Here is a 144179-nt window from a genome sequence, read left to right on the forward strand (position 1 = left end):
AGGGACCACCTCGATGGCCTCCTTCCTCAAGAGAGTGTTTACTTCCTGTTCCAAAATCAGAGCCTGCTGGGGGCCCACGCACGTGGGAATCACCCCGTTGAAAGGCGGTGGCGGAGCGCCGAACTGAATACGATAGCCTTTCTCTACAGTACGCAGGACCCATTGAGATACATTTGGCAGTAGTTTCCACGCTGCCAAATGGTCTACTAAGGGAACCAGTCTCTCGAGACTGGCCTCTGATGTAACTAGAGCTGCTGGCTCGGTGCCCTGAAGCGGCGAACCGGCAGGAGACGGCCGAACCAGGAACTCTAGCGACCCCCGCAGGGGTGGCGAGCTTCTCAGCTCCGCTACACTTCGGGGCGGAAGAAACTGAGAGTATTGCTCGCTGGAGCCAGCTGCGCCCTGGAACTCTGGCAGGGTCGGCAGACTGATCTCCCGAGGGCACTGGGAGGAGACGGACACCCGATCTGCCCCAGGGGGGTGTGCCCTCGAAAGCCCCGGGCCATGCCCGTCAGGGCTTCTTAGCCGAGGACCTCTTCGACTTAAGAACGGTCCTCAGATCCGGCTTAGCCTTAGAGGTCCCCGACTCAGAACGCTTGCCCCCACGACCCCACCCCGGTGGGGTGCGAGTAGCAACGCTCTGTTTCTGTGCCTCTCTGTATGAGGAGCTGGTACGCGGTGAGGGCTGCTCCCGCCTAGCAGCCCCCTGAGCTGGAGAACGGCGAGGGAGAAACCGCTGAAACGCCGCCGCTTGTCTACGAGCCTCCTGGTACCTGTCGACGACCGCATTGACGGAGTCGCCGAACAGGCCAGAAGGCGCAAGCGGGGCGTCCATAAGAAGGACCTTGTCCTTATCTTGTAAATCGGACAAGGTCAGCCACAAATGTCTCTCCGCAGCCACCAGTGCTGCCATAGACCTGCCAATGGCTCGGGCGGTCTCTTTGGTGGCGCGGAGAGAAAGATCAGCGGTTTTACGGAGTTCGGTAATATCTTCGGGCCCGAACCCCTCTCCCTCATCCAGCTCTTTTAGCAGGTCGGCCTGGTATGCCTGCAACACCGCCATAGTGTGCAGACATGCACCAGCCTGACCTGCAGCCGCGTACCCCTTGCCCACCAACGCTGAAGTAGTACGCAGCGGCTTGGAGGGCAAGGATGGAGCCTTTAGAGACGATGCCGAGCGAGGGGACAGATAGCTCGCAAGCGTCTGTTCCACTCGTGGCATCGCTCTATAACCGTGCTCACTCACCCCCGCCACATTACTATAATTCCCAGAGGCGGGGATGAAGAGACGGGCCGAGAATGGTTTAGCCCACGATCTCGACACCTCGGTGTGGAGATCGGGAAAAAACGGCAGGCTCCGTCGTGGAGGTGGCGGTCTAGCACGCAAATATCTCTCATCGAGTTTACTAGACTGTGGTTCGACCGCCGTCTCAGCGGGGCAGCTGATATTTAATTTGGCTGCCGCGCGAGTTATAACCTCCACTAACTCCTCATACTGGGGCGGAAGAGGGGGCGAAACCTCATCGACCCTCTCCAACTCAACCTCCTCGGAGGAAGAGAGGAGAAGCGTCGAGCCGCGCCCCGGGGGGGAAGAATCCGCAGAACGGGCTTCCGATCCCGGAGAGCGGCCGCTGGGTCTGATAGGCGGGGAAGAAGATAGGGACTGGCCCGTCTCGCTTCCCACTACCAGATCCACCTGCGAACCCCACGAGTGCAGCCGCCGCTCCGCCTCGGCGGAAGCGGGACCAGCACCGCGGGGAACGCTGGCGAAGGCTCCCTCGCGAAAGAGAGCCTTCCGGGAGCGGAGTGCATGCAGTGAAAGAAGCTCGCAATGCGGGCAGCCGACTCCCTCGAGAGCCGACTCTGCATGACTCGCTCCCAAGCAGACCACACACAGCTCGTGAGTATCCCCCGCAGTGATGTAGCGTCTGCAAGGGGGAACACACGGTCTGAAATGCGGTCTGCTCTCGCCCGAGTGCTTTATCTTTTTAGCACTCTTAGACATGCTGAACAGAATCTTTTTTAGGACGTACAACACCAAATAAGACTGACAACATGCAAGGACAATACACACAGACAGAGAGGCGGTTGCTGAATGACAAAAAGCAAACGCCGGCTCCACCGCACGTGCTTTTATGCTTTCCGGTCAGTGACGTCACCCGCCTATGACGTCTCGCCCTTTCATAGGACACTTTTACACTCTGGTTCAGAGCGCGGTCACGCTGGGGGCGTTCCCCGTAGCGTTCGACGCAGCTCGAGTTCCTGGAAGGGAACAGATATTTTATTTTGTAATAATATTTTACAATACTGCTAATTTGATTTAATTCTTTCAAAAACATTAAAAACATCTTATAAAACATTACTTTGAAAACAAAATGTTATCAAATTCTTGTTAACGCCCTTTTTTCATGTATTATTTGATTCAGGCTTAAATGTCCTCTTTTTGCTAGCACAAGATATACACTTGGTAGTGCTATCTGAAGACATCTGACTGTGTGACAAGAGTGACTGTGTCATACTGATGTACTCGTTTTGTCTGCCTCTCATTGGCATTTTAACAAAGGTCTCGTGGGCCCTCCTGACTTGAAATACTTGGCCATGGCCAATGGCATGCCTTCGAGCGACATACTACACTCACTTAACCTCAAGGCTGGTGAAACCCTCTGCAGAGATGTCAGTCATTGATCCCTCTTGCGTGGACATGGTCAGGGGACAGGAATATCATATTTGAGCTGATTCCGACTTGCCCCTGGAGACTTTAGGCTTGTTGTTTTGTCTTGGGAAGTGGCACTCACTGCTATGATGGAAGCCAGTCGGTTTGTTGACATGGTGGTATGGAATGTTACACCTTGTCACATTGCTCCTGTAGAAGAAATGACTTTCAGCAACTGGGTAAAGAGATGCCTCAGGATTTTCTTTGTCAAAGATACATCAAAGGAGGTGTTACAAAGGAGTTTTTTGAGGTCTCTAGAGAAAGAATTGCTAGGGTCTGTTCTGGTCCTCTCTTCTCACTCTATATAAAGACAGAGTAGAGCACACATATAACACTTGTCTAAAATGCTGTAATTTTTAATTCAGCAAACTTTCCAAACATGATAACAAGCTGGCAAAAACTGTAAACAGCCCACTTACCATTAGGTAATTGAAAAAAAAAATAGAGTCAGTTTCCCTCTGTGCCACCCTCGCTCCCTTTTTTTTTGACATTTATCCTTAGTTAGAAAAGGCGAGCATGTAAATTGCCAGAGACAAGTGTTTGTAGGATTATCTTTACATACTCTGAGATTAGAGGAGGATGTTACGCCATGGTTGTCGGGAAAAATTAAAATTAATAAAACAAAGGGCTAATGAGAGTATGGTGGATATCTTAAATACCTTCTGCACCTAGGTTATGGGTTTAAAGTCCTTTTTAATTTTGTTTTGCTCTTTTTAGAAATTCAGCTTTTTGAACTGGGTTTAAGAGAAAACATTTGAACAACTTTATAATCTAATCTAATCTAATCTAATCTAATCTAATATAATATAATATAATATAATATAATATAATATAATATAATATAATATAAAACAGAATATAAAAATAATTTAAATACATTGTATATTAATGAATAAATCATCTTAATTTCTAATTTCTCTGCTCCTGCAAAACACAAACAACAGAAAATTACATATACTTATTTTAATTGCTTGACTCATATTAAAACTGAATAAAGAAAAGTAAATTGTGTTTAGTTTGAGTGCTAATGAATTGTATGTTTTGAATAATAATGTCACTTGTTTTTATAGAGTTCCTCAATTGAGTTACATAAATCATTAAAACAACAAATTTACAGTTTAATTTTGGTACACTGCTTAATTTACTGTAGAGTCTTTTTTATAAGTAGAGCAATTATTTTGAATTAATAACTGCTCTCTAGCTTATCTGTGGCAAAGGAGTGCCAAACTAATGCTTTTTGCATTCTGCCAATTGTTTTAGTATAATTGCACTTTATCATGTGTAATGGTATTTAACAGTTTATGAGTAATGGGCCTTTAACAGTTAGATAATATGTCCTTTATTTGCTATGTGCACTGTTTTTATAAGAACTGTTTTCTAAAGCATATTTTAAATGCAATTCAGATCAATTAAAAAACACAGTGAAATTGAACTATAGAGAACTACTACAGAATAACTGCACAAGAGCATATACTAGATCAATTTGGAAACTCTTAAAATAAACTCTTGTGACCAGAATATCTCTCTCTCAGTCTTGCAGGCTCAGTGAGGATTCTGATGAGTTAGTGTTGCATTTTTTTTTGTGGGTCTGTTGCAAGTGCTGTCCTGGAAATCTCCGCGGCACCATGATATATAAATATAAACTATGCCATAATATCATAAATGATTCTTTTTTTAGTCTAAAATAAATTAATTAATTTATTTTTACATACAAAATAACTTGTCAATGAAAAAAAAATGCATCTGTATATGTATGGCCTCACGGCAACAGCAAACTGACTGATTTGCCGAAAGGTGTCCGTGAGCACAGCAAACTCTGCCGCGCTTAATAGTGCTGTTCATTATCATGTGATAAACACTTTATGATTGCATCGTGCCTCTGTGTGAGCCAACCATAATAAACAAAACAGGAACTTCTAAATGATGCCATCAAATAATGTTTTAACATGCATGCCGAGTTTTGAATGTGCATTTTTAATAAGAGCCTTGAGTTATTTGTCAACCTGCCATTGTTTAATGAATCTCAAAAGAAGATTTCAAACAGGTGGTGTAAATCATACTATGCCACTAATATTTTAAACCCAAAAGGTTAGGGACTGAGATGAACATCAGTACGGATCTCTGCACTATTTATTACCCCATTATAAGAGTGCCCTGGAAGAGTGACGTTAAGTATAACACAAAGTGTTGGCTTAAAGGATGTCTAACAGATGGCTTACAAAACCCAGGATGTTTTTGAAGGGAAAGACCTCAGCTTACATTATTAAGCTGTCACGTCTGCACATAGCAAATATGCTGGCAGGGATAAAATCAAATGAACAGAGTAGTAGCAGGAAGGGAGAGGTATGGTATAAGAAAAAAAAAAAGCCCCGAACAAATCTCTCTCTTGCTAAGTTAATTCGCAGGTCATCATTGCGCTTGCCAAAGCCAGACGATATGAACTTTGCATGCGTCGAGTTCATCCCCCGTTCCTTACCCATCAATATAGCAGCTCATTTAAGCCTTCATTAGACCCGCAGCGAAGCAACCTCAGCCGATGTCATCAAACCCGGGTTCATCTCGCATGGCCTGGCAGCCTATCGTGCGCATAGCTGATGGCTTGGAACAGGTATTTGGGATGAAACCGAAAGCAGATGTTTCGCTTTAAGACCTCTCTTAGATGTCTAATGAATCCGAAAGTTAAGGACCGTTGATCCAGAGCTGTTTGATTTGCCAGTGGAAATGGGGCATCACATTCATAACGAGCAGCATTACCTAATCACAGTAAGGCAGCGTGGGTTGTGGGGGAGTGGTGGGCTGGAGGGAGTTGGGGTAGGAAATGAGTGCGTCTAATGCCTCCTGAATGTTGCGAATGAATCACTGGTGCTGAGTACACGCTGCAGAGTCCACTGATGTCCCATTTCCTTTATCCTACCAGGACACGGAGAGCACTTCAACCTTGCAATCAGGGAGACCTTAGAGAAAATCACTGAGACCTACGCAGGTTTGGTTAACAACAACAATACTGGTTGAATACATTAAACATTGTTTTTGTTTTCATTGATATAAAGCTGAAATAAAAGTAAAAATATTAGATGAGAAACTTAAACATTAAAAAGTTAAATGAAAATTAGGAATGTTGCCTTGGCTAAAGATAAAGATAAAAAATGCAAAACTAAAACCGAAAAAGAAAAAAACATACACACACATACAATAGTCTGAAGTGCATTACATAATAAAATAGAGAATTAAAAAAGTAGCCAATTTAAAAAAATTTAATTAGAAACTGTTTTCCCTCACATTTAATTTAGATCAAAATGCTTTCATTACTCCTGCATTAGTAGTGGTAGACGTTACTTAGCATTTTCATGTTTATTACTGTGCAAGATCTTAAACATCTGTATGGCACAATATTTATGGGTATTTTTATGGGCTCTGTCTACATTATAAGAATCTACATTTACCCATTTCATAATTTGACAATTGTCATTCTGAAGCTTTTCATTGCTGAAGCCTTTCAGACAGAATGTATGAATCTATTACTCTTTGTTGTTCAAAGTGTGTCATGAACTTCACTCAAACCTGTTCACCTAGCCTTTCAGGTCATTGCCCATCATATTCTCAGAACAGTAGCCAACCCTCGAAACACGTGGTTTGAGCTATTTGTGCTCTTTTTGGTAGCGAAGTGGTGGACACTTTAACCTAATAGACCTTAATGCTTAGGCTCTCAGAGGCAGTAATTGCACCCCATATCTGTCTGTCCTGACCTCTTTCAGCACTGCTCTGCTTTTACAAGAGCCACTCTTTCAGCTAAGCAAGTGGACTTATTGCTAACTAAATGTAATAAAAAGCAGGCCAAGTTAAAAAAAAAAATGTTTAAATATTTTTCTTTCCTTTTTTTAAGTTTTCATTTTGTGTCACTGATGTCTTGGAGAGGATTTTTACAGGTAAAAAGGTAATTAAATATGTTTTTAACACACGTTTAATTTTAACAAGTTTTGACAATCTAGCTTTTTAATTTATTTTCTTAACTCCAATGTCATTTTTTATTTGTCATTTTAGAATCATTAGAAAACACACTGGCTGTTTCTTCTATAGCCATGGCAACATGAGTGAGCACAACATGCTATTGGGGAAAAAAGAAGAAAAAAAAACACTAATTTTAACATACACAAAGTTATAATAAACATGATTACCATTCATCAGTTTAGGGAAGTTAAAGAGCCAGCCACATAGTCATGACCTTTGACATGACCTCAGACACTTCTGAGCTTCCATCCTGATGGCTTCATTTGTCACTCTGCACTACCACTAAAACAGCGTCACGCCAGCTATGGTGAGATTAGAAAATTACACAAATGGAAGGGTGGAAAGGTATAATTGAAAATGGCAAAGGGTTGAATGGAGAAGACATTTAAAATGAGTGCTCTTTGCTTTTAGGCTGGCAGGATGTTGGGAAGCCTTGGAGGGGCATGCTAAAGAATCATTACACTTTGTGACAGGGCTCCAGGACAGCGCCCGTCGGAGAAAGCTGGCAAGTCGCGCCCAGACAAACAAGAGTAGAGTTTAATCACGGAGATTACTGGAGTGCCGCTGCTGCCATGACAGGGACTAATTGAGGAAATACAAGACACCTTCTAATGAACATCTAATTAAAGCCACACGATGTTCCAAGAAGCATCTAGAGGAACATACTAGGGAAAATAATACATGGCATGGTGCCTTCTAGAGCGTAAGTGGTACGTAAGCCGCTTTGTCTCTGTGGCTTGTTTCCCAAAAGCATTGTTATGCAGTACTTAAATAAATCTGGAGGTTTGAGAAAGAGTGATGACTGTCAGCCAGCTGCACCTCCCGTTTAAGTGTTCACATTATTATCATGAGCGTTAGCAGTATGGGGTTTTGTCCAATTGTGTGTCCAATTTAGCTTTCAGGTCAATAAAAATAGAAGCCTATCCAATGTCACTACTCCATCATGAAATAATATATAATGCACTTGTTAATGAGAGATTTATAAGGGCAAATATTTTTTCCTTAATAATTACTGTAAATCATTTATGGACAATATATATACATATATATATATATATATATATATATATATAATGACCTGAAAGAGAACCGTGTTTTTTTGCAATAGAATGGTAGTGTTGGATGATTAAATCCTCTGATTGCTAAGCCATTTCCTGAAGGACCTCCTGAGGATAGTGTCCTCATGTTGGCTTAACCAGGGTGCCAAGTCGGATGCCAAGAATGTGACCTTAAATGGTACCATAATTTGGACTACTGCTGGTCCCATTATATTTAGATTCACAGAAGTCTTGGAGTTGCATCAGAAAATGACCCTTAGCAACCAAGGCATGTAACAACATTATTATCTGCATTCTAACAAGACTTTTTGGAGTGCCTTATGACATTGCCATTCAATTCTGTCTTGTATAGGCGACATAACGAAGCCCACTCTGAGGACGTATACCAAGGATGAGACGCATTTTCGAGCTGTCACCTTGCTGGTCATTTCACCCTAATTGGGACATCACCGACCTGCTTTCCCTGAAAATATGTCATGGTTTGCCCTTGTAATTATGCTGTACCTGTCAAAGGCTGTAATATCACACCAAACAACTCAACTTTTGCTTATTTTACCAACATAAAGCAACATTTTTATCCTATGTGACCTTATGTGTGTCAGAGCCCACTCTGGAGCAGGGAAACGCGGAGGCGAGGAACTTCACAAACTTCAGAACTTTAATAACACTGGGATCACAGGAGAGGAGTCGAGATGACGATAATACCGGACACAGGGGTAGGGAAACACAGGGCATAAGAACACAAGGAAATCACAGAGGAAGAACAGAAACACGTGCGGAGAAATTAAACAGGGCTAGGGACTAATTAACTACTGATGACAAGGAACGAGGACAGGAACAGGAAGGCCAAATATAGACACGAGAGGAGGGGGAAACAAGACACAGGACTGACATTACGCCCCCCTCCAGAAGGCGTGTCCTCACGCCGTATACCATCCAATGGGGAGGGGGGGAGGGCGCTCTGGAGGCCTCCAGGGATCAGGGGGCAGGGCTACCTGCCTCCAGAGCGGGGGCCCGTTCCAGGAGCCATGGCAGATCCGGGGATTCGGGAGGCCATGGCGGGACAGGGGACTCGGGAATCCATGGCGGGACAGGGGACTCGGGAGGCCACGGCGGGTCAGGAGACTCGGGAGGCCATGGCGGATCCGGGGATTCGGGAGGCCACGGCGGGACAGGGGACTCGGGAGGCCACGGCGGATCGGGAGACTCGGGAGGCCACGGCGGATCGGGAGACTCGGGAGGCCATGGCTGGTCAGGGGACTCGGGAGGCCATGGCCTTATTTTTTCGGGTTCTGTGGCCTTGGCCCTCGGCCCGGCCACACAGGCCATGACCCTATAACCCCCCCCCAAAAAAAATAATTTATTGGGGAAGTTCCCCCCTGGGAGCCACTGAGGAGCGGCCTTTGTGGGGCGCTCTTGCAGCGCGGACCCTGTGGGGCGCTCTTGCAGCACGGACTCTGTGGGGCGCTCTTGCAGCGCAGACTCTGAGGGGCGCTCTTGCAGCGTGGACTCTGAGGGGCGCTCTTGCAGCGCGGACTCTGAGGGAGTCGGCGGAGACGCAGGAGGGCACGTGCGAGGACCCGGCACTGGTGGGCACGTGCGAGGAGCCGGCACTGGCGGGCACGTGTGAGGAGCCGGCACTGGAGGGCATGTGCGAGGAGCCGGCACTGGAGGGCACGTGCGAGGAGCCGGCACTGGAGGGTCTTGAAGCTCTTGAAGCGCGGATTTGCGGGGGCGCTCTTGAAGCGCGGATTCTCGGTGGCGCTCGGACGGCGCGGGTTCTCGGTGGCGCTCTGGAAGCGTGGATTCGCGGGGGCGCTCTGGAAGCGCGAACGGCAGCGGGCTCGGGAGTCGCGGATGATGACGGGCTGGTTCTGGCTCGGGCCCGGAAGTCTCTCAGACACCGGTATATCCCTTCTCTCCAGGTCAATCCAGTGGTGTCTGGGAGGTAGTTGTAACAGGCCCCGAGCCGGAACAGGTGGAGGATGGCCGCGTCATGCAGCCCCGTCACCGCGGCGAGCCCGCAGAACTCCCCGGCATACTCCATGAAAGGGAGATTGCACAGGATAAGTGCGCGGAGGCGGACGGCGAACTCCATCGCCGTGGAGGGGGAAAAAACAGGAACAAACAAAAACTTTTCAAAACACGGAAAACAAAACAGGGGTGGAGAAGTGCCGCTTACTTTTAGGTCCGGTATTCTGTCAGAGCCCACTCTGGAGCAGGGAAACGCGGAGGCGAGGAACTTCACAAACTTCAGAACTTTATTGATAACACTGGGATCACAGGAGACATGGAGATGACATGGAGTTGAGATGACGATAATACCGGACACAGGGGCAGGGAAACACAGGGCTTAAGAACAGAAGGAGAGAATCACAGAGGAAGAACAGAAACAGGTGCGGAGAAATTAAACAGGGCTAGGGACTAATTAACTACTGATGACAGGGAACGAGGTAAGGAACAGGAAGGCCAAATATAGACACGAGAGGAGGGGGAAACAAGACATAGGACTGACAATGTGTTCATTTTGAAACCCCCTTTTTTTGTCTCTTTGAACCCATTTAGTCCTTAGAATATCAGTTTCAAAATTCAAGCAATGGAACATGTTCAGGAAATCCATCGCCAAGTTTAATCTAAATCTTACTGAATTTTCCATTTTACAGCATAAGTTGTTGCTCAAAATTGTGAAATTTTTATTCATGGCCACACAAATGGACTTTAGTTGCTGAATACCACTAAATGTTGGGCTTTCTCTTTTATTTTCCTGAAACGCTGTCCAAGAAATTTGGGGTAGTTGGAATGTCTTTCATTTAGAAATATCACCAGAGAAGGATGACAAAAATCAGTCCTATAGTTCTATGTGACGGTATATATACAGTTTACGTCAAATTTGTTAAAATTTTTACGTTATTTGATATTCTTTATTGATGCCTTTCTGATGTTATGGATAACATTATGACAATCCTCTGGTTTCTGTTGTTGTATCATGTACTCAATGTTATATAGGCCCATTCACGTAACTATTTTTTCTGGATTAAAACATTTTTAATTCAAGTACATCTTTAATGCGAATCACATCACTAAGAGTAGTCATACATTTGTAGCCAACAACAGGGATCAAGTTGACTAATTGCTTATCTAAACTTTAAAAGATGCTAAGTATAACCCCCATCACAAATCGTACCAACATCACATTCATCTGGGCTGTTGTTTTGTCTACATGATTACAAGAGCTAAATTTGTGCAAAAGAACATACCTGGACTTCATCTTTGTATAGGTTTTCCTTGGCTTGCACCCCAAACAATCTGCCATCAAGACTTAGTCAAGGACAGAGATGTGGCAATAGAAACATCCCTCAGGTTAAAACCCATTTTTACGGATGTTTCAAGTGACAATCACTAAAATTCAAAGCATGAACATTAATTGAGGAACTCTTTTAAAACCCCAGCCCAATTTACCCACAGGAGCTTTAGTGAACAGGATTCACGTTATCAAACAGTTGGCCAATTTTACTCTTTACTTAGCTGTTAATATGTTTGGCAAGTCCTTTAAATCAGTGATACTGAGAAGGCCGTTTGTTTGGACTAGTTGTCACTTTAAAAAGGATGCCTGAGGCTGGTGATTGACTCATTCTAGATGGAATGAGAGAGCTTTGTGAAGGATGCTGCTCTGGAAGTGTCCGTTGGATTAAGAGCTATTATGGGAACATCTATTATGACACCTAAATCATCAGCTGCAAGGCGCAGCCAAATGCGCCATGAAACGGACCCGAGAAGACCTCGCTCCTCACACTCCATCTGTGCTACTTGTCACATGCTTTTCAGCGAGTGGAGACAAAGCTGCTAAGAGAGAGCAAGCTGAGGAGAAACAGAGGGATGTACATATGTAAGCACTCCATCTTTATATATGGCGCCCAACGTAAGGCGCATGAAAGGGTCTCATTGAGCTGCTCGCCTTGGGTGAGATGTTTTTGTTTCCATCAGACACACTTGGGGTCTTTCCATCACCCTCCCAAAAATGTAATTTGCCCATTGTTCTTTTTCATCACATTTATGGAAAGTGAGATGTTCTCCATGATATGAACGATCTATGTCAAATAAAGTCCCATTATGGGACCTGGCTTATTAAATTTAGTCTTTAGAATAAATCCCGGTTCATGAATCAGATATATAGTACAGAGATAACTTGGATGAAAGGGATGTGCGGGGTCTTTCTCCACTTGCTCTTACCTTGAGGTGAGTTCCTTCCATCTAATTAGAAGATAAAAGCTGCCACTTTCACAGCGCTCAGGGCATGCTCAGAGAAACTCGCAGACTGAGTGAAGCAGACAGAGAATGAATGGGGTTGAGTGCGCTCTCAGGTTGCCATGGACACCCGCCAGAGCGTTCGGGTTCGAGGTCTGTAAGCACTGAGACAGAGATGTGTATGAAGAATTGAAAACAAAATATATATTTTATGTGCTTTTTTTAATTAGACGTTGAAAGAATATGAAAATGCTTATTTTTATTCTTCATTATGAAAATAAATCAAATTAAATTACAATAGGAAGGTTAATAAAAAAGAGATAATGCATACAATAATGCAAACAACAGAGTATATAGTTTAATAAAAAGCAGGCCAAGTTAAAATAATAACAATGAACCTGCAGCTGGTATGTGCAGAATAGCATTTTCTGAGCTTGTGCCGAACCCAGCAAGGTTCTGTATAGAAATTTAAGCCAGTGAAGTAAAACTGTTCTTGAATACTTTTCCATGTATCCAAAGTAGTCTATTTTCAAGCATACTCAGATAACCCATTGTTTCCCCTTAGTAGATTGGAGAGCTGTTCATGCAGCAGCAGGGTGGTTGTCATCATAGAGGGTCTCCATGCAAGCTAGTGGCTGTGTCTGTGGCAACCAGAGTGGTAATAGGGGAAAAAATAAGCTGAGGCACCAGCCGTAATCCTTCGTTCAGAAGATCCAGATGGCTAACCTTTCAGTCAAAATATTGTTTTTGGAAAGAGGTGTGCAGACTTCTACCTCTCTCTCCCTCGCTCTGTCTAGAGCTCTAGCCTTCTCCAATCCCCCCATCCCCCAAATCCCTCCTCCTTTTTTCTTTGTACTTCATCAGACCTATTCATGCTAAAAGTTCATCAGAACTTTCTAGAAAGCACATATGATGTGCTTAGTGTGCTTACTGCGCACGCACATATGTGTGCGAGTGCATGCGGATGAATGGATGGATATGCATGTTAAACATGGGCTCCCCTCAGTCTCCAGGGTAGGACACACACAGAGCGACCTTGTGTTAAGGAGAGGTCTGACTCGAACCTGCCCACGCCACTCAGTACCGTTGATATAGAGACCACCAGTGGAATTTCCAACACAAAAACACAGTTGCTGAGAGTTAGCAGAGAAGTACCTAACATATGTTATGGCTTGTTTTGATTGGGATTTTCAAAATAATGAAAAAGCCTAAAGATTTTGATTAACCCAGAGAGCACAGAACAATTCCAGTTGGAAACTATTTTTAAAGAATGAAATATATTATAAGTTTACATTGTGGTAAATAAGTTAATACAACAAGGCAATACATTACATACAATGCAATACAATACAATACATAATTTGTTTTTTATGACTTAGTTTTTTTCTTTGTACCACAAAATAAGATATTTTGAATAATGTTGGTAACCAAACAGTTTTGTTTGGCCATTGACTTTGACTGTATATTGGGTGGACTTAACTACGATGTACTTATTTTAAAAAAATAAGTACCACGGAGTTATTGTGTTCATATTGTACTGCAAAACACTTTTGCTGCTATTGAGGTGGGATATGGGTAAAGTTAGGGACAGGTTTGGAAACGGAAAACATCAAAATATCTTCTTTTATGTTTCAGTGGGAAAGAAGTCATGCAGTTTTTGGAACGATATGAGGTTGATTAAATGATGACAACTTTTTTTGTGGAAAACAATCAATTTCAGTGAGATAAGAGTTTTGATGCTGAAATAATTATTTTTATTTTACATATTTTATAGACAATTTATTTTTAAAACAATTTTAAATATAGATTTTTAAATTTCATTATTTATTTATTTATTTAATTAAATTAAAAATATATATTCTGGCGCTATTTTGTTGCTCTGAAGTACTAACTGCTATAAAAACAAATGACAAAAAAATAAATCTGTCAGTAGATTCATCAAGATAATTACTGTTAATGTGCTGTCTACGACTAAACTAGAACTGAAATTGCACTGATGGCTGAAAGAAAACAAGGCATGCGGCCACAGGAAAGATGCCGTTTGGGCTTCCTGTCAGTCTTCTGTCACCTTTAAGATAACAAAACACAGTGTAAAGTACAGACATACTTCCCACACTAAAATATACACATAAAAAAAAATCTGACAAATCCTACACTTATTCCCTCTCTCTTTCTCCCTCTCACACACACACTTGGGTCCAGTCAGCATGCCTCATGGGGGAGCCGGGCTGGCTCCTGTGGTTGATGGTTGGGGCGTCTCTGTTGCTGTGCATTGCCACACTGGTCCTCTTTCCTCTAGAGCTGCACAGACAGCCAGACTCCTGCATGCTGCTGCTGCCGCTGGAACACGCAGCTTACGTCCAGCATTGAGCGCTTTAACAATGCGTTCCCTGGCCAGCAGAGACATTCCAGCTTCAAAATGAGTTTATTAAATGTAGGAAACAACTGTCTGTAAGTAATTTAGTGGAGATGAGAGAAACAGCAAAGAAGGAGAAAACGAGAAAGGTGTGCTGACTCAGAAATACAGTTTTCCAGGTTGTCGCTCTGGATGCTGAATGAGTCATGGTATTGTAACTAAGTTAAGATAAGTGGGGAGGGCCTATAATAAATGCAATTATAAACAAATTATTCTTTTGTTACTGAGTGCTCTGTACAGTAAGGGATAATTATGCTTTTGTCCCCCCTCCTCCCTTGTGACTGACCTCGGCTACATCCTGTTGCAGTGTTTTTACAGTAAGCAAACACTTTTACTGCTTTTGTCATATTTTTGTGTCCCATTCCAATGAAATCCCCAATAGCTATGTTATGATGAACTCATTCCTTTTTACCAAAACCCATTCCCATTAAAGGTCAAATATCCTCAGGATATTATAAACAGGGTCAATACAAATGATGTCACTAAGAGAATGGAATTCCGCGAGCCCCTGGGAATACACTTCTGAAGCGGTAAATGCTTGTCTTCCTTGTAGTTGCGCTATTCCAGGTTAAAATATCATTCATAATTGGATTGGTATAAATATTTCTTGAAAATACACATTGTGTCGCTGTCCGTATAATGTGTGTGGTGTGAATTTTAACCATACATAATGGTGATCAACTGCTTTTATTCAACACTCTCACAATGCTATCGATAGATAGATAGATAGATAGATAGATAGATAGATAGATAGATAGATAGATAGATAGATAGATAGATAGATAGATAGATAGATAGATAGATAGATAGATAGATAGATAGATAGATAGATAGATAGATGTTTACACATGTTCTTATGTAAGGCTTGTCCCATTTTGTTTGATCTTTTTGATGACAGTTGGGACAGCAGTTCTAGGAATGACAAAGGTCTCAGTGTCACTGATATCTCTCAAGTCTAAATTTACCTATGAGCCTGGAGAGATGGGAACAGGTGGAGATCAGGCACTGCCAAATACTTATGCCACAAATCTTGCAGGCCACTTTTTCATGGGGGTGTGTGTTTAGGGAACAAGTGTCTCATTTCTGTGTGTATGCATAACAACCTTTTCAGATCCAAGAGAGTTTGAGGGGCAACACAACCCACATCGGGTTTCTGTTCAAAGCCAGCTGGTCTGGCTTTATTAATGCAGGGCATTTCTTCTCTTTTCACTTTTAATTTTAATTTTTTTTTTTTTAATGACTTTGAAATTTTTTGTAACCGTTTGATTAACCTTGCCCACAGCTGGAGCTGCAGGGTGTGACTTCCTGGGGAAGCACAAGAATGGCACCGGTGAGTTTTTCCTTTCCAAGCTCTTCCCTTCTTCCTTCCCCTCATGTGATGAACCGAAAAAGTCTGTGGAAAAATTGAGAACTGCACAATGGCCAAGCATAGTAAGTTGTAGAGACAGATGTTTTATTTGTGAGGGGATTTCAGTTCAAACATTGTGAGCTGTGAAGTTTAGGGGGTCTGAAATGGCAAAACGGCTACTTACTAGTAATACACATAATGAATTGTACTAATTTGTGTAGGTAATCTACAACTGAAATGATCACATACACATGGGCTCTGTAATCCTAAAATTATTTGGTGCTTTTATTTTGTTCTAATTCCTCAACGTCAGACTAAATTATTACTCCTGTTTAGGGTAATTGAATCCAACGACTATTTGCTTGGTTTGAAATGAAGCATGGGGGAAACCTTTGAGCCTCAGCACAGTGTAGATTCTTCTCACTTCTGAGCTAGCTGCCACGACAGAATCAATATCAATTTGTATCACTCAGGCCTTAGTACAAGTTTGACATTGCTAGTTTAAATTTGAAGTAACGGGGGAATTGGTGAGTTTGTCTGGTTGAATGGTTTGAAAGGTTTGCACATGAGAACTCGGGGAATCTGTGGGGAGTGTTTAAAAAGAAAGAAAACTGAGAAATACTTTTCATAATTTTGAGACATTCAGAAAATGTAAAGAAAATTTTTATCACATACTGTATAATAAACAAATGCCTGTATTACAGTTTTTCTCGATTGGTTTGGCTCATTTCTTGAAACCGAGATGACATTCTCAAAATAACATGGACAAATCTCCAAACCACCTTGCAATTGTTCACAACAGAATGTCATTTTTCATTGGTTTTATCAAATTGCAAATGCTTTAGTACATGTCTCAAGTGACTCTGTGCTTTTTTTCAAATGATTATGTACAAGTAGCTACAGTTAGCACAATGAGCCCACATTTAGCACATTTTCCAAATAAATAGATCTTGCTGATCTAAACTGATTAGTTGATTTTTCAGTGAAATGGTTACTCTCTCCAAAACATATCAGCATGGTTTCATTGTGTAAGTCATCATATGCACAATTGTCTGTTCAACTGTCAAAATTAGTCAAAGATATAATACCATGAAAGAATTTCTTGGAACATTTGATAAATTTATGACAGTACTTGACAATCAATCAGGTCAAATTAGAACTAACGAAGGAGCAGTTTCCCACATCTCAGATGACTAATCAAACAGTTTGTTTAGTTACCTGACAGGTGTTGTCTATGATTATGACTGCTGCCAAAAGTATATAGACAGAGCTTGGCCCGGGGCCAGTTTCATTTGCAGTGTGAACATGGAAGCACCTCGCCAAGTACAACAGCAACTTCCTGCTCGAGGAAGAGGAGGAAGAAGAAGAGGAAGAGGAGGAGTGAGAATGCGTGGAGGAATAGGGGGAAGAGGCCGAGGAGCACGGAGGCACCATGATGTCCCAGATGAAATCCGGGCCACCCTTATTGACCACGTTATAAACCATCGCCTCACAATGGCAGAGGCAGGTCGCCGAGTGCAGCCTAATGTGCCTCGGTCTACAGTCTCCTCCATCATCCAAACCTTTCGCAGGGAAAACAGGTACAGAACTATTCTATTGAACTATTCAGTGTTGGTGTGTGTGTAGGCCTAGAGTACTGTAATATCTTCATGTGATGTTATATGATACTATAAAAATGACAAAGAAAAAAAAATGGAGAAAATACTGTGAATAGTATTCCAGTCACTGTGCAGTGCATCACACTTTTAGTACCATAAAACAGCAGTACAATTACATTGGTAACTCATTTTGTAACAAATTTACAGTGTTGACCTTTGACTTGTATGTCTAGGATTGGACGACAGCCTCAAGTGGGTGGCAGAAGAAAACTTCTAAATGAACAACAAGAACGAGAAATATGCAACATGGTCATTGCAAATAATGCCATCACACTGAGACAGATTCGTAATGCAATCCTTCTAGACAATGTAATGTTCCAAAATATAAACTCTATCAGCATCTCCACAATAGACCGGGTATTGAAGAAACATCAGATGACCATGAAACAGATTTACAGGGTACCATTTGAGAGAAACTCTGACAGAGTGAAAGAGCTGCGGTACCAGTATGTGCATGTAAGTCAACTACTGGTTGTCTATCATTGTAACACTATTACAGTAAGACATGGTTACCACTTTTTTTTGTTTTGCTTTATCCTTTTTACCTTCAGAATCCAGCTTTGTGTGACTAGAGCATTTTGCCTAGAAATTGTCTTCAGTTTTTCACTCCCTCTTTTTACAGTACTTTAGATCCTCCCTGCAGTATCTGTCTCTACTTGACTGATTAGATTTATTTTTATTCTATTGTAGAGAATAATGGCATTAGAAGGCAACGAAACCCCTCACATCCTAGTGTTCGTTGATGAAGCTGGCTTCAACCTGGCCAAAGGTCGAAGGCGTGGCCGTAACATCATTGGCCACCGAGCCACTGTGGATGTCCCAGGCCAGCGAGGAGCAAATATAACAATGTGTGCCGCTATATCAGAAAGAGGTGTGGCCACACACATTCCCAGTTTAGGGCCCTACAATACACAAAAGCTCCTAAATTTTTTGGACCACCTTTATACTGATCTGATCCCGGAAAATGAGAGAGGTGAAGAAGGACCTCAGCTACCACATTATGTCATTGTGTGGGATAATGTGAACTTCCACCGTGGCCCACGCATCAGAACCTGGTTCACCACCCATCCCCGGATGCTAATGGAGTTTCTTCCACCTTACTCTCCTTTCCTAAATCCAATTGAGGAGTTTTTTTCAGCTTGGAGGTGGAGGGTGTATGAGCATCAGGCTCAAGACCAGAGGGCCCTGCTGCATGCAATGGATGCTGCATGTGAGGACATCACAGGGGATCAATGTAGGGGATGGTTGAGACATTCACGCCGTTTCTTCCCTCGCTGCATCGCAAGAGAAAATATCCGTTGCGATGTGGATGAGAATTTATGGCCTAACAGAGAGCAGCGCGTCGATGGCCAGGAGGATGAGGATGGTGGCCAGGAAAGAGAGGGTGACAATGGCGACCACTGAAAATATTACTGTACTATAGTTCTGAAACTTTATTTACAGTATGGAAGGCTAGAGTTTTTTTGTGTTTTTTTTGTTTTTTGTTTGTGTTTATAACTGTTCACATTTACAGAATCCTGTATATGTTTTCTTTTCACAGTATGTTCTCTAATGTTAACATTTCTTTGTACGAATAAAAATGTTTACAGTTTCCTTGAGTATGAGTGGTTTATTGGAGGCTGATTTTACTGTAAAATCTTTTAGTTTTATTCATAGTGGTATTCTGTTGCTAGACCTGTGCCTCAGTGACAAAACGTCTAAGCATTTTGACTTGCAGTGCTTAAACAATGCCAAAGGTATAATGCATTTTGGGGGCATTGACTATTTATATGAGAATGATATTTAGTTTTGACACATGGATAAACTGTTTTGGGAGAGAGATGAGCTTTTGCAGGGGATCCATGGTGTTGTGCTAAACCATCCAGGTTATTTTGACAAAAGCACTAAATGAATGCACATGTGCCAAGGCAATTGAGAAGGATCTGTGCTATTTTGACTGTACTGACCTTTTATATGGGAAAGGAATCTGCTTTTGAAGCATGGAAGAAGAGTTTGGGGAAAGATATTTGATTTTGCTAGTGAGCTATAATGTTGAGCAGAACTGTAAGACTGTTTGGCCAAATGATCTTATGGTTTTGAGAATGTCATCTCGGTTTCAAGAAATGAGCCAAACCAATCGAGAAAAACTGTATTATGAAGACATGTTAGAGAGATGGGTGAATGTGATGTTATTTTTTTCTCTAAAAAATATCCTTGAGATTAATGCATAGATAGACAGACAGACAGACAGGTAGATAGATGCTTTTATAATTAAAATGCAAAATAGATAGATAGATAGATAGATAGATAGATAGATAGATAGATAGATAGATAGATAGATAGATAGATAGATAGATAGATAGATAGATAGATAGATAGATAGATAGATAGATAGTCCTTTGAGAATAAAATGGCAATTCAATCTGCCTCCTCCTCTAGCGTAGTTTATTTGCATTCTGAGAACAATATTTCTGAGGCAGCATATTTTTAAGAAAGCATCACTTACAAGCTTTCTGCCATCTAATCCCTCTCTTCCTGGGTGTTCAGGGTGTGACATTCCGCACCCCCCACCAACCCACCCCATGGAGACACAGGCAAGGCAGCTCTGACCCAGTTTACCAAAGCTCCCATGTTTGTCATTTGAAAAACTTTCTCGCTACCAAAATAAATAAATAAATAAAAATCTTTGATCTGAATTGTGGTTGGGAGAGAGCGTTGTTTTCTCGCAGCAAAGGTGGTGCACTTTGTAGAGAAGGCACCTTTTTCTTTTTGAACCCCTCTCTGTCTATTCGCCAGTGGCTATGTCAGGATTTGGTTTGTCTGTCTGTCTCTCTCTCTGTGTGTGTGTGTGTGTGTGCATGTTTATGTGGTTTATGAGGACACAAATTTGTATAATGACATGGGTATGACAGAGGTATTACAATATGAAGGTGGTTTATGAGGACACTGCCTATGTCCCCGTAATTCAAAAGGCTTAAAAACTTACTAAATGGTGTTTTTTTTTTAAATCTAAAAATGCACAAAGTCTCCTGTGAGGGCTAAGTTTAGGTGTAGGGTTGGTGTAGGGCAATAGCACACACAGTTTGTTCAGTATAAAAACCATTACGCCTATGGAGAGTCCCCATAAACCACAAAAAACAACGTGTGTGTGTGTGTGTGTGTGTGTGTGTGTTTCTGCACTAGTCCTCTTCTCCCATGCTCCCGCAGGCTCCCGTGTTATTTGCAAAATCTATAATAGCCCCAAATTAACTGGAAATTACACAAATATGGCAGTCAGCCTTGTTTGCTTTTCCTCATATTTATCAGTGTATCTAAAAGCATAAGCCATCTGACTTTAGCTATGAACTGAAGTACCAGCAGCACTCGGCGTTAAGGGTGCGACAAAGACGGACCTGTTTGTGCACTAATGTCACTATTAAGTCTACATTAACTACGAAACATATACTGTGTTGAGAAACGAACCCCCCCCCCCCCCCCCCCCCCCCACCCACATTTATTTATATTAATCACAGTTGGCACGCAGGCGTCGCAGTAGTTGCCATCCTTATGTTGCATATTGCAGATCCAGATGCTATGTTCTTAGGTTACATGCTTCCATATTACTGTCTGTCAGAGGAGTATTTCATATTTAAAACAAATTCTCAGAAAACGGTGACATATTATACACATGGAAACAGATCCCTTTAGCAATGAAAAAAGGGAGAATTATCTTTGTCCTACTATAATTGCTCGCAGTGACGGCTTACTTTTTCCTTCTTCTCTCTCTTTTTCATAAACTAATTCCAATATTTCACACTGGAGATGTACTCTTGGCCGTCTGTCGTTGCTCCTTTCCTTCTTTATTCTCTTTTCTCTCTTTTTGCTCATCTTACTCCTCTGTCCCTTGGAGAGGGTGGCATCTGCGCAGCGCTCTGCTCCTTCATGGATCTTACATGCTGGATGGGGCCCGTCTGAATCTACAAAACACGAGTGCTTCACCGCCTTTTGATCTCAGGCTAATCTCTGTTGCCTGCCTCCAGTCTCATCTTGTTTGAATAAGAATGAGTCTGGGGTGCTATTGCAGGCACAAAGAGGTTTAGGCGGCATCCGTTCAGCAGAGCAGCACTGCACGGGTATGTGTACATCCAGAATCGCTCCTCAGACTCCTCAGCGCTCTTGTGCTTCTATATTCTCCAGTGTGAAGCTTCTGCGAGTGTGTGTGTGAGGGCGGTTTTCTGCCTCGTTAAAAACTCTGACGTTTCTTTAAGTCAAAGTAGTGAACTAGTGGCTTTTCCTGCAAATATAGCAATAATTTGACATTCGAACATTCTATTGCTCACAGTGATGAAATGTTTAAAAATCATTCATATCTACAACTCCTCAGAGGGAATTGACCAAAAAATGACAATTCTGCCATTATTTTTTCACCATTATTTTAAAACACACAAGGCTGCCTTACTTCTGTAGAAGGAGAAATTTAGTGGAATGTCCGAGGTCTACTTTTCCATACAAGGAAAGTGAATAGTGAGCATGACCTTCCACCTCCATATTTTTTGAAAGAAAATAATTCACTTTATCACATTTGAAGATGTTTATAATAATACAAACAATTACTAAATGCCATTTAGTTCCATTTAAAATGACCCTGAACAGAGGTGTACATTTTACTAAGTTTTGATATGAGGGTGAGTACAAAATGTCAGAGTTTTGATTTTTAGGTGAGCTTATTCCTTGAACGTGCTTTGTAAAATGTTGCTTTGTGTGATTTATGGGTAAGGCCATTATAATAGCACAAACTTTCCACTGTGGGCTTTGAGATCCAGTATATTCTGCAGTTTATGTGGCATAGAGAGGGGCTTCTCTGTTCATGCCTCAGGTCAAGAGGACAATGGTCCATTTTTTCCACTACAGTCTGAGGAGAGAAATCAAGAGAGTTAAAAGTGTAAAAGTGAGTTTGATTTCTTTACCACCTGAAGTGTGTATGAGTGTCGCTGAGCAGCAGTTTCAACGCTGTTAGAAAGAGAGAGAATAAATGAAAGAGAGTTAGAAAGAGAGAGAACAACGCTGTTAGAAAGAGAGAGAACAACACATACAAAGAATGAAGGGATGAAAGAGACTATATTTAAAAGAACTGAGTTTGTGACAAAAACGTTTTCTGAAATAAAACATATCAGACATATTTATACATGTATGTAACCACCCACCCCCTGCACAGATAATCTACACTGTCTGGTAAAGCAACTATTATGACCAGTAATATTGAAATAAATGTAAGAAAATATAGGTAGAATTTCCATTGCCTGTCCATAATGCCCACCATCTGTTAGGACCCGACTTCTGCACAAGCTCAGGAAACACCGGTTGGCACTCTAAGTCTGGAGAGAGAAAAATGTGATGTTGGCATCTTTTTTAGTGCCGCAGTTGTGAAAAAAACATGTTGAAACAATGAAATAACTGTGCAAGTTTCGCAGAGGTTATGAGTGAATTAGTTTCCACCATTCAAAGGAGGAAAAATCATTAGAGTGTTTTTTTATATATATTTATTTTTCCAGCTTTTAACATTAGACAGACAAAGGGAACTTTGAGCTGAAGGGTGAAATATACAAAGATGTGAAAGTGATCCAATCAACAGAATAATTTAGGAAGCAGCAGACTTCAGAAATTTAAATTCTGAAATAAAGAGACTGACTATTTATTTATTAATCAATTTATATGCATGTTACTTCCAATAAGCCTTCTGGTTGCTGCCTCCATTTAACTTACAGTTAAACTCTTGTGTTATTTAGCTGTGATGGACAGGGTTGACTCAGCTGAGAGAAAGCCTTAGTGTGCCCCTGCTGGCAGAGATATGTATTGCAGGTGCAGATTTTACTCAAGTCAGAGAGAACTGTTCCAAGAAACTGCCCTTTAAGCTGTGCTCATACATGTTTGAAGGTAAAACAAATATAGTTTTGAACTTTTACTGTCATGTGACACTAACTCCTATTTAGGCCTCTATTAGCAAGTGGGACAGAGTACAGGTGTATTGACAGGGGAGATAAAGACTTCAGTAGAGTGCAGGGTAACTGGAACTGGGGTGGCTTTTTCCAGCACACAGCTTTAATACTGAAACCAGAGCAGCAGCATCCTGCACAAAGGCTTAACCGTGTTGTGCTGCTTGTGGTTCATCTATAATGAATCAAAGGTGTAGCGTTCACGTGCTGTTTGCCCAACAGAACATGCAAATTACCAAATTTGTCCCCACACGAGTCAACACTTCACTACCGGTTTTCTTCCAACCACAATATGTGTTAGCGTGCTCAGGTGCTATTTAAATGCGATAAAGAGAGGGCTCAAACCGTGATGATTTCATCAGCAATGCACTTTTAGAAGTTTCCAAGTTAAATGTATGCTTGGAAAGGTAAAGTTGCACTTTTTATTACTTTGAGATCCATTGAAAGTTGCAGCCATGTGTAGAATGGGACTTTTTGAAGAGTCAGAGCTAATGTAAGATGAGATCTCAGCCTCTATTGAGAACTATTAATCCTGTTCTTAAATTATCTTGAATGCCTGGTGATGAAGATAAATCAGGATCTTTATGAAATGAATAAATGATACTGTATGATTAAAGGTGAACATGCAGAGACATGTCTTATACATTTGTGTGCAGCTACTGTAGCTTAAAATGCTTTCAGATGTTCCATGTCATGTTAGTTTTAATTTAACCATCATGTCTCTTTGGGGATCTCAAAGACCCCATTGCCCTTTTAATATCTTGAAACTGTATTAGATTCTTTGACAGATACAAACTCCTTATGGATTAACTGATTGATTTATAAACAACAATTTCTCACAAAAAGTATATAATATGATATATTATATTAAATATAACATATAACATATATATATATATAGTATCTGCCTGCTTGAAAGATCTGCCTTTTGACTACAGGACACAAGAATATATTAATTATTTTAAGGGGGAAAAGGTTTTTGTATTAATGAATAGGTTAATAATTATATTATATTCTTAGTTTATTTAAATGTGCAATTTTAAAATATAAGGTATTCCACCATGTAAAAACAGATCATAAGGGAACTGAACAATACATTGAGACATAAATGCATGCTGAACTGAAGGCAAAACAAAAAAGCCATTCCGTAGCCTGCTAAAGACACTTTTACACCCATTATGAGACTCTTACATAACTTTGTGCTGCATAAATACCCCAGCTAGTAAGTGTGTATTTCCTCCCCCTGCCTGTCGGTGTGTCTATCTGTCTGCCTATCTAAAACTTCAAAGTTTAGGAGAGGAAAGAGAGGAAACCGGTGAAATTGAAGGTGGCAGAGAAGGAGAGAGAAGCAGAGGGGAGGAGTAAAATAAACTGACAAAATGAGGAGGGGAAAAGAAGAATCTATGATCTGGCCAGACTTGGGAAACAGGCTCATCCCGGCGCTCTCATGCTCTGTGAAAGCTCAGCACTGGTGTTTGAGCACTTGACAATGTTATCAGCTCTGACAGCCAGATTGTGTTTTCACATGAGTGTGATCAGCAACAGATTACACACGTATACTCACGCACACACTGAAACACTAACAGCCTTGCTTGTTCCTGTTTGCCAAAGAAAATGTGTTGATGTTTATCATGCTCTTAAAATAAAATGAAATAGAGGCCTTGTCCCTCTATCCTCCTGAATGCTACTTATGTCTGACTGAAGATAATAAGACACACGTGGGTAACTACCGGGCTCCCGAAAAGAAAACAACGTAGGCGGGATTGTTGTCAGCCGCTAACATTGTGTATTTATCTTCCATCTCTTTACATCTGTTCGTTACAAACATGAACAGATGAGGCCAAAACCTCAAAATTATCTTTCTCTGAAAAGCCTCTTGTATGTGTATACGAAATGACATAACTGCTATTGGGCACTTTCCTTGTGGCTTTGAACTTACTGGAAATCGGATTGTTGATCCTGAGTGATGGCAAGCAGGGCCAACGGTCTGGTAGCGATCGACAGCCAAAGGAAACAAAAGGGAGAATAAATAATTTGGGTATACACATGTATACACTATGTGTCTTTCTGTTTGTAAATTAGGTCAGGGAAACTAACTCATCTTTACAGTTTTATGATTCCATTGACAGAAACCCCCTTTTGAGATATTAGAGTAAAGTGCCTTTGGGGAAATTCTAACAGGCAAATTTTAACATTTTAACAAACTCATTAGTCAGCTCTACTGCACAATGTTTAGTAGACTGAACTAATGTAGTTGAATTTACCAAAAATGTGTAAAATAAATACTAAGCATATAAAATATTTTTAAATATATTAAATGCTCTTATATATTTATTTTATATCTTAAAATGTGTGTGTATATCTAAAGAGAATGCAGAAAATGGCTGGAAACAAATAAATATTTACCTGCAAATGTGCAACAAAAGTTATTTCTTACATGTGAGAAAAATAATAACAGTAATGGATTATTTGTGGTTAAAACTGCAAATGCTTTTGTAGATCTAAGTCAGCCAGGTCACATCACTGATATACGGTATAGTTGCTGTAGTTACTATTGTTTCTGTTTCTCTTCCTGTTCTTTATGTAGTTTACCTAAGACATGAATATGCAAGAGGCAGCTCAGTAACATTGTTTATATATTTATTTATTCCTTTTGTAGTTTCCCCAGCCATGCAGTGTATCTTGAACACTGTGCCTAGATATAGCTATTAACACAGAAAGAATTTCTCTCTCTTTGTGTCACTTCACCAGGTTCCAACTAAACAAACAAAACCTCACTCTGAAACCTAAGAGGGTCTTCCTGGTAAAACTGTGTGCTGGAGCTGCAAGAACTGAAGAAGTTGTGAACACGGTGGGTATAACATAATATACATGCTTTTCAAATAGACATAACAGTTAATAAAAATTATACTGTGGCCTACTGATCCTGAGGCTAAAGACATTTTCATTGACTCATATCGCTGACTGGCCAAATGTGAGGAAATATCCATGTAAATATATGGTGAATAAGAGAATCTGATGAAACTTAGCATGTGCTATCATATAGCTGGTGGAACCGAAGCTGTATTGATCGAGATATTGAAATTACCAATAAAAATGCAATTCAAGATTACAGTGACCCAGAAGTGGATTCCCACGGAAGCTGATACTGCTGTGTCCAGTTACAGTCTGTCAGGCAGATTAGCAGGTTTTATTAATTCATTAACTGATTTCATGTTTTACCTCTCCCTCTGGTTTGTCTGTCAGTGACTCAAGTGGTGCTTAAGGTTAATTCTAAGGCAATAGCTTCATGGAGCAATGAAATGTTGACATGAAGAAATTCAGATGACCACTTTAAGATGGGGAACTGAAAAAACAGCAATATGATAGTTTCTATTCCTTTATCAACCTTTAAACGTGAATTCAATCATTATTTCTAAACATTCAGGGGGTGGTCTTTGGCATCGAGAGCTTTGGTGATGCAACCAAGGTTTCTCTAATTATCATTTCTTGATTCCTGCGTTAAAATCGTTTTATGGTGGGAAAGATCTATCTGTGATTTATTCATGTTTAGCATGTGTTACAGTGCTTATCTTCAGTGAGAAGGAAGCTCATTTAAATATATGCCGAGAAGATTGGGCTGTGAGAGGCCACTAATCTATGCAGGCTTATATGACTCTAGTGCTAGGGGCAATTATCACTCTATACAGTGCTTGAGTTGGCTATATGTTTTTTTATTTTCATAGACTGACAAAGTCCTTTATGTTGCTTTATAGATTCTTCAGATCTGGATTTATTACTGCCCTCCTGCATAGATTGTTTTCGAAAGAACTAGAGAATAAAAAGTTATGTGGACCTTTTTAGTTTTTTTTTTTTTTTTTTAGTTTTTTTATGTTTACATCGAACAATATCTTTGTTTCCATTGATTTAACGAATTTGATAATGTTTCAGCTTGATTTTCTTTATTGCTAATTAAATTCAAAGCTAGGCCTATTGAAAACATGCAATGAACCTATAACTGCAGGTTTTCACTTTGAATATACTTCAAAAAATAAGACAGAAAATAAACTTTAGTTTAAAATTTTAATAGGCTGAAATGTTTTCAGTATTTATTGCATCAGGCTAGATTTGGGTCTAATTAAAACCCTGTTTCAGGTACTTGTTACAGTGTAATTATACATTTAAGTGCTAAGTAATATTAATTAACTACATGTAGGGATGAGGGTTTGGTTTAGGTTAAACCGTTTAGTTGTATGGAATTATGCATAATTTGTTGTTACTCCACCATTAAGTAGCCTACATGTAATGTCTAACAAGGACACCGTAAAATAAAGTGTTACCATATACCTGTATATCTCTATAGAAGCCTACAACAACAAATAACATAGGCTAAAATACTGTATAGTGAAATATTCCTTTAAATAAATTAAAAATCTTTTAAAACTCACAAAACTAAAAGTACCCCTGTGTCTGTGCACACGTTGATTATACACAGTGTGATTTGGCTTTATCAGGTATGAGATAAAAACGCATTAATGTTGCGCTTCTTTCATTAAAACACTGGAGTGATGTAAGCCCGTCCCCCTTGAAGAGTAAACCCGATTATTTGCCCTGCGTAGAGAGAGATAGAGATAGAGAGAGAGAGAGAGAGAGAGAGAGATAGAGAGAGAGAGAGAGAGAGAGAGAGAGGTGCGGGGCTCAACATCATCAGTCGCAATAACGGCTTTATCATTCCTCACCGTGGACGACCGACACCAATCTCAGCATCTTAAACGCTTTATTAGACACAAGAAAAGAAACACGCATTAAGAAAACGACACTTTTCCGGTGGTGCTGGTGATTTTTGGTGGATTTTAAGCGTGAAGTGGTGAAGTCCACCCGGCGGCTCAACACCTTCCGTCACACCGCAGGACAAACTTCACCGGACACACTTCAGACGCACCATGAAGTAAGTGACACTGAGACCGGACCCCGGTGTGTATTTGTTCGTTGATGCATTATGTGACATTGTTGGTAAACAATAATTCGATCCGTTATTTCGAGAGAACACAAGGGAAAGAGTTACGGATCTCCGTTAAGAAAGTTGACCTGACAACACACGTTATTTCTGTGACTGCTGACAATCACTATTAGTGTTTTTTTTTTTTTTTATGAAGAGGGTTTTTTAACGAGAACAAAACAGGGGCGTGCTTTTGGGGGGTCTTTTAAAGTGCTTTATCAGCTCGCATAATAAGCCGACACACTTTACAGCGCTCATGTATGAATTACTGCTGTTGTGAATAAAGTAAAAGAGCTGGCCTGTGATGTATGGAGGTCCAAGGGTCATAAGCCGACAAATGCTGTGTTAAATTAACAGGCGCTCAAATATGATCAACTTTCATTCGCATCATTGACACTATTCACTATTTTTATATGCAGGTAAATCAAGCGCTACAGTCAAAATTGAATTAGACCAACTCTCCTAGTATATCCATGCATCAATAAAACTAAAGAAAAAAAATCATAGCATCATGAAAAGCAACGTTAGCAAATCTATGCACTAAATATTCTACTATCAAATCAAGCTAAGCGACTATATCCGTTTATTATAGCCAGCAGTCCATAGTTTTCAGTTTTATGGGAGTAAATAATTGGTTACTTTTCTCAGTAAGCTTAAACTTAAGATTGTATTTGCTTAAAACAAATTTATATACAAACTTATGAGTTTATAGCCTATGTAGAGAGAGATTTATTTTTAAATAAATCTAGAGAGAACAGTGCAGATGAGGAGCAGAAATTTACAATTTCATGCTACCATAATGAATTAAAGTGTTTATCAAGACAAAAGTGTATATATATATATATATATGTATATGTGTGTGTGTGTGTGTGTGTGTGTGTGTGTATGTGTGTGTGTGTGTGTGTGAATTTAAATGTGGCATTTGGAATGACATGAATCTGTGTAGGCAACATTTTTTTTCAGGAGTTATCGTAAGAAGCTGTTATAATCTAATTACATTTTGAAGTGACTAATTAAGATGGTAGTTGCAAAGAAAAGAGAATCTGCATACTTTTACAAGCAAAGGTGAAGACAGATACAGATGTAAATGAAAGAATGAGATTGTTTAATTAACAGGAGAATTACTTTTTGGCACTTTTTTATGTCTTAACACATTTTTTTTCTAGCATTCCTTTACTTAACCGTGAAAGAATATAAAAGGTTACATGTCTGTTTTTGTTTTAACAGTTTCAGTAGCACTGCAAAATTTCAAATAGAGGTACAATTTCTCTATGCAAAAGGGCATCATGTATTGTATTTCTATCACTTCTACCTCAAGTGCACTCTCTTTCAGACTATACTGTCAGACAGGCAAACACAATCAATGAAGCTCCTGTACGTGTGTGTGTGTGTGTGTGTACGTGTGTGTGAGTGTCTCACCTGTTGCTCTTCTGGGATTTAGTGTTTGCTTAATCTGCCCAAGAGGAAAATGAACACACTCGCATGTGGACTCGTGTGATTACACTCAGAGGGTCCTCTCATAGCCGTGCACATATACGCACAGACACGCACACACAAACACGAGCGGTCCTCCTCAGACCTGTCATCTCTAGGAAATCACCAGGGATTAGGCTTCTGTCGATTCACAAAACCAACAGTGACAACATGGCCTTACACTTCTCTCAAAGAGGGATCAGCTCTCCACGTGTCACTCTGATTGGCTGAGGTACTTGAGCCGATTGTCAGGAGCATTTACAGGCACAGCACAAATTTACTCTGGGTTGTACTGTCCAAGGAAAATGATAGGAGAAATACACTTCTTTTGCTGTCAGTTAAAGAAAGCATGTGCGGTGTAATGAGTGATAATTCATCTTCAAGCAAAGGCAGGCGTTATGCAAAAAAATGATGTGGTAATTCATTTTAAATAATTGTCCTTAATATAAATGTGCCCCCCCCCCCCACAATAAGTAATTAAATGTGTTTAAACCAAACATTTGCCACTATCTCCCAGTAAGTTTCATGAGCTCACAGAGAAAGAAAAAAAGTCTTTATTTTCATTGTAACCCTAAAGAAATAATAATAAAAAGTAATATCAGCCCATTTTATTACACAGCAGTGTGTTAATTTTGAGTTAGTGAAGTCAAACATTTTCTCATTTCGTTTTTTTCCCATACTCTCTTAGCTTCATTTACTAGGCTAAAAATTTGTTTAATAAAGCAAATAAGCCAGCTTCAGATAACCAATTTTTACCCTCAAAGAGGTTATGATGTTTGGCATTAGATGAACGTACCCAGCGCACACGAGTCTGTCCTGGTTTTTGCATAATGAATTTAACTTTGCTTCTGTCTCTATTCTGTAATTAGCAGTGACGCTTGGCAACTTTCTTTCTCGCTGTAAAGTGGAAGGTGGTGTATGGAGTTGATTCACCAGAGTGCTGCTCAATCACAGAGGAATAGTCCTGCCTTTGATGTTTAATTATATTGTGAAAAGAATATTTCTGCATAAAATTGAATTTTTCAGCTGAGCTTTCTCTGTTCTAAAGATCTGCTGTGGGCTTACGTGGTATGTGCCGAACACACAGTAATTATTATGTATGCTGTAGAAGTCTGCGTGTATGTGCCTAGAAATAGTTTGGAGAGTCGTGTATGTGCATTTGCGTGATATAAGAAAAACTATGTTTCACTGTGTATTTATACGCGAGCAGATGATAGAAAGCTGGTAGAGGCTGCCACGAGGAGGCTGCGATGACAGACAAGTCAGTGTGCGTGCGCACCCGAATGATTGTGCGCAACATATCACGCTTCGAACATTAAAGAAGTGCTGTTCTAAAAAATCAGATGGGTAAAGGTGACTCCTGTTTCATATAAACTCCTCTTCAGCTTTGGGTGGTCCAGCAGGGAGCCTCTTCTGGCCTTCCTCTCCTTAAACATCCAAGCACTTCCACTTGGTCAGTATCTTGTGAAATAGAGCATATTTTAAACTAGATAATGGTTCACAGAAAAGTAAAAACTGTTTAGGAAGAGGTTCATCCCTACATTTGAGAGCTCATTTTATCTAGTCATGCATATTTGATGCTGTCCAGAATTTGTGTGTTTATGTGTTTTATTGGACGTCGCACTTCTGTTAGAGTTGGCGATTTAAAATATGCAGTTGAAGAACCAGTTCAGAGACTTCACACTTTCAGATTTAATGCAAAATAAATAAATACATCCGGTCAAGTTTCTAAGTCTTGATGGCACCCAACTTTTCTTTAACCATCTGGATCTGCATTTACCGACTCCGTGCTTAAACAATGGAGACGGAGAGTGCGTTTCATGATAAAGCACCGTGGCACAGCGAGTGCGTCTCGCTTCACAGCAGAGGAACCCATGGCACACTGGTGGATGAGGGCCAAAAAAGCGACAAAAATCTAAAAAAAAAAAAAAAAAAATTTAATAAAAAATGGGAGACGAGTCGAGAGGGTAGGGGAGGGGAAAAAATGCTGAAATATTTTCCAGCAAATGTAATTTATCTTTGTCAGTGGGGCAGCATAGCCCAGTCATTCTGTAAGGTTCTCCGGTGAGAGGGGGGACAGAGGGGCCTCTATGCCCCAGCTTCGCATAACATTCATAACCCCGACGTCTCTGTCGCCGGAGCTGCCTGTAGCACAGTGCCGTGTGGCAAGGAGTGTATTTTTAGCAATTTCTGCACTCACAATGGACTCGACGGTCCTCTTGACACTTTCAAAGTGTCGTGACGCTGTGATTTTTCACATCATATACTGTTTCACGTGTTATTTTTTTTAGCTCGTTCGCTAGTAAACACAGGCCACTTCATCTGACAACTGCCAGACGTGATTTAAATACGCTTGAACATAAAACGATGGAAGGAAATAAGAGTTCCTTTTCATTAGTGTGAGGTTGAGGTGTTTCATTCAGCCAAGCTTGCAAAGACAGCCTCTCAGGCGCTCGCAAGAGCAGCTTTCACGAGCGGTGTCCTGCCAAGCTACACACGTGTGTCTTTCGGCAGTCATCTGCGCCGTTCTCAACAGCGGCCTGTCAGCAGCGGAGGCTGAAACTTCGGAAAAAGCGTGCCGTGCTGGACACTCGAGATTCGAGGAAGAGAAAGAAAAAGAAAAGCCGTGAAAACAGAAGAGGAGATGTGTCTGTGAGCCTGGCATTGTGACACTTAATGCCTTTATGTTTGTGGTGGCGTTTGCACAGGGTCCTTCAGCAGGCTGTCATCCACCGCCAAAACAACCAATCAGACGAGCCAGTTTCAGCCATTGGCTGTCTATTCCACTTTTAATGTCCGATGCAATTCATTTCAGACTGTATAGAATAATACATTAGGGTTTTATTTGTTATTTCTTACTGTGCTTTATATCAAACCGTGGAAAAAGAATAGATATAGATAAATGTAATATTGTTTTGAAAACTGAAAACTGAGACATCTTACTGACGTCTTAAAAATAATAAATAAATAAATAATAAAATATTAAATAAAACGTATATCTGTTTCTTTTCTTTGTTTCATATCTAACAATGGAAAAGATCAGTCTAAGATTTTTCTTTTTTCCCTTCTCCACGGTACACTGTTTACTTTGATGTATGACTTTTCTTCCAGTAGTTACTCCGAAGTACAGCCAATGATGTCATTAATTTTATTACAGATGCTCCATCTGGAAAAGAAGAGAATGAAAGAGAGAGAGAGGGGTAGAGAGAAAGAGTGAGAGAGAAAGAAGGAAATGTGCAGCACCGACTTGTATGCATAATTAATAAGAGCAGCACTTCATTTGAAACTTCAGGGTTTGCTGGCCAGTGCAGGACGGGCCGTGGAGTGCTCTGCTTTGTATAGTGAAGTGTGGAGGTGGCGCCTTTCACCTGCAGCTGCTCTGTTACAGCTCCTCTGGAAAAACAAATAACCTTGTGCGTGTGTGCGTGTGTGTATGTGTCCGCACTCAACCCTGACAATGGCGGGAGCTCCTGTGACAAGAGACCATGTGACGCAGGCGTGTCATTAAACTGCTCGCTGGCCCGTGGCCCACACTTCCTAAATGTTGCTGTCCCGCCAGAAATAGCTCAGCCATGAGATTGACTTTTTTTTTTGCGTGTGTGTGCATATGTGTGCCAGGGACTACGATTGTGAGCCTGCAGTATTGTTCAGGTTAAAATTGGTCACTGTCTTATTTTTGGATCAGAGCGGCTCACGGGTTATAAATAGATGAGGAAAGGAAGGGAGATACCTGCCGAGACTCTGGTGAGCTCTGCTGTCCCCCATCCGCCCAATATTCACATTGTATTCTCTTATTATCATGCTTTCCTTATACAGAATTTGATATGTGTGGTTTTAACAGGAACTTATTAAATGGAAAATAGTCATATGGCTATAAATTAGGCTTGCGACAGAGCTTGGTTTATGGTATTCTCAGTTGGCAAAGAGAAGGTAGTCTGCGAAGTGAAGAGAGAGAAAACAGTGCGTAGGCATGGAGTGTAATCTAATAGGGCGATGTCCACATCATGGAATATTTTTAGAAGTGAAGTGCTAATTTTATTTCTTCATTACAAACTTGAGCTGTTTATGAACATTAAAGTATTTTCCCACTTCCAGTAGAATACAATGTAATGTAATTAAAAAAAGGATTTGTCAGGAACCTAAAAGAGTCTTGTATGTGAATGTAAACAATTAGTTAAAAAATTCTTAATAAAACTCAATCAACCTAACTACACCAGATTGCTCCAAGTCAGTTTTAAGCATTAAATAGATCATTAATATAACATGCATTAAGGTAAATTAACCTGAGTATAAATTGCATATTTTGTTTTACTTTTAGTGTGTGTAAAATTCAGTGAATGAAAAGTTTGAGGTACTTTGCTAAGCAAATAGTTTAGTTTATTTACTTTGTTTTAAAATGTGTACAGTACCATTCAAAAAGTCAGTAAGATTTATATGAATTACTTTTATTCAGCAATGATGCATTCAATTGATAGTAGAAAGTGACAGAAAGTAATATAATTGACAGTAAAGACATATTTCTTATAATATTACAAAAGATTTGGCTGCTGAAAATTAATTATAAAGGAATAAATCACATTATAAAATATATTTGAATAGAAAACAGTTATTTAAAATTGCAATAATATTTCACTGTATTACTGTTTTTACTGTATTATAATCCAATTAATACAGCACTCCTGAGTGTAAGAGAAAATCGTAAAGTCCTAACTTTTGAACACTACTGTATATTTGATTAAAACAAACCTAAAGAGCTATGCACTTAGCACATTACGACGTCCCCAGCCCTGTTGCTAACTGTTAAAATCGTGAATTAATGATGTGGCATGATTGAATTTGACTCGACAAACATTCCTGCTAGCTCGCCCTAGTTTCCCGCTGATGTCTCTCTAGAGGGGTTGTGTATTGGACCTCTGGACTCTATGTTAGCACCTGTAGACCGCAGAGAGGCCTGAACATAGGCCTGACACCTTGAGTAGATTAGACCAACTTTAACCGTAACGTCTGAAGTTACAGCTGTTGAGGGAAAGAGTTTGACAGGGGGATTTTCATAGCGGAAAAGTGGTGTATTACTTGTGTATGCATTGTAAATGACAGAAATTATCAGTCATGAGCTCTAAAATAAATGCTTAACCATTTACTGCTCTTTCAACAACATTGGATTGGTCCCACTAGAGTAGAGGACACACAATGAACATAATTTCATTATACTGACATGGTTGATTTTATCCTCAGGTTATTGTTTCCTAGGTCAGATTAAAAGCGCTTTGCAGGCCTGTTAACGTAGGAGGTGTAATCTTATTATATTCATCATAATCTTTCGCAAGAAAGAGGAACTGCTCTTGTCAAGCTTCAGCGATCAGGTGAAGAAACCTCATGTTAATAAAGCGGCAGTTAGCCTCTTTCCCTCTCTCCCCGAACGGGCATGTGCCGTTATATTAATGTGTTTATGACAGTTTAATTGGATAAGCAGGCCGCTCGTAAAAAGTCTACAACTGTTTTCACCAAGGCAAGGCACAGACCTTTTTTTCCACGTTCTTCAAAATGCTGCTAGGCATCCCATCGATGACCCACTTCTGAGACGGTCGAGAAAGCAAGGAAGAGCCAAGCACGATTCGTGGAGAATGACAGAGAGAGGGCAAAAAAGGGTAATTTTGTTAGGAAGTCGATTTGAAATTTTTTCGCTTTCCCTCTCTTTCTCTAACTTATCTTAAACACAGCCGACTTTTTTTTTTCTTCTCCAAGCTCCCCTCCAGCAGAATTGGAAAAGAGAGGGACTGGGAATGCTGGTGTGGATTAGCTTCCGATGCTTGGCTAGCCCCCTCGGTTAATTACATGTGTAATGAGTTGTTTATTTGGGATAATGCGCAGCAGGAACGTCTGCCTAACGCCGGAGCTGGGAGCAGACCCAGGGAGAGTCAAGGATAGGATAGAAGGATGGAGGAAAGAGGAGACAGGAGAAAGACAGTCCCCACTATCGGCGCCAGAACGTGGAAAGGGAGGCTCGGCAGAGGAGGGGTGGGCATTCTCATCCCATCTCAGGGTCAAACGGCCATACGACTTTTCTCAGGGGTGAGGGGAATGGAAATCTGCGAAAAAACATACAACACAGAAAAAGAAAAACAACGTACGAGGGGGGAAGAGGGCCGATGTGTGCCCAGCAGTGGAGAAGGGAGTGGAAAAGTCCATGGGTGCAAACTCAAAGAAGGGAGGGAGAGACGAGTTGTGCTATCATAAGCCGAGGGGGACAGCTGGGGTTATGTGAACACTGCAGCTGGATCGGGAGCCGAGGGAGATCGCCGGGCCGATCCCTGTGCTGCCGAGTGGCTGGAGCCTTGAGAAAAAGCTTCCCTCCCTTCGCAAACCTTCTGCAGGCTGCACTTTCCCAAACCCCCCTTCTTAAAACGAGATGGTGTAGATAAGCCTCTGGAAAACACACACACACAGAGAGACCTGATTTACACAACACCGGCTGTAAGCACTTGCTTTCCCTTGTTTTCTTTTCCGCTCTTATCGAGTTGAATCGAGAAGCGGTCATTATTTAGCTAGAGTGACCGATTACCATCAGAATAACAGCAATTAGAAGGGTGATTATTTTTATATAAATGCCTGAAAAAACAACACGATATGTATCTCGCAATTTTTTATTCTTCCTCTGAGCAGAGATTTTTCTCCTTCTTTTTTTATTTATTTGACTAGCATATTTTTTCTCCTTCATCGAGATGACTGAAAAGTGTGAAGCAGAAAAGTGAAGCCGTTTAATCCGGCATCGGAAAACTTTCGCTGTCACTGTTTTCTGATCACATATAAAAAAACAGGCCCGTCACAGCTGCAAGACACAAGAAACACACGATAAAGGAAGCTATGCAAATGTGTGCAACCCTGACACGCTACTGAACAACAAGGTAAAGCCTGAGAAAATAAATAAATAAATAGTGAAATACACGCGCACACATCACACGCTACACATGGATACTCCTGTATGGAGGATTTGAAAGAAGAATGAAAAAAAAAGGTACAAGTTGTGGAACATTTTTTTGCACACACGGGAGAGACTGAGATTAATTGCAGTGATGCATGGCAGGACATCTTGAATGTCACTATGGAGCTGAAACAAGAGAAAGAGGAAATAATTACCCTTAAAAGGAAACTTAGCATATGTGTATATATATATATATATATATATATATATATAAGAGGGGGAAAAAGGAAACTTAGCATATATATTAAGATTAAAATAAATATATTGGATATAAATAGCTGACAGGACAAAGTGGGAGGAGTTTGGTAGCCTACTGCGTAATCCAGAGGTTATTACAAAGTCAGTCAAGTCAGCATGTGTGTGCGTACTACCAGAAAAAGTCACGGAAATCTAATATTTACGCTCGCTTTTCTTTCCGTTCTTTCTTCCTCCTCAAGGGTTAACCAGCAGTGCTTTATCTGATCACACTAGCTCTGCACTCTAAACCTCCCGTCCATGTTTGAGGTTTTCTTTGAAAATCCGGGCCGTTTTGATTCACCACAGCTGCACTGACTCTTTAATCAAATGCTATCTTTTCACTGCTTTGCCCCATCTACCCTTCTCTCTCTCCCTCCCCTCCCCTCCCCTCCCTCATCCCTTAACGCATCTTAATTGGTTGCTTTCTGTGACAAATTACGAGCGCGTGCTTTGATGAGGTCGGGGCGAGCCGGTACTGGAGTAACTTGTGCCAGCCCCTGGTGGTTCCTCTTACCACTACAAACAGGGGGTGGGGGGTATGCATCGGCATGCTAAGACCGTAATGAGAGACTGGGCCCGGGGCTGCCTGGTCCCCCTGCTCCAAGCTGAGAGGACATGAAAGAGAGGGGGTTGCAGGTGTCTTAACAGAAGAGATCAGATTTTTTATTAAATGATGATATATTTAATTATATTTATATATTGTGTGTGTATTTTCATATGTATTTCTTATATATATATATATATATATATGCAAAACTAGGCCTGGGACTATCTTTTCCCCAAGGTCCAAGCTATAAGGACATCAAAGGGTGGTTAGAATTTTGATACAAGTCTTTAAATATATATTTTATTGTGTGTGTGTGTGTATATATATATATATATATATATATATTATATATGAGATGCTTTTATTAGCATGCTGAGAATGCGCTATATTTCACAGTTACACAATTTGCACAGTAAAACTGTAAAAATGATCTAAAAGTTCTTTAGAGCACCGTTGCTTCAGTCATACACATTCAGATGGGAGTCCTATGACGTTGAGTTGCATCTAGAGCTGTTTTTAAGTGTCCCGCCATGAGCATTGCATTTTTTTTTTGGATGACATGTCGTTAAAAATAGCTCAGCTTTTAAAAACGTGACTCAAAAACCCCAGTGTGCATTAAGCTGTTTTTGAAGGCCCCTTAAGAAATGTGTGTAATGGAGGTTCAGTGCACCCAAAACCAGCCTAATTATACAAGCTTCCTTAAGTCGACTAGTCCTTCATGCAACTCTCCAACTAGTCGATTTACTAGACATCCCTAGCCCTGCATAAAAGGAAGTGAGGCCAAGAAATGGAAGCAGTGATTCAAGAAGGAACCGTTAGAGAGGAGAAAAGAGAGATAGGCGTAACCCAGTCATTTTGTCACACATGTTTAGACAAACGCTAACTGCAACAATCACAGTTTAATGATCCGCAATATCAACAGTGCAGAAATGCTTCCAACAATCAAGCAGATTGACTTGCGCTTAAACCGAACAATGACATCACTTGAAAATCAAGGTGGGGGAGGGCGGAATAATGGCATAACATTTTGCAGCAGGAGATTTGAGATAGTGTCTGGGCTCACGTAATCTTCATCTCCTCTTCCGCGCTCTCTTCCTCCCGATCTGGGTTACTCAGTTTCCTCGCAGAGCTTTGGGACCGATGAGAGAGAGAAATGTGGGGGGGAAAAAAGAGTCAGGTCAACGTTTTGAAGGACATCCTTGCTGAATGGGTTTCAACTTCAAATGATGTTCTCCCTGACAGATCTAAATGCGTTTTGTGATCAGTTTAGATGTCTTCAGGTCACCTCAAGGGGTGTCAGAAATGGCATTTGTGATGTTAGGGCAGCTATCAATTCATTTCTCTGGTCAGTGTAGGCACAGTGAACAGTCATTTGGACATATTGCTTTGAGAACCGCAGGGGCAAGGTTTCAAAATGACAGAGTCACGTCATTTGCTTACAGTGCTAGTCACAGATCAGTCAGAAGAGTGTATTTGCATTGCTAAGTTTCCAACCATAACGGAGAGACAGAGATTCCTACATATTGCAAAACACTAAATTTAACGTGATGAGGGCTGGAGAGCAACCGAATTCAAATTGTTTAAATTTTAATGATTTAGTATAATTTTATTTAATTTATGAATATCTATCTATCTATCTATCTATCTAAATATACTGTATGTATATATATATATATATATATATATATATATATATATATATATATATATATAGAGAGAGAGAGAGAGAGAGAGAGAGAGAGAGAGAGAGAGAGAGAGAGAGAGGCTGTTGAGTGTAAGTTTTTATGTACTAAGAAAGTTCTCCACTTGTACTTGTTTAAACAATACTGAGTGAATTATTTTAGCAATTTCTGTTAGCACATCATAGGTCAAAAGATGTGCAGGTCAAGGGTCAATGCCAAAATTGTGGATGCATGGTATACATGTGTACAGAAAGTATTTCAGTATGTACTATTACATTAAATATTCAGTAAAATATTAATTTTGATGTAGTCTTTGAGATTGAAGAGATTCTTATATTGCTGGAAATTAGAGTTATATAGAGAGAGTATAGAAAATGGAGACAGTGATTTGAAACTAGATTCAAACCAAATAATGCTGGTCTTTGGGAAAGTCATAGAGGCAGGCATGCTATATTAATGTATATGTAGAACCAATGAAGTAATTAGCTGTTGATTCCTGAAGAGATAGAAGGAAGGTATTGCAGCAGAGTCCTAAAAAACATCTTGTTAAACATAAACACACAAGAAGATGACATTTGAGGTGACACATTTGATGATATTGCAATCTTATTCTGACCTTTAACCTTTTTTGCTTGCTTTTGAGTACAGTGAAAATGAAACAAACATCTGCTCGCCGACTCTTACACCATCATTACTGAAACATCATAAAAATAACTTTCATGCAATCACTGCCGATTGAACGGAGAGGTTGCTCAACTTCCCCTTTCCACCTTACCCCCTTTCTCCCCCTTCAAACAACATCTTGTCAAGCCATTGCAAGAAGGAACCATAAAAATTCCCATAAACAATCTTTAAATCATTGCAGTGAGATTCTGTACATGAATAAAAAAAATCCAAAGAAAAGATAGAGAGGGAGCAATGATAAAGTGGCAAAGGAAGTATCTTGGCCCTCTCTCTTGCCTGGTGAGCCACGTTAGCCTCTGGGCTTAATTGAAGCCAGGAGGGAGCGTTTAATAATTGCTGTCAGAAGATCAAATTTAATTCTCTTTTCACAGGACCGCTGTAGGGTAGAGTGAAACAAATTGTCATCGGAGATTTCCAAATGAACAAAGCTTTTAATTAGTCTGATTAGAATGCCATGGTACAGAGGGAGAAGAGGGGATAAAAAAATGTGCAATGAAATAATCAGAGGATCATCCGAGCATGCTGTCTGGTGTTGCGGGGAGGTCACATGACTTTGTCTTCTCTCCTAACTATCACCCTCAAAAACATGGCTGACATCGCAAGACATTGTCATTCTCTGCCAACAATCTTTTTGGATGAAGATATCAGACCTTGTCTGTTGACGATGACAAGTTTAGGGCGGGGGGGGTCCTTTTCTTTCCTTTTATTAGTTTTTTGTGGAATTAATAAGCATCTAATTCTGTTTCCAGATTTGAATCCAGAAGTGTACAGCTGATTAGTGGTTGCTGTGTCTACGCTAGTTTTCCAAATATTAAACTAGGCAACACTTCCCAGCAAATGCTTTTGTCATTCTGGTTTTAGCATAAACATGCCTGTTCATAAACAATTCAGCTTTGAACGAGAGTGACGCTGCTCTCTATAAATGATGTGACTCTTTATATTTTCAGAATTTTAAAAGTAATTTCAGTTGAACTTGAGCTAACCAAATAGTTGCCTGTCATGAAAAACAATGTGAGAGCCACTGTAAGTTTGTGTGTGTGGTTTTTTTTTTATAATGTCATATCAATCATAACTTTGTGCTGTGTAAGTCGCCATAATTGGCATCTACTTTAGTCTCTAGCATTATAGTTACAGGTGTATTGACAATTAAAAGTGGTTTGACCACAGTTATTAATTCCCACATTATGCAATCCATTTCTGAAAGATGACGTATGAACAGAATAAAATGAAAACCGGTTAGTAAATATGGTTGTTTGTTCATCTCGAACACTGAAGGTGTGAACATAGTCATAGTCAACGTATCTATAGTCATTGTTAATTAAATTAAATTAAATGGCTGTCATGTAAACGAGTCTGTTTATCTTTCTGTTTTTTTTTTTTTTGACATGCTAACGTAGTTGGACGTTATTTCAGTTCTCCTTTCTGTCTTTAACTCTGTTCCACTATACTAAGAACTTGCCCAGAAGTCTGAGAGATTCTTTGAGGTAATGTCTTCAGCATAATGACTGATGAAACCACCCAAAGCAATCCACGCAATCTCCATTTTGTGTCCATCTCATGACCACCACCCTGTTGGCCAAGACCAAGCCGCTGTAATTTTCGCCTCATTTCTTTACTAACAGGTGACCGGCCAGAACAGGACAGTGATCAGTCATTACACCATTCATTCAGTATGTGTCTGTCAGCTGAGCAGCTGGCTTCAGCGTGCCTCTTTCAGTAATAGTTGACACAGTATGTTCTGCCATGCTTTCCTTGGGCCAATAACCAATCGCTCATTGAAAGACAGCTCTCACCTTCCCCGGTTCTGGCTTTAGCAGGCCACACTTCTCTGTTTACTGACTTCATGAAGGATGCAACTGCTGTTCACACTCTTTCATTCTATTTTCCACTGTTTCGCTAGGTCAGGTGCCACCATAAAGACCAACAGTACAGCGCTTTTTCATCAGACCTTGCACTAAATATCCATACTTTCCTGTTACAAAGTATTCAGAAAGCATTTCATTGAATTATTTGGAGACAAACGCATGCTATTCATGACACAAAAGTAAAATTATATTCAGGTGACATAATATATCAACTGAGATTCTGAAATTTGCAACAAGTGGACACTACCATTGGTCACTACCATTGGATGTGAGCTGAAGAGTCGTCAAATTCAAATTGTTTTCATTACATATAAATGTATCATTTTATTTATAATTTAATTTAATTTTTAAAAATGACAGAAAATTGTGAGCCGGTTGGTTGTAATAAGTTAGCTGTAGCTGCAGTTGGCTGTAGTACCATTTTTGATGCATGACATACATATTCAGAATGTATTTGAATGGTTAAAAATGTTTCTTTAATTAAAAATTCAGTAATTACTATTATATTAAATATCCATATGTAAATTTGAATGTAGCCCAAGTCTTTGTCTTTGAGATTGTGAGATACTTGGATTAAATTGAAATTGATAACTATATTATAAATATATGATAACTATTGAAAACTATGGAGAGTTCAACAAATGACTTAAAGTTAAAATTGTTACTGTGATTTGAAACTGGATTCAAACCAAATTGCAGTGTAAACGCACATACCTGACAAGAGCGTGTCGTATTTTAGTCGTACATGATTCTGTGCCAAGATTCTTAGTTGTTTTGACAAAGAGAGGTGAACTTTTGGAAGTCAGAGGGGCAGGCGTGTTATTTTAAGGTACTTGTAGAACTATTTAAGTAATGAGCTGTTGATTCCTGTAGAGACAGAGGGAAGGTATTTCAACAGAGTCCTGAAAGAGGGCCCTGTATCACATAAATAAATCCCTCCACCCATTGCCCTAATCTAGCAAAGCACCTGAAAAGAGTTATTCACTAATTGCTGCAAAAACAGAACAGGAGTTCATCTATAATTTTACACTTTTGGTAATAAAAGCTCACATTTAAAAAAAAAAAAAAACGTCTCTTTTCATCTGTGCCCTTTTTCTATTTGGGTTGAAACGAGTTTATGAAGAAACAAATGACTTGAATGGTTTGGAAAATAAGATGTGAAATCAGTTTTACTATCTCATAATGAGGTTGTTTTGTGTGATGAAATCTAATAATGGTGTGGATGCCGTGATTTGTCGACCATATCTGCTGTGAGTATGTTGGTAAAGCCTTGTCATTAAAGTTTTGGCCTTCAGTGCTTAACAAATAAAAACCAAAAAAACTTTTTTATCAGGGCTTGCGTCAAGGCCGTTTGTTTACAGTCAGCTGTGGCTCAAGCCCTCAACTCTTTTTCTCTCTATTCTTCTCTTCTTTTTTCTTCTTTTCTGGCCTGGAGAAGGAAGCGCAGGAGTTTTGGTTCCCATTTTGTGTATGCTGGAACAGTTTAGGAAAGGAAGCACCTTTACACCTTTGATTGTCTGTGGCTTCTGATGTCATATCCACCATTCTCTGTGTGCGTGTATGTTTCCTGTCTCTATCAAGTCATACAGTGGGGGGGGGGGGGGGTCTTGGGGGTATAGATGACCATGGAGGAACCCAGATAGACACTGATGCTCTCTTACTGTAATCAGACTGTGTGTCTTACAGTAGCTTTTAATGTGTTTTGACTGCATTCAAAATACAGTCAGGGAAAATTAGAGGGAATTAAAATTAAATGTGTTGTGTAACTGCTTTTCTGCACTAAAAGTCCAAATGTCAGGACTAACTTTAAACTGGTTAAGCAATATGCCAAATGATTTGCATCATATAAGGACTCAACATAAGATTCTTTTTCTGTTTGTGCATAGGAGAATAACTTTTTAATTTATGTTTTTATATTTATTGGAAATAATTCTCATACAGTTTAACAATCCTTTTAAATGTTTTCTTTTTGTAGAGAAATAAAAAAAATTCTCACTTTTTTTCTTAACAAAATCCTGCAAAAAAATAGATCTGTTTATTTATGATGCATCAAATCATTGTCTTTGGTTAGCAGGCAGTCATTACTGTTGAGACTTATAGTGGTTGCGCAGAAAATCTGTACCATTTATTCAAAATTTTAAAAACTACATGCGAAGAAAAAATTAATTCTGTATGCCAACCTTACCAGCACTCATTATGATCTGCATTACTGGGGTCCCTCCCACACTGACCAGATCTCAGGATCAGGTCACCCATCCTGTGTCTTTTCCACAGCTGAGATTTATGGGCACTCATCAGATTTGTCCCTCAGGCAGACGTTGCCACACTTAAGAAGCACTGCCCATAATGACTTTATACAGACAATAGGCTGTTAACTCTCTCGCTATGGGCTCCCTGCCCCTCCTTAAGCACAAACCAAACAGCCACAGCTCCATGAATATGTGTGTTGAAAAAAAAAAAACTTGAGTGTAAATAACAGTATTTATTTAGTTTTGAGGATTACAACATTAAAAGTTCTTAGGATCAAGATGTGTAAAAAAGTCTCAAGGCTCAAAAGCGTGCCTTTGTATTGGAATTGTTCGGAAGACATATTGAAAATAGTTTTTTGGCCTCTTCAAGGAAATGGGAGTTTATTTTAAAAGAGTGAGGGTTTATTTAATGTATCATGCACCTCCTAAAAGGTTTACTCTCTGCCCCGTAATATGTTATTTCAAATCTTCGCAACCACATTTCCCCACGAGGATAGAGGATACTGCCCTTTTTTCAAACACACGCTAGTACCAAATGTCTTGCAGATGTGCTGCGAAGAAAAGAAAAGAGGGAAAGTGGAAGCCAGAGAGTTTACGAAGGGTGGCAACATTGTGCTGAGGTCAATTTCTCAAAAGATCAGCTCCTGTCTGATTGTAATAATAACGTACAGATGACTTTAATGTGGTGGGAGTCAAGTACCGCTGCACTGTTCCGCACAGATTGCGCCAGATGTCAATAAAATTTAAACCTGCCAGAGTTGTGTATCTCATCAAAACAAGTGTTTCATTATTAGATATGGTCTCTGTACTTTCTTACAAATATAATTCATGGTATTTGCATCTTAATAATTTTTCATTCTCAACGCAAGACCCCTTAGAGAAATAAAAAATTGCTTTGTTTCTTTTTTTCCTCTACCTAAATTATATCGCTGAGCATGGAGAAGAAGTCATATTCACTTTATTAGGACTTTGACAATACAATTGCGTGCAAAATATTTTTTTTATTTTCCGGTGGAACACTAGGGACCGAGCCGACCCAGAATTCTGGCTGTTTATGAACTTACCCATTGCCCTCATAGTTCCATTTCTTAAAGGCAGAGAGAAACAGAACTAAAGAGAGAAAAACACACAGCACCTCATTACATCCCAGTGTCAGCGCCCCTACCTCTCTTTCCTTTTCCCCCATGATTTCTCCTCATTCCCCCACCGCCCTTGTGCTCTGTGGCTGAGGAAGAGAGGCATGGTTAACAGATGGGAGGGTGGACGGCAGCTTCTCTTCCTTTTCCTCAAGAGAGACCTGCTCACATCTCTCTCGTTCTCCTTTGGTTTTCTCTTTTCGCTTGGATTTGCTCTTTGTACTCTTACTTTGAGCTCAATATATCAAATGAGAAAGGTTGTGGGTTAACTTGTCTTATCTTTCTCTCTCTGTCCTGTAGCATCCCTCCGTGACCCTTCAGCCCTTTGGTGGTGACCCCTCTTCCAGGCTTTCTTCTGTCTGTCAGACTAAGCCAAGTCTGTCCAGAGATTCACTTTGTGGGGAGGGATTTTTCTGGCCCTCGTCTCTCTCTCTCTTGCTCTCACCCTCCCCATATGCTTTGGCTATGGATTAGTGAATTGGCTTATCATGGCAGAGAAAGCCTGTTAGTAGTCCCTCTCCGCCTTACTCTTTCTCTCTCTCTGGCATAATTGCACATACTAAACACTAAAACCCTCTCACACGCATATATATTTGATCTCAAACGCACACATAGTCTTTGCTCCCTTGCTTTCAGCAGGGGTCAGTCACACTTGTGCATCAAGAACAGACATATTCAGCCATATATTGTATATGAGTGCTTGTGTGGCGGCGATGTTACTGTTTTTATATCTAAAGCGTCTCTGGCAGCTGATCAACCACAGCTTGTCTGCTGTAGTTCGGCTTTACTGGTGTAAATTGGATTGTGCTCATCTGTGGTAATCTGAAAGCAGATGAGTGTGAGCATGTGTACATGTGAAGGAGGGGATGATGGAAAGAAAGAGATGGGGGAGGTGGGGTGGCCAGGGTGTACAAGGTGAAGGGAGAGTGAGAGGTTGTGCTGAGGCTGAATCAGGTTGCCCGTTATCTTTATATGCTTTAGATAAAAAAAATAATAATAATCAAACCAACACATTCATTTATGTTTTAGATAGACAGACAGACAGACAGACAGATAGACAGATAGACAGATAGACAGATAGATAGATAGATAGATAAAAAATAGTTAGATAAAAAGTTAAATATTTTAAAAAGTTAAAGCATGTTTCCTTTACATGTCTACAGGTTTAGTAATTTGTTATCTAACGCTATAAAATTCATACTTTCATTAATTTCAGTTGTTGGTGCCACTGTAAACATGAGTCAGTGTCCAGATGAAGCCCATTAAAAGGCATTTAAAATTATGTAAGGTCCACGTTGAGACTCTGGCACGGTTGAATCAGGAATTACAGACCTGTCGTTATCAATGAGGAAGTTGCTCTTTGAGTCGCAGCCATAGACCCTGTTTTGATTGAGTTAACTACTTAATCAGCTTTCAAAATGTGAGCAGTGAAACCGCACTCGCCAAGTCTGCTGGCTGCACGATGAGTAAATATTTACACGGGTGTCCAGTCATTATCACCAGCTTGTAGTTGAGTTGTTTTGCTCCTTGTTTTATGTCTTTTACAGTGGTCCTCTAAACAATCATCAAGCCACTTCGGATTTCGCCACTTATACGCTAAGACGTGCTCGCTAACAGTCCAGCTAACAGCTCTTGGTGTAGTACAGAGCGCTGATGTTTGTATGCTAATAGAGTGTAACTTATTCACAGCTATTATTAGAGACAATGGAAAATAAATTATATCCATATCAGGACAAGGTTGTATTTGTAGCGGCAAAACTATGTATTTAACAACTCTATTTCAACAACACCGAGAGAATCCAACAATTCAGTGCGGAATTTGATAAATTAGCCGCACTGTATGAAATGAAGATGGATCTGAGCCAATGAAATTAGAGTTTGCTTGCGGTTCTACTCAGATGACATGAAAAAGTCTCTGGAACGCTTTAAAACACCTACTCCACCCATAAACACTTGATTATTAATAAATGAGAGCAGCATGGCAGTGCGGATAGACTTTAGAAGCGCAGCGTATCCTTTAGGTGTATCTACATCAATGTTCCTCGCTCGCTCTGGCAGGTGAAATCTGGTTCAGAAAGAAGAAAAAGAGCTGGAGAATAAAGAGAAAGCAATGGAGGGCTTTTAACGTGACACCACTGACAGCTTTACTGCATTACAGCGAGCTTAAATAATGGGACGCTCATTTGCATAACGAGGGACGTTATCACCTCTACTGTCAGAATAAAACACAACAACACTTCTGCCGCTCCTCCCAGAGATGAATCGGGTTGGCCTACTTTACAGCACCAAAGAGGTGCGCACATGCACACAAACACCGGCGCGCGCACACACGTGTGTTCTGTGATCGCGCGGTGTGGATCTGAGCTGTGAGCACTTTATAGAAAGCCTGGGTTAGCTTCTCGGGTGAGGGCAGCCTTTCAAAAGCAGAAAGAGCACAGCAGGAGGGCCCGATAAAGGCCCCGCACACCTTTTTCCCTGAGAGACGGAGAGCCGAGCAAAGCCGCGACTTGACAACGGGATCATATTCTAGAGCGGGTTAAATTAGGATGCCCACGTTTCCATTCAGGTTCTTCTTCAGATCTTATGGATGGTAAAGCCTCATCTCATCATCAGCCACACACAGTTTTGTTGCGTTCACACAAATTTTCAGCTAAAAGGGCAATTCCAATGTGTTCATTCGGCGCGCTAGTGACAATTCTGTGCAATGTTACACCAGTGTTGTTTAGGAAAGTAGCGCTGCTTGTCGTTCGGGCGACAGTAAACGTTCCACTGCAAATGATTAGAGCTGTTAAGTTTGTGGCACTTCCAAAACACTGTCAAATACTCTGTGACTGCAGAGAGAGCATGACAGTGCTGTCTACCCTCATAGTCGCAGCCGAAGTGTGAGAATCTGATTTGCATGATATTGATGGCAGAAAACAGCGCTGCCTCGGATCGTCCGCAGATTCTTTTGTCTTTATTTGCTGTCCCATGTGGCTCAGACTCTGCCTTTCCCTGTTTTTTAGCGCTGCGGTTTTACCATTTTTCATCTGACTTAATGCCTTTCTCTCTCTGCCTTTCACAGGTACAGCTACTGGAATCTTTGAATTGAGCGGAGGAAGTCGAGAGAAGAAAGCCTGGTTTGAAGAAAAAGCAAGCAAAAACAGAGGGACAAAAGAATAAAGTTCATTGGAGAAAGAGAGAGACGAAAAGACGGGGACAATGGGGAGGAAAAAGATTCAGATCACACGGATTATGGATGAACGCAACAGACAGGTGAGTCACACTGGCCAGAAGGAGCCAAAAACCACCTCTAGACAACTTCCTTCACAGAAGTTTGATGGGTTATTTCAAACCAAAATAGACCAAGTAGGTGGTGTGTGCACGCTAATTGTTGGCGTCCTCGCATGCCGCTACCTCTCGCTTATGGCTGTGGAATATTACTTTAGCAGGGGCAGGGTGGGTGGAGAACACAAACACGCAGGGATGGCAATGGTGGAATGATGCCACATGCTTCAGGGCTTTAGGTGGAGTCAACACAGAGGTAGAAGATGGCCCTCGAGGGGCCTTCCTGCCTCAGCTAGGAGTTTTCCTCTTCAACTTGGCTCTCAGATCACTGAGATCCTGTTCATCACTTCATAATAAAATAAATTGTATTCAATGAGAGAAACTTTTTATTATTCATAACTACTGAAAAATAACTGCTTAAAAATAGCTGTTTTAAGCTGGTCTTGCAGGTCTCCCAATCTTCCAAAGCTTCCTAACCAGCAACCAAGTGCCCAAAATCCCAGCTTTGACTAGTTTAGGCACTAAGATCAAAAACATAATAATAATTGTATTAATTTGACTTAAAAAAAATTATCTTAATGCATTTACATTTGAACAATTAGAAAAACATTTGTATCTCCATTCCTCTGGCTGTGAAACAGAATCAAGTCAGGAACACACAAAAACAGGCAGATATTATGCATAGCAGATACTGTAGTTGTATTGATCGTATTGGTGCCAGTTACATAGACGCTTGTTTTACTGCAAGATCAATAAATGTTCTTTAGGTTTGACATTAACATTTGTCCTCTTATGGAAAAAAAGTGGAAAACCTGGAAAGCAGTTTGGCAGAAAGTAACCTTGACTAGTTTGAGGTTTTTCTCTTTGTCTTCTGTATCGTAACGTGACTCTGAAACGTCAACCAGAGTCCTCACATCCTTTCACAGGATGACACTTTGTCACAGAAACAGACATTCGTAGTTCCTCAGTCTGGTCTGGAGAAAAAAAAAAAAAAAAGATGTGATTTTGGGAAAAGGGCTAACAGTTGATATGACTGAGTGAGACCATACTGCTGCAGTTAATGGCTGCTGTCTGGACCTTGGGTGGGTTGATCAATTATTGAAGATAGTGTGAGGGCCCGAGGAGAAAAAGAGAAAAAAACGGGTGAGGAAAGTAATGGGCGTGTCAGCCGGAGCAGACGGAGGGGGCACAGTGACATTAGTCATTCAGTACTTGTGGGTTGAGTAAGTTCTCCCCCTTGAGGAATCCAGAGGCTCACATGCATGTGGGCACTCATGCCAAACGCTGAAAGAATGAGTCAAGGTACTTCTCAAACCAGAAACTTCTCTGTTCTCTGTTTCTGTTTATTTTGAAAAACCAACAAGTTTTAAGGTTAACGAGGCATCATATTGAATTTGCTTCTGAGTTTAAAATAACATAAACATGTACGAATTTCAAAGGTTTATGCATATGAAAAATAAGTCATATTGGTGAGTTTACGTTTGCTTAAAGGAATAGTTCACCCAGAAAGGACATTTTTTTCATTATTTACTGAATTCAACTTTTTTTTTTTTTTTTTTTTTTTATGCAGCTTTTTATGCAGCTCTTTTCGCATAATGACAGTTCATATACGTCAAGCTCTAAAAAGAACAAAAAGCATAAAATGTGATATTTGATCTCATTAATGTTTAAAATATATTTGATTTGAGAGTTATGGCTGAGGGAAAGGAAATAATATAAGATGATGGCTTATATTTTATTCTTTCCCCCACATAAATCTATTGTTTTAATTATTTTATTTTATTTAGTATTATTTATTTTATAGGGGGGAGATTGGCACAATAAGTGACTATTAACTGCCATTATATAGATTTTTGTCTTATTCACAGATAATATCATGAGTCTATAATGACAGAATTTTCCTTTTCTACACAACCTTTTTTGCACTATTTTCTACTTTCAGTGCTCAGAGACACAGAATGTCTAATCATAAGCAAAGATAAAAAGGAAAGGAGGAAAGAAACGGAGAGAAGGAGGAGGGGGGCTGAGGTCAGGATGTTTTTGACGAGGCTATTGGATTGCACAGAGAGCATCCTGTCTTGGTGTTATCTCTGTTCTCCTCTCCTTCTCCCTCTCTTTTCTCTCACTCCCCCTTAACCAGACTTCAAGATCAGAGATTGATACAGGAAGGACACCTGATGAGAGTCAATGCCACAGATTTTCAGGTCTTGGGATAGAAAAGAAGAAAGGGAGGGCCAAGAAACAAACAAGGACATTTATTTCCTTTTGACCAGTTTGCTTAAATATGGTTGAAATTAAGCATTTCATACTATATAAAATTACTTAAGATGCATCACGCTATGTGGGTTTGACCTCTTGGCTCAGGTAAATTTTCAATCTGCACGATTGCAATGTTTCAGGACAGTAGAGTAGATCAAATATGTTAACATTCTAAATTCTTCTAATTATTTATCATGTATTACTTAATAGACACAAAAGCCCTTGACCATGATATTTATCCTTTTGGTCATAATTGGTCATCATTTTGCATGCTTACTGTCTAGTATGACCATATCGTTATCCATATGTCAAGAACTTTAATGAAAACCAATGCCAAAACCTACTGTGGCCTTGCAAAGTGATAAGAATATGCTCATAAATTCTCCAAAGAGATTTTGGTCAGAAGATGCTTTGATGAAAAAGTGCATCATAAATTGTTGTGTATTTATAGAGTATATGCCATGTTCGACAGCTGGCACAGGGGTTATCATTGACTCTTGTCCTCTTGCTGCCATTCATCTCGGGCTGTGGCAAACAACTTGCTTCTTTGTATTACAAGTGAAGCATGAAGACAGACATCACAAGACAAGAATGGAGGGCCTTTGACTTACAAAGGGTTTTTTATTTTCTATTTTGCTATTTCTCTCTCCTCTAGCTCTTAATGTGTTGAAGACGTGGCTGGGGCTGTGCATATTTTCACTTCCTCTTTAAGGAAATCTTTCCATACTGAAGCCAAATAAACATCAGACTGTTTCAATGGTGTTACCTTAAGCTCGACATTCTTGAAATGTTTGCTCTCTTTTCATGCAAATGCAAATGGTGAAAACAGTTGTGCTGCTCAATTTTTCTTTTTCTTTTTTCTTTTTTTTTGTGAAAACTGTGATTAATTAATAATAAATTTATCCGTTTTGGATTAAAAAAAATACTTTTGAACTGTAGTCTATATGAAATGATTTTTTGATATAATTGCATATAGGCTACTTTGTATTTCCCATATCAACATGTTAACATTTATTTATACAATTTCCCTGATTTGTTGATAAAACAAGGCAGGATAAACTAAATAAAAAAGGTGAAAGTATATGATATAACCTTAAATACTAAATGGATATACTGTAAAAATCTAAAACCTACTCAGTGCATAAGAATGCTCAAAAATATTTGGCTCAACTGTCGTCTTCCATCATTTCCTTGCTGATATCACCTCTTCCAGATTGGCAGCTTCCCTACGGCCCACCCTGCTTCTGGCGCCATGCTTATGGGCACAAGGCCTCAGTCGCCCTGGGCGGCCACTTTGGCTCCGTAGCCCACCTCCTGAAAACACTTGCACAGAGCAAGGCACCTCCAGCAGGCCTCCCTGGCGTTGACTAGCTGCCCAGAAGCTTAGACAGAGGGCATCAGTGTGAGGAGCCTGGCTTTCTTCCCCCCAGCCACTCAAACACTTTCCTGGGCACGTCACATGAAAGGACCCCCTGTGTCATAAAAGTGTTAGGCACATCGCTAACAAGAGCATGCTTACTGTCTAATTTTCACACTGCTGAATACACAGCATACACTTACAGGCACGTTTGAGAGAGATAAATCTGTGTAATAATTATATTAAAATAAAATTATGTTTAGTCTGTTATAGTTTGGAACTAGTGTCAATGCTGATTCATCTGCTATATGATGACAACAAAGGCTGCAATAGCAAGTTTAGGGTGGGATATGGTGGATTTCTGATATTGGTGATGAAATAAAGGTGATGAAACATTTGCTTACTTGGAAAAAATACATTTCTAGGAGTTCAGATGCTCAGATTCAGCATTCAATAATAATATGTACTGTTCAAAAGAGGCCAATAATGTTATTCAGTCCAGATACAATAAATTGATCAAAAGTAACAGATCTAAATAGCAGATCAATATACATATAAAAACAGTTATTTAAAATTGTAATAATATTTCACAATATTACTGTTTTACACTATGCTTGATCAAATAATTGCAGCCTTGATGAGCATTACAGACTTCTTTCAAAAACATTCAAAAGTGGCCCAAACATTTGAATGGTAGTGTATAGTACATTTTGATTTATTCTATTCCATTTTTATTTGAATGGGACAAGAAGGAAACGATAACTCACTTTGATATGAGCTCGGTGTTAACCTATAAAGAGCAAAAAGAACAATTGCAAAGATTTTGGGATTTTCCTCAGTAGAAAGGGACAGTTGCCACACATTACTTCTGTGTTAGAAATCCGTTTTCTGGAAGCATTCTGTGATAGAAGATCATTCAAAAGTATGTACATTAATTGGCACTCAGCATGCACTAGATGTGGTTTTCACCCCTCTAACTGACTTGGCAAATGCAGGCACAACACGTTCTGTAGGCTTCTGTTACCTTTCTTTCTTCTCTGCCTCATGATGGTGTGATGGCATGGAGACGGAGCTTGATTCAGCCACCCATGACAACAGAGGCGTCTCTCCAATCAACAACGGAAAGGTGTAAAACAGTTTGAGTAAAATTAACAGCAAGAAAATAATGAGGCCCTCTGGGTATCCCATCACCCCTTGCCCTCCTCTCTACGATTCCCACCTTTCTCTTGTGATCGTTACCTCTGCGCCTGTCTCCTCAAGAAACACGCACAGCGTGTTTTTTCACTTTTTCATCTGTCTCTCCCGCTCTCTCTTATTTTTCTGCTTCTTCACCAACATCTTCTCAAAAATTCCTTTGCTTCCGCCAAGTGTAATCTCTCCAAATTTCGCCTCTTCGAATTTATCTTCTAAAAATTATTTTGTTCCTCTTACGCTAATTGTTATTCCACTTTTCTTCTCATTATTCAGTGATTTTCTCATTTTCATTTTTCATGCAGGTTTTGCTTCTTATTATATTTCTACTGACGACCTTCAAAACATTCTCTTCGTTACAGCAAGTGACGCTCAGTAAGGTTTTGAAAGCAATGCTTAAATACCGCATATTTTGTTACTATCAATGTAGTTTAGAAAAAACAGAGCACAAATGCATCTCCTAACATCTTTTAGCATTCAAATATAAGTTGTTCGGAAAGGAAACAGAGGCGAATTTGTGTTTGGTAAACATGTCTATTGTCACTACAACCCATACTGTGAGACTTCACCATTATGATTCATATAACATGGAGCGTGAGCGGGGAGATTTCGGAGTGCGTGGGTCGCATGGATCATGATGCAGGGGCAGTTGGTGACAAATGGACATTCATCCTCCCTGTCTCTGTCCTCTAGAGGAACTCCCCAGGGGAAAAATGCACTGGAGGCGGGAAGCAGAAGCGAAGCCATTGTGAAGGGGAAGCTGTCAGGCACTTCCTGTTATGAGAGGAAATGCATACAAATGTGCTTCCTGACCTCCCCCCCCTGACTCCCCCTCACACACATGCACACACACACACCAACTCAGGCTGGGAATCGGACCTTTTTTTCTCCTTGCTCCCTTTTATTCCTTCTGTTTGGCAGTAGAAAGTGATTCTCAATCCTTTGAACAACAGTTCAAACTCACCTCACCGTTACGTGCACAACGGCACATTCGAGTCTATGTACTCGGCAGTTTGTTTGTCATGCATGAAAAGAATGTGCTCACATGATAAGGGCTTCACACTTCTGTGGTCTACAGGTTCAGGGTTCGAAGAAACAAAATCACAATCGTTGCGAACCATGGTCCGTCATTTCTTGCAGCTCTCACCACATCGAGGAGGTGTTGCAACTGGTATTTTCTGCAATTAGCATGCTGGCTCGCTGAAGGCTCATGAGCTTCACAGATAACACAGAATGAGATTGTGGAGGCAGGTAGCGAGCAGGAGAAGTGGGAGAACATCACACTTAATGCCCTTGTGACTACGTTATTCCGGCATGTTTCATATATGGTGAACTTTGTACCAAAACACTAGTTTTAAAGATAATTTGTAGGAAATAATTTGCTTCGAGTTCTTCATCGTCAGATGAGATCAAATAAGTAATACTCGGCTAGTATTCAGTAGTGTGATGAATGGTGGCCACTTTATGTAAAATAAGCAGCTTTTATTAGGCTACTGATTTGAGTATTTCTCTCATGTTGAGTGGACATGATTTTAAACAGATTTTCCACTCATATTTTGGGGGTAAAACATAATAGGAGATTTCACAACCCAATAAAAACATTCTTTTAACATTTACTCACCCTCAACAAACTTTCTTTCTTCTGCAAAACACAAAAGAAGATATATTGAAGAATCTTGTAAGTCAAATGATGACATGAGGGTGAGTAACGGATGAAATTTTTTATACTGAACACAACCCAAATTTTCTTTTTGGGTTGAGTCTCCATTTAACATCTAACACTTTTAACATACATGTGACCCTGGACCACAAAACCAGTCATAAGGGTCAATTTTTGGAAACTGAGATTTATACATATACATATTTGGCCAAGATACAACTATTTGAAGATCTGGAATCCGAGGGTGTAAAAAAAAAAAAAATCTAAATATTGAGAAAATCGCCTTTAAAGTTTTTTTAAAATGAATTTCTTAGCAATGCATATTACTAATTAAAAGGTTTTGATATATTTAAGGTATTAAATTGCCAAATATCTTCATGGAACATGATCTTTACTTAATATCCTAATGATTTTTGGTATAAAAGAAAAATCGATAAATTTGAGCCATAAAATGTATTTTTGGCTTTTGCTACAAATTGCTACTTATGACTGGTTTTGTGGTCCAGAGTCACAAAAACCAATATACCTGAACTTGTGTAAATTAATAGCAAAGTCAAATTATAGGGAAGCTTTATGGATTTTATGGACATCAAAAGAATATAAATAACATTGCAAAAAGCCTCTGCTGTAGGATTTGTGAAGTATCTTTAGAATGTAGTGTTAGTGTTTGACTGTGGGTGTTGATGTCATTGGCCACAGTTGTTAGCTTGACCACAGTGATTATTTAAAGTCCTTATATATCCATATCTGACTATCTGTGTGATACTACTTCCCCTTTCAGAGAACTGCCCTGCAAATTGCCACATTTATTTTGGATGTGCGAATTAATGACTAACTTTTTTATTTGTTATTCAAATTACAAAATTCAAAGTGTGTTCATCAAACACACTATTCAGCATTTTCTTTTCTCGACCTGCTGTCATACTGGAGGTCAAATATTTCAAATGACAGATTTTTGGCTTATTCTTTTTTGCATCTTGTCACACTTGCCAAATCTCCAGAAGCCTCAAGAAGAAACCTCTCAGAACTGCTAAACCACACTATAGAGGCTTTCTCAGGAAGCTCGAAACTCTCATTTTGGCTTTATCTTGCAGAAAAGGGAGCTGTCAAAACATCAGTTGTGTTGCTTAAGTGCCTGTTCAACTTGTCAAAATGATCTTGTCAAAACGATACATAATCAATACATCATTACTTCTCTCATAAATGACTGGAAATATGATGATAGAGGATGGCCAGCAGGATGAGAATCACTACTATATCTTTTGTAACTGTAATCGCTGAAGATTGAGCGAACACTGTCAAACAAAATCAGTGAAATGCAGTTCAAGTACTCAAACTGTTAATAGTGGTGACAGGACAGTTTACCCAAAAATGAAAATTATTTTATCATTTACTCACCATAATATTAGACCAAACCTGTATGACTTTCTTTATTTTGTGGGGCACAAATACATTCTTAGAATTGTGTTTGTTTGTTTGTTTGTTTATTTATGACCCCATTGACTTTCATTATATGGACAAAAATGTTTTTCAAAATAACTTTAAAGTGTTCTGCAGGTGAAATAAATTCTTATGAGTTTGGAACAACATGAGAGTGAGTATATTCATTTTCATTTTTGGGGGAACTATCCCTTTAATGAGCTATTATTCAGTGATATTAAATAATGTTTTGTCTTGAATTAAACCAGTTCATTTAGATGTTTCCACATAAAGTATCTTTTTTAGATTACCTGACAACAAATGCTTTTACAGTCCACTTTCAAATGTTCCTACATGTTACATAAGTTATATTTAGACTTTACCCACATTTTTAAATTAAAACAAGTTTTTGACACAAAAAACGTCTCAGGTTAGGTATGTAACCATGGTTCCCTGAAGGGAACGAGACGCTGCGTCGAAACGCATATGGGAACGCATTCAGCATGACCAGGCTCTGAATATGATGTGCAATCAGTCAAACAAGGGCGAGGCGTCACGGGCGGGGTGACGTCACGACCAGGAAGCATATAAGCACGTGCGGCGGAGCCGGCTTCAGCTTCAAGTCATGAAGCAAGCGCTGGCAGGGATGCCGGAAGTGTGGCAACGTGACGCAGCGTCTCGTTCCCTTCAGGGAACCATGGTTACATACGTAACCTGAGACGTTCCCTTCCAGGAACTTCGAGCTGCATCGAAACGCATATGGGAACGAGATACCAACGCCGCCAGACTGACAAGTCCCTGCCTGGTGTCAGGACGAAAGGACAGAGGAGCCGGAAGTGGCTCGGATGTCGAGGTCATAGAACCTAACGAAAGTCAGGGGCGTGGACCACCCAGCTGCGTTGCAGATGTCCTGCATGGAACACCTGCCCAGAAGGCCTAGGAGGCCGCCACACCTCGGGTTGAGTGCGCTCTGACTCCCACCGGCGGGGGGAGCTCAGAGGCCTCGTATGCCAAAGCCATGGCACCCACAATCCACCTACTAAGAGGAGGGCTTCGTAGCAGGAAGACCCCTCCTAGGCGGACCATAGCACACAGGCAGCTGGTCCAACTTTCTCCACAGGGAGGACCTGTGGATGTATGCGTCTAGTGCTCGCACTGGACACATACGGTTGTGCTTCTCCTGGTCTGGCTCCCCGAAGGGAGGAGGACAGAAGGCCTGCAGTACGACCGGCTGTGGAACGACCAATGGGACCTTCGGAACATACCCCACGCGGGGGTAGAGGAATACTTTAGCCGAACCGGGCGCAAAGTGAATAGAGGCAGTAGTCAGGGCCTGAAGGTCACTCACCCTCCTCAGAGAGGTGATCGCCAATAAGAAAACGGTCTTGATAGTGAGGAGTCTCTCAGTTATCTCCTGAATGGGCTCGAAAGGTGCATTGCACAGAGCCTCCAGAACCACAGCCAGATCCCACGTAGGGACGAGATCGTACCGGAGGCCTCAGCCTCAGCGCACCGCGGAGGAAACGTGTAACCAGGGGGTGTCTACCCACTGACTGGCCACCGGTAAGGGCGTGGTATGACGAAATAGCTGCCACGTAGACCTTAACAGTGTAATGGGTTACCCCTGCGGAGAAACGGGCCTGCAGGAACTCCAGTACTGCACCAACGGGGCAGTTGACTGGGTCGAGCTGGCGGTCCCCGCACCAAGAAGTGAAGAGCCTCCACTTCAAGGCGTACAGTTTCCTCGTAGAGGGAGCTCTGGATTGGAGGATGGTCTCGACAACCTCGGTTGACAGACCGGAAGCTATGAGCTGTGCCCCCTCAGGGGTCACACTAACAGCTTCCATCACTCTGGGCGAGGGTGCACCTCGGTGCCCCCGGCCTGTGAGAGGAGGTCCCTCCTGACGGGCACTTCCCACGGAGTGCCGTCGAGGAGAGATATCAGGTCCGAGAACCATACTCGGCCCGGCCAGAACGGTGCTACTAACAGTAGACTGACCTCGTCCCGGCGCACTCTCGCCAGAACTCCAGGGAGCAGAGCGATCGGGGGGAAGGCGTAAAGACAGAGCCTCGGCCACGTCTGTACCATAGCGTCCAGTCCCAGAGGAGCTGGAGGGGTCAGCGAGAACCAGAGAGGACATTGTGCTGACTCTTGAGTCGCAAAGAGGTCCACCTGGGCCTGGCCGAAAATACCCCAAATCTGCTTCACCACCTCGGGGTGAAGCCTCCATTCCCCGGGCCTCAGCCCCTGCCTCGACAGGATGTCTGCTCCCACATTGAGATGCCCAGGTATGTGCATAGCTCTCAGAAATAAGAGCTTGCCCTGGGACCACACAAGGATCTGGTGTGCCAGCTTGTACAAGGGGCGCGACCGCAGACCTCCTTGGTGGTTGATGTAAGAGACCACTGCCGTGCTGTCGGTGCGCACCAGCACGTGGTGATCTCTCAGGTCTGGGAGGAAGTGCTTGAGTGCACGGAACACCGCTAACATCTCTAGCCGATTGATATGCCACGTCAGGTGGCAACCTCTCCACAGACCGCGGGCAGGGTGGCCACTCATGACCGCACCCCAACCAGTGAGGGAAGCGTCCGTCGCTAGCGAGACGCGGCGACAAGGAGCTCCCAGCACCGGGCCCTGGGACAAGAACCAAGGATTCCTCCACATGTCGAAGGCACGGACACAACGGCGTGACACTTGCGGAGTGAGTTTCCCCTCAGGGAGACCCCCTTGGTCTTGAGCCACCACTGTAGGGGTCTCATGTACAGCAGGCCAGAAGGTATCACGCTGGACGCAGCTGCCATGAGCCCCAGCAGTCTCTGAAACTGCTTGACAGTGAGTGACTGGCCTTCTCGCACTCTCCTGACTGTAGTAAGGATCGACTCGATCCGAGCAGGGGACAATCGTGCCTGCATCGTGGTCGAATCCCACACCACGCCTAGATAAGTGATTCTCAGAACCGGAGAAAGCACACTTTTCTTGGCATTCAGTCTCAACCCCAGTTCTTTCATGTGGGCGAGAACGACATCTCGATGCCGAACCGCCAACCGCTCTGATTGAGCGAGGATCAACCAATCGTCGATATAATTGAGTATGCGGATGCCCTGAAGCCGCAACGGGGCCAGTGCCGCATCCACACACTTGGTGAAAGTGCGGGGTGAAAGTGCTAGGCCGAAGGGACGAACCCGATATTGGTACGCTTTGCCCCCAAAGGCGAACCTCAGGAACTTCCTGTGAGAAGGAAGGATGGAAACATGGAAATATGCGTCTTCGAGATCTATCGTGACAAACCAGTCCTCGGACCTGATTTGAGTCACGACCTGCTTGATAGTAGGCATCCTAAACTTCAGCTTTCTGACTGAGCGGTTCAGTAGACGCAGATCCAGTATGGGCCTCAGCCCTCCATCCTTCTTCGGAACAATGAAGTTCCGGCTGTAGAAACCAGACTGAGTCTCGTGAGGAGGAACCAACTCGATGGCTTCCTTCCTCAGCAAAGTACCAACTTCCTGTTCCAAAACCAGAGCCTTCCCGGGTGTAAGCCGCTCCACCCCAGTAGGGGTCGTCCTCCGTAGTCCTGGGGCTCACCCGTCAGGACCTCTGAACGAACCAGACCCTGCAAGGCAGGACCCAAAGAGACACATTCTGCAGCTCACTGCCCAATGATCTTCTAAGGGAATCAGTCTCTCGAGACTGACCTCTGGGTTCAGAGAAGCGGCCAGACCGCTGTCTCGATGCGGCGCACCGGAATGAGACGCGTAATCTGGCGGCTGAGGCGAGTTTCTCGGCTCCGCGCTGCCGGGCGGACAAACCTGAGAAATATACTCGCTGGGACCGGCTGTGCCCTGGAACAGCGGCAGGGTCAGCAGACAAGTCCCTGGAGGGCACCGAGGTGAAGTGGTCACCGAGTGCCGCGGTGCAAGCCACTCCACCCCAGTAGGGGTCGCCCTCCGCGGTCCTGGGGCTCGCCCGTCAGGACCTTTTGCGCGAGGAGCTGGTATGCAGAGGAGGCTGTGCCCGCCCAGCAGCCACCTGAGTTTAGAGAGCGCGCATACCCTCTGCCCACCAAAGATGTTGTAAGCAGAGCAGGCGCCTTCAAAGGCGACGCCGTAGAGGGAGACAGATAGCTCGCAAGCGTCTGTTCAACCCGCGGCATCGCCGCATACCCGCGCTCTTTCAGTTCCAGCGGGAACGAATGGCCGGGACGAAAAGATTTCACCCGCGATCTCGACACCTCGATAGGGACATGCCCGTCTGACTCTCGCCAGCCAGATCAGCCTTTTTTCTCTCTTTTTTTTCTCTCTGCAAGCCCCGCGAGCGCAGCCGCCGCTCTGCCTTTTTTTTCTCTCTGATTTAAAGGCAGAAGCGGGACCGGCTTTATTCATTTTATGCTTGTGCAAACACTGCAGCTTACAAAGCTCATAGTTATATCATATTGGGGTGACAGAGGCGGCGAAACCTCGTGAACGCTCGTCACATCAACCTCCTCAGAGGAAGAGAGACGAAGCCCTCGTCTCGGGCGAAGAGACAGCTTCCACACCGAGAGACGGGGCGCCAGATCTGGCGGATACGGGAGGAGATAAGGACATGCCCGTCTCACACTCGCCAGCCAGATCAGCCTGCGAGCCCCATGAGTGCAGCCGCCGCTCTGCCTCGGCAGCAACGGGACCGGCACCGCGTGGGGAGCTCGCGAAGGCTCCCTTCTCGAAGAGAGCCCTCCGGGTGCGGAGACCGATTTTGCGTGCTCCGCACCCAGGCAGACCACGCAAAAATCGTGTGTGTCCTCGCTTGTGATATAGCGAGGGCAAGGATGCACACACGACTCAAAACGTGGTCTGAAAGCTTCACCCCTGAGCTTGCCCTTGGCTTTGGCACGATACTGAATGCTTTCCACTTAAAACTAGGACAAACAACAGTAAATAAGACTGACACACACAGAGCGCTTCGCTGAATGACAAAAAGTCATATAAGCACGTGCTTATATGCTTCCTGGTCGTGACGTCACCCCGCCCGTGACGCCTCGCCCTTGTTTGACTGATTGCACATCATATTCAGAGCCTGGTCACGCTGAATGCGTTCCCATATGCGTTTCGACGCAGCTCGAAGTTCCTGGAAGGGAACTTTATCTACTCTCTTATGTAACTAGGGCTCATTCTTTCTTTATTTTATTTTATTTTCATTTAACATACCAGATAAGCTAAATAGTTTCACCTTGACAACGTCGGAAACAAATTAGCAGCATCGAAGAGTGTAATACCTTATGCTAATACATGCAAATTCTCTTGGTGATTGTCACATGCACAATATATTTTGTAATATTATGTACTTTCATTATGCAATAAATAAAGGCATATAGATTGCTGTGAACATGTATCACAATAACAGGTGCATGGGGACATTTTGGCTACATTTAAAACAGATGAAGAGTTTAGTGGTTTGGCCTCAAGGTTCCTTCTCTGTCATGAGCTGCTCTGTGTGTGTGTGTGTGTGTGTGTGTGTGTGTCTGTGTGTGGTTTCTCAAGCAATGCATTTACATGCTCAAGGGACATGAAACCTATGAGGTCAGAGAGAGATGCTTCTTATTTTTAATGCTGCTAATTTAGATGAGAACATGCACTAAGATGTCATTAACAGCCTCTCAAACACTCTGTGGCAGCGATGATTTTTGTGTGCGAGAGAGTGTGTGCATGTGTTTATACGTCTGTGCATCTGCACACAGATGCACGCAAGGAGAATTTGTCTTCTGTGCAATACAATCTTTCTTTTTTCAGTTTAGTTAAGGTGAATATGGTTAATCTTTATTATGAAATGAAAATTATACAGTTGAACTTTTGTATTAGAGTGGTCAAAGAAAGTTAGTGTTACTGTATTATTCTTAAATAAAAGGTTAATGCATGATTTTGGAGGTTATATTTCAATTATTAAAGCTATTTTCTTCTTATGAATGCAATAATAAACGCAAAAGTGAAATAAGTATTTTACCTTTGGTTAAAGAACAGACTTTTTAAAATATCTTCAGCTGATTTATGAGAGGAAGTAGCTATTACGCTATTGTCTATTTTTCTGATAATTTGGAAGAGCACAAAGGAAAATAAAGGAAAGTAGACAGAAGGAAAGAAAAGTAACATTGATTTTCCAAAGAAACACTGTATTTAGGACAACTCAGGAGTCAAGAATATTTTAGAGCATCAATGCGCTGAGCAAACACACATAGAGTCATCCATCTCCGTTTTTATGCCACCAGTCAATGCTTTGTGCTATGCCATCAGTACAGCCTGTGACTTGTCTAACCTTTTTTCCCCACTTCTGTCTCTCTTTAGGTGACATTTACAAAGAGAAAGTTTGGCCTGATGAAGAAAGCCTATGAGCTGAGCGTGTTGTGTGACTGTGAGATTGCCCTCATCATCTTCAACAGTACTAACAAGCTGTTCCAGTATGCCAGCACAGATATGGACAAAGTGTTGCTCAAATACACTGAGTACAATGAGCCACATGAGAGCAGGACCAACTCCGACATTGTTGAGGTGAGTTTCTCAGATCTACAAACTCTTACCTGACATTCTCACACTGTCAACATGACAGTATATATGTTTAATTAAAAATAGTAATTAAAAATATCTTACTGACTCCAAATATTTTAACAGTAATAGTTTTTTTTTTTTTTTAATGACATGTCTGACAAATTGAATAAACATTGATTATTGACCTGATAAACATTATGTAATTTAGTGGCTGTTTGAAATGAAACACAGAGTGTTACATAGGAAATGTAGATATATATTGATAGATGATAGATGTGTCATGTTTCAGTAGACTAAATGTATCATTAACATGTGATTTTGACTAGGATTCCTTGTGCATAGTGCCATTGCACTCTTATTTTCAGCCCTTATTTTCTTATTTATCATGGAGAGACTCTATAGAAACCCAATGAACTATAGATCATGCAGTACCCCATTGATTATTATTATAAAAAGTACACTAACTAAATACATCCAGTATCATGCTGTATTTCATTTGACTCTGTTCTTTTTGAATGCCAGCTGCTTTGATGTCTACATTTTATCAATCAGCTTAATGCTCCTAAAGGCTCTCAGGTCTTAGAGACATGTTGTCCATGGGTTCCTGCCATAAACCTGAGGCCATGCCATGCTAAGCTATTGTAGCTTGAGGCAAACATCCAAAAGCATGTTACAGAGTGAGCTGCTTATGTAATCTACTTTTCTGAGATGTCACAACACATCTTAAAAATCAAAGGTGACATACGTGGCTTGACAAGGTGGTCCTCTAAAGGACTTAAGGGCTGTAAGACAGTGTCCTCTTGCAATGCACAACAGCAGGTCCACATCTACGTACAAACAAAGTTAATATCCCTAGATCTATGGGTGAGTTTGTGAAGTGGGTTTATCTCAATCTAAGTGCACTCCAACTTCTTTGCTCTTAGAGTCGATCAGACAAAACAAAACATGTTTTTCTGTCTACTTCCTTTTTTATACTGACATATTGTCACAAGTCACATTCCGGCTCACTCTGTGGTCCATCTTCATTTCCGCAGTATCTACACTTGCTTTAATTCACTCAGTAACTCTGCAGCTCAATAATTTATTTGTATGTATTTACATACTCAGCAAGTGTATTTCTGTATGTATTTATCTCATATAGCCAGTGTGACATTTATAATTATTATTTTTTTAATTTGTTTTAATGTGCTAGGGAATATCATCTCAGATGCAAATATGGATTTTTGTAAATTCATTCATCTGCCATAAAGTGTGCAACATGCTCACCGTTTTTTCCTCATCTACAAGCTCAGGGCTTGAGGCAGATTTAAAGGGCAGGTAGAAAGTGCTTGTTATTCCTGCAGTGCATCAAGGCACAATTACAAAAATGCACTCCAAGCTTGAGCAGCTGTGCTAGATGAGGTTTACCATTTTGATGCATGAAGAATCTCGTGGAGGACTGAATGTCATGTGTATTACAGTCCACACTCCATGGCCAGTGGTTTAGAAACAAGGAAGAAATGAATAAAGAAGACCCACTTTACACTGAAGTGGTGGTGTAATAATTTGTCAGTTAAATTATTATGAATTTGAAATTAATAAAAATAATCATAATAATCATCATCACCATTATTATTATTATATTATCTTTATTTGTTTTTAATAATTTGTTAATATAATTATAAATAAAGTATTATTTTAAATAATTATAATAATATATGATGGTATACGTTATTATAATATTAAACAACAAAAAGTAAAAATAATAATATCTGTTTAGTTGTTTTAGTTTCATTTATTTATTTTGCACAGGAATAAAATAAATACAATAAAAACAGAACATAAAAGTACAATCCATATACTGTGCTGGGAGAGGCAGAAAACCCAAAGGGCTTATTTAAAGCCTCCACCTAAATGATAAATAAAACAAAAACAACAACTCGTGAACTTAAAGAAAGAGCTAAATTACAATAACAAATATATAAATATAAATAACTACAAATTAAGTACAACATGTCAAAAAAAAAAGAAAGAAAAGAAAGAAAAGAAATGATATACTCCAAAAACAAACCATAAATTGCATTTTAAAAAATGCACTGCTTTGTAACTCCATGAAAGCTATTCCTAAAGGTTTTGTTGAAATATTAAGGTCTGGTGCAATATATTAATTTGTAATTACATTACAATTCAAATCATATACTTTCAAGAGTCATGCTCACAATTTTAACAAAAACTCTATCAATTAGCTCTAAGACAAAAGTAAAATGTTCATAATGGCTATATTTTTTATTTTCTAAACATTGTAGAACAACTTCAGAGTGCTGCATTCTACTTAAAAAGCAAATCCTAAACATCTTGGCTTGCTCTGCCGTGTGAAGACAGAAAATCAGCACATGCAAGCATCGAAGTGGAAAGAAAATAAAAAAGAGTATAGCGAGTCAAACTGCTCCCATCACCAAGCAACAGCTTTAGTGGAGTTTCTTTCCAATTTGCCAGATTCAGTGTTGGAGAAATCGATTTGAAGGTGGCTAAAATGCCGCCCTAACTGCATTTGTCGACGCTGAAGTGCTGAGCTCCTGCAGGGCCCCGTTTTTCTGCTGCTAGGTTACATCACGGCCAGGGGATGTGGGCGGTAGGAGGTAAAGAGGAACAAAGCAGACTTCCTGTTGTGATGGCAGGATGGGGACGAGGCCTTGGGGTGGGCCGGAGGGGGAACTCGGCATAGGGGTATCAGTGCCATAGTTCAGCTTTGAGCTGTAGTGTGTGTGTGCGAGACATGTTAGACAAACACATATATCGGCTATGGACCGTCTGCTGTACATACAGGGATTTAGCATTGTTTAAACGGGCTCAAAACACACACACACTCATAGAAAACACATCTTTCCTGTCTTTGCCTGGAGTGCCTGTGGGGTGCTGTGGGAGGATAAGGAGAGGCAGGGGAGCCGGGCGCAGCGTGTGGGCGTCTTGAAGAGCAACCCGCTACATTAGCAATAAAGCTCCATGTAATTAGCATGTCTTTGGTTGATAATTAGCGTTGTTGGGAGAGAGGCAGTGAGAGGCTTGCCCAGCCTCTTTAGCTCTGTTTATGAGAGGCTAGAGGCTCTTCTACCCTACTCTACTCTCCCTGGCTCTTTCTTTCCGCTTATGTCTTCCGTTTTCATCCATTTTTATCTCTGCTTTTGTAGATCAGGCCATTCTTCCATTCAGCCAAAATGTACACGGATGTGCCTTTCTCAATTTGGCATTTGCGTAATAAAAGATATAAATGTAAGAAGAGAGATATGACAAAGCTAGAGATGAAAACTTTTTCAGTTGTTGATTGATATAAAAAAAATACTGTAAAAATTATATTTACACTTTGATTTTTTTTTTCAAAGACAAAATGGTGATAGACTCGTAATTAACTGGGACCTTGATTCATAAAAAAACAGGATCAGACAAATTAACAAGTGTGTTAGTTGTTCGTTGTACTCTTTTTTTTCAGTTTTTACATAGCTCTTTGTACCTCAATCGAAGCACCCTTCTTAGCATGTTTAGCTTATATACAAAAACTCATTAAAAGTCTCCTACGTCTTAACATCTGAGGCTAGACAAAAGGTGGGAAGGTCCAGATAATTACACCTTAAGTCATGAAGAAAGAACAAATTACGAGTGCTTGTGTAAGGTAAAATTATCTAGTTTTAGATTAGCAGGGGGGGAAAAAACAACACAAACACAACAACATGGTTTGGTTGTCAAAATGCTCTCATTTGCTGCCACAGTTGCAATGCAGCATTTATTTCGCAGGAGATTTAAAACTTAAACCGCCATAGATTTCCCATAATGCACCAGACCAGTTTCCCAGCGTGTGTGGAGCATTAGACCTCAGTTGAGTTGGTTTTGGTTTTGTTTATTGTTTTTTTACAACAATACAGTTGCATTTGCACTGATACTCATCAAAGTCTCTATTTCAATATTATTCAATTTAATTTTATATTACATGAAATAATTAATGAATTATAAAATATAAAAATTAAACAGTATAAAGCATTTAAAAAACATAAATAAATAAAACATTATATACATGCATTTTATTATTTTTTATGTATTTGTTATATTATATAGAATCAGTAAATGAATGATGCAAAATAATATATTACATAAAAACATTTACAAAATGTTCTATCATTTAACATTTTAAATAACAGTTTTATTATAGAAAATTAAAGAATAATGTAAATGTAATACTTGTAAATGTAATATAATAGTTTATATATAATACACGATTATATAATATATAATTTTGTTTAACATTTTATTACTTAAATGCAAAATTATTACTAATTACAAAACCAGTAAATGATTGAGTAATGTCACTGGATAAAAAGTATTCATTAGTAATCACTGCTCTAATGTTGCGTTTTTTTGAGGCACAGTTATTAAAGATTAGGCAAAACCAAGAGAGATTAGCATGACTATGAAAGAAAAGAAGCACGTTGTGGCTGCATGCTTTACTCTTGTCAACACTCCCAGAATCACATGGAGCGGTCGTGTGAACAGGACACAAACACTTGAGAGAGAGTTTGCCAAACCCATCCCATCATAGATTAGCTTTATCTGAACAGCCACCTTTTAATCTTCTCTCTTCTCTCAGCGCCACAACTTCTGAATGAATCGGCAATAGAAAGGAGCGCGTTTAGCCGCAAGCACCGGGAGACAAACTGAGAGAGAGAGCGACAGGCAGGGAGGCTGGTGATTATTTCCAAAGGTCACACTGTTAATGACTACCTGCTTGGTTAATGAGATTCCGCAAAGCTCCCTCACGATGTTTCACCCTCATATGTGTTGCCGTGTGCTGAGATGTGTGAGAAGGGTTGCAGGCGTCAGCCTTCTCTCGACTTGCATCTGTTTAAAGTAGAAGGAGAAAGGGAAAAAAAAAACTAAGATCAACACAGGTTCATTAAACATCTCGGAGAATGCTTAATGTGGACAAGGTACACTAATTAACTGAATTTCATTTTCATTTCTCTTCAAAGTGGCAGTAAAGAGTTAATTAAAGGATATTTTTCTCGTAAGGACTTTACACATTAGCAGGCTGCTCCAGTGGAATATTCCCTCAGTTGTGTTTTGAAAAGACTTTCTTTCTTATTGGTTTGAGTAATCAGAGATCAGAGAGAACATTAGCCTACAGCGATTTTCTCTTAGCGCTGAGACTCAATGACCATTTATTTAACTTACAAAGGCCTGCTATGACATAATACACTGACATAACTGTGTCCTCTTACAAATAAACATACATCTGATAGAGGGAAATATTTGTGTGTCACCATAATCTACCACCACTCACATACATGCTAGTAACGGCTCACGCGAAGAGTCAGTAAGTTTATGGTAATTGAACCGAGTGATGTTCAATCTCAATGTTTTTGCCAGAATTTGTCATTAAACTCAGAAGGGGCTTTGTCTAGTAAAGCAAATAAAACCCGTGACATAGGCAAGTCAACTGAGGAGGAGATGAACAATGCGTCACAAACAGTATGTGAAGTATAAATGTAAACTTTAATATTCTTACTTGATACTTTAGATATAAATAAGTATATTGTAACACATTATAAGTGTTTTAACTGAAATTATATAATGGATTACAAACATATACCTTACTGGTTTACATATATTGCTTCGTATTGCTGTATTTGCTAGCTACTGTTTAAAAGTGTTTTTATTCTGCAGTGACATATTAAATTGTTCAAAAGTGGCATTTATAACATGTTACAACATAGTCTTTGCCATCACAGTAATAGATTTCATGTTAAAATATATTACATTAGAAGCACTATATATTAATATATATATTAAACTATTAAAATTAAAAATGGAATTAAAGATGGAATTTCACAATATTACCGTCTTTTTACTGTATTTTTGATCAAATAAATGCAGCCTTCATGGTGAGCATAGAATATATATATATATATATATATATATATATATATATATATATATAGAATGATTTGGCTACTTTCAGACTCAAGTCTTCATATCATATCATCATCAGATTTAAATTTCTCCACATTCTTGACGTTGAAAAATAACTGTAAAATATGACACGTATTTGAGGCGTCTCACCAGCCTTCAAAGCAGATCTCATCACTCATTCAGTGAGGAGCAGCACCAGTCCAGAGCATTTTGACCCCACAGCTTTAGAACAACTTGTTGAACTTCTGCCACATGGCTGCTGGACGTCAGCGAGGAGAACTGAGAGCATTTGTTTTGCCTCTCTTTCTCGTTCTCTCCGTTACTCGGTCTAAATCTCTCATGTTTTCTCTACACTTCCCTCTGATTGGAAACAGCTGCAAAGCATCTACGGCAACACTTTAAAAATGAGTGCATTTCAGATGTGTCCAAATTAGGAGCCCCCTCCCTCTCCCCCTTCCTCCCTCCGTTTGTGTGAGTGTGTGTGATGTGGGTCTGTGTGTGTGTGTGCATGCATGAGTTTTTTTTAGTATCCTTCCCCTAATAAATGTCTCAAAAAATGGTAGCGGTCTAAAAATAGTGTGCTCTGTTGCTAAATTTAGCACTTGGCTTATTGCGCTGGCGAAGCGAATGGAGAAGAATAGGCTTGGAGAGGCAGGGTGAGTAAGCAAGGCTCTATTCATTCAATAGCTTGTGTGGAGGCCTCTAGTGAACCACTGCCCTTGAACTGCGTCTCCCCTCCGCCGCCAGACTTGGGGGTGCCACTAAACATTTGATCCAGTGGATAAAAGCTGTTATTATTTATTTATTTATAAAGACTCTAAAGGTTTTTATAGCCAGTGTAACAGATTTGAATGACTTTTCCAGGGCTTCCATGTTACAGACAAAGAGCAGCGCACATATACACATATCCATATTTATAGAAAAGGCTGTGATTGTAGATTTAAATTTATATGAATGATTTTAGGTTTAAATTAAATTGAATTTTAGGTTCCCTAAATATTTATTTTAAAATGTTCACCATGTTTTGGTAATTCTTTGGTAATTTGGTAATTCTAATCACCATTTGGTAATTATTTAGAATAATGCCTTAACTAACAATAAACAATAATTATGTTATTTATTCATTTTAAAATTACTTAAAAGGTATAACTTTTCATTGTCAGTTAAGAATAGCACAATTATATTAAATAATATTAACAGAATACAATTATTATAAAATAAAAATAAAAACTTGATTTTAATAATGTATTACTGAATGTTGAAATTAACTAATACATTTTTTTTTTTCATTTTGTTAGTTCATTAACGAATGCAGTTACCTGATATTAACAGAAGAAACTTTATTGACAAGTGTTGCCATTTATTTTTAATAACCATTACTACATTTTTTAAACACACAAATATTCCAGTCTCTCAGTTAATATGGAGTCATAATAATAATATATAATAAAGCTACATGCATAACAATTATAAAACAATTAAAAAACAACAAGTAAAAAATTAATGTAATTGGCGAAGGGGGTTATAAAGTAAAGCTAATGTTAAATCAGCACAACACATGACATCAGTGTTTAAGATACAAGTAGCAAGGCTGTTCTCTCTGGCTGTCCCACACACTGTCAGTGGAAAATGAGCGATCTATTTCTGTATGTGGGTGTAGATGGCAGTGTCCCCCTCCCACAGGGCCTGAAGGGTGTGGAAACACAAGGTCATGCCAGAGAGGTCAGGTGCCTGCGCATTGTTCCTCAAAACCCTCTGCCCCTTCCTGTAATGCAGCTGCATGATAAGAACCCCTACAGACAAAGGCTGATAACTGATGTCTGTGTGTGTGTGTGTGTGTATGTATGTAAGTGTGTTCACATCTCACTGCATCCAAAAAAAGAATCACAGCCCTTTCAGTGTGTGTGTGTGTGTGTGTGTGTGTGTGTGTGTGTGTGTGTGTGCGCGCGTGATAGGTGTCCTTCTGTCTGTCTAGAAATAAAACAAGACATAAAGACATAACCAGCATTTTTCAAATGGAAAGATGGCTATGGTATAAGCACCCCTTTATTTAGCTTGACTGAGTGTCATTGTGTGCATGTATGGGATGCTCCATTAGGTCATATGAATGACTTGTCTGTCTGTCTTGCTAACAGCCATGGAGAGAGAATATGAGATGACATGCTTTACAGTCATGTACCAGAATCTGAAAAACATGGTACGACAGAGTATCACATTATTGAAAAGGCAGTAAATAAAGACACAAGCGTATACCATTTTCTCCTAGAGTTTATCATGTTTCTTTGAGTAACAGCTGTTTCTCTCTATACTACTCCACTTTAGGCCTATATGTCGGAAATAGCTTTAATTTTAGAAATGCCTAAATATAGAGAATTTTAAGTGGATTTGGTCTTTCCCTGTGTTCATCCATTTCAGGATGTAATTAGATGCTCAAGGTATGATATTACTTATCCATTACTTACTGTAATCATGAGAAATCAAATTTCTCTTGATCGGTTGAGATAAAAGAGTACATTGTGTCAGGAAAACATATCGTAACTTTTAGAACTGAAAACTTCTAAAAAAATAATAATAATTTGTTGAAACTAAAGCTGTAAAAACAGCTTGTTCATTCTGCAAATATCTGAAAGATCGGTTGACTGATCGATATATTTGAACACACACAAACACACACGTATGTGCAATATTATTACAATTTAATTGAAATATACTTATATATATATATACTGCCCTACAAAGGCAAAAGACCTTAACTCGCTAGAGTGTGAAACTGAGAAAAATTACTAATTATTGGTAGGACACTGGAAATTTGGCAATTAGATGTTTAAGTAATGAAAATGATCTACATTCAAAAATTGTGAGATCAAACTTGAACATGGATTGATTGTATCGGGTTACAAGAAAAGGTAAGATATGGATTTAATTGTGAACTGTTAGGCTACAGATTTTATGATTGATCATGCTAACGTTACATGCTACAGAATTCAAGTACACACACATCCAACTAGAAGTGACAGCCTGGTGAATAATCTGCATTACAAAAAGGGAAAAATCTTTAAAGGTTATTCACGATTATGTATTGCTGCCAAGGTGTCTAGTCTTTACAGTGCTTTGTTATATTGAGCTGTTTGGTAGATCGTGATCTGTCTAATTCGTTTGTCTGCACCGTAATTAAAATGTGGCAGACTTTAATGGACAGTAAAAAAAAGGCAGAGCACCGTATAATTCCAAGCCGGCGCCGTAACTTGATTTTGACGCGCAGCTAAACAAAGTCAGAACGCCGTAACTCATTTTGAGCATTCCAAACAAAGTGAAAGAGTGGTAACTGGTGTTATACGGTGTTCTGCCTTCGTTTCTCCGGTGCTTTTTGAAGTTACGGTTGAGACCACCCATTATTTTCTCAGAAAAACAACAAAATTGACTCAAAATACTTATGTACATGATAAAGGATGTCTTGAATGTCCCAAAAATATCAATAACTCATTTTCGACAAAAATCGAAGTTACGGTCTTTTGCCTTTGCACTGCAGTATATATATATATGCACACATCACTGTTAAAATTTTCCATACTCATATATATGCAAGCATTTTTGTTAAGATTATAACTTTTTAAAGTTGACCTTATGGGAGAAAAAAATGTCTGATATGCCTCCTACTATTATTCATATAACCCATGGAATGGCGGGCCTATAGTTTTTCCCTTTGATGCTTGATTACAGCATAGAGGGGGAAGGGCTCAAAGCAAGCAAATTATAGTAAAGTATCTGGTTTTTAGGAGTTAAGAGGTGCCCACTTCCAACAGCTAAAGAAGCTGATGGGTTAGTTAAAAGATAGATGGTCTTCTGTGATGCACCACCTCACACTACCGTTATACTGTACAGATACACACAAACAGGCACATATGGAGGCCACGTCCCTTGTCATCTGCATTCGTGTCTCGCTACACAGTTGTAGCATGTTCAAACCACACTTAATGAAACGATGGCTTCCCTGCTTTCTCTCCAGCCATATGCTTCCAATAAGGTCAAGACAGACTGGTTCTCTCCCTAAAGTTCTGCGCTTGTGTGTTCAATGGGAGCAGGAGACTCTGCGGTCCCCCCAAAAGTACCATATCAAAGCACAAAGTTTTTAGTTAGGCCATCTGCAGAGCGCTTTTGGATCATGTGCATGTCTGTCACCGAGCTTCCCTGACCTCCATCCACTCTGTTGAAGCAAGAAGCGTGTACGACTGTACTCAGTAATCAACTCCAACTCATTCGCAGCACACACATGGTGGAGGCGTGACTGCTGAGGTACATGATGTCATCTCTGTTGGCCTAATGGGACCACCTTGGAGTTAGTAGCTTTATAGTGGATTTGTGTAAGAGAGAAAGAAGTGGAAAAACAATTGTACATGTGCTGAGCAAGGAGAGTCACTGAGCTGCCAAAATAGACCTCTGTGTGAAATTATGTCTTTTTGTGAACCGCTAACGTGAGCTAATGAAAACGAGTGTAAATGTTCCGCTTGGACCTCAAAGTAACAGTGCAAAGTTTGATTATTACACTGTAAAAAAAAAAAAGTTGAGACAACTTAAAATTTTAAGGCAACCAGCTTTAGCAGATTTTTGAGTTTTCCTTCAAAAATAATTTTTTAAGAACTCAAAAATCTACTGAAGCTGGTTGCCTTAAAATTTTAAGTTGGCTCAACTTTTCTTTTTTTTTTTTACAGTGTAGTGTAAATTCCTTGGATCTGTCTGATAGGAGCAAAACTTTGCATTGTAGCACAGAGGTTGCATAAGTGCATTGATTCATTAAACTACAATCGCAAAAAATATATAGTTGAGATTCATGTTTGGCTTACCAATGCAAGACAACGTAAATTTCAAATGAAAAAAAAAAAAAAAACATTTTAAGGATAAATACCCTGTGGTTGAATATCGCAAGACATGCATGCTTAATTAATCGAGATAAGCAGAGTTCTCCATCACAAATAAAATATGATTAATCGTGCAGCCCTACACAGAAGACAGAATTCAGGAAAGAACATATATTTCTTTTTTTTTCTTTTTTTATTGTCAGATCATATACAAAATCTCATCTGTCCTCCTATCTCCTGGTCTCGATAGGCAGGGTATAGTGAATGTGGGACTTTCTCTGGACCTTCCTGCAAACCTGTCTCTATTCCACAACCGAAATCCTCTTGAAAATAAACCATGAGGTCTGTATGGGTCAGACTCCCTCGTTAATCTGGCCTGGTTTTAACTAGATGTTAAAATGGACACTGGACACTGTTCAGATTTTAAAAAGAGGCCAGAGTAAAATGATCAGTAGTGAAGACAGTTGGGAATCGTCTTTGGCTACTCGAGCTAGAGTTTCTCTGGCTTGATTACAGCTGGAATTGCAAGACCATAGTTGATATCAGTCCATTATTTAGGCTTCAGCCCGGAGAGGAGGTCTGACAGAAGGAGCCAGGAGGGATGAGAAGTATGAAGGAGTTTAATTAGGAGCATACCATTGAAGGAGACATTCCTTCCCACTCTTTTCCCTTCCTTGTCTCCACTGATTCTTGATTCTCAGAAGCCTCCAGCCGCTCATCTCTTCACAGCTCTCTATTGACTATCTCTGTGCATTTTAGCTTTTTATCAAGCCCCCTCAACCCCATTTGGCCATTTTCCACTTTGTTAGATTGATTACTCCTCATCGATAATGTTTTGGAAGGACGATTGCACAGCTTTCATCTTCCGGAGCTATCAAGACGTTAGAATGTTCTCGCTGCTTGATCCAAGTACAGGGTATTTGCTGTCTACTGTATCTTATTTTTAGACCGGCAAACTGGAAACATTAATGTTGGTGTTGCTTCCTGGGAAATCAATTGCATTGGCTGTGTGTTTTGCCTCTCTTCAGAAATGGGAGTGATTATGAGTGAGTCATTATAAAACCCATAGGAAAGAAAAAGTACTAATGGGATCTCTTTAAAATCTCAGTTGTTTCTCCTAGAAAGCAATGCCATTAAATGGAGTTCAAATAGAGACTTTTGCTTAAATCTCTTACTTCTGAGAAACAGACCATGGGAGCCTACTTGGGAGCAAATGGATCTGTTGTCACTGACCACTGTTTGACAATTATCATTTTTTTATTTATTTATAAAATGTAAGTTGTATTATTAGAAAATGTATTCATTTATTTTTTTATTATTTTTTAATATATAAATTAAATTCATTGATTGTTTACATTATTGTTAACATTATTGTTTCATTTATTGTTTACATTTAAATCAGATCTTTTTAGTTTATTTTTTTTTCTCAGCAGTGACATTAAATGAAGTTCAAATTGAGACTTTTGCTTAAATCTACTTCTATTAAAGGACCCTGGTAATCAAAATATGCTCCTATTTTCCAAGATGCCAAAGTCTGCAATCATTTAAAAAAAATATATATATATTTTTTTTTATTTCATTGCAATTTTCCAAAATCACATTATCCAAGTTGTGATAATTATGATTATTGTCTCACTCTATTTTTAATTTAAGTGAACCTGAGAAAAATATGATGCTTCAAAGATGTATAACTGAGACCTCCACCAAACCTCCTGAGCTATGAAAGAGCAACATCTGACTATTTCTCTTTTTCTCTGAGGAATGGGTGTTTATTTAGCCATTTATGGCCATCCTCGGCATACATGCTGTGATTGGCTAACTCTATCTCCCTACAGCAGAATAATCCATGTGTGTGTGTGTGTGTGAGAGAGAGAGAGAGAGAGAGAGAGGGAGGGCTGGTGACAGGTGTGGATACTCTGGCAGGTGCACATATCTAGAATGAGTGGCATAGCAGCGGACCTTTAGGGTGTTCACAGCGGCTGCATGCTGGGTCTTAAACTGCCTATCCCTGCTTGAGCGCTCACTCAGCCAGCATGCCTTCCCATCAGCACACTACAGTCTATTCTGCCTCTTCGCACTCCGCTGCCTCAGATCGACACGGGCCGCTCTACACCATAATCTTCCCTCCACCCCGTTGTCGAGGCAGTACCTGAGTTTTGCTAGTTAGGGGGCAACCTGTCATTTGAGGCAAAAAATAAAGTTTTTTTTTTTTTTTTAACTCCGAAATTGCTAGTAAATACATTTCACAAACAATTGGTAAAGTAACAAATTGAATAAAATGTGAAGAAAAACTGTAGTATTTTCACGTAAAACATACTCCAGTAATCTTTATTAACTACTTTATGCACTTATGCAGTTATGAAGTTGTTTACTTTATCTTTTTAATGAGTGAGACACCATATCTCAGATTTTCTGTCATTTTCTGTTTCAATCTCACAAAACAGCCATGCCGGGACTCGTCTTCAAAGCATTTGATCGGCTCAAAACGTATAAAGGAATATAAAATGCTCTCATCACACATTGCGCTCTCCACACAATTCCTCAACACCTAATAGAAGCATGTCATAGCAAAGAAAAGAAGATGAGAAAGCCGTCTTCATCAAGCCCTCACGTCAGCAGAGTAAATTAATTATTGTGTGATTGATGCAGACAGGCAAATGAAGGCAGAGAAGGACTATGTGTGAGAGCGTGAGCTGCACATATGTTAGCTGGTGGCTAATATCCCGCCACGCCACACTTTAAAGACGGTTGATCCAGTGGAACGTCTCGCTTTGATGAGATGTCAGACTCCTCAAGAACCTCGTGCAGATAATGACACGAGACAGTTAAAGACTTTTTGTGGGTCTGCAAAGCAGCATGTAGCAATGCACCTCAAGTTTTTATTTCTTCTTTTCTTATTTTCACAAAAACATTGTGTCCCTCACAGAATTTCTGCTAATTTTATATCATTTAGGACGGTAGAAGCTTTAACTACATTCAATTGGCACTATTGCTTATATTGAATTATTAGTATTCTTTTTTTAAATGTTAATATTAAAGTAAAATTTCCCAATTGGCAGACACTCACTCATAGATTGACTCCACTGTGAGAGGAAGATCTCATTCCTACTAGAAGGTGGCCATCAGGTGGCAGAGAGAGAAACTGCTGCTTTAATATATCAGGAGAGCCCACAATTCTTTCTTTTACTGTTACACTAGCTTGTTTGCTTAAGCATAGCACAACCTTTGAGCTTCATCACACATTTTTGGTTTATATTCTTAATGGTTATATCAAAAGGATCCTTGTATCATTTCAGGCTCACTGGTGTCTCTCTGTTAATGTCTCTGGACCGGCTCTATGGGCGCCTCTCTGCTGTGGTCCGGAGCAGTAGGGCCGTTCCTCTCTGCTGAAATCACATTTAGAACATTTTTCTCTTTGGTACCCAGACCTGGTTAAATATTAACGTTTACATTTTAGGTTGGCCCTTCCTGTATGTGTATCCTGTTGTCTCTCAACAACTTACGAAGAATATTTATGATTATTTTATATTACATAAATATAAATAACATGACCTTAAGCAAATAATCTCAAAGCAAACAAGACATGAAAGAATTCTAGAAAATAAACCATCAGCTTGAATTTCTTTATTAACAACCCTTTTAAAGATTGAGCACTAGTGGTTCTCAAACTGTTGTACACAGGTTAACTCATATTTTGAGTTTTGATTAATATTTTTATTAATTTAGTATTAATAAATTATGAAAATTAAATATTTTTTATATGAAATGCATACTTTACCATTCAGACGTTTGGGGTTGGTGAGAGATTAAAATCAAAATATTATTTTTCTTTTTTTTCGGGGGGGGGGGGGGGGGGGGGGGGGGGGTATTTTGGTAAAATATTGTTGGAAGAAGTTTTCAATGCTCACCATTTGGCATTTATTTGATATACGATAATATAGTTACAATTTAATATAATTGTAATATATAATATTGTTACAATTTAAAATAACCCTTTTCTTTTTAAATATATTTAAAAATGGAATATATCCCTAAAATGGAATGTTCTCATCAATGTTAAAAACAGTTGTTCTACTTACTATTTTCTAATATCTTCTGACCTCAAACACTTCAGTGATACTGTATATAACTACATAATTATTTTGAGATAGTTTCCCTAAATTCTGAAGTGTGCTCTACATGAATGATTCTCAAACTTCAGAAAGTTTTCTTTTTTAATCCTATCTAAATACAACTTGTATGAAACCATACAAATTGTATGTGAAAAGGGGTCTTCATGGTGGTTGGTATTTGAACTGTGTGCAAACTTTTATTTACAGACCCTGAGAAAGAAGGGTCTAAATGGTTGTGACAGCCCAGACCCCGACGCAGACGACTCGGTGGGCCACAGCCCAGAGTCAGAGGACAAGTACCGTAAAATCAATGACGACATTGATCTACACATGATCAGCAGACAGAGGATATGTGTAAGTACCTGCATCTCAGACAAGCCCTCTCACACTTCCTTCTCTTTCTTTCTTTTTCTGTCTCTCCGTGTGCTCTGGCTCACTGTTCGCCCCGCACGGGCCTTAAGGCGTTGAGCAAGAAGGAGAACAAAGGCGGCGAGAGCCTGGAGCTCGAGTCTGCTCTCGCTCTCACTCCGCGCACGGAGGAGAAATACAAACAGATTAACGAAGAGTTTGATCTAATGATCAAGACTCAGAAGATACCTGTAAGTACAGTGAAGAAAGGAAAGGCAAAAAACTAACAGCTCTATGAAAAAGCTAGCAAAGCTAACAAACATATTTGAAGAAACAAAGCAATTCATTCTAATCTTGATTTAACCGTGTGTACCATATATAGAACTCTAATATATATATATATATATATATATCACGCAGATGTAGTATATCTAGCATTTGTAATGATGCTGGCACTGCCTATGGATGCATGGGAGATAATTGCACATCTGAGATATGACTAAAACGAGAAGAAGCACAATGACAATTACTGTAAGAAATACAGTCATATTAACCTCCAGAGTATTTTTGGTGCGTTGGAAGGCCTTTCACTGATTGGTGTTCAGAAATAGATACTCTTTATGTCTAAATCTACAGCCTGATTGATTCAAACAAATTCATTTGCAGACCTTTAAGATGCATGTGCTTTCCTAACTACTCATGTGTGTTTATCTATCTATCTATCTATCTATCTATCTATCTATCTATCTATCTATCTATCTATCTGCCAATGCTGTATGAAATAAATGATCGTTTCCAGATGATCATGATGCATGATTTTGAGGGTGTTTTGTTTTTTATTAGAGGATTTTTTATTAGAAAACAAAGCAAAATACTGATGTGTCTGTGTGTGTGGTTAAGCTTCGTCCAGTAAGTTACAGTGTTTTTTTGTTGTTGTTGTTGTTGTTAGGGTTAGTAAAATTATGTTGGGTTGGGTGGAGTGGTAAATGATGGTGGTGAAGATAGTGGTCACAGTGACTGAGTTATATTTTCCCAGTTAGAGAGTACAGTAGCACAAAGATGAAGAGTGGCACCATGCAGAAGATGCCTAGGCTCACGTACACATAAAGATGTGGAAAGCTTTTCCATAGAAAAAACAAAGACACAAGAGGGAAAAAAGGCCGGAGTCCAGGATAGCTACACAAAACTGCTAAAGATTCCCTTATGTTATATTGACTAAATCATTTTTTTTTTTTTTTTTGATGTTTGACATTATTTAAAAAGTATGCTTCTGTTTTTTCAGAATCTAGACATGCATTTTATTTTTAGAATTTTGATCTAATAACATATTCGACTTTTACTCCAGCAAAAATACAATAAATGGTCGGTGTTATCAGATTAGAATTTGGTTTATAATCAGTTCTCATAACATTAGAAATAGTCATGAAGCATCAAACTAATAATTTTTCAAGCTATTAAAAGGGCCTTGAGGTCTCTGAGACTCCAAAGAGAACAAGAGGGTAAAGACAGAAAAATGAACACCTAACGAAAGTGAAGCTGTGCCCACCAAGACCTTCACTGCAGAGAGAAAATATTTGGCTGCCTCAAGCCATGATTGCCGTGGCCTTGTGAGTTAATGAAGAATGAAAGAGTGAGAAAGAGCGAGAGGCTCCTCTTCGGTTCTTGTCAGTTGATGCTTTCCCAGATGAGCACTTACAGACCCTCAGGACACATTGCTACAATTAGGGGCTATTTTGTCCTTAAAAACATAATATGAAGGAGGCAGAAGTCTCTTCAAGGTTAAGCCTGTGTCTTCTGGAGTGATGCTAACAAGAGGATTTACAGAGATTTAGAGAGTTTAGAGTCATCTCGGCTTGTTCATTTATGGTAGATAACAGAGAAAATGGACAGAAATACTTCTCAGGGGCTCTAAGGATTGATGCCATTGCATGAGACATATTTGTCAAAATTTCTCATTTCTATCTTGTTTTTTTCAGTTTTCCTTTGTTCAGTGTGCTTAACTCTTTGTTTTGTTTTTCCATTATTATTGTAGTTTATATTACTAAATATCTTAATGGTGTATGTATTGCTTCTGTCTCCAACCAGGCTGTGCCCTCTTCCACCTACGAGATGCCCATCCCCGTGAATAACCAGATATACCCAGGCAATCATAACCTGCTTCCACTGGCCCACCACAGCCTGCAGAGAAACAGCATGTCACCCGGGATCACACACAGACCACCTAGTGCAGGTAAAAACACATAGGACACAGTTTGCCTAGAAAAAAAACAAAAAACATTTAATTAAAATATAATAACTTCTCTAGTGAAAAATAAATATACTTAAATGTATTTGAAATGCATTTACTTCATGCTAAGAAAATTACAAATACATTTTTATATTTATGTACTAAATAAAATGTCCTGCAAATGTACTTTTAGTATGCTAAAATGGAACAACTAAGTTTGTACTTAATGCACTTTAATTGTGCAGAAATAGTGCTGAAGTGCAATTAAATATATACTTAGTATATTTTATTGGTGCTAAAGTGGAACTATTGCAAGTATACTTCATGTAAACTTTAAATATTTTGCATTTAAAGTCTGATATTATTCAAAGATCATACAATCCTTATCAACAGTGACATTAAAACACATTTTAGACTTAATATTAAATATGTGCATTGTGCACAAGTAATATGCCAAGTAAAGTTTAATTATTTTTTTTATGTCAGTAAGTCTTGAGTTATCTGTCAGTAAATATGTTAATGAATTTCAACTATACTTAGCATGAAATAAATGTATTTTAAATATATTACTTTTTTACTAGGGTTTCATTGGCACTGAAACAACTTTTCTATTTTGCTGATGTAACCAACACTAAAAAAAAAAATGTAGCTGTAAATGAAACAAAGATTATTAAAGATCATTTTACAAGAAAATAAAATGTTTATATTAAATTAATATATTTAATTTAATATTGTGTTTATTGTATATTCATAATTGTTTACTAAACAAATTGTGAAAATCGTTTCTACACCTTTTTCAGACATGAAAAAATACTATTTTAAAATAATTATTAAAAATAGTATTAAAATTACAAATTCTCTTTCATGCTGACTTCAAATTTTTAAAATGTACCTAAATAATTAACCATTATTAATATTTAATTTAACAATTAGAATTCCTCTATATTTCTCTTCATTTCTCCTTTCATCTGTAATTCCCCATGACCGATGTTCATATAGCACGATCCCATTGGCCGTTTGTTATTGTTGTGTTGTCTTGCTTCATTAGACAGAGTCTCTCACCCACAGCTCTGTCATTAAAACTGCTTTCTCCTGATGCAATCAGCTCTGTATTCCAGGAGAGCTTAGCTAAATATGAGTTTTGGCCCAGCCTGCACGCCTCTGACCACACTTGCTCCCCTGCATGCTTAAAAATAAAAATGTGTAATTTTTCTTGGACACCGCAGCCGAGCCCCGCCGGCCACATCGCTTCCCCCTCAGAAAAGTGTGCTAAGGTGGAAAAGGACAGTGTTTTGTTCTTCTCAGACACGTCTCTGTCACCTTATATTTGTCTTTCGGTCTCCGTCGCTCTTAAACGTGCTGGGAGGGAAGAAGATCTCTGTGGCTTTGGGGAGTTGAATAAATGACCGGACAGTTTTAAGAAGGAAGATTTTGTGGTAGGATGTGGATGTCAATTGCAATGAAGTGACTGAAATCTCTCTCTCTCTCTCTTTCTGTCTTTCTCTTCCCGTGCTAGGTGGTCTGATGGGCACTGATCTCTCCACTGGCGTGGGCACCAGTGCTGGTAAGGACGGCATCCCCACATACTACAGTATGTTCCCTCTCCATCACAACTTTTACTCAGCCAATAACTGCACAAATTCTCTTCCAGCTTTAACCAGCCTCTCAAATTATCAGCAGAACGTTCTGTTTGTATAAGCTGGGCTTGTATTTACAGTCATTTCTTTGGAGACATCAGTCATTAAGTGACCTGGGCTGAACTGGATTGGTTCAAACCCAATAGCCACAGTAACAGACAATAGTTTTTTTGTTTTGTTTGTTTTTTCACTCCAATTCTTGCAAAATAATTACTGTACATTATTGTTTGAATTCATTAGCATATACAATACCTTTAAAAGTTTGGGGATGGTAAGATTTTTAATGTTTTTGAAAGTCTCTTATGCTTTTTATCCTGCATTTATTTGATCAAAAATACAGTAAAAAGGGTATCATATATATATATATATATATATATATATATATATACTATTTGAAAAAATTGTACAGTAAATTCATTTTTAAATGTAATATATTTAATAATTCATTAATTAAAGATAATTTTACAAGAAAATAATGTCCATAAAGCTGAATTTCCAGCATCCATTACTCCAGTTTTTAGTGTCACATAATCCTTTAGAAATCCCTCTAATATGCTGATTTCATATTATTAATCAGTTGTACTGATTAATATTTTTGTGGAAACCATAATACTTTTTTTATAAATAGAAAGTTCAGAAGAATAGTATTTATCTGAAACAGAAATATTTTGTAACATTATAAATTTCTTTACTGTCATTTTTGATCAATTTAATGCATCCTTACTCAATTAAAACTTCTTATGAAAAAAAAACAAAATCTTAATGACCCTAAAACTTTTAGTATTTGCTTCCAACAATTTTATTGCTGAATTTGTCAGGTTTGGGGAAATCACCTGCGCACAGACTTCTTGTGTGCTTTTTAATATAGTCTGTCCATATAAGCTTTGTAAATATCAGAGTTTATTATTAGTAAAGAGGTAAACAAGCATATTGGCATTAGCCAGATGCTGCACTGTTTGACCCGTGTCCTCTGATTATTTGCTTAAGCTCTTGTCTGAACATGATAGCACTCAACTCTCCTCTCACCCTGTATTTCTGCTGCGTGTCTTTTGTAGGATAACAACTATCGTAAGTTTGGAGTGAATTGTACTTGGAATATTTTACCATCTAGTAGCCCAATGCTTTTGAAAAGTTTATATATGAGTTCCTGTATACAGAACAATCCACTTGAAAGGAATAGTTGCACAGTCGAGTGGTGCTTTGACTTGTGGTTGCCTCCGAGTCTATGTGGATGTCTGTGTATGCGTGTCTGCGCATCTGTTTGCGTCTGCGTGTGTGTGTGTGTGTGTGTGTGTGTGTGTGTGTGTGTGTGGAGCTCTGCCAGTCTTAACCACTAACCAGTGGTCAGTACAGAAGCATGGCTTGGATATTTAAAGCAGGACAGTAGATGTTTTGAACTTGGCTTTTGGGTTGCTGGGACACAGCTGGGCAACCTTGTCTGGCCCTGGGTCTATTGTATGAGGGTAAGGGTGAGGTCTGTCAACTGACCCCCTCTCCTCACTGTCTCGAATGTACAAAAGTACCACTTGTTAGTGTGGCCCTGCTGTCCACATTCAAGGTCTACAGCCATCAAATATAGCCATTGTGCTGACTACAGGCTAACACAGGGCACAGTGTGGAGTTGATGTAGGCCACAACTCTGGAAACAAGAGTCGAAGGGAGTCAAACGACACAAACGGCCTCAGTTTTAATGGTCTAACAGAGAATATGACAGGAAAAGTCTCCCATAGTTACCTCTTGATTCTTAATGCTGTTCACAAGAGAATACATTCTCTTACATTCACGAATACATTTATTCAGCAAGAATGCATTACATATTACATAGTAAAACTTACGAAAAAAAATTATATTTCAAATAAATGCCGTCTTTTGATCTTTCTAATGATCAAAACATCCTGGTTTTTTTTTTCATAATTTCCACAAAATAAAAAGCAACTGTTTTGCAATTTTGATAATAATAAGAAATTTTACTTTAGCACCGAATCAGCATATTAGTATGATTTCTGAAAGATCATGTGACACTGAGGACTGGAATAATGGCTGCTGAAAATTCAGCTTTGCCATCACAGGAATAAGTTACATTTTAAAATATCGATGAAACGAAAACAGTTTTTAAAACAATTTTAAACAAACAATTTTAGATTGTAATATTATTTCACCGTATTACTGTTTTCACTTTTTGATCAAATACATTCAGTCTTGGTGGACATAAAAGGCATAAACATTAACGAAAAAAGAATAGTAGTGTGTCTGTATATATTTAATATATTTCAATGGTTATTTTCCCCCAAATTATGTATGTACTGGTGTTTTACCAGCCTGTTCCAGCAAAAGTGTGTCATGGTATGATGTTTGTCGCACACAGTTATTTGTTCAGCCTGCACCCTGGCATTCTCAGACAACCGCAAATCCTCTGCTACATGTATTTATGTATCTGTGGCACATAGGGTTGTGCTGTGAGATACGGAGAGGTCAGCCAACACATGAGAAAGTGAAGCGGCCAGTCTTTTTTTACCTCTTAGGTGGAGTGTCATAGCAGAGTTTTTCTTTGTGTTTTACACAGGATTAAATAAGGCCGTTACGCCACAACAAGAAATCAGAGACGTTCCAACTCGCAGGGAAAGTGAGCGTGTACTTAACCACACTAGCCGGTCAGTTTGCTTTGACACTGAGTGGAAACTTAGGCCAAGCCCATTTACAGTTAAGCCTCCTCTGCGGAGCCCCAGAAATAGAATTGGCTCCTTTATCATGTGTACACATCAGGCGATTTGTGTGTGGGGAGGGGATCGCTCGTTTCTGGGCAGCTATAATTTTAGTACTTCCCCATTGTGAGGGTGATAGCTGGGCCACGAGCACACAGGGAAGAGACTTGTGTGGCTTTTGTGAGGGGAAAAGCGTGCGTCAGAAGATGGACACTGTTGTGGCCTAGCGCACTAGTTTTGGCTCTCAGATGCCTTCTAGAACAAACAACTGTAAAAGTCAGTGAATAGCATGAGAGAAATGAGTTTTGTGCTACTTATTGGCCACCTGAATCCCAGCTGTGCTGCTTCTGATCCATAAATCAAGTCGCCGAGGCTCATTCATCAGCGGTGTCTAGCACACGTCCTTAGTTGAACTCATCATCTCTGTCTGTCTGTTCTCGACGGGTCACTTTAACTCTTGCTTGGTGTTGCTGATCACTAATGGTGGTGGCCTGCTTGTTAAATACACCTCGGTCTGTGTGATCTGAGGACTCTGTGTGTTTCATGTTTGGCTCAGGGTGTACTGTACTGTACATGGCTATTTAATTCATCTGCGCACATCACAAAATCACAGGTTTCTATGGTTACCAGAGCAGAACTGAGGCCAGTCTCTATCAATGCTTCGCTCAGTCCTTTTGTGCAGTAATAATTACAGTTTTTCCACTGTGATTGTGCATTTGTCAAATGGCTTAAAGCTAAAAAGCTCAAAATGCACAAATATACACTGAACCTTATATATAGCCCGATTTGTTAAAAGACTTTGAATGAAGATTTTTACTTAAATACAAGACATAGGTACACATATCAAAATCAAGGGTAGACACTTAGAAATGGAAGTGAAAGGGAACCATTTTCCAGGATTTAAAAGCAGGTATGTTAAGCATGTAATTTTATGAAAGCACTTACATTAATTCATCTGTTAAAACTTGTGTATTGATCAAGTTTTAGTAAGCTATTTTTTTCTCACTATAATCATGTCAACTTGCATATTGTTATTGTCTTGTGGCTATACTATAGAGAAACAAAGTGATTTGAATGACACTAAACAAAGTAATATATTTAAAATACATTTATTTCATACTAAGTATAGTTCAAATCTGTTAATATATTTTGTGACATTTCGCTCAAGACTTACTGATATAAAAATTATAATTAAACTTTATTTGGAGTACTTCTTGTGCGCAATGCAAATTTCTTAATGTTTAACCTAAAATGTGTTTTAATGTCACTGTTAATGAGGATTGTATGATCTTTGAATAATATCAGTCTTTAAATACAAGATGTACCTGAAATATACTTCCAATAGATCCACTTTAGCTCAATCAAATATACTTCAGTATATCTTTAGTACAACTGCAGGGTATTTATTAAGTACATAAATATGTAAATGCATTTGTAACATACTTAGCATAAAATAAATGTATTTCAAATTCATTTTAGCATATTTACCCCTACTTTCACTAGGGGAAGATTATTAGAATTACTATTTGTATTATTGTATTATTATTATTATTATTTTAGAGAGAAAAAAAGCAGGGATGAGTTAATTTTTTTATCAACATTATGCCACAAGTGCTGTGGATTGAGCTCAAAGTGTGGAAATGTAGTTTTATCAAATGCATGGGATCAAATGCTGTGTTATTTCCTCATCTCCACTGTGAACAATGAAGTGTAGCTGTTTAAGTGTTTAGAGAAGAGCTCCAGCCAGCTGTTTTTCAAGCCTTGTACTTCACTATGTATGAGGAGACAGGAAATGTATCTGCACATGGCGCGTAACATCCACCCGCTCACACTTGTACGAACACAATCTCTCACAATCACAGTTACCCTTCCTGGTTCCCGACTCATGTCCTCCTTATTTTCCTTGAATCGTGCAAATTGCGATTTCAAGACTTCTCATTTGAAAAACAACAAAAAACATCGCCTTCAAATTAAAGAAAAATCACCATGGCGAAATTGCCGAGGACGACATCTGCATCTAGTTTTCCTCTCGAGTGTATGATTGGGAAATTCCTTTATGTCTACCGTATAATTCCTAACCCTCTTTTAAGTGGCAAAAGCCATGCAGCACTCCACATTTTCCCCCTCGAAAGCAAAAAAAAATGGAGGGATTTGGATTTAAACAAAGACTCTGTACTCTGTATTTTTTTCCCAGTATAATGTACCCCTCTGGTTCTTTGGAGATGATGAAGTCGGGTTAGCAATTGTGGATGAGGAATAAAGATTGCTTGTCTGATCCACTTCTGGTAGTCATAAGAGAAAGCCACATGTGCACACATGTATTTATCATTGATTGCCAAATGATGGCCTTCACTGTCAATACTTAAGGGCCATGGATTTTATGTCATTTATAGAGACTGCAGCCTTGGGAAATGAGATGTGATCGTGGCAACCTTCCCATTGTGCTCCAGATGGGACTTGGAGTGATCCTTTACAGTTGAAATAAAGGGTCCTGAAATGACTGGAATATCATTCAAAATCCATTTCCTCCCTCATATTGTGCATTCAAATACAATTTTACAATTTTTCAAATGCAACTTGTAAATTAAATGTAATGGATTTGCAGGGTTTTTTATTCATTCCAAAGAAGGAAATGAATTTGGCTAACATAAAGTGTTTGAACAAAAACATCAGTGTTTTTGTCAAAAAAAGAACATTTTAAAAAAGATATATATATGTTATTTTTTTAATGAGCTTTCTAATGAAGTTTTTACTATTTTGCTCTCATTTCTCTTAACACATCTCTTAAAGCACCAACCAATGCCACCTGTCTCTATTCATCAAACACCTGCCTCCTTACCGCAAAACCATGAGAGGAACAAATGAGCCTCATCTCTCTCCTCTCTTTCTCTTCATCTACCCACACTCCACATTTTCATCTCTCAACTTTTTTAAAGAGACATGATGCTGCAACAGTTTGGTCAGAAACATTCTCAAGCAATCTAACATGAATTCGCCTTAGCTTAAAACCGAAAACCTCATCCTCTTTACATTTAGCTGCACATAGACATTTGCACTCTTATGAGAGACTAGACTTGCATCATATTTTTATAAGTTATAAGTAAGTTACTAAGTCACTACGTTTTTAATACTTTATAGAAATATTAACACAATTACTGAGAAATTCTGAATGACACCATTAATCTTACCAGTGAAAATTTTTTTGTTGTTGTTGTTGTTGTTTTTTTATGTTTTGTTTTGTTTTGTTTAAATGCGTTTGGGGATCAAATGCAGGGTTATTTCCTCATCCCCACTGCAAAGAATGAATTGTGGCTGTTCAAAGCTGTTTTTTGAGATTTCAGAATAGTATTTTATTTGTTTTGTTTTATTTTAACATGCCTTTTATGTTTAATAACGATTAATAAGATTCATATATTTTTAATCTATATGAAGTATTGCGTTATTACAGGTTTGACGTCTAATGAGTGATAATGTAATAATTTGGATAAATAAAATAATGTAATGGTATCTCATATTCATTTCAAAGTGAAAATGTTGCTGTTTTTAAATCATTTTGTCCCACCTTTCAAGAATTTCAAGAAAATTATGTAGCTTATCCTTGATAATCAGTTCAACTGAGAACTTGGATATTTTCACACAGAGGCAGACAAAAATCATATTTTGAATCATAATGGCATATAATGATTCATGAGTGAAAATCATCCGAGCGTGACGGGGTGATTTGGGGTAGCTGAATTAGTCTGGTTTGGTTTGATGGAGGGTGAATGAGAGGGTGTGTTTACCAAGTGCTTGGTACAAATGAATGAGTGGTGGTGGAGGTGAAAGTTGTGTGAAATGGTGTGGAAACATCGAATTGAAAGAGCACATTCTTGGTGAAAGATGGTTGCAATACTCCAGAACGGATAAAACGGTGTTTAATGGCTGCATGTGGTGAAGGCTCACTGGAACCGTGTGGAGAGCTGCAGACAGGCTTGAATAGAGACTTCACAGTAGATGACGGTGGAAATGGTGCATTCTGGTGCAGGCGAGAGAGTCAAATGAAGCTTGCTTAAATTGTGTGGCATGGTGAAAGTTTGATGTACTTAATTTGGTTCTCTTATGTCTAAACGCCTTTTTCCCTCCCTTTCTGTCTCACATTAGGAAATGGCTATGGAAACCACCGTAACTCTCCAGGACTTCTGGTGTCCTCCGGAGGCATGAACAAGAGCATGCAGGCCAAGTCCCCTCCACCAGTGAACCTGGGCATGAACAGCCGTAAACCTGACCTACGAGTTCTCATCCCACCCGGGGCCAAGAACAACATGCCCTCTATTGTAAGTTCATCAAAGTGTGTTGCATTAAATTTTACTAGGAGCCCTGATGATACAACCCATGCACCTCAGTTCCTTCTTAATCGTCTGTGGTTCTCCTCTCCTTTCTTCTCATTTCCTCTCCGGTAGTTTCATAAACAAAAACAATAGGTTAAAGTCCTTCATAATCAGTCTCCTCAGCTTTGGTGTTGTTTAGCAAAGTGCTCACCTTTAGGTTCACGTAGTGTCATAGGCGGCCATCAGCTTCACTAATTCTGGATTTATCACCTTCCCTTTACCGCCATCAGTCGGAGGATGTTGACCTTCTGTTGGTAAGTGACACTGTCACTCAAACCCCTGACACAGGCTAATAGACCTGAAGGGCATTTGTCATCTTCATGCACATAAAAAACGAATAGCGTGCCCCCAGATGTTGTTTAGCTTATTGTTCTTATGCCAATAGTGCACATACTGACCTGTAAAAGTCGTATCAGTGAATAAGGAACATTTACACAGCCAAGCTCCAGAGTGACATCTAGTGGTCACAAGAGCCTCGTTTTCAGGTCTTATTGACCTCTCCATCTCCACCTCTGCTTTTCTTAATCTTTGTCACATCATTCAGTCATCATGCCAGCAGGACAAAAGAGGAAGAAACACCCCCAACCCCTCTGTTGCCTTGGAGACCTTGAGTTTCTATAGCGACCAGTGCCCTATGAGGGATTGTAAATCATAGGTTGAGAGACTTCAGTGGTGCTTCATGTCAAGTGATTTTTTTTCGTTCATTATTTAGGGGGGGAGGTGGTGCTTTGATGAAGATACAGATATGTTCAAGTCTGTTGACGTAATAAGTCATGTATGTGTTCCTCTGCTCTCTTCCTCTCCTTATAGAATCAGAGAATAAACAACTCTCAGTCCGCGCAGTCACTGGCGACCCCTGTGGTTTCTGTAGCGACGCCTACTCTACCGGGACAGGGAATGGGCGGCTACCCATCAGCCATTTCCACCTCATATGGTACTGGTAGGTAGAACTTGACCTGCCATAAAACTATATTCACAGACACTAACGATGAGTACACTTTGTACTATATACACATTTCACATCTTAAGCGGAATATTTCAAATGCTTTTTGATAGAGGAATAAGTTTTATTGTTATAGTTATATCACTGTAATGTTTAATGTGTATTAATAAATAAATTAAAAAAGAATGTTTAGTTTACAAATAATATGATAATTACTGCTAAAATTACAATCTAAAACACTGTTCAGTGATCTATTACTAATGATCTATTAGTAATCACTGTAAAATCACTTAATTAGCATAACGAGTTAATGCATTTAAATGTTTTATTTGTTTATTTATTCATTTACTTATTTAATTTTTTATGTATATATTACTTTATTAAACCCATTTTTTATATGTATTTCTAAGTATAACAATATTGCAGTATTAAATATATTACTAAATATAACATTATGAAACTTTTATTAAATCTATGAAAATAACATGATGTGTATAGATTATTGGAATTATAATTTATTCATTTTTTCTTAATTTATTTTATTAGTATGGTTTTTATTTATTTGCTTACTTACCTTTTTTATATTACTGCTTTAAACCTACACTGAGTGCAGAATCTCATTGATTTGGCTATTCTGCATGTAATAGCTCTGTCTCTCCAGCAGGCGGAGACATTGTTATCCAAATAAGCAGCACTATAGTCTAGGAATCAAATGTTAACCCAGGTCATGTGTTTTCTTTTAGAATATTCTCTGAGCAGTGCGGATCTGTCCTCAATATCTGGCTTTAACAGTGCCAACACTCTGCATCTGGGTTCAATGAGTGGATGGCAGCAGCATCAGATCCAGAACATGCAGCACTCTGCTCTCAGTCAGCTGGGGTAAGTCCAAACACACATGCACTTAATTACGTATACACACATCAAATAGCCTGTTTTAATTCTTACGCACTTAATATGTGCAACTTTCTCTCACCCTTACTGTTCTTTTTCACTGTATAGTAAACTTTTCACAATTCTGCAATAGTTGAAGTATTGTTAAAGAAATGTCAGTGATTTGATTGTATCTTTGGCACCTGTGTACAGGAGTGCACTAGCACTCGTTCCGATCCGTAACCCCCTTCATTTCCTTTCCTTCCTACAGAAATTGCTCTAGCACTCACTTATGTCAGGGTTCAAATCTCTCCCTGCCCTCTACTCAAAGTCTGCACATCAAGTCCGAACCTGTTTCTCCTCCTAGAGATCGATCCAGCAACGCCACGCCTGGCGGCTACGGCCCGCTACCATCCCACCAGCAGCACCAGGGCCTGTCGCTACAGGGGCGACAGGACTCGGGCCGCTCCCCGGCGGACAGCCTCAGCAGCTGCGGCAGCTCGCATGAAGGCAGCGACCGTGATGACCACCGTCCCGACTTCCATTCGCCATTAGGATTGGGCCGGCCTGGCCTGGATGAGCAAGACAGCCCATCCATCAAGCGTGTCCGCCTCTCAGAGGGGTGGGCCACATGATAAGCAATGCCCTCCTTTGGACAGCCCCATCCTCGATCTTGACCTCTCCATGCGAAGCGGCTCATGCGCTAATCATTGCTCTCCCTTATTCTCTGATTTGCTGTAGAGAGGGGAGGAAGTTCTCTCAAAATTACCTGTATTTTTTTTATTATTATTATTTTATCAGAGTGTGTCTGATATACATATTGTTGTGATTGACGGGTTTTCAGGGAGGGAAGCAGGAAGGAGGACTGATACACCAGGGTTGGGGAGGGTTTTGTGGGTGGGGTTACTATGCATAACTTGTGCAGTGTGTGGAATACAATGTAAAGAATTACCATATATGCATATATATTTACACGTTGTGTAGGTGTACATGTATGCAGAGTAACAAACCAACAAAAAGTGTCAGGTACTCTTGGATCTTCTTTTTTTTTTTTTGTAAAATACAGTGATGTTCAGCCACAAGAGGAGCACAGCAGAGAGCGTATCGTGGAGGTGACAGCTTAGCACTTGAGTTGTTGTACCAGTACAATATGTACAGATTCCTTTTTTAGTGCCACTCTCTTCAGAGGGCCCTTTCGCTAAATCTATGTTATGGGTGACAATGTCATGTTGCAGGTTCAACGTATTGTACATAGAGAAAAGGCTGGGACACGGGGGAAGGGTCAAGGTTGCTGATTTCACACAAACATAACTGTTATGCAAGAATTTCGAAGGATTGTACAGATATATGTGCAGGTTCTTTGGTTAAGTTATGGGGGAGTGGGTATTTCAGGGAAAAAAAAATTAACTCTCCTGCTGAAGGAAAGAAAATAGCAGGACGGAGATAAAGGACTTTAAATTAAGAGCCATGTTACTTCAGTCTGATGACATTTTAACCTAGGATTTGCAGTTGTTGTTCAGTATTAAAAGAAGAAAAAGAGAAAAAAATTGTATGATACACTTGCTTATATTTTCATATCAAAAAGGAATACAATGCAAAGCATTTTGTGGCTTTTTGTAGTTTATAAGAGCCAGAATGTGTTTTGATAGCTTTGCTTATATGAGAAATGACAGTAAAAGGACGAGAAACCTTGGGCTTTTCAAACCGTAAGCCATGAAATCTAAGACAGTGAACCCTTGCTTTGCTCAATGTTTTTTTTTCTCTCTCTCTCTTTGTAGAAGTTTTGTTTTTAAACGTGTATTTCTAAGTATATTGAATAATAATATTAACCTGTTACCCTGCGCCCCTATTTTTGAGCATTTTGTAAAAAACGATATAACCAAATAAAAATGTCTGTAGCTCTTGAACCCTAAGGTCTATATTTAAAAATCTGGTGTTGTTTGAAACTAGACACTTGATCCTTTGTTACTCTAGAGTCATAATAACTCAAAATTAGTATAGCAATAGAGTAAAACAAGGTAAAATATACATGAAATTGACTCGCGATATGTTTTAATGAAGCTCACTAAGGGAAAAATGGATGAGACTTTCATGCCAAAGGCCTGAAAACACCATAAAGATAAAGCTGAACATCTGACCATGTTTTGATTCAAATTTGAGGATGATACTCCCAAAAATGTAGTTTCTGTAAGCTTTTATTTAAAAAAAATCTAGGCGTCCTTTCAAAAAAGCCATTTGGAGACCCCAAATAGACACTTTGTAAACAAATGTCCAAATGAGTCAAAACTACATAATACATATATGTATATCAATTCAGAACTGCTCTGCCCACCAAAACACACAATAAAAAACTATTTCTGAACAGCATTTGTAGTGCTGACTCATTTAGTCATTTGGTTAGTCTACAAATGGCATTTTTGAAAAAAAACGCCTAAATATTTCCTGAAATAAAATATGAAATAATAAATTTTTTATAGGTAAAGACTTACAGAAAGTACATCTTTATGGTATTTCATTTCAAGAAAAGCTTTGGAAAAGTCATTTGGATATTTTATTTCAAGAAAAGTCTAGGAATCCTTTCAAAAATGCTATTTAGAGACTCCATAAGACACTGCATACTACATATGTATATCAATTCAGAACTGCTCTACCAATGAAACCACAAAAAAACACAAAACTATTTCAGAATTTGAACATAACTAAACAGTCTTTATTCTGAACAATTCCAATAATGAAAACAGTGAACCAAAACAGATTTGATCATTTTTGAACTAGTGAAAACACAAAACATGCAAAATACATTGTTTTTACAACATTTGTATTTTTTATTTATTTTATATGGTGAATATTATGAATATTACTATTTTACTAATATAGTAATAGATTACTATTACTAATATTACTAAATAATAATAAAAAAAACTATTTACAGTATTTACAGTGGAGGAAGACGCTCTAGCAGCCACTAAAATGGTTTTTTTTCTGACCATCTGGATTCACCAGACCTCTGAAAAGACAGGGAAGAGTGAGAGAAAAAGAGTGAGAAAGTGTGTAAGCAAAACAAATCAAACTTGCAACACTGTTTACATTTTGTACACACACACACACACGCGCGCACGCACACACACACAATAACCGGGACATACCCACAAACAAACACACCCACCCACCCACACGAACAAAACTCATGTAATCCCCTCATATTATCCCTCTCCGTTGTCATTTTTAGAATCTAAAACAGCTAACATGAAACAAAAGCTGCAAATACATGATAAAGACACATAAACATTCAAGAGGAGGGTGGAGACACTTACGTGCTAATGCTATCCACGCTTCCCAGCGATCTCAGCGCGTATTCGGCTACTAAATTAGCCATTTTTCTCCCCACGTCCTCCAAAACACCACCAAACGCCACAGAAACACTTCTCAAGTCGAAGATCCACGATGGAGAGATTCAGATGTGAGCTTTGGACAACATCTGTTCGCTGATAGCCAGTCTGTGTAGCGCTGCGACGCCATTATGTGTACGCTTCATGCGTAACCCGAGAGCGCACGAAAACACACGGACAATACGCCGAGCTATTCTCTAAACAATCTTACGTAAACTATTCAAACTGTCAATCACTTTAAACGTCCTTGTGGTTGGCTAACACTTCCATCCATCAAAACTGTGCTGGCGAGGCATTGGCTGGGTTCAAACACCCCTATTGTGATGTGTCCGGATTGACACCTCGCTGACCCATTCACGGACGCGCTTACTGTCCCGGGTTATAACAGCTCCTGCGATTGAAGGAGAGAGACGAGGGAGGGCTATTCTTACTCGGAAGAGACGATTCTGCTGGAAATAGATGGCGTTTCAAAGCTGGAATACGAATTATAATCGATATTTATTGGAAAATGGACGCTATCGATAACTATAACTCGAATCGCTTATGTAAACAAAGGAGGATCTATCGTGTTTTCCCCTATTTTTTCGTTGTTTTGGATTAAAAAGTGGATGCATTTTGAAGAGTGGACCCTTCTCTTGAAATGTATGCTGGTGTGTCTTGGAAAAGTCTGAGCTGACCAGCGCTATTGGCGATCAAACGTGAGTACTGCGGTTCGCTTTGTTCATTTTAAATGGCCGGTCTTTCAGCATTTCTGTTAACCCTTTCCTCTCTGGTGTATTGATTTCAAAAACAAGCTCACATCGTTAATCTTGAGTGTTTTAGCTTTCAAATGATATATAGTTAATGATAATTGATTGAATATTGTTCTAAAACAAAGGTAATAAAAAGTCCGACCACGCCCGACCACGCCCTTCCGGCCCGCCCGCGGGCCGATGCGGGTTAACAGGTTAAGAATCTTTTAAAAAAAAAAATCTGTGAAATTAACATGCTTGTGTATAGCTTTCTAATATATGAATATATATGATAAAAAATTATGGTCATAACTTTTTCCCCATTGTGGGGATGTGCAGTTGCACACGTTTAATCGTCTTTCTTTTCCTCTTCTTTTTTTTTTCCTCGACCGGACCGAGTCTTTCAGGGGCAAATGCATTCAGAATGATGCTTTCAAATTTAAGTCGCACTCATAAATATGCCCCCTTTTTTAATAAGCACAAGGTATCCACTTTGGTCTGGAAAATTCACAACCTTTTCCAGTGTCACATTAATCGACATTGCACTGAAGATTTTATAATATAAGACAGCACAGTCATAGATACCTCATGACTGCTTGTGTAAGCTTGTATCATCATTTAGTGGATTGTGACTAGTTTTGTTCAATTGATATACATATCTATCATTGTGCATTTTGTGATTTTGACAGGACATATGTTAGTCTGTTTTTTTCAACCAAAGACAAAAGTGATGTTATGTTTGCCGATCCATTATCCTTTCTGGGTTTGAGACCATTGTGTTTCTTCACAAGTTGTTCATGCTAGTGGCTGGTACCTCTGACTCACCCTCCCAGTGCCTCAGATTACCTTTCAATGAGTTGGTCTTGTTGAGAATTGGGAACATTGTCCTCAAACTAACAAGTGTACAGTATTGTGAAAAATGCTATTGTTTGTTATATAGATTTCAACTGTCCATATACGACTCTCCGGTTATTTTTCTTTCCTTTTTTTTAAATAATTGTTTTGGTTGACCTTTTTGTTTCTCGCTCTCTCTCGAGTGTTGTTTCCATTAAATATATAAATAACAAAATAAAAATGAAAAAAAAAAAATCTGTAGTAACCAATGTAGCTTGTATAAACCTACAATGGGTAAGGTTGAAAGACAGTGTCTTTTTTTGTTTTCTAACCAGGAGAAAGAGGCTTTCAGCGGCACAAGCTGGACTTTGTCGCCACTTGAAGACAAGATGTCATTAAATTAAACCACATCTCTGTATCTCAAGGGACTTGATTCAGCTGTATGTAGTAAAAATTAATGTATGGAATAAAAATTGTTTCTCCTGCTGGGACTAAAAAAAGGTATTTGTATTTTGCAGAGAATTCAGTAAAGTTACTGGCTTTCTTAGTTACACAGACGTCCTGGTGTGATTTTATTGTGTTCTGTCCCTCAACTCGACTGCGAGATATCTGTGTGAACATGTATTTTTCCACTCAAAATGGTTAATCACAGAAGCATCAGTACATTATTATTAGCCTATTATTATTATGGTCAGCATGTGTGGGCCTGTCTTCAAATATGCACAAGGCTTTACCATTCATAGCTATGCACCATAGAAGCTGTGATGGTCAACAAACACTTAGACTGAATAAAATATTAAACTATATTCATCGTATATTCACACATTACAACCTCTCAGAACAGTTTTGTAAAATTGCATCCTGTTTCTTAAAAGATAAAAAAAAAAAAAAATAACTGTCCCAAGATATCACACGAATATCTAGTCAGTTTGTTCAGCCAATCAGAAGGCTTCCAGGCGCTTTTCTGTCGCGTGCACAGCGGCCAGTCCATATATGGAACCGGAAGCAGAGTTGGCCGCATTTTCTTGACTTTAGAGGGTGTAAAAATGTTCGAGATTTCGTCCTACACAGCCAAACGTCCTAAAAGACATGGTAGAATAAAGCAACGATACCATAAACCGGAAGAAATCAGTTGAACATGGGTAACAGTTACAGCGTTTCGTGTTTTTAGGGAGGTAAGAGTTTCAAAACGGTTCTAAACAAACTGGGAGTTTGCTTTGCTTCTGCTTAAATATTGTTTGGTCGCCATGGCATTCCGAAGTGGCAGGATTCTGAAAGGACATGTTTAATCTGAGCTTCTTCTGATGAACCTGAACATCCCTCAGATAACAACCCCTGAGCAGAAAGAGTTTCTTCTTTCCCTTGAAAATATTAGCTCCTGAACGTTCATCAAATATGTTCTTATATTCCACCAAAGAGCTAACACATTTATTAGTATAACTGGTATTAGCATATCTAATATGTACGCGTTATAGCCCAAACTCGACCTTTGAATTTGTGTATTGTTTATTAATTGCCTGTATAAACAATGTAAAAGGTTTTCAGGGAAATGTAAGACCCTGAGATGTACATTGTTGTAGAAACAGTAAAGAGACAATGAATCCTTCTGGCCACGAGATGTCACCATTGTTCAATGGTTAAAAGATTTAGTGTCAGGCAAACTTTCATTCGCCCGCTTCTCTGTCAGGTGCGTTAAAACATACATTCATACTGCACAAATCATTAAAATACTCTTTGATTAGACACTCGTTTTGTATTCGTATTATGTGTCCACTTTTATTTGGTTTTGTACTGAGTGCATTTTAAGCCATTTCTAGCTGCTTGATCACATTATTTGCTATTGGCCTGTAGATAAAATGTGCCACTTTCATCACATAGATTCTGGTCTCCTGTGAAGAGAATTTAGTATTTTTCCCCAGATCTGAGAACATCATGAAGTGGTCACATAGGCTATAGTATGTAAATTAGTATTCTCTAACTTTGATATGTGTCATTTAAACATACAGGTCCTTCTCAAAAAATTAGCATATTGTGATAAAGTTAATTATTTTCTGTAATGTACTGATAAACATTAGACTTTCATATATTTTAGATTCATTACACACAACTGAAGTAGTTCAAGCCTTTTATTGTTTTAATATTGATGATTTTGGCATACAGCTCATGAAAACCCAAAATTCCTATCTCAAAAAATTAGCATATCATGAAAAGGTTCTCTAAACGAGCTATTAACCTAATCATCTGAATCAACTAATTAACTCTAAACACCTGCAAAAGATTCCTGAGGCTTTTAAAAACTCCCAGCCTGGTTCATTACTCAAAACCGCAATCATGGGTAAGACTGCCGACCTGACTGCTGTCCAGAAGGCCATCATTGACACCCTCAAGCAAGAGGGTAAGACACAGAAAGAAATTTCTGAACGAATAGGCTGTTCCCAGAGTGCTGTATCAAGGCACCTCAGTGGGAAGTCTGTGGGAAGGAAAAAGTGTGGCAGAAAACGCAGCACAACGAGAAGAGGTGACCGGACCCTGAGGAAGATTGTGGAGAAGGACCGATTCCAGACCTTGGGGGACCTGCGGAAGCAGTGGACTGAGTCTGGAGTAGAAACATCCAGAGCCACCGTGTACAGGCGTGTGCAGGAAATGGGCTACAGGTGCCGCATTCCCCAGGTCAAGCCACTTTTGAACCAGAAACAGCGGCAGAAGCGCCTGACCTGGGCTACAGAGAAGCAGCACTGGACTGTTGCTCAGTGGTCCAAAGTACTTTTTTCGGATGAAAGCAAATTTTGCATGTCATTCGGAAATCAAGGTGCCAGAGTCTGGAGGAAGACTGGGGAGAGGGAAATGCCAAAATGCCTGAAGTCCAGTGTCAAGTACCCACAGTCAGTGATGCTGGTGTTGGTCCACTGTGTTTTATCAAGGGCAGGGTCAATGCAGCTAGCTATCAGGAGATTTTGGAGCACTTCATGCTTCCATCTGCTGAAAAGCTTTATGGAGATGAAGATTTCATTTTTCAGCACGACCTGGCACCTGCTCACAGTGCCAAAACCACTGGTAAATGGTTTACTGACCATGGTATTACTGTGCTCAATTGGCCTGCCAACTCTCCTGACCTGAACCCCATAGAGAATCTGTGGGATATTGTGAAGAGAAAGTTGAGAGACGCAAGACCCAACACTCTGGATGAGCTTAAGGCCACTATCGAAGCATCCTGGGCCTCCATAACACCTCAGCAGTGCCACAGGCTGATTGCCTCCATGCCACGCCGCATTGAAGCAGTCATTTCTACAAAAGGATTCCCGACCAAGTATTGAGTGCATAACTGAACATAATTATTTGAAGGTTGACTTTTTTTTTTTATTAAAAACACTTTTCTTTTATTGGTCTGATGAAATATGCTAATTTTTTGAGATAGGAATTTTGGGTTTTCATGAGCTGTATGCCAAAATCATCAATATTAAAACAATAAAAGGCTTGAACTACTTCAGTTGTGTTGTAATGAATCTAAAATATATGAAAGTCTAATGTTTATTAGTACAGAAAATAATGAACTTTATCACAATATGCTAATTTTTTGAGAAGGACCTGTATATTGTAGCCCTATATAAAACTAAAATGCAAGTATTTTTGAACGCCTGTGATGATCAAAAAGACAGTCACAACAAAGAGATTTCAACGTTTAATCAACAGATTATTTTTCCACTCCTTCAGATGTTGCACCGAAGATATTATCTCTCCTTTGAGTTACACTTTCACAAATCTTTCAAAAATACATTATATATGAACACAACAAACGAAAGAAAGAGAATCAAAGGCGCACTTTGACATTGAAAGAATTTGCAGTTTAATCTTGCATTTACACCACAATTACGATTAATAATTGCGAGCCAAATGAACAGATATTTTGCAAAAAGTTTGTAAAACGTCATAAATGTCATTAAATATATCGAGCACTTTAAAAGAAAAGGCTCGTATGGGCATAGCTATCTAATTGCAGTAAACTTGAAGCTTTCTGCAAAAAAAAAAAAAAAACAGCGAAAACAGCAGGATTTTTTTTTTTTTTAAGAGTAAAGCAAAAATGTTTAAGTTAAGATGCTTTTAGTTATTTTAAGTATTTTTTTTGTTTTAATTTGTTCATTTAATTAATTTGGTTTTAATTTATCATCCATTAGATAGGCTACATGTAACATCATCGATAAATACACTAGTTGCGGATATTTTGGGGAGAATATCGAAAATTAACAGACCCAAAATACGATTTCTTTCTTTCTTTCTTTCTTAATTAATTACATAAAATCAGTTTAAAAAGTTTCCGTCGTAACATCATTTTTTCGTCAATATGCTATAGAAAAGGAGTGTATTTTTGACAATCATCAAGTGAACATGGTAACTGTAAAGTTTTTTTTAATAATATGACATTTAAGATCCTTTTTTAAATGAAACCATGCGCGTTAATACTACACTATATTGTTGTATGTTTGAAAGCCGTTATCACAATGTAAAAAACAAAACAAAAAAATCCGTGCAATAAACAATAACTGCAAGATCTTGAGCGCGCAATATATCGCGTGTAACCCGCGTTGTTTTTATTTTTGTAAAGTACATTTTATAAATCAAACGAACCTTTGAAATGTCTCTTCATTTACTAATGCATTTCTTGGCTTTATTAAGGGCTCTGGTTTAAATAAGAAAGCGGAAAGTATAGACTAAAAGACTTTTCCCTCGTGTTTTTACAGTCAGCTGCACAGTAGGCTACTGGATACAATTTACAGCAACAGCGACTATAGTTAGTCATCACAAAAAATATAACGGACTAACAAAGAAATCTACCATAAAGCCAATATTTGGATACATGTTTTCAAAACTGTTGCTGCTAGCCTATTATTGTGCGTGTAGCCTACTGGATTTTATTTCCCCCAAATAGACATTTGTGTAGTCTAACGAATTTACAAAAATAGAAAGGGAGGCAAGGCTCCTATATAATTTAGTATTTATATATCTATCAATAGTTGATTACAATTTGAAATCGTTGTATCTATCAGTTTTGAAAGATGACGACAGTCGTAGATTTATATCAATGGAAGCTTTGAGAGAGAAAAACTAATACATAATCAAATACAATAAAAATGATAGATTGCTTTATGAATTTATGAATGGTATGTTCACGTGGAATTATCGCTCTTGTCTCCTGATAAATCGTTACATTTGTTTCTGCAGGAGTGCGCCATAGAGCATTACACCACTAGATGTCGCCACGTGTTACAGAAATGCATCACGGTGATACAAATTTCATTTCTCACTTCGAATGAATTTCTAGGGAATTAATGGCTGAGGCAATATTTAGAAATGGCTTGAAATATCATTTAGAATGGAGTTTATTATTTTATTTGCTGTCTCACGCGTTTAGAGGAATTGGCCACGAGGTTATGTGTCCTACATGGAAAATAAAGATGTAGCCTAGCAGTTGAATAGGGGAAGGGAAAACTAGTTTATTAACACTATAAAATATTTGTAGGTATACCCACCGTTTCATCTCAATTCTCTGTTAATCGTATGTGTGCACTGCATTATTCGGCTCAGCTAAACAATAGAAAGAAAACATGAATGTCTGTTTATTGAATTACCTGGAAATCAGCCTCTCTCTCTCTCTCACTCCCTCTCCACCCCTCTCTCTCTCTATCTATCATACGTTTAACTCACTTAAACAAGTCTCTCCAGATATTTTATAGCCTATTTGATATATATATCTGTAGCGTTGATATTAATGATTGTGAAAAGAACCACGAGAGAGAAAAAGTAAAGTAGAAATAGTAATAAGCCATAGGCTACGACTCGTTTAGACGCTAGACATTTTAGATTTTCTTGTTCTCATTATTTGCACGCGTAATTAAATAGGCTGGATTACAGATCTGTTTTTTAATGCAATAAGTGACCATTAAGACAATTTTATTTTTACTGTAGGCTATTTGTTTATCTACATCGATAATAAGAATCTAGTAAGAGTATTTACAGGAACACGTTGGGGAAAAAATATATCCTGTTCAAGATACCCTACGCAAAAACAAAAATCTGTTTTTTTTTTTTTTTACGTTTAATCCAAAGTAATAGGCTAACGGTTATAGACTACAACGTGTGAAAAAATCCTGCAATTGCCAATTCCTCTCATTGAAACGTATTTTCTTTTTTTGTCCATGTGCCTCGAAAACATTCTCAAAGTTAAGACACTTTTGGATTAGGCTTTAAGGGTGTCATCGCGAAAATCTCTGAAAATGCCTTGTCTTTTTTTTTTTTTTTTCATTCTCCGCGAAGTCGAAATATGACTAAATATGCACCCTACGTTAACTTTATACTAGATCAGGTTACTTTGTCCAGAAGACCAATCAATGGCTAAAATAAATAAATAAAAAAGCTTAGAATTTAATGCCAAACACAAGAATATCGTGAAAATAAATTAACATTTGAAGATGGATAATACAATTCATTCTCCAATTAGGCTATACAGAAACAGTTTTATATGGTTTGTATTATAACTCAGGACGTTATGGTGAGTCATTGTCTGCCATTATATTTATAGGAGCTGTGGGAAAGTTTGAAATCCTTTTCTCTATAGGTTTTAAATATGCATAAGTATGGTAATCGCGGTCCTGCTGTGTTGCAAACAGGCGCAGCAGATCACACGTGCTACACAACTTCGGACCGTACGAAGTCGCCAAGATGAGGACGTGCAGAGTCCAAGTAAGTCCTGTTTTTCTCATTGACGTCTTCATATAAAGAGATATAGCAGGGCTGTCTGAAGTTTGTTCAAGGCGGAAAACATGGGAGCATAGGACAGCACGTGTGTTGACCCATTGGGAGTAAATCTTTACGTGTGCCCGTCTGACCACTTCTATTGGGTGCCAGATCAGTTGAGCAAAGGTTCACAAGATGAAGATCAGACGCTTTACGAGTAGGAACTATGAAGAAGAGATGCCTAAGATTGCGCAGAAAGTTCTGGAAAAGAGTCTTGACTCGAAAGTGAACGCAGTTATATTAATAGGAAGTGGATATTAGGCCTAATGATGAATTTAGCGGTAAGTTTTGAGGTCAGTTATGTTTGTGTCAATGGCAAGTTCAAAGCAATAGATTTCGTTTGTCAATTAATTTTCGAAGCATTTGCCTCATGCGTTCAGCTTTTCTTTTTTTTTTTAGACTATAGCAGACTATTTGTCCATGTGGGTTAAGGAAGCTAAAGAGAACTAAAGATGTGATGCTCATTTTTGAATTGCTATATAATAATTTACAAAATATTCATTACTTTTTTGTTCTCTAATAATAATGTGTTAATACTGTTAAGTGCCCAGAAATTTTGTTTTACTCGTTTTTGTTCGTATAGACGACTATAAATTGCATGCAAATATTTGCTTTTGTCTATAGTTGTAGTAGGCTATCTTTTAACCGACTATTTCTGAATGAGGTATGCTCTAACTTAATGATATGCTAATGTAACAATGCTCTTTGTGCCTTTTTGTTTGAGCCGCTCAAATGTCTTTGTTCGCTTATAATGCTTTTGAATATACTGGTATTTTATATTTCTATTGACGGATCCTAAAGTAGGAATAATAAGAGAGATAAAAAACGTTAAGTATTGTTTAACCTTCTTTAAATGGATGAAAGAATAATGGAGATAATGCTGCCTATATGCAATAAAAATCCACATCGCGAAGAGCCAAATCACTCTGCCAAAGGCGCATGAAATAAAATGAAATCAAGACAACGCAGCCACCGTGAGTGCAAAGGAAATTCAAATATACCTCTTAAATATGCATCAATATTAAAAATAATGCACGCGCAAGGACCAACTGCGGTGAAGATGTAAGAATGGCGGAGCAGGCGTCTCATTATGCATGATGGGCGACTTCCCTGGCAATGAGTCTCCGCTTCTTTGCTGCATATGGTCCAGTTTCACGGTCAAGAAAGGTTCTTCCTTTCAATAAAAAACAGCAACTTACATATTCTTCCGAAAAAGAAACGAGCCACCTCGAAGCCGATGAGGGGAAATTACTCCGACCGCTGAAAGAAAGGCTATGTTGGGGGATTTGCATATTTGATGCGCTAATTTCCCTGATGTATTTAAATATGGCTTCACGTAGCCGATAGGCTTGCTACGTCATTGGACGTGACCTCGTTGTAAAATCTAAACGTGAATTCGTTTTAGTCAAACACAAGGGCTGGCAATAATTGAGAACAGTGAAGGAATAAGAATTAGGCAACATTATTTGGAAACGTTCAGAATCTTAAATTAGGAAATGTGATGAAAATCTGAACTTGATCGGTAGCCTAAATAAATAAAATAAAAGCATTGCTATAATGACAATAACAGTAATACGCCTAATGACAATAATTAGTGATTATGTTATATAAATATGCGTGGTGTGATTTTTTTTTTTTGGGGGGGGGGGGGGGGGGGGGGGCGTCGTCTGACCCCCTTAATCAATGCTTGAAGCCATATCATTGAATGTCAAAACAAAAGGTCTGGCATCAGGGTCTCACAAGTGCATATTCCTTGTTACATACAGGTATGTGTTTCAAACTTAGATTAGAAGTAAATCAGTGCACGTATTCAAATATAACGCTGGCGCACAGCAGTCTCTGTCGCCAGAGGAGGTAACTATAGCAACGGTATTCAGTATTTTTGGTTCGGATCATCATGACGGGCATTGACACAACGTAATAATATCGTTTATTACTTCATTACAAAGCCTGTCAAAAGTAAGATGCATTATTTAAAAAGTAGCATATTTTAGATAGTTGCACTAATTGTAACTATAGAGGCGCCAAAAGAGAACTGACTGTATAATTCGTAGACTGCAAATATCTTCGCGTGTAGCCTATAGGCCTGTGCATTCATGGCACGAAGTAAAACATGTAATATGAGGCCCTGTTCTGTGCCTGCTTGCGCGCACTCGCACGTGAGGTTATATATGAGTTTAAATAGTAGGCCTACCAATGTCACTTTTCTATTTTCTTTTTTTCTCTCTCTCTTCACAAGCTATAACGTATCAGTGTGTAAGTTTTCCCCGAGCTGATGATGTCCTCTCAGTGTCAGATGGCCATTGCGTTCCGTCAGTCAAAACGTGTTGGGCAAAAGCGCTCGGAGCAAATTCATTACCTCAGTCAATCCGTAACCTGGTCTGGGAACTTGGGGCTAGTCCACGCCAATAGAGGAACAATGCCTCCTCAGTTCAAGTCCAACAAAAGACCTGGCGAACTTGTTTGAATTTCAGAGCACGTCCTTTCTTTCACAGAGAGGACTGCCCCCTCCCAAACACCCTTCATGAAAAAAAGAAAAGGAAAGAAAGGGGGAGAAAAACATGCCGACCTTCTCTGCTCAACAGTGCACTTTTCTATTTGGTGCTGCAGACAAATAGGTTATGGGAAACTTCTCAACCCCTCCTCTCTCTCTCCCCCTCTCACTGGCTCTCGCTTATACGGTAGCTGTCGTTCTCGTGCGCTTGGACTGTGCTCTTGTGAGAATCAGAGCCGCTGAGGCACGCGTAATGAACTGCGTATTAGCGGCAATTTTAAACCGAAAGCTGCCCGTGCACGCCGGCTTCATACCTACAGCAGGAGTTGCATCTGGTCACGTCGACTTCGGCATAATTATAAAAAACCTTTGCTCAAGTGAGTACATCTGGAAACGCTTCTTCTTTTTTTATTTTTTTTTTTGTGGCCATTAAGAATAATACAGTGTTATTAGTTGCATTACAGATTTTGACGGAAGAAATTTCACAATTGTTCATTGGAGTTTATTTTCGACATAGTAAAACCACATTGTAGAAAAATGTCATAGATATTAACATACTTTGAACTGATCTAACACAAAGCACTTGTCTCAAGGCCAAAGTCTCATGCAAGGTGACAAAATCTCACAACTTGTCATTTTGCGCAAGGGAATTTAATTTAGAATATTGGAACATTAGTATTCATGTTGTGCTGCTTTGACAGTGATTTTGATTGCAGGTCATGCATCAATCGCACCTTTTACCTTCTTTCACACACATTTCTATGAGATGTTATGTGAGCTGTCATTGATCCTCTTTATGATTCTAGACAGAAGAAACACTAGTTTTTGGTAGTGGTGTTGTCTCAGGAAAGACCATCAACTTTCACGTGTGTTAATGTAGTTTAATGTAGTTTTTTCTTTATACATATTATGCTTAGACCATGTGAGCATGTGAGTCAAATGCCTTATTCGCTCTTATCAATTTTAGCAGTGCTCTGTGTTTGTTATTTGTATTTGGCTATGCTCTAGAAGGCCTGAAAGAGGGAGAAGTTTTCCAACTTAAAGCTATTATTTGTCTTAATATGAATTGTTGCTGACATTATTCACCTAAACCAATTCAGTCAGAAAACAATCATATCAGTCTTCTGACCTGGATGTGGCCAAAATTAGAGACCTGTAAGGCAAGAGTTCCATTATTTGTGTATGTTACTGTACAGGCCTACAGAACACCTTGTGTGCTGACATCTGTTTGTGATGTTTCAGACTGTCTATACAGTTAATGACACAGAGTGGAAATGAATTGACACATTGTATAATATAAGTGATATAAATAATTTTATTGAATGTTTTTCAACTTTACGATCACACGCATACACACAGACAGAGAGAAGGAGAGAGAGTTGTGCTGTGAGTCCCTCATTCTGAAAAGCACACATATGCTGGAAAGTCGGCATCACGTTTTGATTGATAGGTTTGTTATCCACTTACTGTACTCAATTACAGTTCTCACGGAAGAGAAAGTAGGCATGAGTATGTAATCAATTTAAAAATAAGATTCTGATATCAGTGGTCAGAATATGAGGGCATCCACATATACTAGCAACAGAAACCACCTTACTCTTTCTAGAGAGCAGCTGATACATACCTTTGCGTGTTGACCGTCAATGCCAGAGGGAATGATCGCAAGATTCCTCTTGTCGCCGGCGAGCATTTTCATGTATTCAGTCGCACTAAAATCAAAAATCCCCGTTATTGCCTCTCAAATATTTCCATCAAGCATGCTTGTCATTGAAAATGCGTTATGCGTACAGCAAAAGTGCGTAAGGATCGCCGCTTCAACCTGCACGAGGAATGCAAACGCACTCTGGAGATTTCTAATGACATCATCATTATCATCATCACCACCACCATCATCATCGCCTTGCACTCCCGTGGTCCGAGACCTTTGACCTTCTCTGGCTGGTCCATATTTTGGTACTGGAAGCCCGTCCCCCCGCTTACCCCCTCCGCCCCCCCACTCCTCGAGATGTGGCCCTGTTCCCTCTCTCAGACCGCTGGCAGCAGCAACACAATCCTCCTCTCGTCTCTCTCATAGCAGCTCTCAGGGATCTGTGGCATTACCGATCTCCTCCGTGCACGGGCAACCTGCCACCACTCGGCCAAAAATAAGAGAGAGATCTCTCCATTCAGTGCCGAAACAAACGCGATGTTATTTCCGTGTGCACTTTTTTCCTCTGGAATCGGATTTTTCCTTTGTATAATCTCGCTGCTGGTTCCGTGGGATATCTATCGCTGCTGCCACGATTTAATAGAGCCAAAGGAGCCTTTTGTGAGATTGGGAGGTAATTTGCAATGCAAATGATGGCCTGTGCGAGGATGACTGCTTCTTATTCGACAGGCTCCCTCACTCAAACTCTCATATTGTTTTAACGTTAACTGCTCCGATGTCAAATGGATTATAGCTTTCGTTTTGGTTCTCATTACCCTGTGAAGAAACTGTCATTTATTTTTGTTGCGAGCATACCTACTTTTAAGAGCTACAAATGACAATTGTGAAGTCCCGTGCCTATTTTTATTGTTTTAGCAACTTCTTCACTTGGATTTATTCTTACACACAAGACACGGAGGTATCCGGGGATTACTGTTGTGGAATTGGAAGCGAGTTGTTATCTTTGGTTATCTAGCTGTATGAGTATGTTGCACTTCATAAAGCTAGATAACCGAAAGTAAAAACTGCCTCCTGGCTCATCGAAAACTCTGGATGCCCAATGACAAGAAGATACATTTACATTTACAAAAATGCATTTTATATGTCAATACTTTTGGAGAGCTGTTAGCTAGACACATTGTCAAACAAGAATTTGGGTTTTATTTATTTATTTATATTTCGGTTTCATGTGGTGTTATGTTGCTGTGAAAAGTAGGCTATGCATTTTCTACTTAACGCTTGCGCGCCAAAAAATGTAAACGTTAACGCAAGCAAACTAAAAAAGTCAGCTTCGTTTTTCCCTCAGGAAATATTGTTTTACGCAGCGTACTAAATTAATAGACTCCCGGAGATTAAATTAATAATACTCGAGTTTGTATGATCTCACCAATTTACTGAAAACTGACACGTGAAGAGAGGAACCCACGTGCTCACTATTTATTTCAGCTCGGTCGCCTTTGGCCAGGAAACGGCGCTGGCATCCCAAACAGAAATAATTAGGACATATAGAGAGAGCTGACAAAAATGAAAAGGGGTGGGCACATGGGGAGCGAGGGGGTCGGTCCTCCTTAATTGATTCCGTTAAACGGAGCGCAGTAGATGTGAACGACTGGACGCTCCCATTCCCACGCTCGAGGGCAAGTGGCAATGCCACGGCCCTATCCAGAATATGACAGACAGCGCCGGGGGGGCTGGGGGCGACATGGGTCATGAAAAGATGTCAAGTGCACCCGACTCATCTGCATCCCTTTAGAAAGTGGCGACCGTTCCCAGCCTCAGCAGACGCGGGCCCCAAAGCAGGAACAGTAGCCTAACGGCTGAGAATATATGCAGGCATGGTAGCTATACGCTGCTGCTGAGGTGAATTGTTTGTAAGTGTGGGAATAAGGCGTGTGTATGTAAAAGAAGTGGCGTATTGAGCTTGAAGTTTTGAAGCATAGCTTTGCTGCAGCTCTGCCTTAAACCGCGTTGAAACATGACATCACCACTATTGTACTCAAAGCGCTTGCATTTGAACTTGACAAGTGTGAGGTTTTTTTTTCCGTCTGGCTTAACGCCCTCATTATACTGTATTTATTCTTTGCAGTAGACTTTTAATATAGGTCTTCTCTATTATGAGTTTATTCAGAGTCATTTTTAAATAAATAAAATATTTGTAGAGGCCTACAAGGCAAGTTGAATATTAAAGTAGACATTTTTATATAGGCTAGGCTTAGTAAACCTTATTCACCTTATTATAAACACATATTCTGTCTTAAACCATTTACCTTTTAGTAACAGTATCAATGAACTAAACATGTACACAGTGCAATTGTAATTTTATTCAAAATGTTAGCCTAAGAAATAGCCCATAGCTTAAAAAACATTTTTAAATTAAATTATTATTTTAATATCTATCCAACATAATTTATAAAAGAAATAAATGCATTACAGTATGTTGCTATTATTATTATTATTGTATTTGTATTTTTTCTTTTCAAAGTTGATGTATTGAAAAAGAAAAAAAGGAGCTTTTTAAATGCCAAAACTAAAGTAGTTTTAATCCCAGGCTCTTTTCTGTGAATGCCTGTAATAGTAGGGCCTTATGTGTTGTCAATAAGAAAAAAAGAAGGAACATGATATTGTCAAGCTATTACCAGAATCCACTGTGAAAAGACATTGACACCTTGCCTTTTGAGTTCAAGACAACAATGGTGTGTTAAAAACAAAAACCTGCTTTTTACTTACGTCATGCTAAATTAATTTGACCTTTTTTTTGCATCACACAAAACCGTACACCTTGTTTTTAGCACGTCAGTCAAACTCTTAATAATTCCTCTTATGATTGTTACATGTCCTCTCGTTTTACATATCCAGCGCTTGCTTTGTATGCACCAGGACTTGACAGTCAATCTATTCAAAATGTCCGCATTGCAATTTAATGTGTGCTGTCGAAAGGTTGAATGTAGTGTTGAATGTTTGCAAATAATTTTTGAGATCACTTCTTTCATTACTGCAAAACCACATGCTTTGAGTGATAGAAATGGGTCATGTTTTTTCAAGAATATCAGTGATACTATAGAGAAGGCAGCACTGCATGCTAAAAGCCAGTGCTTTAACTTGTAACATATAAAACACATTTAATATGTTATGTATAATTATTTTGTGTTTAAGGATTTACACCTAAGTGATATCTTAATTTTAAAATATAATCTCTGTTTTGGAGGTTTTTATAGAAAACAGCAAAGATGCGTAAGTGTACTCGCTCTGAGCTTCAACTAAATGTTCAGTATGTTTACATGATTTAGGACCTAGATTGAGGTGAACTCCAAGGTTCCTTTTGAATATTAATTTATATGTAGTAGGCTGGTTGCCTGCAGCTCTATGAATGAGACGTTTGCTATTGTGTGTGTGTGTGTGTGTGTGTCTTAGACAGTTCAGGCATATTGCTGTCTTGTAATTGGCTGAATACTATAACCATGGCGACCATGGCCAGCTTATCAGTATTCATTGGGCAGACAATCTTCATATTTTTGGCTACTCCAGTCCTCCACCTGTTCTCAGTCACAATCCCTTCATAACGCTTCTGCACAGTTGTCTTTAATGCTGTGCTCATCTCATTCAGTTGTTAGCATTTGGGCAGTTGACATTGTCATTTCTGTTTAATTCCTTGAATATATTTTGTTTACCTCTAATTTTAAATATATTTAATCAATGGATGCTTAGCCTGTTTAGTTTTTAAATTGTGTCCTCAGATCCATGCTTAGTCAATTGTTAACATAGGCTGTGCTTTCTTCACTTTGATAAATGCATTTGGAGAGAAAATAATTGTAGGTGCAAATGTAAATAGCATCTTTAACTAGCCATATTCAAAGACGATGGGAAACGAGAAGAAATTAGATTTTTTTATTATTATTTATTTATTTATGTAATTGTGTAAGGTTATAGAGAGATGTAAGTTTTGGTTTTTGATGTTGTTTTTTTATCAATGTTTGTGGTTACATTACTGAATTCAAAAGGGCACAAGTCTTCTGTACATGTTAGATTTGTTTAACCAGATTTCATGTATTTGTATATCTCATTTTATGATATGAGAGCTTACAGTTTATAATAATAATAATAATGCATTTTATTTTTAATGTACTTTTCTGAAACCCAAAGTGCTACAGCACCATAAAATAATAACAATACAGTAATAACAAAGTACACTCAATTACAATAAACAGCTTTAAAAAGATGAGTCTTTAAAGACTTCTTAAAACAGTCCAGTGTTGGAGAGTGTCTAATCACTGAAGGAAGAGCATTCCACAAATGTGGAGCAGAAACAGAAAAACGTTAAGCTTGTAGTCCCTGGGTGCAGATCAGAGAAGTTGCGTAATTTTAAGACAACATTTAGATTTACTTTCAGGTTTTATGTCCCACTAATTAAATTTTTGTTTGGTGCATAAAGTGGCATTTAGTTAATCACTTGCAGCATATTTATAATTTTTACAGTGTTGTGATCAGATAAGGGCAGTATTTTGATTTCGTAAGAAGCAATTCTAGATTCACTAGGCTTACATGCATGTGTAAGTTTACTTCCTACAATTTAACTGAATAAAGTGCAATAAAATGTGCTGTGATGTTAAACAATCAGATACATGTTGGCACAGAGCATCCTGTAGACCCGCCCCTTCTCAACCAGGTCACATGTACAGTGTTGTTCGCTGGTTGGAGTCGCTGTGGCAACAAGGGGTGATCTCACATGCGTATGATGGCAATGTGCAAAATCAGGACAGGTTCCATATATATATATATATATATATATATATATATATATATGTGTTTGTGTGTGTGTAGATTTTTGAAAAATTTCAGGAGCGAATAATTCAGTTCAAATATGGCTAGGCTATACAGTGAGTTTGTATGTGTGCATGTTTGCATTCAGATTTGTCAAGGTTGTTTGTGTAATTGTGTATATCAGTGTTTCAGCAACAATGTGGTATCTCACACTCAAATCTTGATTTATCAGAGGCAATGCACAGCTCGTTGACATCTCAAAGAAGCAGGCAGGTCTAGTGCCAGAATGTTCAAATAGTTCAAATAGAACAGCCCTGCAGCATGATTCATGGAGGAAATTAACCTCAGTGTCAAGATTTAGAAGCAGTACAGTGACTGGAAAAAAAAAATCTAAATATTTTCTTTTAATATGAAATATAACCCTTAGTAACATGAGTAAATTCTCACAAATTGCCATGGTTAAAATGTCATAGTTCAATCCTGCATTTAGTATTTCAATCTTGAACGTAACACTTCAAAATCAGTTCAGTATGTTTTTTGAAATGCCTGAATTATTGATTTGAATAATTGTGTAATGCTACTGTTGATTTTGTTAAAAATCTGTCATTGTGTAATATATAGTATAGTATATCTTGTTGCAATGTATGTAATTGGTAATATTACATTGCATGACAATGACAGTTATACAATGGTGCTAGATTGAATAATATTATTTTTACTCTAAGTCAGAAGCAATCTGTGAAATATCAGCATTGTGACACCGTATGTGTTAGTGGCATTAACCGCAGCGGTGTGACTGAGCATGTCTGTTGTCTGCTGAATTTAGATTATGCAAATTCTCAGAGCTATAAATAAGTCAGTATGTGTCTCAAATACCCCTCAGAACTCAAATCAGTTGAAAGAGCCTAAATGATGCATGTCCTGCCAATGAGAAGCTTGACAGTATTATTTTCAAAAAATGTCATTTAAAGCGTATATTGTTCATAAATTACAACAAAATTATTTTTGCTGTACACTTTAACAATGTTTTAATAATCTGTTTGAAGGAAATTAATTTTGAAATCTCAGGAGCGAATAATGCAGTTCAAATATGGCTAGGCTATACAGTGAGTTTGTTTGCTAAAAATCATTAGTATTTTGATCGTGATAATCAATTCAGGTGAATAAGTGTAATTAAGATTGTGCCACCTCATTTCTTAGAAAATCTGAGCAGAGATTCTTTTTTGTGTCTCTAAAAAACATGGGATACAATCGAAAAGAACCATTTGTCATACATGGCAGTAATGTTGCACAGTGAAGTGCTGCACGTTAGCATACTTACATTTGAATCACTCGATTCCATGCAAATTTAATGCATGCGGACTCATGCATATATGCGGAAGCTCCAGACTCTCAGCTTAATATGCTTATTAGTGACGTGGGAATTAAAAATTTATCATGCAGGTGGGGTAGGCGAAGGGTGCTCCACAAGCTTCCTAGAATCGCATTGCAGACTCTGGGTAGGGAGGAGGTGGGCTGGGCTCCGTCAGCGCAGTAGCATTTCCTTCAAGGTGCCACCATCTTAAAGAATTTAGCAGTGGTGAGCATGCGAAAAGGATAGACCTAAAATGTCCGCTGACACGCGCTTGATTACAAGCCCACCTCGCATGTTCCAATAAGGCGCCATCGCGTTCGCATAATCACGCTCGCCAATTATGAAATTAGCTGGCGTGCCTGGCAACGTGCATGTCAAGAAACCCATTTGCATGCATAAACCCGCCCCACTATTGTCAACTACATATGCGAATTGCTTGTGGCAAGCCTTGTACTTATCCGGCACAACACATGCGCCATATTCCAACACAGCATGGAATCCTCTGCATTTTTGCCGTGTGTGATTAGAAAATTCTAGATGAATAAATATTTGCTCTACGTGGAATTGTGTCCCTTGGCTAAGGCTAAAAAGAAGGCCAGATTCTTGGACGTTTAATGTGTTTTGACATGTTTCAAGATGATTGTGTTGAATTTGATTACATTTAATAACCATCTCGATTATCGTAAAAAGGTCATAATTAATTTAAAATGATGTCCCTTTGACAGAGATCATGAAATTAACATTAAAATACCCTTTAGGCAAATTTAACAAACATTTAAATGGAAATGCTGTCTTAACATTTGCGCAACAGTGTTGTGCCTGGTTGCTTGCTGTCTTTAGAAGGACTCATTCAGAGGAATTGCTATTCCTCACTCGGGCTCCACTCCATTCCACTGTCTTAATTTCAAAGGTGGCTGTCTGGAATGGAACTCGCTGTATGACACTTCTATTTGCATTACCTTTCATCTCCGCGCGTCCTCTTAGCACTGCCGAGGTAGGAGTGCTAGAAATGACTCTTAATGCTTACCTCCTTGTATATCACCCCCATACAGGCGCACAAGAACATATAGACGCCTCGCATGATGGCGCATGCGCATTACTCTTGCAAATTTATACTAAAACTGTAATTAGACACACATACAGGTTTACTCGGAGAACACAGAGCTTCTCATTTATGGTGATCAACCATCATCCAGGGTAGGATAAATTCTAAAAATAGTAGGCCAAGCAGAGCGCTAATTTTACACACATTCTCTTGTTGAAATGTGCTACATGCATCCATCAGCAGGACTGACATCGCTGTCATAGAGTGATGGGCTTCCTTTGAATTCAGTGGAGGAAAGCATCAAAAAGACATGATATTATAGTGCAGAGTGGCAGTGAGGCATTCTCATGGAGAACGGACAGTTACATGAATCACACCGCCATGGTCCTGTGTTATCCTGGTTCGGACAGAGTTACTGAATGACTTTCTACAGATGGTGACTAGCAGGGATGGTATAATGAGGTGGCATCAATGGAGATCCGTTTCATGTGTGTGCATTTGTTGCTGTCAGTTAGGTATTTGTGCATGTGTATATATTATACTCCCGCGCACATGTTTGTCGCAAGTATTGCGCGCACCTTTATCTGAACAGATTGTTCAGAGACGAAAGGTCTGTGCAAATGTCCTCTTGAGCCTGTCGTGTAGACTGCCGTCACCCGGTATCTGAGAAGTGTTAATTAGCGTGAAAGTGGGCAACAGAGGTGTCAGCAAAACTCCCTCCTTCTTGCACCCAGCCACCCACACACACACTCTTATACCTGATGTGTGCAACCTACCTCCACCTCAACCCCCCTCCGCAACCAGACCGCCGTTATGAGAGCCGACCGAATGTAATTAAATTCCTGCATGTTTTAGACTCAGCCTGTCAGTGGTTAATGGGAGGAAACGAGAGTATCTCCTGCTCTAAATGTGTTGAGAAAGGAGATAAGAAGGCGTAATGGTTGGTGGCGTAGATGAAAAGGACAACAATATAGACAATAGGCAACAATCATTCACAATAGTCACAGACGTTTTGTGCCACATGGCTACAAAGCATTATCCACAGCTGGACTGATGTTTTTTGGTTCAACTGAGATTGAAAAGGCCCTGTTTTCACCTGGTATTAAGATGCATTTTCAGTGATCCGATCACAAGTGGTCAGCCAAGACGCATGCCGTTTCCACCTGGTATTAAAATGCATTTCAAAATTGTCTCCTGTGACTATTTCTTTGTGGATTTCCTCGAGACATTCTGTATGAATAGTATTGACTAAACAAATAAATTAAAAGGATAAAGAACGCAGCTACAATTTTTGGTCACAAAACTGATCGTTCTGGTGCGTTTTCTCACAACATGTCCTATATATTGGATTAGTGGGTGGTCTTTTGTGGCTATTCAAACATATTCAAGTACCTCTGGAAGTGGGCAAAAGTGGATTAAAACATTTTAGACCCTGTTTATACCTCTATTTAGCATCGTCCACTTGTGATCGAATCAACGAAAATTGTCATTGTATAATCACAAAAAAATCCTGAGTTATTCCCCAGAGATGTATTTATAACCAATCACCAGTGTGGTTGTATGTGTGTAAGAACGCGTGGCCTGTGTTTGTGAACGCTCGTATGCATGATCGTTCCTAAGTGTTTTTGTTTGTAGCCGGTCATGATCCGTGAGGTATACAGCTGTGTGTGTGTGTGTGTGTGAGAGAGAGAGAGCTCTTGCTTCTCAGCCATCAGATGTGATGCAGACTGTCAGCTGGGGAATCATACCTGGCTCCATGCTAGAGCAGTCGGCCTTCATATATAGTCCGGTAGCCACTGATTGTCAGGACTGAGGTGTTGGCAGAAGGATCCAGTGAGTGCAGACGCTGAGGGTGTGGAGAGAGGGGGTGGGGGATGGGGACGACTCAAACACTGCCAACATCAAGAGCAAAAATGGACCTTGGCTTCTCTGTACTGCAGGCGATACAAGCGCATGGAGACTCTTAGCTTTTTAGTGTAGCTGCTCAGCTTAATGCTAACTGTGAAGGTTTTTCTGAATGTATAACATCAGTGTGTGATATTCAAAAGATGTGGGATATACAGTAATGTCTTTGCATAGGGTATGCTATTATGCTATCATTTTAAAGCAATATGCATGTTTTGTAAATGGAAGCATTCATTTGTGACATTAATCTGAGGCTCCAAGAGGTGAGCATTCTCACAAATGAGTTGAAATCTTTTATTGCACTGTATTTTGTAAAAGCAATGATTATGATGTGCTTTTTTAAAATAAATTTCTATTTTTCATTGGAATTTGCTTTTTGTTTCTGCCTTTTTTACATTTACATTGACTCAGAAAACAATACTCTGCTATTAATGTAATTGAACCATGAGATATTGTATTTGATCAAATTATTAATTTTTATTTGTAATGCTATATAATAACCATATTTTAAGACCTATCAGAGCTTATGACATTAGAGTGGTGCAAAAAGTATTTTATTTTTTGTAATGCTATGAGTGAATACTATGATAAGTCTTATAAGGGCTTATGAAAGTGAGAGGGGATTAAAAAGTATCAAATACTCAACGTTACTTGTAGGTAAAAATATAATGTAATAGAATATTACTAGCCCATGTGAAAGTAAAAATGCATTGCAGGATGCATTATATAGCAGCAGTGACTAAGTCAAAAGCTCAAGCCATACGGACACAGAGGCTTAATAAAAGCTGACAGCTGTCACTCTGCCTCTGACATGTGTCAGGAGAGGACTACCTTTATATGGACATGGCCCTACACCACTCTTTGAGAGTTTCCGTAGATAACACAGAATGCACAGGTGTACAAAAAAGGCTGTTTTGAAACCTATATGGTTCAGAGGAGTCTTCCTTATTGTGTTGTAGTATACTGAAAAACAACAATCTCTTAAGCTATAGGAATATGCACAAAAATACATATTTCATAATACAATTTGATTTAAGCTTACAGCTAATGGTCTAAAAATATACATATTTGGCTTGACAAATGCTGCCCTCCGGTAGTGTGTGTAGCAGATGTGTTATTTTGCATGTTCACTTCTTGCTGAACAAATCAAGAAACCATCCAAAGCTTCCTGTTAAGCTGTCAACATCTGCAAACTACAGAGCTATTTACACACAGAATGTGTGTGTGCATAAATATGTGCCTAAATATGTAGAAATATAATGTTATGTTTTGGATCAATGCGACAGTAGAGCAGAGCAGCACTGTGTGTGTGTGTGTGACTCTAGGGAATGCATAGCTGCAGAGCTCTCGGGCTCTGCTGGCCAGAGACATACTTTGAGGTGACAGTCATGCAGCCTCTGCCAGTATTCTCCCATACAGAGGGATGGTTTGAAACAGAAAGAGTCATTTCATCTGAAAAGTCACCAGTGGTGAACCCCCCTCCAGGTAAATGCAATGCTGGTTACACCAGCTGCAGCAACTCTTTCTGGACATCCAGAGATGATATCCTGCAAAGATGGAAGGCAGTAAATATGTGTTCATTTAAATTAACACACATTTGCATAACCCGTAGACACAGCAACATGACAGTATAGTGCTTTGAGATTCATGCTCGCACTCATACACACACACACACACTTCACAGAATATTGTTCAGTTGTATAATGTTCTGGAGTGGGTTTTTTCTTTCCTTCTTGTGTCCATTTTTGACTTTTTTCAGACAACTGTTTAGGATATGTTCAAATTCAAATTCACAGACAGAGATTGCATGTAAAAATATTAAGTGTACCTGCACAACATGCATAAACCATATGCTAATTCATGAAAGTATGAAATCATTTATGCCACATTCTTATTGCATTTATGTGATAAGCACAGGTGGATATTCACTTGAATCGGACTGTAAAACAGATTCAGCAAATTAGTCAGAATGTCCTTTCTTTGTGTTGCAGGGCAGAAACAAATGTGACCATTACATACCCACTGGAAGTGAGCAGGAGGAAACTGGCATCAGTGTTACCAAACGATAAACTAACATGAGGTGAGTTCTCAGATTAATCCAAATGTAAAAAGCAACCCAAATCGTAGCCCATGAATCTATTTGTACAATTTTTGGTGTTATTATTATTTTTAGATTTAAATCAGACTTTAAATAAGCGCACAAACTACATTTGGGTACTATTGTCTTTTTCAGATGCACTTTTTAATTTCTTTCTATTCTTTTTCATTACATTATAATGTGTATTCACACCCAGCCAGGACATATTTTAATTTTACATTTTACTTTATAAACTCTAAATGTGCATACTTGGAAAGCTGACTAGCAAAGTTTGCAAATATAAGGAGGAAAAAACACTAGGAAAAAAGAGCAGTTAGTGCTAGCATGCATGCTATCAGTACACTATACCTGTATATCAGCAGCACACAGGCGATGCCCGGCTGTTTTATGCATACTCTGTGGCCCCTCCACTCTTGTGCCTTGCTGTGGTGTGATTAGTGTTGGCCCTGAGGAGCTAATGAAGTCTGGCGCCTGCGTTTGCATGATTACAGTTGGCCGCGGCACAAAGGGAAGAGCCCACGAGGACAATAGATGTCAGTTTATAGCATGCCAGCCCATGCTTCTGCTGTGTATCAAACGTCCTGTATCATTGTGTTTTATGTTTGAATGCATATGGTGTCGTAAAATTAAATCTGTATTGGCGCATTTCAGTATAACAAAACAAGATGTAGCATGTAAAAATATACATTCATGCATGTCATTGCATGATTTAGGTCTTATTAAAAACATACATATTTTAAACTTGAAGTAATTTGATTCACTGAACAATCCCTACCTCCTACAATTTACAGCACTCCGTCTCTTATATAACCATTTTTTTAATGCTTTTCTGTTTGTCTCATTTTCAAAAAGCTAGTTAGCCGTTCACAACTACAGATGATGAAGCATTTTTGCATTCATTAAATATCCAACCATCTTCAAGTGGAGCGCATAACAGCAACGTGCAATGTGGTTGTAAACCGCATCATCCGTTCCCTCTCAGAACAAAGAATATGTGCATGGTAATGCCATTCAAATGTATGCAGATTTCAAGCAGCAAGGGGGAGGAGTTGAGAGGGGAAGCAGAGAAGAGGCTGTAGTGGAGGTTCACTGCAAATACACTGAATGTTTACATATATATATTCTCGGGGTACATTTGTTTGAAAAATTCCGGCGAAATGTCAGATTTGAGATTAAAAGACATTAAAAAGTCATGCCTATTAATTTAAATCCTTTGAATAAACTCTTAATATACAATCTGCATAAGATTTGCTCATTGTTGGTTACTTTATCACTTCCTTTGACATTTTTGACTATCTTTTTCTTCACCACAATGCTTTAGTAGCGATATGTTGCATTTTCAGAACGATATATTTAAATATAAAATATATCAATGAAATAAGAAGAGTAATACTTAGAGGTGTTAAATAACAAAACCCAAGACAATTTATTGCTAGGCTAAAAATAGAGGTATAGAGATTTCATTGAAGAAATTAATAAGTCATTTATTCCCCTTAAAATCTAGGTAGTATATTTTAAAACTTTTTTTTTTTTTTTTTTCAGCCTAATAAAATTTTGGGTTAGAAAAAAGAGGTCAGTGCTTTAGCATTGACACATGGCATTTTATAAGTGTCTTATTGGCTTTTCATTATTCCCAAAGAGAAATATTGCAAATATAAAAGCCCCTCCCCATTAACAGTCTGAAAATGGGACTTGATGATAGTCACAGCTGATTACATTTTGTATAAAGCTGCATAAGTAAACACTCACGTGACTGTTATATTAGTTTAGCCACTGAGCACCTATAGAAAATATAACATTAAAAAATATATAATTTAATATGTTGATTTATTTTTTCTTTCTTTCTGTCTACTCCATTTTTGGATTGCATGCACACTTCTGTGTGTGCTTTTCTTTAGACGTGTGACAACCTAGCCTGGGCATAATTTGCAAGGCATGTGTAGTGCATTAATACAATTTCTAAATGTGTGTGTTTGGGTGTAGTTGTCTGTATGCATGCGTTTGCCACTTCTTCCATTTCCGAAAATATCAGTGATTTGTGTGCACCGGCACATGAAAGACCGTTAAAATAATGCCCATCCCCAGACAGGAGACACAATACTGCATTAGTCTGTGGCACACACACGTCTGGGCCTTTCCTCAGACACAATATGGTGAATGGAAAGAGAGAGAGAGAGGACGGGGGGTGAAAGCACCGACAGACACTCAGAATAATGCATAATGATGTTAACATTCCTGCATGTCTAATAGAGCAGGACCCAGCCACAGACAGATGCACCAAGTCAGATGAGCACACGTGTGTGTGTATGTGTGTGTCCATGCACTCAGCATCCTGAGATACATTAATTTAAATACATTAAATTCACACATATGTCATGTGTGAGGATGCAAATAGACACTGATTTTTTTTTAACATAGCCAAAATGCTTTTGTAATATTTAGATATTTTGCACTATAGCTGTGGTTTAGCAAAGATGTTGTGCTAGGTTGTGTCTAAGAATTGGAAAAGACTGTGTGTGTGTGTGTGTGTGTGTGTGTGTGTGTGTGTGTGTGTGTGTGTGTGTGTGTGTGTGTGTGTGTGTGTGTGTGTGTGTGTGTGTGAGTGTGTGTGTGTGCAGGAAGAGTCGCAATGACAGTATGGCTCCGTCCATCATGCACACACATATACGAAGAAATAAATCCAAGCAGCCACAAAGCAGCTCTCCTTCCCCATTTCAATATGCTCTCGTTCTCTGACATGGGTGGCTGTATAATTTTAATTGGGAGCTTAGACTGAGGTGAGATTGTCCCGTTTCTATTTATTTCATTTTGTTAACCTCACATCAGGCAAAACTGCACCAATGGGACCAACTGAATTGGATATGAAAATAGACAGGACGCATTTGTCGAGGGAGAAAAAGAGTGAGAGAGAGACAGCCATCGTCTCCAGAGGAAGGCGGGCGAGGACAGAAAAGCTCATTTTCTGTGGCCACACCGTGCCGTCTGCATTGCAGATCGGTGAAAATCCTGGCGAATATGATGGCGAGGCTCGGGAGAGGGTTTATGTTATCTGTGCTGTTGGTACGCTTTGTTTTTTTTTCTTTCTTTTCGTCCATATTTTTTCCTCTGTGGTCACCATAAAATGTCAAGTTAATTTCCTGGGTGGTGTGAGCGACGCCTCACCATGCGCCGTGTGTGTGAGATATGATGTGTGTGTGGTAGCTTGTGGGGGAAGAGGTTTGCAAGGAGGAGCTCATGCAATGTGCCACGTTACATGCAGGTGTGTGTGTGTGTGTGTGTGTGTGTGTGTTTCATTGAAATTTTGTTACTATATACAGTATATGTGGGTGGGGGGTATGCCTGCGTATTGTGAAAGCGGACAATTTCTGTTTGTGTGTGTGTGTGTGTGTGTGCATGTTTATGTGGTTTATGAGGACACAAATTTGTATAATGACATGGGTATGACAGAGGTATTACAATATGAAGGTGGTTTATGAGGACACTACCTATGTCCCCGTAATTCAAAAGGCTTAAAAAACATACTAAATGGTGTTTTTTTGAAAATCTAAAAATGCACAAAGTCTACTGTGAGGGCGAAGTTTAGGTGTAGGGTTGGTGTAGGGCAATAGCACACACAGTTTGTTCAGTATAAAAACCATTACGCCTATGGAGAGTCCCCATAAACCACAAAAACCAACATGCGTGTGCGTGTGTGTGTGTGTGTGTGTGTGTGTGTGTGTAAATTAGCCATCGCTGCTACACTGCTTTAGTGGGAGTTCCAGCACCTCATTTGAATGCGACGCAATATGAAGGATTATGGGTTGATGATATTCCAAGAGGATTCAGACCTGAACCGTATTATAGGGTTCACAGACATCTCTCAGCAAAGTTAAACTCCTACACCTAAATAAAACCAGTCTGCCTGAGAGTGTGTGTGAGATTGAGATATATATGTGTGTGTGTATATGTATATATATATATATATATATATATATATATATCTAGCATATGTATGTTAGTCATATGTCACCATTTCTTAATATATATATTTTTTAAGTGCATTGCAGCGAACTGTAATTTCCTGGAAATATGATATTGCTTACTTTAGGAAATAAAATAGAAAACTTATGTTTTCAAATGTTTTCATGTAAAATGACTAGTATATTCAACTGAAGTAGGTGTGTGATGAATAGCGAGGATTGCCAGTGATTTGACAAGCAAAAGTATAGTGAACACACAATCCATTTTCACTGGATCCACATGGTTTTAAGTAAAAGGCTCCAAGGATGGTTATTAGTGTGGGATTTTATGTCTATCATTTTGCTTTTTTTGTGTAACGTGTGCATATAACTGTATATGCATTGTATATGTTTTTCCCTCTCACAAACTGATTATCCTTGAGACACACTCTGTCACACAAACCGTTTCAAAATTGTGTGATTTCCATACAGAACAGCCTTGATGTACAGAGCACAAGCACTGTGACAAATCTTCATGATCCATTATGAAGTCTCCTCTTGTTCTTGCTCTTGGTGATGTTGTTCGTATCATGATACCGTATGGCCACGGCCGAGGCGTGTTGATCTGGGAATTCAAATGCGCGAATATGCGGCGTAGGTGTGTGTATTCAAGAACGTATTCTGATAGACCTGAAAAATGTTGAAATGTGGAGGAAGGGATTAGGCATTTGTCACTCTTGCTTATGCTGATCTGTGCTTCTGCCCTACAAATGTCACATCCCATAAGTCGGAAAAATCTCACCAGCCCTTCCTAATTGCACATATTCATGATGGCGCTTTGCATATCTCTTGTAGTGGATTGAATAGCGGTGTGAGAGAGAGATATGATGGTAAATGGGAGGGTGACTTCACCAATGCAAATTCACACCTCAAAGACGGTAAGGTGGTACCTCCACACCTTTTTGTAATGACGTTGAACTGCTATAAATCCAATTTCAGTATTCAGTATACAGATGTTGTTCTTTTATGAACTTACAAATTCATAACATTTTATTTCACAACAAAATTGACATTAATAACACTACTAATACTAATAATAGTAGTAATAATACAAATATATTATTTTATACCACTATTATATTATTTTATTACTTTATTATACAAAAACTATTATTGTTGTTGTTACTGTTTATTTATTTTTATTTTCCTTATTTGTATCTCTTCCTCAACAGCCTTTGCATTTTAATGATTAAACAAATATAAAACAAGGGAATGAGTGGTCTTACTAAGGCAATAAGAGTAGAGATAAGTGAGGAGTGTGTGTGTGTGTGTGTGAGTGAGTGGATGTGTGTGATCGTGCTACAAATAGGTATAGAAGATCGTGGATGCTGTAAAAACCAAATGAAAGCAACAGGAAGCAGAACCGAGAGTCCCTCATCTCTAATGGCTGGATGTGAAAAGTAGTTTTGAGTGGGGTGCACAGATCGCAATCAGGAGCCGTCCAATTAATTAACGAACACAGTGAGGACTTTTGCTACTGGTTTTGGTAAACAGCTATTGTTCTTGGCTCTGAGGTTCCCAAACACGGGGGTAACAATGACGATATTGTCCCTTTACCCCTCATTAGGGCCAGTGTGAGGGGAAACTTGGAGGAGCGTGTATGTGTGTGTGTTTGCAATCACTCTCCCATGATCCCATTACTGCTTCCTGGTCCTGGCTCCTATCACATCTTTCGTGCCAGCTGCAGAGAGAGAAAGAGAGCAAGCCTGTCATAGCATCTTCACATCAAAACCTCCTATCGGAGAGAGAAAGAGAGGAAGGGGGATGCGGAGAGGAAACGAAAGAAAGAGTGTGTTGTGTTTGGACTTCATTAGCATAGAGGAAGAGGTGCACAATGGAGGACTTTACATCCTTGTTAGTGAGAAGCAATCAATTAACAGGGCCAGACCGACCGTGGCAGAGCACTGTGGGGTCTTTGAGTGAAATTTCTCTCTGCCTGATGAATAAATGTTGTCATTTCCAAAAAAAAAAAAAAAAAACTGAATGTCACTGCATTCAAATGCTTGATTGGACTCTCAGCAGCAAGTGACAGGGTTTCCCTATTGTGTGTGAGCTTGTTTGTGTGTGTGTGTGTGTGTGTGTGTGAGACAGAGAGAGGTAGAAAGTTCATACATGATTGTCGAAGGCACAAAATATACCTTAGTGTAAATACAGCTTAGTCAAAATATAGCTTAGTGTAAAGGAAGTGTATAGAAACACAAAGACAGATTTGTCTGTCATCATACCCTCTCAGAGCTTGTTTTGATGTTATATTCTTTTCCCCTCTCTACTCTATTTACTTCATATCAAATATATCTGATACCTGGAATTTCCTCTCCATCTGTGGATTTGTTAAATCACATGTCACATATTAGAAGTAACACACAAAAATGCCCTGGAAATTTTGAAGGCACCCAAAGTTTCAGAAAGGTCTGCAGCAGACAATGAAGACAATTGTAGATCCCACCACCCCACACCAACAAACAAATCCTCATCTGTGATTCTTATTCACCATTATCCAAGACTCCTCTGATGTTTTTCTCCACCTGGGAAATTGTCCTGATAATGGCTGCAATCTGTATCCAAAAGGCAGGGGACATTTCCTTTCCGGCAACCTGCCATGACTTCTGTCTAGAATCTCTAATTGAGCGGCATCAGTCAATTCATCACTGATGTAGAATTATTTGTGAAACTGATGACACGTTCAATGAAAATTGTAAAGCTTAATATATATTTTTAGGATTGGGTAATAATTAGATTTCAAGTTTGAAATGTGTTGAAACAAAAATATGTATTTACTTTTTTTGCAATTTTGGTGATGGAAATACTACAACTTATTATTAATAATGATTCTTATTGTTGCTCTCATCAATAGTGATGTCATTCAAATATTGCACACACTGAACAAATGAATACCAAAAAATTCACTTCATTCATTTTTTTTTTCTAAAAGTGAATACGGTGGTGTTGTTTATTTATAATATTTCAGTGTGTGAGTAATGCAGCCTTGTGATTTCTTGCTGATTTCGTCTGCCATCCCTAAATGCTTCACTAACATCGCTTTTGATTGGCTCTAGGTTTACGTGCCAAAACGGCATAATGTTCAGCGGGGCACAAATCTTCATCTTTGCATTTCTCATTTTCCCCTTCTCACAGTCTTCTCGTTTTGAGACATCACAGGCAAATATTATTCACTGATATTTATCTAAAGCCACGCGCAACTACGCCTGCCACTACCGTGGGCACCGCAATCCCAGCAAACTCGTCAGGACGACAAGGACATACTCTAAATGTAAGGCCTTCATTTCAAACCTCTTCATTTTCTCCACATCATCACATGCGAGTTATATCCAAATCGAAGACTTGCGGATTTGTTGCCGAGGCATCTGCTGTTAAGCTGATGGTCCCTGCCAACTCGTCCCTCAAATGTCTATCAAATACCACACACACACCCCCCTGTATTTTCTAAAATGCCAGGTGCTTCCTCCGAACCCTCCTCTTCTGCTCCTTCCTGCACTTGTTCGGCATAACCGTTGTATTTTAAAAGGAAGCCCAGGTACATTATCATCCCTTTTATTCAATTCTAATACAGAGTGTGTCCGTCGCAGCGTCCTCCGATCTGCAAATCCGCGCCCAGGGTCTTTGTGGCAGCCTTATTTGCATAGAGACTGCCGTTCGCTTGGCTCTCAGTTAATGGCACATTACCGTGGCAACCGCATGTTGTAAGCAAGGGAATAATTAATGACGACCTGGTGACATGGGTACCCGCAGCAAAAGCGGGCAGCAGCACTCGGGTGGTATTCTTTAGAAAGCATTAGCCAACATTAGGCAGAAATGCAAGGCACCTTGATGTGTAGAGAGGAACAAAGGGATACGGAAAGAAAGAACGCATATAAATGTGTGAGGATGGATGGATGGATGGATGGATGGGAGTGGGCACAGTCACGTCTGAGGATGTAGGGCTTCCGTATATTCTGAAAGTCAGTGCCGGCAAGAAAGGAAAGATCTGAATACGATTGACACTCTAATAGAGGTGGTTTGTATTGCAGCTAGAGCAATGCACACTGTGTGTGTGTGTGTGTGTGTGTGTGTGCGTGCATGTCTCTGTGTTTTGATGGGAGGGTGCTTGAACATGCTCCCAGTTGAAAGTTGAAATCTTTAATATTTAATACAGTGGGAGAGAAAGAGGGTGTGTGTGCGGGCACGGGTGCGGCTGTAATGATTATTTGTGACAGAAGACTGTGTGTGTGTGGGATCAGTCAGCTGAATGTAGGGCAATGTCAGAAAGCCTTTCTGCCTTCTGTGGATGCCGCTGAGAAGTGAAAGGGCGGAGGGTGCGTGCAGCCCCTCTCTGCAACTGAGGAATACCCCGTGTCAGTGCACTTTTCCCTCTTTTTGTTTCATCTCGGTGGTTGTTATTTGAGAAAATGGCATGTGCTGTGATAAAATGTTATCTCTTGCATTGCTTCAATGCTACACTCAAATGCGCTTTTACAAACAATAAGACAAATACATTATCAACTATCTCTCATTCACAGGACATGTTGCAATACTCCTAATAGTCCATATCTAATAATAGCTGGTGGCAGGGTCTAATAATCAGACACACCAAGAGCCAAATACAAGTACAAATTGACTTTAGCACAAAAATAGAACACTTGCCGGTGGCTGGTAACTCTAAAGAAATGCAACGTATAGTGTATGGTTTAAGGCATATATACACTACCATTCAAAAGTGCAACAAGACTTTTTTTTCCCTAAGAAATTAAATAATTTATTTAGTAAGGATGCATTAAATTGATCAATAGTGACAGTTGAAACATTTACATTATCACATAAATAAATAAATGCTGTTGTTTAAAAGGAATGATAAACAGAATTTCAAATGTCATGAATTGCAAAAATAATATAAGCAACTGTGAAATATGAAAATTACTAAAATTAAATTTTAATTGTTTTCAAAATTTGATAATAAGAAGAAATGTTACTTGAGCATCAAATCAGCATCATGACTTCTGAAGGGTCATGTAACTGAACATTTGGCTTTGCCATCACAGGAATAAATTATATTTTAAAATAGAAGAATTAGTAACAGATTTAACATAACCGGCGTCTTTCGAAAACATCAAATCTTTCCAACCCCAAACTTTTGAACAGTAGTGTATATAATAAATTACTATAATAATTGTAATAGAAATATGTACAATGCAGTAACTGAGCTTCATCAAATGAGACATTTATTATAAAGAACAGTCAAATATTCTGATATTTTTAATATTACACATATAGGTTCTTCACATCAGCTTATCTGTTAGAATAGATAAGTTTTTTAGGTTCTTTGAAGCACCGGTACACAAATGGTTCTCTAAGGAACAATAGAGCTACTTCTGTTCAACACTGGCATCTGGCTGCAAAACCTTTTTGCAATCTTTGCTTTTTAAGGAGTATGATTATGGATAATAGCACATATCAGGGCACATAACACAGTGTTTTACGCCCGTAACAGAGGGGAGAGTGTTGTATTGCTGGGATGGAGGCTTGTCGTCTAATTGAAAGAGGGCAGGGATAAGGCAACACAAATCCAAAAGGCTTCCAATGCAGAAGGACTCGCACAGCAACCATGGGCATGAAGGCTACTGGGGTTCAAGGTCAATGCTAGAATAGAGGCCTGCAGTTGCATTGTCTGTTTTGCCCTCACGCATATTACTCACACACACATGAAAACATACACATTAGCACACCACTACCAACAGAAGTCATCGGCACCCCCACAAGCGTGGGTCTGTTTGTGTGCGACACAAAACCAACAAAAGTAGCAGCTCTATGTGTGTACGTATGTGTGTGTGGGCACATTCACATGTGCATGCTTACTCGTCCTATAGAAGCAACAGCTGTACATATACACAGAGAATAAATATCCCACAGCTTTGTTTGTCTGTCCAGACGAGCTTGGCGCTAGCTGGCAAGCTAGCTGTGAGAAATGATCTAAGACCTAGTGAAAAGAAGAACTCTGGCCAAAGCTGAGGAGAGAGTCTGTGATTAGCTCCTTTGTTGGAGGTCTTTTGAGCTTCATTGGCTCCAAAGAAAAGCCGTCTAATGAATCCATCCAAGCTTGGCCCAAACTTTGTATGGACGACAAACTAAGTTATGGTGGTCTCCCTGTGCACTGCCACACAGCATAATGATACAGAACGTTTGCACATATGGTCCCCTGATTTCAGGACCCCACGTAAGCACTTTCTCATATGCCTGGTTATCCGTCTGCTTCAAGACACCGGGGGGTTTACCGAGTCTACTGGGCCTGGTGTGATTAAAGCATATGGAAAGGCTACCATTTTGCCATGTATTTTTTTGTTTGTTTTTGTCCATTCATTCATTACAAATCATACTGCTATAAAATATTTTGTGAGTTTGAGAATGACTTGGGGGGCCATTCACACAGAATACAAGAGAGGGTAGTGAAACAAACATTTAGAGATGCGTTTTGTTTTTAAGTTGAACTTTTAATTTGAGTTTTTATAATGCAGGGTCATGTGTGAGATGCTGCAAGTGCAGCGGTCCAAGATCTGTAACATGCTTACACAGAAAAACAAACTTTTGCTTAAATGATAGCAGCACTCAAGATTCATGATCTCTACAAGTTTGTGTCAAACCTGATGATCATGTCCTCCAGCATGATTTGAGAATGATCCATAGAGCATCTTGAGCTTCAATAGAACCAAGAAGATTTGGCCATCTGTAAAAAAGCTTGTAAGATGTAATTATTTGATTAGTGGTCAAGAAATAGTACAGATTCTGAAATAGACAGTTTATTTGTTTAAAATTTGAATTTGCTTTCTGTTCATTTCTAGGTTTAAATTAGACTCAGATTCAGTGAATTTTTATAATGTTAACATTTTGATGGGTAGTACTGAAATTCATAGTTCACCAAAAAAACTGTATGACATTCTTTCATCTGAGGAACATATTTTAAGACACATATCAATATTATTTGTGACCCTTGGCCACAAAACCAGTCTTAAGTCGCACAGGTATGTTTGTAGCAGTAGCCAACATGCCAGAAATCACTAGGATATTAAGATCATGTTCCATGAAGATATTTTATAAATTTCCTACCGTAAATATATCAAAATGTAATTTTTGATTAGCTAGATGCATTGCTAAGAACTTCATTTGGACAACTTTTAATGCAATTTTCTCAATATTTTGATTTGTTTGCTCCCTCAGATTGCAGTTTTTATAATAGTTGTATCTCGGCCAAATATTGTCCTATCCTTACAAACCATATCAATGGAAAGCTTATTTAGAAAATAAAAAAATAAATAAAATTGACCCTCATGACTGGTTTTGTGGTCTAGGGTCACATTTTATTGTCAGTACAATGAAAGTCAGTGGTCACCAAAACTTTTCAGTTACCAACGTTATTTAAAATGTCTACTGTGTTAGACAGAATAAAGAAGGTCATTCAATGGTTTGCAATTACATGAGGGTGAGTAAATGACAAATTAGTAATTTTTGAGTGAACCATCCCTTTAAGCACCAAATGAAATGTGCTATCCTGCCTGTGCCTTTAGTCCCCATTCAGCTGTGAGAAGAGACAGGCTACTTAGTTCGCTTAGTTGGCCTGTTCATCAAGATGTCCTTGACAAGGGGGTCCAAGACTCACTGTGGTTTGAATCTTTTTGTTTCCATCCGTTTGGGAATGTCCCAGCAATGTTTTCCTTGTCCCACTGCCCAGGTCCCGTAACTGAGCCCAGCCGAAGAGAATGGGCCCACTTTGTAGCCACACAGCAGGCTCGGCCAGTACCTATTCTGCTCCACAAACTGTCATGCATAACAACTGTATTGTGGCCCAAATGGGAGCTGAAAGCAAAGAATAGAGCAAAGTAATGATAAATGAGGGGAAGTGAGAGAAAACGTCTCTTCAAGCAAGACTAGAAAAGTGTAAACTTAGCTCAAGATTTCAGTGTGGACTGGAGTAACACTTACGAGCTATTGTCACATCACTGCGGTCAACATAGTATGGAATATTGCAGCTTTGTTTAATTGGGTTTTGCTATTGTGTATTATATTATTATATTACAAACGCCATGTAAATCCCCTCAGTTTGACCTGTAGAACGTCATGGTGTTAGACTATTCAGAGGATTTAGGGCCAGAATTAAAAATCCTCACCATGAGGTCATTAACTATTTTATTTTAGTATATAATTTTCAGTATACCATTTAAACTAGGTGTTTCAGCCTGGAAGCTGAACTAGCTGTTTTTAAGCCTGGAAGCTGAACTAGCTGTTTTTAAGCCTGGAAGCTGAACTAGCTGTTTTTAAGCCTGGTAGGTACACCAACATCCCAGCATCCCATGTTGAGAACCAGCGTACTCATATTGTTAATTTGAATCATTGCAGATTTCCAACCTTCTGAAGTAACAAAGAAATACATTCTAGTATGGATAAGTATAAAAAAGGTAAAAGTTAATTGTGTGTGAGAGGGGGAATAGGAACCGAGGGGAGTGGTCTGTTCAGACTACAGACTCGAGAGAAGTAGCAGCCCATAGCTGAGAGACTCAACAAAAGGCCGTCTCTATCCATTGTGTTAGTGCTGGATTTCCCACGAGAGGCCCGTCTGCTTGAAAAGGGGAGTGTATCAGTTTCTTCTGACATGGATGTTTATTCATTCTGTGGCCAACTGCACCGCCAACTCAAAAGGATTCACCTTACCGGTTTGATGTGTATGACACACACACACACACACACACTTTTTGGGGGGAGATAGGTGAAAAAGAAAAACACTGGCACATGGAGGGACTAGTGTGATCTGTGTGAATAGGCATGTCCACCCTCACAGTGACAGTGTTTGTGACAGTATCATGGTTGCTTGTCTGGACTTTGATGACTTTGGTGTGAAGTGAGCCACCATTTTGTACTGGAGGATTTCCGAATCCTGCTGGAAGTAAACCTTCATTGCTGCTATAATATTAGTTTCAGAGTTTCTTTCATTGGATTTGGTCATTTGGGGAACCAGTATACTTTTAAAAAGTATTTCAGAGACATTAAGAAACAATTTTTCATTTACATCCGTTCATTACTTGTAGTCTAGACGTCCACTGGTTTCTGGGGAGGAGACAAGTGGACCATTGGACTTCCAATGTGTAGTTGCAGCAACAGGTTCAAATGAAGACACAATTATGATACACATAAATATGTATGGATTTTGGACTTTCTAACCATGCAAATTTCTACATGCAACATTTTAATTTTAGTGAATAGCAGAGTGAAAATTGTGCCAAACCATTTCTGACGACAACTTACCAACTTCATGTAAACTGTTGATTAGAAAATCAAATTTATTCATTTAAGATGTTCAAATTATCCAACATTTCATGTGAACCAAACCCCTGACCTTGAGGTTGCTAGCATCATTTGAGCTACAGGGACTTGAGTGACGAAAGGCCAAAATTGGCTAGATTTGCAAATTTAGTTTTTAATATTGTCAGTATTTGTCAGACTGTTCTTTTTATCCACACAGGCTAACAGTGCTTCCTATAATAAAGCTCATATTTCTTCAAGGGGACTGTCCAATTCAATAGACTAGTTGTTTTGAGTAAAACCTCTTCCTGTTGAGTTTTTATTGGTGGAGGTGAAGGGTGAATGCTATTCAGCCTATAATAAGTTCTCATTCTCTCATTACTTAGAGAATATGTGAATTGTTTTAGTGTATTATTAGAACTGAAGCCCCGTGACTATGTAAGCAAGCGTCTCGGTAGGCCTTTGTGTGGTGGGTATCTTACTAAGTGGCATTAGGCTATGGAGTTGAAAGGGTTCAGCTTTTATGCCCCAATTAACATTATTCAGGAACAGTGCGTATGTAAAGTATCACTTTATTCACACTCTACATACTCTTGGATCTTGTTAGCCGATCCGTTATCCACATGGACATGAGGCATTAAGGTCTGGACAATTCCCTTATTTCTTTAGCCGTCCAGGTTTAACAACTTTAGCCTCTGAGGTAGATAAGTCAAAACAAACTTGGCAAACTGAAACCGTCTCATTTCTGTACGCACCATTATCGTCTAAAATATCTCAACACTCAGCTTCTCCTCTCCCTCTTGACCCTTTGTGAGACAATCGGAACCTGAGGACCCGGTTGCCATGTTCAGTCTTGGTTTCAATGGCTCCATTGTTGTGCTGTAACAAGACGCCAGAGCTGGTTGTTTGATCCACTCTTCTGAAAAGTTTTCTTTGCCGTCGTCTTTTCTCTTCCTTTTTTGTTAACCGATGGATCAGCTGAGAAGGTCAAGGAACATTGTCTTTTGTTGTGCAGTCTCTTCCTGTATCTTCTCCTTTTTGGGGAAAAAAGGAAACGTGGTTCGGTATGAATTGCATTTAAAACGTTAGCTAATTTTTCCACATGACTAAGTTGTCTCTGCAGCACTTAAAGTGATTGACCATTATTACCATGCTGGTTTGTTGAAGCCTATCCACATATTTGTCTGGGTGTTGCTTGGTTTCGCAGCAGGTGTGTCTGTCAGCCGACTTCTCAGAGGCAAAATCATGGTCTTTAGCGTGAAAGCATAGAGGCCGCTGTCTCTCAGCCTGAGTGCTAGCAAACTGTCAGAAATCACGTTTTAGTGGCTTGTTCAGGTCACGCTGAGAGAGCAGCCTCTTGTTCCTTACTGTCTCTTTCTTTCTGTTTGACTTTCCTTTTTCTTTCTTCTCCTTTTTGCTGCCCACATTTGTCAGTGTATGCTAAAATAATGCATATGGGCAATACAGTTTTAACGCTCCCATCCATAGAATGCAAAATCTACATTATGAAGCTCTATATTAATGCTACATTTAATCTACAATAACCTCTGTTTTCATTTTCTTAGACTTCTACTGATAAATAATCATGAATATATCCATATCAGCTGATTCATAGTGAAGGTTATCATTCCATGGTGGTAAACAAGAGCTAGTTTACATCTTCACTATAGCAAAGCATTGCTATTATTAAAAGCATCCACCAGCGTAAGGGAAGACAGACATGCAGACACCATCATCACATTATACAAGCTCTTATTGTCTGGCCGGCTGCTTTGCCTTGCGCGGCATGATTTGTGGGTAGCCATCTGTGCTCAGCCTCTTTTGAAATGTGAGAAAGAACATATGCATTTGCATAAGAATAATTGACGCTTCAAATTAGCCCTCCAATCACAAAGGATTATTTTTAGTGTATGGGTAAGTAAAGGCTCTTCTATCCTGGGGAAAGAAATTATAGTAAGAGATGAAGATACTAAATATATTAAGATATTAAACCTGCAACTGTTTATTATTATTATTATATTCTGAATTGTTAAATAATACATAAACTAAATTAATTATAAAGAAATGTATTTTCTTTTATATAGTATGTATAATGTTTATTATTATTAAATACTAAATTGCTAAACAATAAATGCATTTCCTTTATTTACAATAAAAAATACCTAATATATATATATATAAATAAAAAATATTGTTTAATAATATTCCACTTCTATAACTGATTTATAGCTAAGTTTAGTGCTGTAGAATAATGATTTAAAACCGATTCCAATAGTGTGATGAGCAGACCGATACATCTGAACATCAGATGGTGTTTGTAGGTAATGTGTGCTTGAGTGTGTGTGTTTTAGTGTATGTTTGTGGGCTCACATACCTGCTTTGTAAGTGTATGTGGTAGTGCATATGTAATGTTGTAGCGGAGAGAGAGGAGAACTGAACAAGCACACTTACATTATTGATAACAGCTAATGAAATGAATCATTTCAAGATGAACAGAGGGATAAACTGTACATGTCCCTGGATGCCCACAAAAGCACACAGAGATCTATACACAGAAAATATGTCTTGGATAAATATGAACTACCTTATATCTAATTACAGTGTCAAAACTGAGAAGATTTATGAAAATGATAAAAATTTGAAAATATTGCACCACTTTTGTGAATATGCTTTCACGCAGTGCTAAATTCATTTATCTAGATTTAGCCGTTTCTGAAAGGCCCTATGACAGGGCTGCCCCTGCTCCATTGGGTTAGCCGTTGGTAGACGGGGTTGATCTCGCCCGCTCTTAGATAGCCATGAATTCATTTGCACACATATGAAAGGAGAGGAGCCCCTGGCGAAGAGATATTTGTGCTGTCTGGTGTCAGATACCAAGATGGGGGTGTGTTTGTGTGTACATGGATGCTCAGCCTCACCCATCTTGCCTGGTGGAGGAGCATAGGTTTATCCTGATCTCCATGGAAACACTGCAGCATGCCAGGGCCGTACCAAAGCGTGAGTACCCAGGGCAAAGCACTTGATTCAGCGGGACAAGAAAAGAGATTGATTATGTGCATTAGTTAGATTAAATAGTAATTGAATGGAGAAACAGTTGAGTTGGTCCTTATCGTCTTGGTCAGGGACGGTATTTGTTTAGCGTTTTTATATTCCTACGACCCGTAGTCACACATTTATTTATTCTCACATCAACGTTGACTTTCGCCCAATGTGGAACTCAACAAAACCACAGATTTCTCCAGGTTATGATTCGCCTTCATAAACCGAACGGATATGTGAAGCATATATTTTTAACCTGAGCCAAATGTGCTTTTTGCAGAGGGGTTAAAAGGGCGAATGAGAAATTCTGTAAATTATTTATAATAGCTGAAACTCTTTTTGTGTTCCTCTGTTGGGTTGGGAGTGAGACTGTGCACTGGAATCTGCTTTACTTATACATTGCCAGATATGTGGTGAGGAGGTGCTTTTATCTACACCAACAAAAGAGCTGTAGGTGGAGGAAGAAGTAGGTCACGTCATTTACTTCAGGTCAGAAAGGAGCAGGGAGATTTTGACGGGTTTAACTAGACGTATAGGAGCAGTTCATTCACACATGACACTAATTATTGTGTTTTTTCTTTCCTTCTAGTGATGCTTCTGAGGAGGTGCATTGCTCTTTAATGTGAGGAAGAAAGGTTAGTAGACTGTTCCGTTATTTATGTCACATAACATAAGGGGTCATATCTGAGGTTAAGAAGTGGTCACAGAGGGAGAAAAACCATTCACCAGTTAAAGCTGATTGAGATGAATCAAAGAAAAAAATCTAAATAATTTACACCGTTTAAAACCCTTTGACTAGGAATCAAAAGCACAGTGTTTTGCTGGTCAAGCTGCTGTTTCCAAAACTGAGGTTCAAGTCAAGTGACCTTTATTTAGATTAAACAATATAGCCTAGATTGTGTGAAAACAGCTTTATAGTGTTAAACAGGACAATAGTGTATCAGTAATGCAAACAAAACTCAATTCTGTTGTAAAGCAGCTCTAAAAAGAAGACAATAGTAAATATTGTCAATATTTCTGTTAAAGTGGGTTCATGTCATCGTCCAGCTCTGTTCACTTCTCTTCCAAAAGTGTCTGTGCAACCAAGTCAATAATATTGCCAAAACCCCAGAATTAAAATTTACTCTCCCCCATGTCATCCAAGTTGTTCATGTTTTTCTTAGTCAAAAAGAAAGTAAGGTTTTTGAGGAAAACATTCCAGGATTTTTCTCCATATAGCGGACATCAGCGGGGACCAATGGGTTGGAGGTCCAAATTTCAGTTTCAGTGCTACTTCAAAGAACTCTACACGATCCCAACCGAGAAATAAGGGTCTTATCTACCAAAACGATCGGTTATTTTCTAAAGAAAAAAATAAATAAAAATTTCAATACTTTTCTCAATCTCTGCGAGGCGCCTCCGCTACTTCACACATTACGTAATCACGTTGGAAAGGTCACATGTTTTCCTAGTGGAAGAATTTCAAAAAAATTGAACATCTAGATGCAGCACACAAACCAGTTTAAATAATGAACTGATACAAAGACATATAAATATGTGTCATTCAACCTACAACTTTTGAACGGTCCTCCTGCTCCACACTGGGTCGGTACTTCTGCCTACGTCACGTGACCTTAAGTTTCCAATGGGACTACGTAATACATGAGGTGAGCTAGTGCAAGATTGCATTTGTGGTTAAAGTACAGCAATTTAATTTTTTTTTTTTGAAAATTAAAGGCAACAGTGGAAAGGAACCAAAACTCAATCAGTGACAGTAATGGAGAAGAAAAAAAAACTTTGAGAGAAACCAGGCTCAGTCAGGGGGCCAGTTCTCCTCTATAAGAGGTTTGTGAGATAGTGAAAAACTAATGAATTAAATTTCAAAAATGTATATTGAAATCTACAGGGAGAAAAAAATAATAATAAAACGCTTACTAAAAATATTAAATATTTTGTCTAACATCAGAAAACTGTGATCATGGAAATTGTTTTAAATTTTAAAGCCAAAATAGTAGCCAAAATACCAGATTGGGAGGCCAAATAAAACCATTTTAGGCTGGAAGACTGTTTTTTTGTTTGTTTGGTTGTTTTTTTGCTTTTCACTGGAGTATCGTCTTTGATTGAATAGCTGGTTTAGTGGCCCAAACTGCAAATGTACTTCTTATTGTCACTGTTATCAGTATTTAGTGCACATTTAGTGCACATTTCAGGACAGCAGTGTGGTCGCATCAAGCAGGACTGGTTAGCACGCGCCGCTTTGAGTCACAGGGTTCAGTTCGGGAAAGAGTGGCTCAAGCACCTCTTTCATTTTTCAGAGAAATAATGTGCGGTCTGAGAGGAATCTGACACAGATAGGGTGATGAATTCTGCAGAGTCAGTAAAGGCAAACTGATGCTGAAAAACATTTGTGCTGATCTTGGACCACACTTCAAACGTACATGCTTCTCCTGAGGCAGCGTGCTGTATGTAGCAAGCACTTTTAATTTATTCCTCTGGGCTGAAGTACTTTTTGTTGTTGTCTTGATTTTTGTATTTAATTATTTACTTTCTGGGACAAGAGATTTAGAATGGAGATGGCTGGATGAGACAAATCTAACAAGCCACTGAAGAAAGCAACATGTCCGTAAGCGACGTCCACAATATCCTACCTGCAGCAAAACTTCAAAGGAAGCCTGGAAACACATTAGCGTACAGCTAAGATATGGCTAACACTATATTTACTGGAGTAAAGGTCCTCGCCTGAGTAAAATCTCATGCTTGTTATCGCCTTCTAAGGTTTTAAGAAATATTGTACTATAATAACCAAAGAGAGAGAAAGCTATAGGGGGGTAACTGGAATCGGATAAGTTATTCTCTTGCCCAACAGCAAACAAGAAATAATGGGGGAGGCAGAAACGCAGACCCTCCCAGAACTCTTCTTCACAACATTAAAAAAAAAACACTCTCTTATCAAGTTATAAGGAGACGTGTAAGCAAAAACCATGTGAGACGATGAGGAAGACAAGAAAGTGTAGGACACTCCATTATTGTTTTCCTCTTTGTTAACGAACAGTACATGAAGGGTTTTGAGAACTTGCTGATCTTTTTGTCAGTCATGTACTGTACTGTGATAATGGTTTAGACTCAAAGTGATTCACGTTTCATAATGAGGCAGGGTTTAGTTTCCTTTTGTTGAAGAATCGAAGGCCTGTTGAGAAGTCAAACTCCTGGTCGGTGGAAGTGAGAAGTTATCCATTTCATCTAAGATGATGTTTCAGGATGTGAGTCAGATCTCAAAGGCAATGAAATTTAAAGCATCATTTCGTCTTGTGCGTGCATTGTGCTGTTTTGTTTTTATTGCGAATTTGAAGCACAGAAAAGAGGAAAACAATGGCACCTACGTGAAGAAGTGCCTGCGATGAGGTTTCATTTCAGAAGAAAGATCTTGAGAGCAGCAGTCAGAGGGCCATACTGAGTCTATTAGAGCCAAACCATTTCAGAATTCAGCTTATGAATGTGCACTTAAAGTCTGACAGGGCAATAGAGACAGTTCATTTTGCTACAACCCTCCATTTTGTATTTCTCATTGATCTGTTCTCCTCAAACTGTACACTTGGATTAAGTGTGTATCTATATTAAAGAGGTATAATAATACATTGTAAGCCTGCCGACAGTCAGCCTGGAATATTGGGAATGTCAGAATCCCTCCTAGTGCTAGACAACTTTTAATAACACTGGCAAGCTGTGTGGAAAACTTTGTGATGCTTATGAGGACTCTTCCCTTGTGCCGTAGCGAGAGAGAGGTTCTTTTCAGTTTCTTGATAAATGAAATGATCATGGTAGCTTGAGCTGGACTAAATGAGCAGCAAGGGATTTGTGAGAGCTTAATGTCAGAATTAGTGCTTTGTGTCAAATCACTTACAGACCAGAGTGAGGAATAACAAAGCTTTCATGAAAGAAATCCTTTTTTTTTGAGAATCACTTTTTGCTTTTACTTGCAGAGCTTGTATTTGCTGGATAGTTCTGACGCTAAATTTTGATGAGTTGAGCCGTAGCATAAAGTTTGTTATGCCTAAAATGATTTTAGTCACATTTTATTTTAAGGTCCACTGCTCACTATTAACAAAATAACTATGATCTTTTTCCTCAATAAACTGCTAATTTGCTGCTTATTAATAGCTAGTAAGTTGTTAGGAAGTCATGTAGAATATGGTCATGCAGAATATGTGCTTTATAAGTACTAATAAACAGCCAATATATTAATAATTGGCATGCTAATAAGCAACTTGTTAATAGTGAGAAGTGCTCCCTATATTAAAGTTTTACCATGATTTTAAACACAATCAGTGACTATACAGTGTTGCCTGGAAATCAGTTTTCAAGAAGTGTCATGGACTTGAAGGACAAATGTCAAACTAAATTAAGAAATGGTCAAAAAAAAGTATGAACTACAATTCAAACATTTAAAAAATATATATATTTTTATAACAATTTACAAAAACCTTTGTATCACAACAGCTACATTTGCTGTGATTCTCTGACACTGTGATTCATTTTTGACACATTTTTACAGAATTGAATGCAATTTTAACTTTAAGCTCCTCATGTTTAATAATGTTTAATGTCACATTTCTGTATGTAATGTAGGTCTAAATGACAGTCTGTTCTAAAGTGTTCTTCTCTCTGCTGCAGGTTGAGAGAGCTCTCTCCAGCACATGCCACCCTCATTAGTGTCCAGCAGCTGAAGACGCGGGGTCACAAACCCAATGAGTTGCCCATTTCATTCAGCTTTGCCGACATGGAAAGATGACCACTGTGTCCTAATGTTGGGGTGCAGTCTGACAGCAGATTGTGCACAACATACAAAGTAGCTTGAATAACCCTTGAACCTTGTGTGAAGTGCATTATTTTTTATGAAATTGCTATAGGGTCCAACTTTTCAACAAGCTTGTAGATTTTATTCATTCAATAAATAGTGCATTTTTCTAAAAAAGGGAACAGGTCTTGTGATTTATTTTCTGAACTGTGTGTGATGAAATATTTAATATCCCGGGTATTAAAATGATCAGTCTGGGATCCATTGAGAGGGTTGACATGGTTGAATCAGTACCACACTAAGGGACTGCCGCACAGGGAATTATTGCTTCAGTCTGAACATGTCACCTCTACAATATTTCTACGATTATAATGTACAATTATCCTTTCTTTCCGTTCTCGGATCTAGGTTTTCTCTGGCTTGTCATTGTTCAAAAACTTTCACGCACACAATATGAAAGAACAATAATGCCTAGTCTCAATGTCATTGCTTGGATTTGATTTATACACATTTTACATAAGTATTTCATAAGCATAATGCAAAATAGCTCACCACATTTTGTTCTTGAAACAGTTTAGTCCCGCTAATGTGACTAAGGTAAAATGAGCAAGACGAATTTCATGTTTTAATGTCCCAGAAAAGCTGGTTTGCTGTTTTCTCTGAATTGCATCAGGAAGTGGTCAAGATGCACGACTAAAGCTTCTTTAGTCTGGAAATGAAAGTTCATATATTCTGCTCTTTCTGTATGTGTCACAAAGAGTTGATCACATGGGAGTCTACCAGAACACCTGAACACAATGCCAGGCATTGTGTGTCGTTCTGACCTCAGTGTCATGTGACTCAGATGTGGCCAGGTGTTGCCTGTATCTGGAGCAGAAACATCAAACCAAACAAACTAAAGCAACAGTGAGGGAAATATTATGGGAAATCATACTTAAATCGAAATAAAATGCATTGAGAGTGTGAATTACTTGTGTATGTAGTGGGATTGAAAATACTAAATGTGTGAGTTTCTTTCTTCTGTTGAACACAAAAGAAGATATTTTGAAAAATGTTGGGATCTGAACAGTTGATGAGCACCATTCATTGTCTTCCATAGTAGGAAAAAAATAATAATAATACTGTGGAAGTCAATGGTGCTCAACAACTGTTCAGATCCCAACATTTCTCAAAATATTTTCTTTTGTGTTCAACAGAAGAAAGAAACTCACACAGGTTTGGAACAAGTGGGGGGTGAGTAAATGATGACAGAATTTTCATTCTGAAAGTGAACTACTCCTTTAAGAAACAGTCATTTAAATGAAATACTATCACATGTGAGCTGCACACAGGACATCCTGGGAATGGTGGTTTATGGTTTCTCACTGCTAACTATACAATGACTTCTTTATGTCCAAAAATGCTACATTTAACTGCATATTGCTGTGAAATTATATGAAATGTAAGGTTAGATCTATTGCAGTGTTTCATTGTAAATATCAAGGAAACATACTGTTAACAGGTTGTTGTTTTTTAATAGTGCGGCCAAAATGCTGGCCCCCAATATAAAACCTATTTATAAATCATGCAATTTTTATTTTATTTTTTTTAAAGGTGAACATGCATTAGATTTTCTGCAAGGGTTTAGTTTAGAGTTAGGACATAGTTTAAAATCTTTATCAGTATAAAACTAATTTTGTTTATGGTTAGTTTTCATAAAACACAAAAATCCAATGAATGTGTCTGGTGTGTTTCACATCAGTTCCGCTTGAAATCCTCATTTTTCTGACCATTTGTAACTGAGCGTCTTATTGAAATCACACACAAACCCTCCAGCAGTTGTTCTACTTCCACAGACCAGCATTTAGTTGATTCAGTAGCTCCAGGCACCCTCTCGGACATCTGACGAACACATGAATTCACCATCTCAGTTGTTTCAGTCCAAATCTTCAGATGAATGGTCCCAGACTCGTAATCTATAGCACAGAGATGGAAAATAATGAAGAATTACAAATGACGGGCAGAGGCAGAATCTGATTAGGCATATTGACTGACTGATGTCCATTGTAAATCTATGATGACTGATGTTCCATCTTCAGTTATGAAACAGAGTTTTAGAGTAGATCTTCCCAGAACAATGGCACCGGCCGCTTAACTCCACAGCACAATTGAATTGTCTGTAAGCACATAGAACCACAAAAAGCCCCGCTAGCTTTGCTTTAGAATCACTTACGAATGATCTGAAATCAAACGCAAACAATGAAACTCAATATACTTTTTGTTGACATTTGAAATTTAGAGAAAAGAAAAAGAGTGCTTTTAAGGCCAAAGAAAGTGACCTTGGTGAGGCCAGCGAGACGTAGCTAACTTTAAAAACTCCATTACCTACTCCAGGACTTACTCTCTCTCGCTCTCTTTTCTTGCTTTAAGAAAGAGGAAAGTACTGTGCAGTATTTCACCTTTATCTCCTGATAGCAGATCTTTGTGTTATCTTATTCTTATTGGAAAGAAGGGAGAAACGGGAAGGAGGGGAAAAGCCTCCAAGGTGTGATACACCACGCACTCCCCACGGATGGGGAGATACCAAACACTTCCTTTCCAAACTTTCCACACTTTCATGCTAAAGGAGATGAGAGCCCGCTGAATTGTAAAGGGAGCTTCTTTTGGATTTCTCTACAGACAAATAGAGGGATACATCTGAAAAGCCGAGCATATGCCGCAGCACGAGGTGTATGCGCGCCTGCGCGTGTGCGTTTGCGTATATGTACTCGCGCAGAGTCGGGCTGAATAGCACAAAGAGAACTTTTAAAGAGAGAACTGTGACATATTCCCAGAGTGTCTGTCTGCCAGTCAGAATTCCCAAGCATGCTGGGTGATGTCCTCCAAAGCACAGATCTACCTGTGCAAGAGGCCCCTATGACAGAACACATGCCGCACTGATTTTCACAGATGGGTTGCAGTGGCCTGTGAGGTTTCTCTCTCTCTCGCTTCAAACTGAGAACGACAAGTTTTTGGGCCACACTAAAAGTGTAGCAGGTTTTAGTTTGTTTTTTTCCCTCCTCCTCCTTTTTTTTCATATGCACCACGTAGGCCCTAAGTCTGAATGCAACGGGTTTCACTCATAAACATAAGCAGAGACAATGTAAACCGCCTGTGAAATGTTAGGCTTCAACAATATGATAAAATGTTTTTTTTACAAAAGGTTTGCACAGAAATTCATGAGCAGAAATAAATTACAGTCATTTTGATTATGTAGACTATTTTTGGTGGTTTCCTTGTGGTCAGTGCAGGCCTAAATTCAATTTTAAAGAATTTTAAACAATCAGAATCAAGAATCCACAATTCAAGTTTCTTAATTATTGACTTGAGATTTAGTGAAATTCCCATGGTTACTAAGCAGATATCATTTACTAAAAATGATTGCTTTCCAGTGAATTTTCGCGGGCAAAATCCAGTCCTTACAATCCACCTTATTTTTAGACTAGTAGACTATTTTCAGTGAATTTGCAATTCTCTAGATACAGTAATAAGTGTAAGAACAAAGTGGAGTAAATGGTCAAATTGTCTGCACTACAAACCAGTTTGATTAGCGTTATGTTAATAGAAAAATATAGCAAATACTAGGCCTAGTTTGCAACATTAAGCACCATAACAGACTCTTTTTTTATATAGCTAAAATAACCAGAAGCCACGTGTGCTCTTACGTTAAAAATAAGGAATCGCCATCAGGAACTTCGCTTGTGGACGAAAGTTTTCCCCACGTAGATTTTGCAACGGGTTAAAGTTGGTCGCGAGGATTCGTACAGTAAGTTCCGTGTTAACAGTTCTTCATACTTCATCACTATTGACAATACACAATGGTGCTTTTTTTTGCCCGTGAAATTTCGCTAATGTTACGCTAAAACAGACAGACGCTAAAGTGTAATCCAGACTCTGGTATAGATTTGCTGGAGATGCAGAAGACCCCTGAGCTCAGACACAAGGACGGTTTAATCCTTACCCACTCTGCATGTTTGCACTCATAGTCACATTGTTGTTTATTGCTACAAAACCACACTTGGTGATTGTAAAATGTTTATATTAGTTAATAACAGACGAGCTAAGGCCTTGCATTCTCTGATTTATTTCTGGTTTGCTGAGTTTCACTGCTGTCATATTTTGAGGAAATATCACTGTTTTTATGAGGACTGTGACAAGCCACAAAGACATAACAGACAATGGTAAACAACAGTTGAATTTCTTCTGGAAAATAAGCAGCAACGAGGGGAGTCAGGCAATTATAGATTTTAACAAGTAAAGGATTATTTCGAAATACATGATAGAAACAATGTTTCTGACTAAAGTTTAACAACATATTCACATTCATCTCACAATTAAAAATAAGAAATACAGAATTTACAGTGAATGGCTCAGGAAAGTGTTTTTAATGTGTTTGCACTCTATATAGCGGAGTCTGACATTAGTATCTGTATCTCATCTGGCTGTCCCATTGCTCTGAGAGCCCCTTTCTTCTCCCAGCATGCCTTGAGGCAGTGCGGTTTAAACAAGTGGAGTGCTTTTTGCTTTTTAACTGATACAGAACCAACAGTCAAAGCATTATTGTTTTATGACTCCTAACAAAACTGAGGGATGAAGGGCAGAAACAGAGGGCAACTTATGTTATCTCTTTTTTTAAACCCTGTAAAGATCATTTTGATTAGCCCTTTTAAATATGTTACAAGGGGTAGCCTATAGGGAAACCTCTTTAGACAAAACTAAACACTGAACCTCATCATAATTTCAGTTTGAAGAGGACCTAAAAGCAGGAAAAGCATCGAGATTTTCCAATATTAGAGGAGTTTTGATTTGGTAATGACTGATTTCTAATGCCAATTATTAAAGAGATAAGTTGAACATCGCTCCTTGTCTCATGAATGCATGACTAAATTTTCATTTAATAACAACTTTTGTTTCTCACACAAAGCTGTAATACACAGTAATACCTTTGGTAATTTTGCATCCTTTTTGAAACTTTCATTTCTACTTTTTATTTCATGTAATTGCACGGAAAAGAACGACCAGTATCATTTTATGTTCTACAGAAGAAGAAAAGTCACATGGGCTGAGTAAATGATGATAGGATTTT

At 39.1% G+C, this 144179-nt stretch overlaps 2 protein-coding genes across 8 annotated transcripts; both read left to right on the forward strand.

The window, feature by feature from the left end:
- The first annotated feature begins 16767 nt into the window (after positions 1-16767).
- On the forward strand, positions 16768-19038 carry LOC306871580 (uncharacterized protein). The gene is made up of 3 exons (XM_079419635.1): positions 16768-17368; positions 17620-17902; positions 18137-19038. Exons 1-3 carry the CDS (start codon positions 17094-17096, stop codon positions 18848-18850), a joined length of 1272 nt encoding a protein of 423 aa, XP_079275761.1. The 5' UTR covers positions 16768-17093; the 3' UTR covers positions 18851-19038.
- An 8982-nt stretch (positions 19039-28020) lies between these two features.
- mef2cb (myocyte enhancer factor 2cb) lies at positions 28021-92477 on the forward strand. 7 transcript variants are annotated; one of them, XM_079419637.1, is made up of 11 exons: positions 28035-28324; positions 48295-48485; positions 62699-62902; positions 78012-78158; positions 80238-80382; positions 81896-81970; positions 88859-89031; positions 89316-89339; positions 89896-90019; positions 90772-90907; positions 91170-92477. In XM_079419637.1, exons 2-11 carry the CDS (start codon positions 48432-48434, stop codon positions 91531-91533), a joined length of 1446 nt encoding a protein of 481 aa, XP_079275763.1. In that variant the 5' UTR covers positions 28035-28324; positions 48295-48431; the 3' UTR covers positions 91534-92477. The 7 variants fall into 7 exon arrangements, with proteins under 7 accessions (XP_079275768.1, XP_079275763.1, XP_079275766.1 ...); XM_079419636.1 differs by having other exon boundaries at positions 28049-28324; positions 89896-90025; XM_079419639.1 differs by having other exon boundaries at positions 28055-28324; positions 81896-81943; positions 89896-90025.
- The last annotated feature ends 51702 nt before the right edge of the window (positions 92478-144179 follow it).

Source organism: Barbus barbus (assembly GCF_936440315.1).
Source record: "Barbus barbus genome assembly, chromosome: 6".
Taxonomy (NCBI): Eukaryota; Metazoa; Chordata; class Actinopteri; order Cypriniformes; family Cyprinidae; genus Barbus; species Barbus barbus.

Bases quoted from the DNA above. Each gene is read 5' to 3' on its own strand.
- LOC306871580 (XM_079419635.1), top strand. From the start codon at position 17,094: ATGGAAGCACCTCGCCAAGTACAACAGCAACTTCCTGCTCGAGGAAGA. The intron at 17,369-17,619 runs GTACAGAACTAT...TTGTATGTCTAG, and splicing joins ACCTTTCGCAGGGAAAACAG to GATTGGACGACAGCCTCAAG. The intron at 17,903-18,136 runs GTAAGTCAACTA...ATTCTATTGTAG, and splicing joins TGCGGTACCAGTATGTGCAT to AGAATAATGGCATTAGAAGG.
- mef2cb (XM_079419636.1), top strand. From the start codon at position 48,432: ATGGGGAGGAAAAAGATTCAGATCACACGGATTATGGATGAACGCAAC. The intron at 89,032-89,315 runs GTAAGTTCATCA...TACCGCCATCAG, and splicing joins AGAACAACATGCCCTCTATT to TCGGAGGATGTTGACCTTCT. The intron at 90,908-91,169 runs GTAAGTCCAAAC...TCCTTCCTACAG, and splicing joins TCTGCTCTCAGTCAGCTGGG to AAATTGCTCTAGCACTCACT.